This window comes from Phascolarctos cinereus, unplaced genomic scaffold (assembly GCF_003287225.1).
Source record: "Phascolarctos cinereus isolate Bilbo 61053 unplaced genomic scaffold, phaCin_HiC Scaffold_5;HRSCAF=322, whole genome shotgun sequence".
In the NCBI taxonomy this organism is placed as follows: Eukaryota; Metazoa; Chordata; class Mammalia; order Diprotodontia; family Phascolarctidae; genus Phascolarctos; species Phascolarctos cinereus.
In genome coordinates, this window is record NW_027555958.1 from 80,390,982 (window position 1) to 80,535,160 (window position 144,179).

Genomic DNA, 144,179 nt, shown 5'->3' on the forward strand with positions numbered 1-144,179 from the left:
AAATGGAAATGAGAGATGGACTTTCATGGATTGGGAATATTAAGGGAGGCCAGTTTGCCTATAGCACAGTGTATGTGAAGAGAGTGATGCATGACTAGCCTCGGAAAATAAGGTAAAGACATAATGGGAAAGAATATAAAAGCCCAAGAAAGCAGTTTATATTTATATTGAAGATTAAATGGGTCCTCTTAAGCTTCTTAATGAGAATAGAGGCATGATTAAGATTTTTATTAGTACAAGTGATTGTGTTGAGGACCTGGACTAGGGTGATTATGGTATGAATAGACAGGAGAGACATAATAAAGAGATATTGAAGATGTGGAATTGAGAAGACTTGCCAGTTGCTTAGGTATGTGAGAGCTTAGTGAGAGTTAGTAGTTGAGAATGATTTCTAGTTTGTGAACCTGGAGATTGGAAGAATAGTGATGCCTTGGGTAGAAATATGTAAGTCAAAAGGAGTGGAGGTTTTAGAAAGAAAATAAATGAGTGAAGTTTTGAATACGTTTATTTTGAAATGCCTATGATGTAGAGAGGTGAAAACAGACCAGTGTCATGAAAATATAGGGAGGAGATAGTTCCCAGAAGGAGAGAGCTGTCCACTGAATCAAATATTGCAAAGGGATTAAGAAAGATGAAGACAGGAACAGCTTTGGAGGAGATCCAGCATAGATTCCATATTGAAGGATTCCCGATAAATGCTCTTCAGATGGTAAGTTCTAAATGTGGGATCCATGAACTTTTTTTTAAAGTTTTGATTGTTTGATTTTAGTATAATTGGTTTCCTTTGTATTCCTATGGATTTCATGTGTTTAAAACATTATTCTGAGAAGAGCTCTATAGACTTTACCAGACTGCCAAATGGGTCCACAACATAAAAAAGATTAAAAATCCATGCTATAGATTTCCTTGTTTGTTTATGACATTGTACTGATTGAATAAAGCCCTGGAATGTTGTGAAGAGATAAATCATTATTCAAAAGATTTCAACTTGACATCTACCCTGAAAAAATAAAAACAAAAAAATAATGGATCCAGAATTTCTAATTTCCATACTATAATGTACAATTGGATAGACAAACCACAAAACTTGTCTATCAGTATGCATATCTTGGATGAATCCGGCAAATGGAAAATTATTTGGGACTAGAATTGAAAACAAGAGTAAAGCCTTTGGGAAATTACAAGGGCCCTAAGTTCCCTCTGAAACAAAAATCTCTTGTTTCACAGCCATGTTTTTCTGGTGGTGCTATGATTATGAGTCAAAAGATATTACAGTCTGAGGAACTGATATAGAAGTTCACCAAAATGAAAGATAAGTAAACAGTACACAGGCAAAGGAAAGGTATGTAGCAGTTTTATAAGCAGACTACAAACACTAGAAATAAGGAATTATGTAGGAGAAATAATAAAATTTTATGATTGAAAAAATGGGGGAAGGAACAGATCACATGCTCCACTGGTATCAAGAGAATGTGAGAAAGGCTGCCAGTATGGTGGATGGACTCCCTGAGGAAGATTTATGGGAGAATATTCCCAAGGCACACGTAGGATGGGCAGGAATGGATATATTGTGGTCTTCATCATTGGAAATAATACCCGCCTCAATGAAATGGCAGTTTCATTGGAATATTTGTAGGGAATAATTTTTTAATTTATTTTTTAGTGCGTATTTGATAGATAGGAGAGGAATTAGACCATGCAGAAACCAGGTGCTTGAAAGAGGGAGGGAAGAGATGCAGCTTAGAGGAGAAAATGGCACATAATGAAATGGCTAGAAGCACCAAAGACAGAGGACCTGTGTTAGTTTTCCCTATGGATAATCTTGCAAGGAACAAATTAGTCAGCCATTTTAAAGAAGTTGCAGTTATGTTTATTTGTATCAGGTACTGCACAGTATAGGCCATCTGCACACTGTTAGCAGCAAGCTGGTAGGAAACTTTCAGAATTCTATGAGGTCATTTAGAATCCTACGCCCTAACAAAGGCAGATCATATTCTCCACCAAGGACTTTTTGCCTTCCTGTCAATAAGCTCCATTCCTAATTTTTCAGTTGTACTATAAGTATTCATGTTTGTCAAAAAGGCATTTGATCTAATAAGATATTTGATAGATTAATTCATTTATCTCACATGATAGGTATTCAATAAATTCTTGGTTTCTTGACCTATTTTAACACAGTCTTCGAAATTAGGCAAAGGAAAGGTGTATAGCAGTTTTATGAGCAGGCTAAATTAGTAATATTAAAGTGGCATTAAAATTTATGATTGAAAAAGTGGGGAGAGGGAATGACTGAGAAATAGACCAGATTTAAGAAAGTACAAATAATGAAGATTAAACTTAAAAGTATGTGCATGGACACTTTGTTTTTTTCAAGAGCTCAGTTTTAAACATTGACCAGCATACCCTTGTATTTCTCTATAAACATTGCTTGAATTTAGCAGACTTGCAGAAGAATGGCCAGGGAATGAAATCATTACTAGACTAGGGGCCTGGTGACTAATAATTACAAAAATAACTGGCATTTGTATAGTGTTTAAAGTTGAACCACTATAATTTCACTTGAGCTTCCTAGTATCCCAGAGAGAAAGTTATAACTTTCATGCATGCCACTACTGAATAGACTCACAAATTTATTCATGAATGCACCAATACACATGGACATTAATAAATAACTGATAATTTCTAAGGGATTTCTAGTTTATATTTCAAATGCTTTATATAGATTATTTTGTTTGAGTCTCATAACAATCCTATGACATTGGTACAAGTATCATCATCATCATCCACATTTTACAGATGTGGAAACTGAGGAACAGAGGGATTAAGTCACCTGCCTACAGTCATAAACTAGCAAACATTAAATTTGGGATTTGAATCCAGACTTTTCTGATGCTAACTTGAGTCCTTTGACCATGAGACCCTGCTGATTCTAAATTATTCTGACTTTTCCCTCAATCTTCTCATGCCAGTACATACTTAAGTGAAGTGTGATTTTCTTTTTGATACTAGACAGCTCACCAAAGATTGGGAATATTTTTAGTGCTTAACAATTATTCATAGTAATGACTCATGGAGAGCTCCAAATGTGCTATTAGAATATTTTTCCTTAGAGGTAATAGAAGAGACCCCCTAAACACATTGAAACATTCGTGTGTTTTTATAAAGTACTTAATTAACCATATCATAATGGCTGCCCTTCTGAGAAATGCCTTCCATTCCAAAAAAGATATTGAAAGCTAGATTTTTGATTAAATAAGAATCCTCCTGAAACATGCAAAACACTGAGAAGGGGAAGTGTTCTTAGAAGATCAGCTGGGGGTCACATGGCCCACAATTTCATGAAAGGAGTTTGATAGTGCCCCTTCTTTGTCTTTTATTCCTAATAATGTATTTAATATTGGAATCAGTTGGTTTTTAAATATTTGATGGAATTCACTTGTAAGTCTATCTGGTCTTGGTGTTTTTTTCTTAGGAAGCTCATTTATGGCCTGTTCAATTTTTTTTTTCTAAAATAGGTCCATTTAGACATTCTATTTCCTCTTCTGCTAGTCTAGTCAGTTTATATTTTTGTAAATATTCCTCCATTTCATTTAAATTATTAAATTTATTAACATATAATTGGTCCAAATAGTTGCTTTGATTTCATCTTAATTAGTGGTATATTCACCCTTTTCATTTTTGATACTAGTGATTTTTTTCTCCCTTTTAAAAATCACAATAACAAATGATTTATCTATTTTATTGTTTTTTTCCCATAAAACCAATTACTAGTTTTATTTATTAATTCAATGATTTTATTACACTCAATTTTATTAATCTCATCTTTAATTTTTAGGATTTCCAATTTAGTATTTAATTGGGGGTTTTTAGTTTGTTACTTTTCTTCTTTTTGTTTTTTATTCATTGGTCTCCTCATTCTCTATTTTACTGATATAGGCATTTGGAGAGATAATATTTCCTCTGCTGTATCCATATGTTTTGATATGTTGTCTCATTATTATCATTTCCTTTAATGAAGTTATTGATTCTTTCTATGATTTATTCTTTGACACATTCATTCTTTAGTATTAGGTTGTTTAGTCTCCCATTTTATTCTGTTTCTGTGGTCTCTTATTAAATATAACTTTTATTGCATTGTGATCTGAAAAGGATGAATTTAATATTTCTGCTTTTCACTATAAAAATTATGCTCTAACATATGGTCAGTCTTTGTAAAGTCACCATATACTGCTGAGAAAAAGGTATATATTTTTTCTATTCCCACTTAATTCTCTCCACATATCTATCATATCTAAATATCATATCATATCATATCTAAAATTCTATTCATTTCCTTGATTTCTTATTTATTTTTGGTTAGATTTATCTAGTTCTGAGAGGTAAAGATTGAAGTCCCCCACTATTATAGAACTACTGTCTTTTCAACATGTAATGCATTTACTTTTCTTTTAAAAAAATTAATGTTATACATTTGGTGCATATAAATTTGTACTGATATTGCCTCATTGTCTATGGCACCTTTTATCATAGGGTAGTTTCCTTTTGATTAAATCTCCTTTGATTAAATTTATTTTAGCTTTAACTTTATCTGAGATCATGATTGCTACCTTTGCCTTTTTTCCATCAGCTGAAGCATAATGAAATCTACTCTGGCCCTTTATTTTAACTCTGTGTGTATCTTTCATTTTTAAATATATTTCTTGTAAAGAACGTATTATTGAACACTGATTTTTTAATCCATTCTGCCATCCATTTCTATTTTATGTGTTAATTCATCCCATTCACATTCAAAGTTATAATTACTATTTGGGTGTTTCCCTCCGCCCTATTTTTCCTCACTATTGTTTTTCTCAGACTCTTTTCGTACCCTATCATTCCTCACATGTTTAGTTTACTTCTAAACACTACCTCCTTTATTCTCAACCTTATTTTTTGGGGGGGTTAGGCAATGGGGTGAAGTGACTTGCCCAGGGTCACACAGCTAGTAAGTGTTATGTGTCTGAGGTCGGATTGAACTCAGGTCTTCCTGAATCCAGGACCAGTGCTCTATCCACTGCATCACCTAACTGCCCTATCCTTAACCTTTTAAAGAATCCCTTCATTTTCCTCTCCCCTCACTCCCCTCCCCCATTACTTATTCTACCTACCCCTTTAAGAGTTCCTCCCTTATCTTCTCCCTCCACAGTCCTAAATCTTAATCTTCACACTCTTCTAAAAGTCTCTACTTTATCCTATTCCCCTCACTCTCTTATTTCTTTATAAATTTATAAGGCTTTTATACCTTTTTAGATTTATATGTTGTTCTCTCTTAACCCTAGATGTGATAAGAGTAAGGTTCCAGCACTACCAGCCCTTCATCCCCACCAGTTCTTAATTTCATGCCACATTTGTATGATAGTTACTCCTTTTTACCTTTTCCTTCCCAATTTTGTTTTTTTAGAATTACCTCATCATCCTCAGCTCAGCCCCAACTTTCTCCTAAACTACCCAAGTAATAATGACGATCTTAATAAACATTTTCACATGTAAGAAGTAAACAGTTTGACCTTATTGAGTTACTTATGATCTTTAATATTTACCTTATATTTCACCTGGATCTTATATGGCAAATTTTCCATTGAGGTCTGGTCTAATTTTCAAGAAATTATTTTCTTCCTCAATTTTTTGGATCTCTTTCTCCCATTGGTTGACTCTCTTTTATTAGTTTTCTTGTTTTTCTTGGATTGCTCTTTCCCCCCAAATTGATTTTAGAAAAGATTCTGGGAAGATGGTAGAGTAGGTCAGAAGTTCTAGGCTTTCTAAATTTTCTTCAACAAACAAAACAGAACATCATCTCAAAGTGAACTTGGAGCAGTAAAAATAAAGGAAAGCTGGGGTAAAATAGTTGTCTTCCTAAGACATCAGTAACCTAAGTGAGTTAGGTTACTTCCTAACCAGCTAACCCCAGGGCTCAATGTTTGTTGATTCAGAGGAGTGGGCCTGGACATGTTTGCTCTTCAGTGAGTCGAAAGCTCTGCCTCTGGAATTTGAGTCTTTCTTGAGATCTTCTCAAGTTGTCTTAGGAAGACAACTATTTTACCCCAACTGTCCTTTATTTTTACTCTTCCCAGAATCTTTTCTAAAATCATTCTGTAGAATTTATTTAGGCTTAGAAAAATATAGAGGGACTTGGACTTCTGAAGAAAGATGTTATCCACCCTCACCCTCAGAGAAACAGGAAAAACAAGCACAGTATGGTCTTACATAGATGTATATGGATGTGTATGTCTATATATGAGTGTGATTACAGATATCAAAGTATAGGTATACATATATAAGTGTATGTATGTATGTGTATATATGTTTGTGTACATACATATATACATATACACACACACTAGCTTAATTGTAACCTTGGAGAAGGGAGAGAAGAGAAGGAAGAACAAAGAACAAGGTAAAAAGTGCACACCAAAGAATAAAAGAAAACTTAGTAGGAAGCAAAGAAAAGATGGATAGCTCTGAACACAATGTATAGCATGTATTATATTGGCTTTCTTGAAATGAAAATTTATTGCTGTATATTTTGAATCTGCTCATGTTCTGCTGTGCACATGACAATATTTTTTTCTTATTTTGTATTTATATTTTAGTATTTAAGTTTAAAATAAAGTAATAAGAATTAATTCATAAATTATCTTCAAAGTTGATTTTTTCCCAGATAAACATTCACAGTAGGAATTGGTTTGGATTAATTAGGCAAGCAAGGATGACAATGGGGACAAGATGGCTTAGAATCAAAATGACACAGAGTCCCAGTAGCCATAACCTCAGATCCTTAGGTAGCACAAGTCAAAATCATCTTGATAAACTTTCAAAATTTAAAAATCTGCATTGCATTGTTATAACTCATGGGATATTTTGTTCTAATATCAAACCAAGTAAAGCTTTGTGTGTCTTATTGTTAGACACTTAGGATTATGGACAGATTTTGTCATCACAAGCAAATGTTTATGATTCTATTTGTAATGACATTGACATAAATATGTTTGAACATATGTTATAATAACTTCATGCTAGAAGAATAAGTAGCTATGTGGCAAAGGTCAATATAATAGCAAGTAATAAAAACATAAAGTACAATATTAAAAACATTCCTGCCATCAACTGAACTTGACTCTGAAATATGCTGAAACAATATGGAAAGGGCACATGCTGAAATGCCTAAAGATGTTCGTGGGGTGCAGATTTATACAAGGATGCAGCCCAGTTGCTACACAGAGTTAATTTGATTTTAAAAAAAGAAAAAAGGGGAAACATTTGCTTTTTCAAATGCCATATTATACATTTGATTATGAATCTACCAGCTTGTTGAAGAAAGGCTCAACCCTCAACTTTTTTTCCCCACTTATCTTAACCACTGAAATATTAAATACTGAGACCTGAAGAATGGGAGAAGTAAAAGATAAAAAATTCTTGGCTATTGCCTTCAGGAGATACCTACCACTTTTTGCCCAATGACAACAAAAAATGCCTACTTAGGTCCAAAAAAATATTACTTAGACAACAGTTCATTACTGTAGTAGTTGGTTTACATTCATTTTACATATACATACGGATATATTTATGTATACATATTTATATGTGCATATATATTAACATATGTTCTTGACAACTTAGCCAAAATGGCCATTGAATACAATTATAAGCAGTTAAGATTGCAAAGTGTGGGAGCATTTCATAGATAAAGGTAGAGAAGGTAAGAAAACACAAAATATTTGGTTCATTTTATATTAAAATGGACATATTATTTATAACATCAAATTTAATTCTATCATTTAAGAGAAAGTGTTTCCAACTTCAACTATTTTATTCATATATTTAGAGCTCTCTAAGAAGCTCTAATATATCCCCCAAGACTTTCTTAAAGGACCTTTTTCTATAGAGCTTGATATTTAAGCTGCCAGTAGCAACCACAGAATGTATAGCCAGTTGTTTTCTTAGCACAGCAAAATATCAATTAATTAGAAGTCCACTAATCAGAACACAACTGAGTAACATTTTTCTTTTTTCTTTCTTGTTGCATATTACTTTAAGACAAAAAAAACCCCCCACTCTTTAAAAAACAAGTTGGCAAGAAGTATTTATAGTAAAAGAACAGGAAACAATGAATAGGTCGTGTTTGAAGGTCTGTGCACCCTTGGTCCAATTTCCTATATCATCTGTTTATCTACCTATAGGTTTAGTGATGCCCATTGATTATTGATGTTCAAAATAATGAGCATTAAAGCAAGATTCCTAATCTTTAGAGAAAGATTACCTTCTTTGGAAGTATTTATACTAATAATAATTGAAATAAAATGAGTTTTCACTTTAACTCAGTTAACCAAAACATAAGTAGCTCAACCATAGGGTCATAGAACTGAAAGGGAACTTACAGATCATTAAGTCCAGCACCTTCATCTATAGATCATTCTCTTTCATTAGGGTTTCACTGTTTTTAATGATTGAGTTATAGACTCCTATTGAATGTCTATTATTTCTTATGCCAGATTTGATACAATCACAAATACGTAAATGAATTGGTGACTTCACTGATATGATTATTCCCTCCATTTACACAGACCATAATTTATCCATCCATCCATCCATCCATCCATCCTCTGAAAACTTTATCCATATCATCTCATAAATTCTTGTAGGGAGGTGGTATTCCAACCTAAGTAATGAGGGCCTTTCTTGCTTTCTCTTGATATCATAAGAATGACAATGAAATATGTAGCTTATCCACTGCTTATTCCCTCACTTCTCCACATTCCTTTCCTTCTCTTTTACTCATATATTTTATAGCATTTTCTACCTCACTTGCTCTTTTTAATTCTTCTTCTCCTCTTTCTTCTCCTTCTCCTCCTCCTCTCCTCCTCCTCCCTCTCCTTCCTCTTCTCCTTCTTCTTCTTCCTCTTCTTCTCCTTCTTCTTCTTCTTCTTCTTCTTCTTCTCTTCTTCTTCTTCTTCTTCTTCTTCTTCTTCTTCTTCTTCTTCTTCTTCTTCTTCTTCTTCCTCTTCTTCTTCTGTATTTCAGAGTTCTCATACCTACCACTTACTTCTTTCTTGTCTTTTGAGTAATCATAAATTTTAACAAATCACTGTATAACCACTAGCTGACACTGTAATTTCCCAGTCTCTGTTGTAGTTCCTGCTCATGTATCCCCAAGCTGCCCAAACCATTTTCCAAAAACAAACAAACAAACAAACAAAAAAACCCCAAAAAAACAAACATAAAAAATACCTCTCTCTTCCAAAGATGGTATATTTCTGGGGCTATGTGGATGAGCAACATCTCCTTCCCTCCCTAATTCTAACCTCTGAATTTTTGGTCTGGGTCCAGACCATTCTACTCTCCAGAAACAACAACTATGATGATGACGATGATGATAATGATGACGATGATGATGATGAATGAGGACGAGGAGGACAACAACAGGAACAAAAATTCTTTATGGATTCACTAGAACTAACCTATACTCCTGGATGGATACTATAGATGACTGTAATATTCCATGAATTGAAACCATGCAACAATAATAGAAGTATATTAGAGCTAAAAAGATGGGGCTTTGTTTCAGGGCAGAAGTTTGGGGTTATTAAAATAACTGTAATTCCTTAAAGGCAATCTAACATGCTCTTCTCCTATTCAGTTCTGGGATTAATTCCCTGACCATTGTATCATTTTTTTTTCATTATTGAGAAACACAAAACAAAGCAAAAACCCCCAAATATATCCTGTTCATTCTGGGCCATTTCTGTTAATATAAAGATTGAATTATTTTCCTTTATTTTCCTTTTTAATCTATACACTTGAAGTTTTACTCTATTATGATTCTATCTCAGACATTGACTAGCTGTGTGACCCTGGGCAAGTCACTTAACTTCACTGGGCCTCAGTTTCTTCATCTCTAAAATGGACTTAATTACTTGTAAGGTCCATTTCAGCTCTAAATTTATGACCCACATGGAGGCAGATGTGTATTCTCAAAATTTATGCCAGTGAAGAGCAAGCATTATCTAGTAGGACACAGGCAGATAAAAACAAAATGAAACAAAACAAAACTTCATACACAAACCTTAATGATGTAGTTTATGCTTGTTATCTGACAATCAGCCTATGAGAACCTCTTCACAGGAGGATTGGTTATGGAATAGTTAATTGTTCTTGCTACATTGATGCTTTAAGCCAGTTGCTAAGATGTAGAGGTCTTGGAATCTTCATTAACTGAGGGAACATTCACATTAATAAAATCATGGATCTCTGAAGTATTGATATAATTTTTGCCACTTTTTTTAAAGATGAAAGTAAACTATATTTTTCTTTTGCTTATTTGTATTTCTAAAAGCACAGAGCTACTAGGATTGTTTTACTTACTATAAAATACAATAGTGAAATGATCTGATGAATTCTATGAAGGAATTAGATGAATCAAATTACAGAAGTCCATTAAAAATCATTACATACAACAGTGTGTGTGTGTGTGTGTGTATGTAATAAATATTTCTATTGTGTCTATTATGTTTCAGGCACTTTACAAGACAGGGAAGGGAAGAAGTGAGGTGGGAAGAGCTTATCACCTGACTCAACTACTGTAATAGCTTTCTAATTTAATTGTTCTCCTGGCCTCCACATACTTCCCCTCTGCAAGCTATTCTTCACAATTTGTGGACACAAAAGAGTTCATTTGTTTAAAGAATCACAGGCTCCTGGGGCAGGTAGGTGGCACAGTGGATAGAGCACCAGCCCTGGATTCAGGAGGACCTGAGTTCAAATCTGTCCTCAGACACATTATACTTATTAGCTGTGTGATCCTGGGCAAGTCACTTAACCCCATTGCCTAATTAAAAAAAAAAAGAATCACAGGCTCTTGAAATTGGTAGGGACACATCAAGTCATCTAGTCAGACTAGTATTTAGACAGGAATCTGTGCTATAAACATCACTGACAAAAGGTCATATTGCCTCTGAACGAACAGCTCCAGTAAAGGAGAACCACTTCCTACACATTTCTCCGAGAAAGTCCATTCTGTTTCTGCCTGGCACCAACTGAAGAAATTCTTTATATACGTTGAAATCTGACTTTCTATAACTTCTACTCATTGATTCTACTTCTGCTTTCTGGAGATAAAATGAACAAACTCAATCCTTTCCACAAGACAGACCTTCAAAAACCTACAGAGATAGCTTTCATACCTCTCCAGTGCCCTCCCTGTCTCTCCTCCTCTCCTGTAAATTTCACTTCTTTAGAACCGTCAGCAAGGCCTTGTGCTAGGCACTGGGGACAAAAAGAGAAAAAACAGTTCTTGTCCTCCGAGAGCTTACAGCCTATCGAGGGATACAATCTGTAGACAGTTAAATACATAGAAGATAGTTCTGAGGGGGAGAGCACTGTCCAAGGATTCTCAACCTGGGTTCTAAATTTTTTAAAAAATATGTTGATAACTATACTTTGATATAAATATTTTTATTTATAATCTTTATATATTTTATTGCATTAAAAACATTATTATCAGGGGTCCACAGGCTTCACTAGACTACAAAGGAGTCCATGATATCTCTAAAAAGGTCAAAAACCTCTACACCAGGATGATCAGAGAAGGCTTCTTATATGAGTTGAACCTTGAAGGAAACAAAAGATTTTGAAAGATAGAGGGAGTATGTATTCTAGGCATGCTGGAAAGGAACTACAAAGGCAGGAACTGGATTAGCTAAAGTCAGTAAAGGGCAAGTAGGCCATCTGACTGGATAAAAAGAGAATATGTGAAAGAGTCTGTAGGCCAGAATACAACTGTAAAGACATTTTAAATGCCAAACAGAGAAATGTGTATGTCATCTTAAAGGCAACATAGATTCAAGAAAGATTCTTAAACTAAGGAGTACTGAAACTAGATACTACTACTTTATGGAAAATGGCTTGGAGAAGGGAGAATCTGGAGGCAGGAAAACCAACAAGGTGGCTATCCTAACAGTCTAGACAACAGGGTGATAAGAAACTGAACTAGGGTACTGACACAGTAAATGAGCAGTTTTACTGATTCTTTCTCTACAACAATGGTATGAAAATGTTTTAAGCAAGACTTAGTAATTAACTGGAAACTGGTGGAGTAATGAAAGTTGTTTTCTAGTCCTGGGTGACGAGAAAGATGATAGTGTCCTCAAAAGAAATAAGGATGTTTGGAGGAAGGTCGATTTTATGAAGGAATGATTATGAGTTCTGTGTTAAGTTTGAGATGGTAATTGGAATATCTAGGTGGTGAGGTCCAACAAGCTCCTGGTAATTCAGGCCTGGAGTTCAAGAGAAGAATTAAAGCTGGATATATGGATTTGGGAATTATTTACTTTGAGATGATACTTGAACCCATGGAAGCTGATGAAATCACAAGGAGAATGTAGAAAGAAGAGAAGAAGGGCTTGGAAAGACTCCTAAGAAGTACGCATGAGAAAGGGGCAGGAACTGGGGTAGTAGTATAGCAAAGAAAACTACCACAAGTATACCTGTATCCTTTTTGTATGTGTTTGATGGTTTTAATATTAACAAACATTGTATTTAGATTTAAGGAATGTGAGCCTGTTTCTATTCCTTGACATCCAGAAGCAGACAACTTAAGACTCTTTTCATTTGCACAAGTTGTCCTTCATACTTGAAACACATCCCTCCTTACCTTTGTCTTTCAGAATCCTTATTTTCTTTTCAAAGCTCTGCTCAGGTTATTACTTCTTTTTTTTTAATATAAATTTATTTATTTTTAGTTTTCAATATTCACTTCCACAAGTTTTTGAGTTCCACATTTCCAACCCCTCCCCCCCCAAGATGCCGTGAATTCTGAATACCCCTTCCCCTGGTCTGCCTTCTCTTCTATCTCTCCCCCCTCCCTTCTCTTATCCCCTTCCCCTTCTATTTTCCTGTAGAGCAGGATAGACTTCTGTACCCCATTTCCTGTATTTCTTATTTCCCAGTTGCATGTGAAAACATTTTTTTTAAAACATGTGTTTTTAAAACTTTGAGTTCCAAATTTTTTCCCTTCCTCCCTCCCCACCCACCCTCGTTGAAAAGGCAAGTGACTCAATATAGGTTGTACATGTGCAGTTATGCAAAACACTTCCTTAGTAGACATGTTGTGAAAAACTAACTCTATTTCCCTTAATCCTATCCTGCCCTCCCATTTATTCTATTCTTTCTTTTGACCCTGTCCCTCCTCAGAAGTATTTGCTTCTGATTACCCTCTTTCCCAATCTGCCCTCCTCTCTATCACCCCCTGCTCTCTTGTCCCCTTCTCCCCCTATTTTCCTGTAGGGTAAGACAGATTTCCATACCCAATTGAATGTGTATGTTCTCTCCTTAAGCCAAATCCTATGAGAATAAGATTCCCTCATTCCCTCTCACCTTCCCCTGTTTCCCCTCCACTGTGAGAGACTTTTCTTTTCTGTTTTTTTTTGTGAGATAATTTACCCCATTCTACCTCTCCCTTTCTTCTCCGAGTATCATCCTCTCTCATCCCTTAATTTTATTCTCCAGATATGACCCCTTAATCTTCAACTCACCCTGTGCCCTCTATCTATCTATATATACATACATATAATTTTTTCCTTCAACTACCCTAATACTGACAAAGTTCTCATGAGTTACAAATATCATCTTTCCATGCAGGAATGTAAACAGTTCAATCTTAATAAGTCTCTTATGATTTCTCTTTCCTGTTTACCTCTTCATGTTCCACTGGAGTCCTGTATTTGAAAGTCAAATTTTCTGTTTAGCTCTGGTCTTTTCATCAGGAATGCTTGAAAGTCCTCTATTTCACTGAATGACCATTTTTTCCCCTGAAGAATTATACTCAGTTTTGCTGGATAGGTGATTCTTGGCTGTAATCCTATCTCCTTTGCCCTCTGGAATATTATATTCCATGCCCTGCGGTCCTTTAATGTAGAAGCTGCTAAATCTTGTGTTATCCTGATTGTGTTTCCACAGTACTTGAATTGTTTCCTTCTGGCAGCTTGTAATATTTTCTCCTTGACCTGGGAACTCTGGAATTTGGCTACAATATTCCTAGGAGTTTTCCTTTGGGGATCTCTTTCAGGAGGAGATCTGTGGATTCTTTCAATTTCTATTTTGCCCTCTGGTTCTAATATATCAGGGCAGTTTTCCTTGATAATTTCTTGAAAGATGATGTCTAGGCTCTTTTTTTGATCATGGCTTTCAGATAGTCCAATAATTTTTAAATTCTCTCTCCTGGATCTATTTTCCAGGTCAGTTGTTTTTCCAATGAGATATTTCACATTGTTTTCTAATTTTTCATTCTTTTGGATTTGTTTTACAGTGTCTTGATTTCTCATAAAGTCACTATCTTCCAATTGCTCTATTCTAATTTTTAAGGAAGTATTTTCTTCAGTAATTTTTGGACTTCCTTTTCCATTTGGCCAATTTTTCTTTTTAGGGCATTTTTCTCCTCATTGGCTTTTTGGACCTCTTTTGCCATTTGGGTTAGGCTGTTTTTAAGGTGTTATTTTCTTCAGTATTTTTTTGGGTCTCCTTTAGCAAGCTGTTGACTTGTTTTTCATGATTTTCTTGCATCACTCTCATTTCTCTTCCCAGTTTTTCCTCTACTTCCCTTACTTGCTTCTCAAAATCCCTTTTGAGCTCTTCCAAGGCCTGGGACTGATTCATATTTTTCTTGGAGGCTTTGGATGTAGGAGCTTTGATTTTGTTGTCTTCTTCTGGTTGTATATTTTGATCTTCTTTTTCACCAAAGTAAGATAATATAGTCTGACTCTTTTTGTGCTGCTTGCTCATGATCCCAGCCAATTACTTGAGTTTTAAACTCTTTGTTAAGGTAAGAGTCTGCTTCCAATGTGGAGAGTGTACTGTCCCAAGCTTCAGGGGTTTGTGTAGCTGTTTTCAGAGATACTTGTAGGGACCTGTAAATTTTCAGTTCTACCAAGGTGGTATGATAAGGGGGAGTGTTTACTCCTTTCCTGACCTGTGACCACAAGTATTCCTTTCTGTCCCATAACTGTGAGGAGGGGTTCCTCTCTACAGCCACTACAAGCTCCACCATGCCAGTGCTCCTCCTCACCCCAGCACTGCCACCCAGAACTGTGACCCAGATCCACACACGGGCAAAGCAAGAGATTCCTGCCTCAGCACTGGCAAAGAGATCCCTGCAGTCCCTCTCTGATCAGCCACTGGATTCCCCCTCAGTCTGTGGGCTGGAAGCTCAGGAAGCAGCTGCCCCCCCCCGGGGCCACGCTCTTGGGAATGGAACTGAAACCCTGCCTTCCTCTCTGAGCACCGACAGAAACAGACTTTTCCCACTGACCTTCTAAGTTGTCTTTGGCATTCGTGGATTGAGGAGTCTGGAAACCTCCACAGCTGCCCGTGATTCAGTCCTCTGAGGCCTGCTCCAGGTTTGCTGCTGCCTGCGCGCCCACGCTGCTCTGTGCTCCCAGCCCAGCATGATACACCTTTCTGATCAATCATCCAGGTTGGCTTGGGCTGGAAATTTTTTTCACTCTGTCTTTTTGTGGGTTCTGCTGCTTCAGAATTTGTTTAGAGTCATTTTTTAATGAGTATTTGGAGGGGTTTGGGGAGAGCTCAAGCAAGTCACTGCTTTCACTCTGCCATCTTGGTTCCAATTTTTGCCACTTTTACTACATATCTGTCCTGATACTCAATTGAGGGAAGCGAGTGACTGGATTTTCAAAGGCCAAAGGCATAATAGCACTGTAAAAACTCTGGAAAGTCCTACAAAGTTGAAAGGACTTTGAGTATTTGCTGAATGTGTGTGTGTGTGTGTGTGTGTGTGTGTGTGTGTGTGTGTGTGTGTGTGCATGCATGCATTGAGGATTTTTATGGAGGTAAATATAGAGATGTCCACTACCAGAAGATTTTACATTGGAATCTTTGTGACAACTGCAAATCATGAAGCCCATTTACTAATTTGTAAAGTGATCCGGCCAACACTGGTAGTGTTGAAGGGAACTTTATCAGCGCCCTTATTGATGAAGTTACTGGTCATTAAGTTATTGAAAAAGAATATTTGCCTAGTTTCCTATTGAAATCCTCCTGAATGGATGAGGCTACTGATTGAGCTATACACTCCCATTTGAAGGTATAGCAGTTTTATTTGTTTACATATTTGACACATTCATAAATATGTAACTGTATCTGTGACACCATTGATGGGCTTATTCCCTCCAGTTATACATACCACCATCTGTCCATCTGTCTATCCTATAAATTCATGTGAGGAGGAGAGAGTCCTCTTGATCTTTAAAAGCCAGTATCATATTAAGACAGCACACGATACTTGGCCTTGTTAACATGTGATGCTATTTAAAGGAAATAAGTCACTTCTAATTTCATTTCAATGAATGTACTTTTCAGAATGTTAACCTTGCTCAATAAGGAGAATCTTATTTGTCATATCATCAGTGCAATCACTGAAATGCTTTTCCATTTCAGAATAAACAATAAGTTCCATTACCATGAGATACACATACATATTCACACACACAACATATACAGTCACATATGCTGGTAAATACCACAAAACACAAGTACACACATGTGCAGAGCACACACACATACACACACACATATACACACACACACACACACACACACACACACACACATACACCCAAACATGTGTTCACACACCCCCAAGTGACCTCTTAGTACAAAGCTGACTGGCTCAAACATTCTTTCATTCTGTTTCCATGTTGGGATTCCTGCCTAATTACAAAAATATTGTTTAAATGTCAGTCACATGTGTCTTTGTTGCAACCTCACTGCCATGTGTCTATTCTCCTAGGATATCCTTATAAAGAGGGTGAATCATCTTCAGCATATTTTTCCTCTAGATGTAGCATATTGAGTAAATCATCAACAAAATCAAGTAATGAAGCAAGAAGCCCAGTCATGGTCCAATATTTGTACCAATTTTTCTTAATTAATGATTCATTTTACTTCAATTACACATTTCTTAGGCATCTTCTATGTGCAAGAAACTATATTAAGAGCTGAAAATACAAAAACCAAACAAAAATAGCACCTGCCCTCCAAAAGCTTACATTCTATTTGAGATATACAAGTCAAATCAATTCAAAAAGTTTTAATTAAATATCTAGTATATATATCAAGGAATGTTTTGGGCACTGAATATACAGATTTTTAAAAATGGTCAAAGGATATGAACAGGCAGTTTCCAGAGAAAGAAATTAAAGCTATTTATAACCATATGAAAAATTCTCTAAATCACTATTGATTAGAGAAATGCAAATTAAAATAACTCTAAGGTATCACCTCACACCTAACAGATTGGCTAATATGACAGAAAAGGCAAATGACAAATGTTGGTAGAGTTGTGAACTGATCCAATCATACTTGAGAACAATTTGAAAATACGCTCAAAGGGCTATAAAACTATGCACTGCCTTTGATCCAGCATACCAGTGTGAGGTCCGTATCCCAAAGATATCATTAAAAAAAGGGAAAAGCACTCACATGTACAAAAATATTTATAGCAGCTTTTTTTTGGTGGCAAAGAATTAGGACTTGAAGGGATACCCATCAACTATGAGATGGCTGAAGAAGTTGTGGTATATGCATGTAATGGAATACCATTGTGCTACAAGAAATGATGAGCAAGGAGATTTCAGAAAAACCTAGAAAGATTTATGTGAATGATGCTGAGTGAAGTGAGCAGAAGCAGGAGAGCATTGTACATAGCAACAGCAACATTGTGTGATGATCAACTATGATAGACTTAGCTCTTCTCAGCAATATAATGATCTAAGACAATTCCAAGCCTTGTGATAGAAAATGCTAACCACATCCAGAGAAAGAACTATGGAGTCTGAATGCAGATTGAAGCACATCATTTTCACCTTGTTTTTCTTTCTCACGGTTTTCTCCTTTTGTTCTGATTCTTCTTTCACAACATGACTAATGTGGAAATATGTTTAACATGATTGTGCATGTATAACTTTTATCAGATTGTTTGCTGTCTTGTGGAAGGGGTAGGGGAAGGAGGGAAGGAAAAAAATTTGCAACTCAAAATTTTACCAAAATGAATGTGGAAAACTACCTTTACATGCAATTGGAAAAAATAAAATACAATTAAGGATAAAAAAGAATCAGTCTCATTTTCAAGAAACATGTAAACAGATAAGAAAAAAATACATGAGGAAAAGGACCAACAATATCTAATTTCATCTGCAAACTTCTCACCAGTTTTTGTGGCTACAGTTTTTTGAGGTAACTGATTTTTTTCCATCACAAAAGCACATCACAATTATCCCCATTTCTTCAGTACTTTATGGTCTACAAAGTGATTTCCTCATAATAATTCTATGAGATGAGCTATTCTATTATTATTGTCCTATTCAACAGATGAGGAAAATAATGCTCAGAAAGGGTCAATGACTTGTCCATGGTCACAAATGTAATAAGTGTTTGAGTGTCTGACTCCAAGTCTCATCATTTTCCCACTGAGGTTTTCTAGTTCTTATCCATAACTAGAAATATTGAGCAGAAACAAAGTTTATGTGTATTAGTGAAAACTCAAATATTGGAGATGATAAAAGATAGAACATAAGTGTCTTCTTAATGAAATTAGCAAAGCATATATTTCACCTTCATAATTCACTGTTCTGTCAATGGGCAGTTTTTCTGTACTTTCAATAACAACTAAAACCACACGAGTCTGCTCAGAAATAACTTTTTGCGTACTTTGTCATGCAAAACACAGAGATGATTATGATGCCTTACAAAAGGTTTCTTCACTGGATGGCCCAACATCCTGTGTGAAATGAATAATACATACCATTTATAGCACACTGATGCACATAGGAAGCAAACAGAATGTTAATGAATTTGCTTTTCCTTCTGAAAGAGAATGTACTTTTAGTAATACTATAATATAATTTTCCATTCATTTTGTGCATAGTAACTGAACTCAAATTTGACCATATTTAGGATCCTTCCTGATCTAAGGGTTTTAAGGGTCTTTTTTTTACCAAACATTGAAGAGGGGTTAAATCTAGGACATTGAGGTCCAGAAAATGAGGAGAGGGTAGGATATTGCTCAGGACTTTATAAAACTTAGAAATGACTATGTACTGTCTCCTAATGAAAGCTAACACCTGATGTTTGTAGGACTTGCTTCTTGGATAAGGGAACTATCCCTCTGTCCAGTAAGTGAACCAGGACGCCGAAGATCAGTTCACTAGAGCCATACCCTATGTTTCCCAGTTCCCAAACTTAGGGCAGTTCTTATCTGATATGAGATCACATTACTCCTTTTTAATGTGTCAGGCCAAAAGTAGTGTGAGAGGAACCCCTGACTTTTCAGAGATGATGCTTTTCATAGAGATGATTATTCATATGTAAGTGTAAATATCACAAAGATTGAAGTCCTTCTCTCAATAGAACTTTGGACTTATAATCAACAAAAAGAAAGGTCTTTTCTGAAATTTTGCCACATAGCTACACCACTGATTCCATATCATCATTTCTGATCAAATTCACAGACTAGTATCTACACAGGGAAATATTAGCAATAAATTCTTGGGATACTATTTATGGTCTTCAGATCCATTTAATCAACAAATATCTGTTGACTACCATGTAGCAAGCACTGTCCTGGGCACTGTTGGATATGCAAATATGAGTGACAGTCCCTTTCCACAAGGAGTTTACACAGCTTAATCTAGCTTGCAGATTAAGAAAGTTTCTTGGTCCATACCTTCCCATAGTGCTGAGGACTGAGTGGATGTTCCCAGGTGTTTTTTCTATTCCCACTATCTTTTATTTCATGTGTGTGTATGCATGTATGTACTATCAGTACATACAAATTGCCTTCTGGAATGGCTGAATCAATTCACAGCTCTGCCAATGGTGCCTATGGTACAAACCCTCTAAACTTGACTCTTCATACATATATGTCCACGTCCTTGTCCCTGAAAGAGCTGGAAGGCCTGGTGGACTCAGTACTCCACACAAAGTCCAGGGGCAAATTGTCACTTTGTCTTTTGTAGCATTTAAATGATGCAGGTGCCTATGTCCATCAATTCTTCTACATCTCTTGGAACTTAGAAGAGACAACATTATTTAGTGGGTGGTTAGGACAGTAAGAAAGATCACCTTGGATATTAGCTGTATGACACTGGACAAGCTGCTTAACCTCTCTGAGTCTCAGTTTTCAAAATTTTAAAATGAGGCTTTTGGCCTCTAATGTCCTTTCCAGCTCTGAATTCTTTTATCATTTTGTGCAGCTATGTTTTATTTTCTAAAGCAGAGGGTAAATCTGTTTAAAGAAGGGCCATGATTTTTGTTATTGATTTTAATACATATATCACATGCTTTCCCACTATACGAGTGGTAGTGATCACGACTTTGTACACAATTGGTGCTCAATAAATGTCTCTTGACTTTCACTTTGCGTGTAAGCTGGAGAAAAATCTCATCTTTCTTTCAGAAAGCTGTATAAGCATAAGCAAGGTGCTATTTTCTAAAGCCTGTTTCTAAGTTTCCTTAAGCCAGCTCCCTGTCTGTGCCAGAGAGCCATCCAGTTGAGTAGTCACAAACCTAGACTACCCCAAACCTTGTGTGAGTCTTTACTCAAAAATGAACAAAATGAGTTCATTTGGTTAAGGCTTTGGTGCTACTAGTTTCATAACTGGGAACAGTATGATCTAAAACAAAGAGCATTGACCCAAGAGACAGGCAGCCTGGTTCTGTTCTTAGCCAAAAGTTCTAACTGTGTGGTTTTAATAAGTTACCCCCCTCTCTGCCTTTTTTTTTTGGTCTATAACAATGTGGATAACAACAATATCTTCTTTTTCATTAATTGCCTCACAGGGATATTATGAGGACAGATTCGCACTGTAGACTCTTAAAGTCTTTTAAAAAATGTATACATTATAAATTCATAGTTAATTTTTAATGGTATAACTCCAACTTCCCCACCTCCAAACCAGCCTTGTGTATGTCCTTAGTCTACGTGAATCATTTAGCAGTCAAGAATGGAAAAGGCCCATTAGCTCATTCATTTCAACCTCTGCCGGCATGGGCTTTGCTCTGGAACAGTTTCCCTCTTGCTACCAATCCTGGGCATGCTAACAAAGAAATTTCAAACTGTTGTTTCCCTTCTGTTGTTAGTGATGATAGGGCAAGTTCCCATAACTCTCATAGACAAAGGAGGTGAGAAGGGACCATTGCTTACTCACTGGCTTGTTGTATTTATTCATCTTAATGACGAACTAAAAGAAAACAGATGGGAGAAGCTGTGATGTCTTGCATCCAATTAGCTTTTTAGCTAAGTGTTTCCCAACTAGCCAATGTGTCACGACACACCGAGATGTCACAAAGACCTCACTGGTCTTTGTATGTCTCAGCAAACTGGGCATTCTCTCCAATTTTCTTCCTGGTTGGGAGCCAACCTAAGACAATGTTGCGAAGTAGGAGAGTAATCCAAATTCCATATGAGGATTGGTGGAAGGAACTAGGATGTTTAGCTTAACCTAGTGAGAGGGAGACTTTTAGAAATATAGCAAGTATTTGAAGGGCCATCACATGAAAAAGTGAATTGATCGGTTCTACCTGGCTCCATTGGGAAGGACTAAGAGAAATAGATGGAAGTTACAAAGAGACAAGTTTAGGCTTGCTGTAAAGAAAACTTACCTAATAATATTTTCCATAAGTGGGATGAACTTTTTGGAGAGATCCTAGGCTTCTCATCACTAGAGATATTCAAATAAAGGCTGGTAGCCCATGTGTTGGATATGTTAGAGATGAGATATTATGCAGGTTTGAGTTGGACTAGTTTCTGAAGTCCTTTCTACTTCTAAATTTCTGTGACACAGAGCTCTAGGTAGAGCCAGGACTAGCCACTGGACCAGGGGTGGGGAACCTGTGGCTTGAGGCTACATGTGGCCCTCTAGGTCTAAAGTACAATCCATTGACTAAACTCAAACTTCACAAAACAAATCCCCTTTATAAAAGGATTTGTTCTATGAAACTTGGACTCAATCAAAAGGCCACACCCATGGACCTAGAAGGCCATACGTGGCCTTGAGGCCACAGGTTCTCCACCCCTGCACTGGACCATAGATATAGAAGTAAGACAATCTCAAAGGCTATCCATTCCATGCCCTTCATTTTACAGAAGAAGAAATTGAGGCCTAGAAAAGTGAGTGACCTGCCCAATGTCACACAAGTAGTATCCAGAGACTGGATTTGAACCCATGGCCTCTAACTCTAGAGCTAGTGTTCCTTCTTCCCAAAGCTCAGAACCACAGACTCCCAAGGCCAGTGCTCTTTCTGCTACTATCTATCTATCTATCTATCTATCTATCTATCTATCTATCTATCTATCTATCATATATCTACACACACATACACACACATACATACATATATATATATATAAATTAAATTATACATATATAAACTATGCTATAGTTTCCAAATGCATTCTTATCAAAGACCTACTCTCATACTTTATTTTCTCAATCAGCATCATTTCCCTATGTCAATTTTTTGGTCTCTGTGCAGACTGATGTACAAATATATATGATAAGATTTTCTATAATCAAACAATTGATCAATAAGCATCTATTAAGAACCTACTATGTGTCATGCATTGTGCTAGGCAATAAGGATATAAAGAATGAGGCAGGGGTGGAGCCAAGATGGCAGAGTAAAAGCCGTGACTTGCTTGAGCTCTCCCCCAAACCCCTCCAAATACCTGTAAAATGGCTCTAATCAAATTCTAGAGCAGAAGAACTCACAAAAAGACAGAGTGAAACAAATTTCCAGCCCAAGACAACTTGGATGATTGATTGGAAAGGTCTATTGCATCCAGCTGGGAGAGGAGCACAGTTCTGCTTGCTCCCCCCCACCCCCCACCCCAGGCAAAGACCAGGCCTTCAGCAAACCTGGAGCAGTCCTCAGGGGATTGAATTAAGGGCAGCTGTGGTGGTTTCCAGACTTCTCAACCCACAAACACCAAAGACAATTTTAGAAGGTCAGTGGGAAAGGTCTGTAACCATGGTGAGAGAGAAGCTTAGTCCCAGCCCCAGTCCCAGTGTAGCCTCGGAGTGGTGGCTGCTTCCAGAATTTTTATCCCACAGAGGCTGAATCGAACAGCTTGATCAGAGGGGGATTGCAGGGATCTCTTTGCTGGTGCTGAGGCAGGAATCTCTTGCTTTCCCCGTGTTTGGATCTGGGTCACAGTTTTGGGTGGTGGTCCTGGGGAAAGGAGGAGTGCTGGAGTAGTGTAGCTTATGGTGGTGGTAAGGAGAGAATCCTCACAGTTCCAAGGCAGAAAAGAGTGCTTGTGGTCACTCATAGACTCTCAGAGCCCAGGACAGGAAAGGAGTAAACACCTTGCCCTTGATCATATCACTTTGTAAAAATAAAAATTTGCAGATCTTTTAGAGGCATCTCTGAAAACAGCTGCACAAAACACTTGACGCTGGAGACAGTACATTCTCCACACTGGAAGCAGACCCCTACCTTAACAAAGAGTTTAAAACTCAAGTAATTGTCTGGGAAAATGAGCAAACTGCACAAAAAAAGTCAGACCATAGAATCCTTCTTTGGTGACAAAGAAGATCAAAACATACAACCAGAAGGAGATAACGAATTAGATAAAAAAAAAAAAGGACGAGGCTAATCATTTCCTATCCTGAAGGAGTTTGCATTGCGTTGGAGGGAACAATACATACATATATATGTATACACATACACACATACATACATACATATGTGTATATATGAAACAAATACCGGAAAGTTAAATATAAGATTTTCTAGGGAAGGAGGGAGCTAGAAGTTGGAGGGATCAGGAAACGTTTTGAGTACAAGGTTGCTTTTCAGCTGTATATTATGTATGTCATGAATTAAGCCCAAATTCTGACTTTTAACTCTGATATCCCACAATTTTCTAGGCTGTTCACAAAATGAGACAATTCTATGTGTGTGTGTGTGTGTGTGTGTGTGTACATGCATACCATATATATAATATATAGGTGTGTGTACATACATACACATATATATATGCATATATATGTGTATATATATATATGTGTATATATAATATATATATGTGTATATATATATAATAGTTGAAGAAACTGTGTCTAAAAGAAGTCAGTGACTTGCCCAGGGTCACAGAGATAGTAAATTTCTGAGATCATTTTTGAACTCAGGTCTTCTTGATTCCAGGTCCAGCACAAATTTCTTGAATGGATTATGATGTATAAAAAGTTTGAGAGACTCAGTTTCTGGGTAATTAATCATTTTATAATCATGCTAATAGATAATTAATAAAAAGGGATCAGTGGCACTCTTGAATGCCAAAGACCCCTCATGGTGCCCACTAAATGCTTATATGCCCTTGGAAGAGAGTTCCTAAAGATGGTAATCAACTCTGATTGATTAACAATTAATGAAAAGAATTAATATTATAATGATAGGTGGACCCATTCTGATGAGATGCTGGGGATATGACTTTGATCTCTCTGGCACTGAGACCACCTCTGGCCTTAGGCAATCTCTACAGAGGATCTACCTCTACTCTGACCTGACCAAGTGGAACATAATAGAAAGGAATTCACCGTAGATTAAATTCTTTATTAGGTTCTCTAGTTGGGCAAGGTTTCCTACTCAGGAATGGAAAGGCATGTACCATGGGATTTGGGCAATTTTATCCATCACCAATGTCCTTTGGTTCAATGTAATTAAATAATTGATTATTAATATAAGAGAAATAATCTTTTTTCTCAGGATCAAGATGAGAAGGGCTATTCACAAGCATATCCTTACTAGGTCAGAGTCATACCCAGAGTATGGAAAATGGGCCTTTACCCAGGAGTGCTGCATTAGCAGTATATTCCATTTAAAGGATATTGACAACACAAGCAGTTCTTCAACAGAGTAGAAAAAACAGAACTTAGCACGTAGTTAGCATGAATAGTAAAATAAAAAAAGAAACTACCACATAGCAGGTTGGGCTGGGTTCTTTCCCCACACCTCCATATTCTCCTCCTACTTCATCTGAATCTATGCTGGGCTAGTGTGGGTTGTGGTACTTTGCCTCCAAAGCAAAAATTCCTGGTTGTTGTTCTACATGTAAGGAAATGGGATCCTTTATTTAAACTAAGAAAGATGAACTCATGAAGAAAGATCAACAAACTGGCAAGCTGGTGTCCAGATATAATTAAGAGGGCTGTTTGTTTCTATTTGTGTTGTAAGATAATATGTTCATTTTGGACCAGACATACATTAGAAGCCAAATGCTTGATTCTTTGAATTCAATGTATTTCAAAAAAGCGTTTAATAAGGATTGGCTATGTGCAAAGCCATATGTTAGATGCTGGGGCTATAAAGACCAAAAAGTCAAACAACCTTTGCCCTTGAGGAATTGATATCCCAAACTTTATCTGTCCCAGTAATTGCAGCATGAACTCCATTGCTTTAAATGACCTGTTATTTCCTCAGTGTGGACAATTTCTCCACCAAAGCCCATGACAGAGAAGTCTCCCATAAGATCATAGATCTTGAACTGGAAGGGACCTTGAAGGTTATTTAGCCTAATTCCCTCATTTTTCAGGATGAAGAAACTGAGGCCTAGAGAAGTCAAGCAGCTTGTCTGGAGTTACACGATATATGTTAGAAGCTAGACTGTCTTGACTCTGAGGTCATCCCTCTATGTACTATGCAATACTGCCCCTTGAGGTACGTAGTAAAAATGTGATTATCCTCACTTACAGAGGGAAGATCTCAAAGAGCTTAAGTGACCTGTTCAAAGGCTCACATGCACTAGTCAAGATGGTAGTTGAATTCAGGTCTTTTGACTTTTACAATATTCTGCTACCTCTTCTAAGTATGCCATTTAACCTGGGCAGCTGGGTGGTACAGTGGATAGAGGGTGAGGCCTGGAGTTACAGAGAGCTGAATTCTCATTCAGCCTCACTTACCAATGTGACCTAGGCCCTTCTTCCAGGCTGTCTGCCTCGGTTTCCTCATTTACATAATGAGGATAATAATAGTGCCTACTTCCTAGGGTTGTTGTGAGGATAAAATGAAGTAAGATAATATTGGTAAAGTGTTTTGCAAACATTAAAGAATGGTGTAAATGCTCATGATGAGCTATATTTTATTACCTCTTTGGGCTGCTTTCGAACTACTGATTTTGTCACAAGGTAAGGAATTAAAATGATGGTGAGATCTGTAGAGAATAAAATCATCACCAATCTTATAGTTAGTGATGATTTTATCTCTTTTATTTCCTCCATCCTTTTTCTCCCTGTTTCTTCCTCTTTGGCTTCCTTAAATATACAGATCTCCCCCGGGAGCAGGACATTCCACACTTTCTCGGCCTCCACCCTTTCCATCTCCTGCTGGAGACATGGAAATTGGATAGGTTGTGGCAGCAGTGGCTACTGCTGCTGCTCCTGTCTGGCTTCTGGCTCTCCATAGACCCTGCTAATCAGTGCCAGGCTTATTCAGTTTGGTTCCATTGCCAAAGAAACAATGGGGTTTGAAGAAGTCTGTTCAGGAGGTCACTTGTCCCTCCTCAGCAAAGCATGTAAAGGCACTGAGTGCAGTGTTTCCATAAAGAGCAGCCTTCCACTACCTTCTCTCATGTCCAGATAAACACCTGTGCCTCAGCCCACACAAAGAAAGCTTGGCTACCCAGGGCCAGCATGCTATACCACAGCTACGGGACAGAGGGCCCAAGATATGTGCTAATGGGGTGGATGGGTCTGGTGAGTATCACATTTTCCTCTTTCCTTGAATCTACTTTATGGAGAACACACATTTTTTCTTTGTCATGTTAATGAAAACATATGGAATCTAATTCTTTGAGCTGCCACCTACCATTATGCAAACCTGTTCAAAATGGACATTGACTCAGAATAAGAGTTTCTATAGGGAAGGAGGATGCATTTCATGAAGCCAAGACTAAATGAATAAAGAGGATTTTTAGACGAAGAACAATCATCTTTTAAAGCTACAGTGTTTTTTCAGTCATATATCTTTCTGAAATAAAAACCATCTTGCAATGTCTCCCCCCTACAAGGTACATACATATATACATTCATGCATACAAACATGCACACACACATATATTGTTTAGGGAAATATCAATATTTCAAATATTACATAAATTTTTAATATTTATATACATATATTCAATAAAATTTCATTTAACCTTTACCTACTAGAGTTTTGAAATACTCTCTCACCTTTTTAATTTGAAAATGTTCATAGATTTTAGCCTAAATGCTTATTGCTTTAAGCACTGCATTCCTAAGTGAAAGAGGAGACTTCCAGACAATCTTGCAATCCTAGTAGTTTTATTTATAGCATTTTGTTTCCTGAGAGAAGACAGGAAAACTAAGTCACTGACTTTCCCTTTCTTTTGTCTGGCTCCTCCTCCATCAGCAATCTGGGATTGCCTTCGGTGGAAAAAGGAGGAGGGGGGCTGGTTCAGAGCCCTGAAGGGGCTGGATTTGGAATCTCCTTCCAGGTACCCGAGAGCAAATTGTCAGATCAGAAGGAGAAATTATGTCATTCTTTCAAAGGAATGAATTAAAAAGTGCTTCCTCGTGTGACTGATTGACAGAAAAGAGGATATATAAAGGAGGGAGCTGCTGCCTAAAAGTCAGTAAGAGAAACTCCATCCACAGCAGAGTGCATTCTAAACACTTAAGAAGTCTTTGAGTTGGCTTTTCAAAAGGAGCCAAGCCCTCTCATTCTTTCTGGGTTTGAATTGGAGCATCATTTCTCATTAGAGAGTTTTTTAAAAAGACCAGGTAAGTGAAAAATTTTAGTTCACAATTTCTTTGTTCTTTCATTTTTGATGAGAATTATTATATTTAAAAGAAAAGAATATTGTGTAAATAGGTAGTCTTTGCTGTGTATATCTAGCCCTATGTGAGCAATTGCTATTTCTCTGGATTAAAAAAAAATGCTTTTCTACCATATCACAAGAGCCAGGGTAATTAAATATTTATTTTGAAGTTTTATTAGTAAGGCTGCTTTTTTATGAGCTGACGTGTTAAGGGTCTTTTGAATGGTTTTCTTCCTTTCTTCTTTCTCTTCTTATACCTGTCTGTGAACTGTGTGCATTCTTGAAGATGCCAAAATTTATATTTGTGACAAATCTCAGTTGCTGAAGTTTATTTAAAGAGGAGAGGGACCATTAAGATGCAGTTAGAAATACTTGCTGCATCTTGAAAATCTCATATTTCATTGAAACTTTTGCAAAACCTAGGCAAGATCACATTGCTGCTAAGTTGGAACATGCTTAATTAATGACAAAAAGCTTTCAATATATATTTTCCCAAATGAGCAACCTCATCAAAATTCAATGGAAATGTGCTATTACTCTCTTTGAATTACTTGGCATATCGAGGTGGTCATTTTCCAAAAAGATTAGGGGAAATGTTAGTGTGTGCATGAACTACAACAAACAAAAAGTTGAATTTGGCTGCTGGCACACATGTAACTATTTTTTAATGTATATTCAAATGACTTTGTATAGGAGTAAATAAATGCCTCTTAGCCAAGTTATTTTGCCTGCATTAACTATTGGAGTGCTTCTAAAATGGGGGAAATTTTCCTCTTACTTTAAGAATTTTTTTTTATCATTGTTTAATATTCTGCCACAGAATACTTTGGAATTTGGATTTGAAAAATATAAACAGACTAACAATAGGAATTACTTTAGAGTTGAGAGAACTAACTCATTATAAGACTGATGGAAATAGATATGTCACAATTCAGTAACTGTAATACCTTTACTAAATGTTTTATGGCCTTTTTAATTTACAAATCTCCTTCCTCCTCACCCCCACATCCTACCCTTCCTGCTACCATGAGGTATAATTCCATTTTATGGATTTTATAATCACAATCAAATAGTTTTAATTCCATTGTGTAAAGGCACTGCCCTGAATTAGTGGAAGAGCTGGGGTTTTGACTCTAGCCATTGGATTCCTCTTTCTCTGGTTCAGTGCTTGGCTCCCACGGCACAGGAGGAAAAGCATAAGCTCTGGAGTGACAGGATCTGTGTTCATATCCCATGGCTGATGTGAGACTTTGGGTAAATTACTTAATCTCCAAGGCCTCGGTTTCCTCATATGTAGAAGTGATAGGTTGGATGAGACTGGGCCTCTGAGGCCCTTTTCAGCTCTGGAACTATGATCCTGAGGACAGGTCACCAATACATCATGGTGTTTTGGAACCCTCAGACCTTTGCCAGAATCAGGAATCCTGCTGCACTGAATTGGAGGTTGTGGTTTTAAATAAGGGATAAATTGAAGAACATTGAGGCAGCATATAAATGACAGCAAACATCTGGTTGAACAATGAAAAATGTAGTAAAGACATTCCAGACATTTTGTCTATATAGGACCACCTAATCAGTATTTGAAAAGAGTTGTCTACATGAATGAATTTCATGATCTTCTTTTGGGTCTATAACATTGTATAGATACAGCTTTAGGCACTTAGGTCAGAAAGGAGACCATAAGGTCATAAAGTCCAGTCCTTTATGTTCTTGTAGGATTTTAATTAAATCATTTCTCAAAAGAAATTATCCACCTCTTTGTTTATACCTCTTGAAAATCAACCTCCCCAAATATCTCGAAGTATTAAAAGTATTATTAATATTGTGATAGATTGGATTTCATGTTCCAATTTTATTTAAAATGGAATGACATTTAGAGATGTCAAGGGACTTATCCAAGGTCATGCACATTAGTGGCATAACTGGAATTATCTCTTGACACCTCTAATCAAGGTAATAGTTAGCAGCTAGGTGGTATAGCAAATAAAGCACTAGGCCTGGATTAAGAAAGACCTGAGTTCAAATCCAGCCTCAGACACTTACTAGAGAAGTAACCTTGGGTGAGTCATTTAACCTCTCTTTGCCTCAGTTTTCCCAACTGTAAAATGGGGATAATAAAAGCATCTATTTCCCAGGATTATTGTAAGAGTCAAACAAGATAATGTTTGTAAAGCACTTAGCACAGTGCTTGGCACATAGTAGACAGTATGTAAATGTCATCATTGCTGTTCCTTCTTCTTATTATTGTTATTAATTGTAGTTGTAGTAGTAGTGGTGGTGGTGGTGGTGGTGATGGCGAGCACACTTTCTTTTTGAAATTGCAGTTGTAAGATAGATCCCAGTAGTATGAGTACTCTTTTTACTGGTTCAAGTCATTGCTCACATGTCTTCTCACGGTGTGTAATTCTTGCCAATCCCAGGGATAGGGAACCTGCACTCTCTCCACTAGTCCTCTGTTGAGGAACTGCTCAACACCCTTTCTCTGTGTTTTTTTTAGTGTCCGGTAGATATCAACACCACAATTGGGCTATCTCTGTGTAATCCATTGCTCTCCATATATGGCAGGTCTACTTCCTTATTTCGTCATATAAAACTCTGGTGATAATTCACTACTTTGCTGATATTTTACTGACTGTGGGCAAGTCACCCTCTGTGGGACTCGATTTCCTCATCCATAAAATGGGAGAGTGGAACTAGGTGGCCCCTAAGGTCCCTTCCACCTCAAGATCTGTGATCCAATGATCTGATGTCATTTATGCTCTTTCCACTACACCAACTCAGTCTTCCTAAGAATAAAACTCACAAAGGGGCAATATAAAATTAGAGTAAGAATGATCTAAGTAAAATGTTTCCAAATTTTAAAAATGAATCCTGCATAAATAGCAAATGATGTCATTTCTTCAACTTTTATGCCGGGCCAATATCTTCTATTCAATCATGCTGAACAAAATTTGTCTGTAATCTTATCTTTAAATTATTTGCCATAACTGCTTAGCCCTAGGGAAGTCTCTTTACATAGACACATTGACATTTCTCTTTAGATCACTTTGTCCAAATCGCTGTGTCACTGTTGGAAATATAGCATCGTGGGAACACTTTGGTTTTAGAGTCTAAAGGACCTAGATTTTTTTCTTGACACTTAATAACTCCATGACCTTAGGCCAGTCATTTAATCCTCCTGAGCCTTAGTTTCCAAATCTATACAATAGAAATAGTTACTTGTGTTTCCCAGACTATACGGCTTGGGAATTGTAAAGAAAGCACTTGGAAAAAGACCTTTATACATTCAAACTACTAAGATTATCTTAAATAACAGCTTTCAACTTGAATTCAAGGTTACCATAGTGCCTGTACCTCAGCTTCCCGCATGACAATGTACATCTGAGTTCACTTACATGTAGGTATGGTCAAGTGACTAAAGATCCCCATGTATGCTAAAAGTCAGTTTTTTTTCTCTCTCTTGGTTTACCCATAGGTGTGATGCTACAGAAAGGCAGGATGCTCTGGTGGCTGGTCCTCTTGGCTCTCTGGGCTTTCTCCAATGCTCAAGGTATGTACTCACTAAACACAGCAAATCTTAAGTTATAACCCAGCTAAGAATTGAAAGCTGGGCCAAGCAATAATTGTTTTCCAGAGTACCTGGCCCAACATAAATGTCTGACTAAAAAGGTAATAGTAGTAATTTTTGTATTAGTTTTAGATACTATGGATTCAATTATGATATTACAACATTAACTTTTCTTACCAGTAAATTTAGACTATAGCTTTAGGTTATTCATTAAAAGAAAAAAGAACTAAGATGTTAATCTCCATTGTGCATAAACTGAAGTTCAACTATTGCCTCTAAATTCCTTACTGCCCTTGCCATGGGCTACAATGAAGAAAAAAATGGGCCTTTGATAAATGAAATCGTTTAAGTAAATTCAAAGAGCTCATTTTTTTCTTTTGAAAATTCAGTCCAAATTAAGGAAGGGATATAAATTTACTCTCCTCTTCTTTCTGGGTAGACCAGTTTTAGAGCAGAGTAGTTACATAAAATATAGGTTTATAGCTGAGATGGAAAGAAACAGAATAGAATAGAGAAATTAGAACTCAACTTTTTGTATAAGACAGTGATTTCATCAAATGCATATAAAGTCATCATAACTGATATGCTAATAATAAAGAATATGCAACCCCACAGAAAAATTTTGCTACATGCCATTTTTTCTTTGGTGAAAGCCCTTGTTATTTGCCATTAACTTTTGCAGATGCTGATGGAGAAGATGATGCTTCCTTTGACCTATTTGAAATCAGTAACATAAACCGAAGGACACTTGGTGCCAAGCAGTTCCGAGGGCCTGACCCTAATAGCCCAGCTTATCGCTTTATCAGATTTGATCACATTCCACCAGTGAAAGCTGAGATTCTAAAGAAGATACTGAAGATGATGAGGCAAAATGAGGGCTTCTTCCTCACTGCCATTCTAAAGCAGGATAAACATTCGAGGGGTACCCTCCTGGCTTTGGAGGGCCCTGGGAACTCTCAGAGGCAGTTTGAGATTATATCCAATGGCCGGGCCAATACCCTGGACCTGATTTACTATGGAGATAAGGGCCAGAATGTGATTTCTTTGGAGGATGTGGATCTGGCTGACTCCCATTGGAAAAATATCACTGTGCAGCTGACAGGGGAGACCTATAGCCTCTATGTGGGTTGTGACCTCATTGACAACTTCATTCTGGAGGAGCCTTTCTATGAGCAGCTGAAGGCTGAGGATAGCAGAATGTATGTGGCCAAAGGCTCCATCCGAGAAAATCACTTCAGGGTATGTGTGCACTTTCTCAGGGCAAGAAATCAACTTGGATAGGGATGAAATAGGAAAATGGTGTATCTTTTAAGGTGAAAGAGGATATATCCTTGAGTCAGTAGGGTACTGAAACTGATACATTCTCACATTCCCATTCCAATAAATATTACCTCCTTCAATTATGCATGTAGAGTCTCCACAAAACTAATAGTAATCCTTTCAAGAGATCAAGCTACTATCAATCCCACATATCAGTTATGACTTCTGGGTCCTGAAAAATCAATCCCATTCAGATTCTGCTTGATTCTGCAAGGTTATTTTCATCATTTTCTGAAGTCACACTCGAGTATTTGCTTTGTTGTTTTTGTTGTTGTTTTCCCTGTTTTTGAAGAGCTAGGAGAGTAAACCATTAGCTGTCCATGTCAAAATAAAGACTAACTTGTGAGAATTTATTTCAGTGCCGATGACTGTTCACTCAATTTGGGGTATCTTTCAAAGCATAAGTGCTCATGACTTACAGTGGAATTTTAATGCCATTATTTTCTTCCAATGGTTTTGCACTTGGAAATGTAAGTATGGTTAAAACTAGTTAATGATTTAAAAAGTTCAATGCTAATGATTTTGGTGTTATATTATTTTTAAAAAATAATTTAGCTATACTTGATTAGTTGGATGCAGAGTATGATGGATGACTTACCTGTGGTTTATTATGCTAGTGCAGCTTAGCATTTTGCCCCCCCCGATATCTATATCTATATCTATATCTATATCTATATCTATATCTATATCTATATCTATATCTATATCTATATCTATATCTATATCTATATCTATATCTATATCTATATCTATATCTATACCTATACCTATACCTATACCTATACCTATACCTATACCTATACCTATACCTATACCTATACCTATACCTATACCTATACCTATACCTATACCTATATCTATATCTATATCTATATCTATCTATATCTATATCTATATCTATATCTATATCTATATCTATATCTATATCTATATCTATATCTATATCTATATCTATATCTATATCTATATCTATATCTATATCTATATCTATATCTATATCTATATCTATATCTACATCTACATCTACATCTACATCTACATCTACATCTACATCTACATCTACATCTAATCTAATCTACATCTAATCTACATCTACATCTACATCTACATCTACATCTACATCTACATCTACATCTACATCTACAGCTACAGCTACAGCTACAGCTACATCTACATCTATACCCATACCCATACCCATACCCATACCCATACCCATACCCATACCCATACCCATACATATCTACATCTATATCTATATCTATATCTATATCTATATCTATATCTATATCTATATCTATATCTATATCTATATCTATACATCTATATCTATATCTACATCTACATCTACATCTACATCTACATCTACATCTACATCTACATCTACATCTACATCTACATCTACATCTACATCTACATCTACATCTATATCTATATCTATATCTATATCTACATCTATATCTATATCTACATCTATATCTATATCTATATCTATATCTATATCTATATCTATATCTATATCTATATCTATATCTATATCTATATCTATATCTATATCTATATCTATATCTATATCTACATCTATATCTACATCTATATCTACATCTACATCTACATCTACATCTATACCTATATCTATACCTATACCTATACCTATACCTATACCTATACCTATACCTATACCTATACCTATACCTATATCTATATCTATATCTATATCTATATCTATATCTATATCTATATCTATATCTATATCTATATCTATATCTATATCTACACACACAGACACACACATATGTATATATATACACACATATATATATATTATATATGTACACATACACACACATATGTATATATATATATATACACATATATATTATATATGTACACATACACACACACATATACATTATTGTAAAGGTTATATACATATATATGTACATGTATATGCACATATATATGTATATAACCTTTAGCATAATATAACAGCATAGCATAACAGAGTAACCTACATGCTTAGGAATTTTAAAAGCAAATTCTTTGAATGACATTCTTTCAAAATTATTTCCTATTTTCATATGAGTGCCATTCCAGATTTTTGTGTGGATGGCCTTCCTCCCTTCATCTAGAAATAATTTCATGCCAAGCTCTTGTTCTCAGATGTTTATAACTAAAAATATTTGATGGTGAAGTCAGGATGGCCTTGAGTTCAGTTTGGGGTGTTCTATCAGGGGCATAAAGGATACAGGGCCAACCACATTTGGGAGAGAAGCTCATGCACTCCTTATTCTCCTCTGTTGGCCTTCGAGCCTACTCTTTATTCCTCTTCTTGGGCCTATATTCTCCCTAAGTCCAACAGGGTTCAGGGAGCATAATAGCATTGGGCAGTGTGGATTGCTGCGTGGAAGAAGTAGCCCTTCTCCCCAAGAGAATGTACCAATCATGCAAGTGCCTGTGGCAAAACCTTAACTACCCCAACCTTTACAGATTTCCAAAAGTATGACCAATAATGTGATTTTACAAGGATACACCCCAAGGATAATTATTTATCCAATCAAGTTCACTAGTTGTAAATCAGGAAAGAAAATTATCCTCATTTGTCCTTGATCATTTCAAAACTTTCCCCCCCTTTGTTTTCATTTTGCTTTCTTACAGGGTTTCCTTCAAGATGTTCGCTTAGTTTTTGAAACTTCTGTGGAAGATGTTCTTATCAAGAGAGGATGTGAGCGAAGCCAGACAGGTAGAGATGTTTTGCCTAATGTTTTATTCCACAGTTAGTATTTGATAGAATTTTTAGTTAAATGTGACTCTGGGGAATTAATTTAAAGCTAACCTTTATATACATTTTGGATAAAGTACTCATCAACTGCAGATGTTAACAGTTGGAAATGATAAATTGCCAGAAGTACTAGCTTTGGATGGGTTCTGAATGGTTCAAAAGATCTTTTCCACCTTAACTTTTCTCAAGCTGAATATTGCTGGTCTTATAAAGTAGTTTTGAGTATATGCTACTTGTACCATCTGGTCCTGTTAAAAAGTTAAATGAATGTAATGTACATAAAGAAGCTTGTAAGGATTACTTTCATTCCTGATTTAAATTTTTTCCTTTATCATCCCTAGCCAGTGGTAACATAACCAAATCATGATGACTCATGTCACCTAGGGAAAGGGATAGCATGTATCCCCAATCAAAATTCAAACATGTGATCATCTTGATCAAGACATCATACCCCTATAATTTCCAGTTGAAGAAAAATTTAAATCAATGCGTCATAGAACCAAATTATGGCCAATGTATTGATGAACTTCTCTGTGCTTATGTAGGCTGTTTCTTAGAAAGCAGATATAGGGTATTGCTAGGATTATACTTGAAGGCTTTCTAGCATGGTAGAATCTTAAAAATTCTAACTTCATTACTGTCCTTAAAGAATCCAGGTTCACTTTTTGCCACAATGAGGTTTGAGGGTACACAACATATTGAATTTAATTTTATTTGTTGCAACCAAGTTTTTCCAGTTATCAATGTCTAGGTTTTACTATATGCTTCTCTTTACTATATGCTTACTATAGCACACAGTGTATCTTGACACAAACCATCTTCTTTCAATCTGCCAGAAGGACTTAATTGCTAAAAAAAAACTATTAAAAACTGTCAGAAAAACAGTTTTTGAGAAACTGAGATAGGATTAGAGGGAAGATAATAAGAGTATTTATTTTCCATGATCCTTAGAATTATTCTTTTCTTAATTATGAAAATGGACATTTCTAAATTGTGAAAAGATGAACACCTACAGATTTTCCATCTTCATTGAGACTAGCACAAGATGACCTGACTCATGCTGAAGTACGGGGGACTGAGGTTAGCTATATTAAAGATTATCTTGATTATAGTTGATTAACCCTAAGCTGGGTTAGTGACTGTGATTGGGTAGTTTTTCAAAAGGATAAACTCTCTGGGTTGGTTGAAAAGCAATTTTACTTGGAGCCAGGTGAACAGACCACATCATTTCCTGCATTATTTTTAGTTACCCTTCATAAATCACTCCCACAGTAAGCGACATAGAGTAATAGAACTATGGAATCCTAGATTTGAAAGGCACCTTCAAGGCCACGTATTCTGAACTCTGCTAGAATTATGGGTCCCCAGTGTAATGCCATTAACTTGTTACCAAAAGTAGTTTTATAACATTTGTGCAAAGTAAGCATGGTCTATGTGGCTAGTGAGCTCTAAGCCTCTAAGAACTCATAGCAAGAATAAAGGCAACCAGGAAGATCCTATGAGGTTAATGGATGAGTTTTGTATGCACTTGATTTAGGCAGATCCTTGTGTTACCATTTACCTTGTAGTATGAGAGTAGAAAAGTTGAAGAGGTGGAATGATGAAATAGGAAAAAAAAACAGCAGTGAATTTGGAGCCAGAGTTCTGAGCTTCCTGGCTCTGCCACTCACTACCTGTATGAGTTTGGAAAAGTCACTTGAGCTTTCTGAGACTCAGTTTCCTTATTTGTAAAATGTGCCTCTAAGATATCTTCCAGTTCTAAATCTATGATCCTATGAGCTGGGATGGATTGTGAAAGATGAATATATGTGCGGTGCCGTGCATAATGATAAATGTTGTAGGGTTCATGTTAATCTTATCATTTTCAGGTCTTACTGTTTTTTTGGAAAACTTCTTCCTAAATTCTTATATGTGACTGTTTCTAGTCCTGTGAATATTTTGTGTGTGTGTGTGTGTGTGTGTGTGTGTGTGTATGCATCCGTAAGTGGCTCAGTTAATAGAGTACTGGGCCTAGAATCAAGAAGACCTGAGTTCAAATTTGACCTCAGATACTTATGAGCTATGTGACCCTGAGCAAATCACTTAATCCTGTTTGCCTTAGTTTCCTCATCTGTAAAATGAGCTAGAGAAGGAAATGGCAAACTACTCTAGTATCTTTGCCAAGAAACCCTCAAATAGGGTCATGAAGAGTTGGCCATGATAGAAATGACTGAGCAGTAACAATACACATTGTGATGATGACTTGAAGACATATTGTCTGGAACAAGACTTGAACATGCAACATGTGTGTATATACACATACATTGTATTTATGTATATACACATATACATTGCTCATAGGTATATATGTATATTTTTATATGTGTATCTATCCATTTCTTTGTTTCTGTCTCTCACTTTGTCTCTGTATATGTATGTATACTTATGTATTTATACATAAGTAGGTACATAGAACCAGACCTGTGATTTAATTAGTGTCGTGAACTCCCCAACCTGGGAAAACTGTCATTAATAATGTAAATCATAATGAATGTAAACCTGATCTTCATCTTATAGTCTGAGAGAATTACCTGGGATACTGAGAATTTAAGTGTCTTGTTCAGGTCAGATAGTCATTATATGGCAGAAAGAAGGCTTGAACTCAGGTTTTTCTGACTCCAAGGCTGTTTTTTTTTTTTATCTATAACACTATACTACTTCTCTCAAAATATGTCAAAATTTGGTAAAAACCTGGAATCCTGTCCTCTGACATGTTAGTGTACCATCCTCTGGGACTCAAAAATACTTTCTATGGGGACCCTGGAAGGTAGCAGGAAAAGCAATGGTCTTAGAGCTAGAAAATAGGGATGACAATCAAGGTTCCAATATTCACTGACTACATGACATTGGATAAGTCACTTCATTTCTATGACACTTTCCTCATCTAGAAAATAATGGGTTAGATTAGGTAATCTCTAATGTCACATTATTTCTGATTTTAGCCTCTTTCCCCACATAATATATTTATATATTATATATCTGTAATAATATATTAATATAATATATACTACATATGTATACATATGTGTATATGTGTGTGTTTATGTAGATATAAACACATATATACAATTTGACATTAAGAGAGTAACTATTGCTACTGCTCTTTTGGGGGGTGAATGCTAAGGAAATATATTGTTTGGGATAAAGTAACAGAGATGTAACTAGGGTGTGGTCATGAGAGCTTTTTTTCTAGGACAGACAACCTGGAGGGTGTTTAAAGCACTGTTAAGAGTATATTTGCTCCCTCTAGCATATGCATCTTTACACACACACACACACACACACACACACACACACACACACACACACACACACACCTCACTGCCTCCTTTCCTGATATCCCCAGCAATGACCTAGTTATAGCTCTTTGAGGTTCAGAACAGGGCAGTGGTAATCAAAAAAATGCTGACATTTAAATATATCATCAGAAGAATATGCATTGACTAGATCATACCTGTTTCTAAAACATTGGATTATGAGTCATTTGTATCCACACTGTGTCTTGGATAAGTAATTGAAGCTCTTCACCTCATATCTGACATGATCTCAAGCTTGCGTGACTCAGTGGCAGGCTGGGGCTCAGTCAGTTGTCTTCCTATGAAAGGTAGCAGATAGTTGTGCAGAAGCTTGGAGAAAGTCAAAGGTCCAATGATAACTTATCGCTCTTAGAGTATACAATCTGGGCAAGCCCCTTCTCTTTCTGTGTATAAAGCCAGCTTTGTGTGCCTATATTCAACTCAAATGGCTTAGGAGAACCAGTTGTTAAATCTTCAATGTGAGCATTTATGCCTTGGAAAATGGCAGATGCTACAAATCAGATCTTGATTTATTCTTCTGTTAATTGTCTAGGCTTAGGAAAAAAAGGAGAAAATGTCGATAGTGCAAATTTAACTTAAAGGTATGTGCTGTATAACTTTTATTTTATTTCTTTTTGAGGGGAGGAGAGCCAGTTGTTAAAACTTTTGCTAGGACAGTGGTGCCTATGTCCAACAAATGAAACAACCTGGAAGCTTTGAATTTAGTACTGGTCTCGTTTTTGTAGATTTTTAAAGAAATAGTGGATTTTGGAATTTTTAAGGATGATGTTTAGTAAAAAAAAATCTATGCCTTCTGTCTTCCTTATGAGGGGTATTCTTGAGAACCTAAAGTGTTTATGTCTATGAAGATGGGATTATTTTTTCTATGTGAGCTTTTAAAGGACTGCTTGTTATTGACCTTCTTTGGAAATGGCTGTGTGTGTGTGTGTGTGTGTGTGTGTGTGTGTGTGTGTGTGTGTGTCTGGATTAAAAGATTATTACATAGGGTAGCGAGGCACTCCCTGTTGTGATAATTGATCTTAAATTTACTCTTAATAGTGGAAATATGAAAATAACCATCTGCATTGTGTTTTGTGCAAAGGCGTGTTAAAGGTGAATGATTCCACATGTTGAGAAAACTGCAGCAGCTTTAAGATAGTTCAAAGAACACACAGAGAATAGACTAGTTTTAAGATACCTATCTCTATCATGCCAAGAGGAAAGAGCATAGAGGAAATTTGTCAAGATTTAGTTTATTTGATCATTGTTGACAGCCAAATTTGCTATATTGGATTTAAGAATACTACTATAGAATCTGCATTAATAATCCACTATTAGTATTACTATTATTAAGAAGGAAAAAAATAATACTTATTAAGCACCTACTATGTGCCAGATATTGTGCTAAGTATTTTATAAATATTATCTAATTTGATCCTCACAACACTCTGCGAGTTAGGAGGTATCATTCCTATTTTATAGTTAAGGAAATTGAGGCAGCAGTCCTGTGACTTGCTCAGATCACACAGTTATTGTGTCTGAAGCTGGATTTGAACTCTGGTCTTCCTGATTCCAGGCCCATAGTTCCACTACAGTGCTCCACCTGGGTGTTTCATAATAACAATAATAAAAATAATAGCATTGAAAAAATTAACTGGAAAATAGTCAACTCATTTAATAAATCTAGACAGTTTCATTGCTAAATATTATAATTTAGAATTAAGAAATATTTTTTTTCATATAAATAAGCCAATCAAACACATAAAAGTTTAGAGATCAGAGTTCCTAATCCTGGCTCAGATGTGATTATCCCATGGGGAGCTGGTTTGGTATTTAAGAAGATTAAGTTCTTCTCTCCCTGTTATGATTTGAGGGGTACTGGAGAAGTTCATCTGCCTCCAAATCTTTTCAGACTGTCTGAAGCTTGCAATTCACTCCTTTGGGTGAAGACTTTGCTTTCTCTTGGTATGGAAATTTCAAATGCAAATTTAACTGTGGGAGGAGCAACATAAGCATATATTAATTATAAGTCTTTTAGTGTGTCATTTTGTAAGACCTACATTCCTCTGCGACTGAAAATTAGATGGAAGAGAACCCAGAGGGAGTAGGAGACTTCTTGGCAAAGGGGGAACAAAGAGAAATTATTTTGAAATAGGACATGGTCTGGGGAAATATAGGCTTGCCTATGATGTTCTGGGTAGCTAGAAGCAGCATAAGACCACTTGATTCCATGGATAGAGTGCTTGGTGGAAACACAAACTTTACTCAGTTTTTAGCTTTGCCAAAGAAGCCCTTGTCCTATAGATTTTGTTTTTTAATCCTAGAAAGGATTTCACTTTCTTTGGCACTTTGTCCATGCCGTTAGAATGAAGGAGAATCTGAAGGAACGAGCTGCTACATTTCTGTCCATAAACAGATGGAAGGCAGATTGCTTTATCCCAAGCCAACAATCCAGTTTCTAGTTGACTTTGTCAGCAGGTGCCATGTTTCAAGAAACAAAATACTTATCCTCATACCCTACTGGCAAACCACAGTGGATTCAGATAGCTTTTAATATTTGATTCACTGAGGGGTGCCAGTAGGACAAGCCAACTCCTAGACCCTATATTCAGACACTTGTATTTGCCTGATTATGCATGTTACCACTGGACTGTAATGGAGCTGGGAGGGGTCAAGGCAAGGACATTACTCCAATGCAGTTACCTACCCATCAAAACACATTAGAAAGGGAGAAGCAGGTGTGTTACTGTGCTTGGAAGAAAGATTTTCCTAATATTCAAATAAAAAAGAAACTTTATCAGCTTAAATAGTCTGGCTAAGTCAGCCTGGCATTTATGGAATGTGTTATAAAATGGAAAAGGGAGAGTTGTGATAAGAGGCAATATTAGAATGGAAACTGCCTAACAAGTCCAAAGAGAAAGCATTGCTAAATGGAGACCAATGGTTTAGTGGGAAGAGCCCCGGAATTGGAGTAATCAGAGGTCTGAGTTGAAATACCAACCCTAGTATTTACTAGTTGTATTACCATCAGGAAGTCATTCAACTATGCTAAGCATCAGTTTCCTCATTTGTCAAATAGGGATTAAAAAAAATACTCATAGTACCAATCTATAGTATATATAGTACCTAATCTATTGTGAGGTCAAAATGAGATATACATATAAAATAATATAAATTTCAATTATCTTTTATTTGGATCTTTATATTCCTATATTATTTTATTTTATGCCCACATGAGAAGAATTTTCCTCTCTTTTATGAACTTACTTTAAATAAAGCATTGTTAATATTTACTAAAAGGTTCTAGATTCTAGAACAGAGGTGGGGAACCTGCAGCCTTGAGACTCATGTGGCCCTCTAAGTTCTCAAATGCAGCCCTTTTACTGACTGAAAACTTCACAGGACAAATCCCCTTAATAAGAGGATTTGCTCAGTAAAACTTGGACATAGTCAAAAGGTCACACCCAAGGACCTATAAAGCCACATGTGGCCTCAAGGCCACAGGTTCCCACCCCTGCAATATCCAAGAATGCTTATGCCAATGAGTGAGTTACCTCAAGTTTGAGAATATTTCTGAATTTGGGATTATTCCTTTTTGATCCATTTGGGACCATTGACCTTACTATACTTATTCTGTCTGGAAATAGATGCTCTATTTGCTAAACACCCATCTATATATACAGCTGTAGCATCTTAATCATAGCTAATGTCTATTTGGTTCTTTATGGTTGTGGTGCACCATATATACATTATCCAGTATGATGTGGAGAAAGCAAGGCAGATTTTATTATCCCCATTTTACAGTTGAGGAAACAGATTCAAAGGTAAATAATTTACTTGAGATGACACAAAATTGGATTAAAAAGAAAAAGAAAAAAAGAGAAAGGAGTCTCAATCCCAAAGCCTCTGACTCCAGGTCTAGATTTTTTCTGTGATTACTCTACTTATTCCTGTGTCAATGAGAACTTTTATTGCAAGTGAGAGAGGGTAATATTTAAATGCTATGCTATAAGGTCTTGTAGTAATCAATATTTCCTAACAAAAACCATGGATAAGATTAAATTGAAATAAACTGAAGATGCCAAAGATGTTTCTCAAAATCCAGAGCAAACAGAAAAGTAGAGTGCCAACCACCTAGCACAGTGACTTGGATATAGAAGACTCTTGAGAAACGTTTGTCGAATGTTTTTGAATAGAAATGGATTACATCTGAAAAGGCGCTGGAGAAGAGTGGAGATTATATGAGTGGATCAAGTGGTTCTAGAGCTAAATAACATGAACATATAAAGATGAAATAGTACATATATAATCTGGTTTGAGAAGTAACTTGTAGTGGAATAATGGTCTGGTATTGCTTTCAAGAATAAACAAATGAGGGGCAGTTAGGTGGTGCAGTGGATAGAGCACTGGCCCTGGAGTCAGGAGGACCTGAGTTCAAATCCAGCCTCAGACCAAACGCTTGACACTTAGCTGTGTGACCCTGGGCAAGTTGCTTAACCCCAATTGCCTAAAAAAAAAAGAAGAAACAAATGAAGGAAAAATCATTTACTAGATGCTTACTTTGTGTCAGGCACTGTGCAAAGTGTGATGAGGATACAAATATATAGCAAATATAGGCCCTGCCTTCAAGGAGTTTACATCCTAATGGAGGAGACAACACATAAAAGAGTGGTGAGCAGAAGGGACATACTAGTTCAAAAATTTAGAAAGAAGACCTTGATTCATACTTTCTCCCTCACACACACTATCTATGAGACCTCAGGCAAGTTGCTCATCCTTTAAGTGCCTCCGGCAACTGTCAGACTTCAAATTTCAGATGAATTATTAATTGACACTAGAGGAGGACATCTTTGACTCTGGAAACTCCCTGTGAGGATGAAATAACTGGTAGTTTGGACCAAAGAAAATGTGATGCAGCCATGACAGTGAAGTAAAAACATATTGTTCAAAGGTAGATCTGCCTCTATTGTTTGAGCTACAAATCAGACACTGCTCCTCCCGGGGCGTGGTGGCATTAAAATTAATATGTGAACCTGATCTGTTCCCTTCATCTAGAGACTGACAGATTTGAAAAGCTGACTTGTCAAATTCCAGGCCAGGACTGTTCCATGGGTCCCGGGTCTTTCCATGTTCCTGGATGTCACATACCCATCTTTGGCCCCAGGATTGAGACCCAAAGAGCACAATCTTATCTGTGGGAAAAAGAAAGGTGGGAGAAAGTTGATCAGAATAAGCATTGTAAATAGATAAAAATTTTAACATATGGTATTTTATTTTTCCCCAGTTACATTTTAAAGCAATATTTAACATTTTTTTTGAGTTCCAAATTCTCTCCCTCTCTCCCCTCCCCTTCCGTGATGTTGTAAACAATCAGATATAGGTTATACATGTACAATCCTGTAAAACATTTCCGTATTAGTCATTTTGTACAAGAAGACTTGAAGAAAAAATGAAAGAGTGAAAATATCGTGTATCAGATAATATCAAACAAGTATCAAACACAAAAAGCATGCATTCAGACAATATCAGTTCTTTCTCTGGAGGCAGATAGTATGCTTCATCAAGAATCCTTTGGGATTTTCTTGGATCATTGTATTGCTGAGAATAACTATCATTTCATCATATAATATTGTCACTACTGTGTACAATGTTCTGGTTTGGCTCACTTTACCTTGCATCAGCTCATGTAAGTTTTTCCAGGTTTTTTTTTTTCTGAAATAATCCTGTTGTCATTTCTTAGAGCACAATAATATTCCATCACAATCGTATACTACAGCTTGTCTATCCATTCCCCAATTGATGGTCATCCCTTAGATTTCCAAATCTTAGCCACCACAAAATAAGCTGCTATAAATAGTAAATTGATATTATTAAGAATAAGTAATTCACATAGAGAGTTAAGAAAGTCTTTTTTTTTAAATGGAGGAGGTAGTGATGCATATGCTTTGTTTCAAGAAATTGAACCTAAAATAATCAACCAATATACATTTATCAAATTCCTTTTATGTGCCTGGAATTGGCTTGTGTTAGTCAATAAGGATACAAAGACATCACTAAGTAGTCTCTGTCCTCAAGGGCATACATTCTATAAGAGGAGGCAGAATGTATGTGTGTGTATGTCTGTAAGAAGTAAATACAAATTATGTCGATGGGGATCGGATGGGGGGAGGTTATGGCTGCAAGGATCAGGAAAAGCTTCATTGAGAAATGTGAGATATTAACAAAAAAGGGAAGGAGGATGGATTATAGTTTTACTAGATGAATGAGTCATAAGGAAGGATGTTTGGTGATAGGAAAGAGAGGAAAGTGAGATGATGAGTGGTCAGGTGGGTAAGAGAGTATGTGGTAGTATTTTACAGCTGGAGTTGGGAAGAAGAACAGACACTCAAAATTAGGGAAAGAACAGGAGAAAGCCATGTCAGTGTCAGGGTGAATGCTATACTTGATGTAAAATTTGAATACATCTTTATAAAGTTGCAAATGTAAAGGTTCCTAGGATACTGAATATGTTCTCTTCATAAATAAAAGCTTTCTTCTGTCAGTGAACTGTCTTTACGTGGTAAGTCAAGTTTTGTGGAATGGAAGTGGACTCCCTTGTGAAAAAAGAAAAGTTGTAATTAGAAACAGCTGATTTTCAACTCCTTTCCTTTGCTGTGGGTATAATTTAGCATCAGACCACTCCAAAAAACAGATGCCACTCAACTCCACCTCTGGGGCCAGCATATAATTCCCCAAACAAACTATAATCAGAGGTCCAATGTTGCCTGTGCAGCTCTTTTTTGTTCTCTTTTGCAGCTGAAATGAACACCATCAATGAGAGCACGGAGATACTCCGCCTTAGCCCAAACATAGAGAAAAAAGCAGAAGTTTGCGAGCGCTCCTGTGAAGAGCTAGGCAGCATGATCAATGAAATATCAGGGCTACACAGCCTGGTCAACAGCCTCAGAGAAAATCTAAATAAAGTGGTAAGTTCTGCTAAAATTAAGCTAAAGTAGAGAAACATGGAACTATTTGGTTTAATGGAAACATCGTCTGTTCTGGAGTCAGAGGATCTGAGTCAAATCTTCCCTCTTGTGTTTATTCCCTGTGAGATCTTGAGCAAGTCACTTGTAATCTCTGGGTCTCAGTTTTCTTACCTAAAAAATGAGGGAGTTTGAATTTAGATGGCCTATGAGGAGACTTTTTCATCTCCAAACCTCTGATTGTTTGGTAATAGAAGAGTATTTCCTTAAACTAAGCGGAATGGTGGCAGTGTGTGTAGCTGGAGGTATATCTGTTGATTCTTTTTGTTGGGCTGGGAAATCTGGTCACGAGGTAGCACTTAGGGCCAAATTGAAATAGTTTCCCTACAGATTCCAAATTGCATATTTGACAGATGGTTGTTCAAAGAGTTCTCTTTGTTTGTTTGAGTGCCATTTGATGTATGAATCCATTGACAAGAGAATGGAACATGAAAAGATTTGCAAATTCTCTCAAATTCCATCTGTCTTATGTCCAGATGGAGGCTCTGTTTTAAAGAATATATGATATTTGTAGGAGATGTGGCAACATTCTTTGGCTTAGTGGCTGATTGTCTGGGACCTGAGTGGAATTAAAGAAGGGAAGCGAGAAAAATAAGTTAGTGAGAAAGAATTATATAGCTCTTTACAAGTGATAAAAGGCATCAGGATCTAGATTTAAATTTAGACATAATGAATACCTGTAGCAAGTTTATTTCCACACAGTAATAGAGACCACGGTATTAATGGGAGTATAATAAGAGTGAACAAGAACAGAGATGGGACATCTGGGTCTGGTTATGCAGTGACATTTTGGGGAAAAGCAAGGGAAGAGAAACATCTGTGAGGGTTACGTGGCTGGGAAGAGATTGTACTGGAGCATAAGAGATGTCTTGTGTTCGGATTCTAAATCAGAATTATACAGGCCTAACTCTGAGGTAATCCTCACTACTTCTTCCTGTGCAATAGCAAGCCCACAAGTGCTTAGTCTTTATATTATTCTGGCTCTCTAGAGGATGTAATAGAGAGATAAAGTGTGAGGCCATGAAAAAGAGCAGTGCTAGGGGTATTCTGGGGTGGAAAAATTAATCTGGCCTTCTTGTAGCACCAAGCAGTTCAAGGAGAAGTCTTCACCCATCCCTTCCGCCAACTATTTAGGGAGTCTTTAAATTTTCCATTTGGGAAATTCATTCTCATTTTAAAGCTGGATCTGGATTTCGGAAATGAAGACTATATTGCTTCCATTCCTATGATCTGTTGCTTCCATTATTAGAGGAATGGCTTTTGGATCTCTCTGCATCTGCCTAGAGGAAGTATCTGTCATGAATAGCTAAAAATAGGAACATTTCTCATTAGAGTAGAAAGCATGGATAATCCTGCACCAAAGCAAAGCAAAAGTTGGACAGTGGCTGCTGATGTATGTAGTGCTGGGACAAATCCACAAAGCATAACGTGTCCTTTCCTCCGGTGCATTCCCATATCAAGAGCTGTCTTTAAGGGGGCATGCATTTAAAGCAGACTAGCCAGGCAGATGGATCTAGGCTAGAAGGCATTCACACGCATTTACTCTGATGATATTGTTGTTGGTGGTAAGCTAGTTTTTCCTTTTCTTTCGTTGTTAGCATAAACCATGAGCCTCTTCTGTATATCCTCTCCCACTACCTTCTGGAATCTCAGCCCAATGGGGGCTGCCTTCATCTGTTTGGCTCATCAGCTAAAACCATTGAGCAGAAAAGAGAAAACAAAGTTTAGCTTTAATTGGGTGTTGTCAAATTGGCAGAGCATCAAGATGTGACGGGTACAAGTGGATACTGCCTGTGTAGCTTAGGAAAATACTTAGGGCTAATTTTATTGTAGTAATAGTAGCAGTAGAAGTTATAGTAGTAATACTAGAAGAGTACTAGTAGTATTAAGTAATTGAAGTAATAGGTAGTAGTAGTAGAAGTTGTAGTAGTAGTAGAATAGTACTAGTAGTATTAAGCAGTAAAAGTAGTAGTAAATAGTAGTAGTGGAAGAATGTTGCCACATCTCCTACAAATGCCATATACTCTTTAAAACAGAGCCTCCATCTGGACATAAGACAGATGGAATTTGAGAGAATTTGCAAACCTTTTCATGTTCCATTCTCTTGTAACAGAAGTGATAATAAGTACTAGTACTGCTAATAGTAGTGAAATAGCAGTAGCAGCAATAGAAATAGCTATACTAGTAGAATAGTAATAGTGGTATTAAGTAGTAGAAGTAATAGTAAGTACTAATACTAGTAGTAGAAGCAGTCACAGGAGGAGGAGTAGAAATGGTTGTAGTAGTAGTAGTAGAATAGTAGTAGTATTAAGTAGTAGAAGTAGTATGTAGCAGTAGTAGTTGTTGTTGTGGTAATAGTAGTAAGTATTTATATAGTTCTTTGTGTTTCTTCAACTTTGATTACTTTTCATCTTTACTAGCCTAGAGTCATCTATCACAAAATGGTATAGATATGTGCTTCATGTTTCTTAATAATAACAATAACAGTAACAGTCGGTAATATAGTGCTTTAAGGTTTGCAAAGGTTTACCTTACCTACATTATTATCTCATTTGCACTTATTTAAAGGAATAAATAGTTTACCAAAAACCAGAATGTTATCATTAAGATGTCTTAATACTGACTTGGAATTGAACCCTGGACTTCACTTGTGTCTTTTGCCTGGGGGTGTTTTTACTTTTCTAGACAAATGATAATCAAGTTCTCTGGGAACTCGTTGGTGTCCCTCTAAAGGTGAGGAACCAGACGGCATGTTGGCAAGATGGCCGTTTCTTTCAAGATAATGAGACCTGGGTAGTGGACAGTTGTACTAAATGTACTTGCAAGGTAAGAATTTGGAAGCACTTTTCCTCCATGAGATGGAGAAAGGAGGAAGAGAGAGAGAGAGAGAGACAGAGACACAGAGACAGAGAGACAGAGATACAGAGAGTTGGTGGCAGATAATGACAGAAGTGAGGGGAAAAGAAATAAGGAAAGATGAGGAAGAGAGACAGAATGAGTAAGGAAAAGAGAGAAACAAAAGCATAACTCTCTGTCTACCCTTTTATAACCTGTAAGATACATGCTTATTCTTTGAATAATCAAAATGTAGTTATTTTGTAGGAAAACACTCTGTGACTATTGAAACAGGAATAAAGTACTCCTATAACATAGAAATGTGAGAGCTGACAAGAATCTAACCCCCTCATTTTTCAGGAACTTGAGGCGTAGAGGGCTTAAGTGACCTTTCCAAAGTCACAAAGCTAGTAAATAGGCTTAAACCTAGGTATTCTGAATACTTACTTTTCACATCCTTGTTTATGAATTTTCTTCTATGAGGAAATTTAAGCTTAGCATACTTTCTGGGAAAAGGCAAGACCCAGATTAGTTAACAGTTCATACAAGCAATTTAGCCCCTAATCTTCTTTCCCAACTTTGCCTGTTTGTCACTGTTTTGGATATTCATGCCACTTTTTTAAAACTAGTTTTTATTCTTTTTTCTTATCCTCTTTCCTAATCAAATGCTTGACATCTGCTCTTTCTTTCTGGACCAATAGGGAAGGTCAAGGGATAAAATGAACTAGAGAAAATCATCCTGCTTCTTGCTTCCTGTCAATTTTAGTCAGAAAGGCAGGGAAGAATGCACTTTTGTATCTTTCCTCTCCCTCGTAAGTGACTAGTAGTCATAGTGTTCTTTCCTTCCTTCCTTCCTTCCTTCCTTCCTTCCTTCCTTCCTTCCTTCCTTCCTTCCTTCCTTCCTTCCTTCCTTCCTTCTTTCATTCCTTTGCTGTTGCTATTTTGCAAAGGTTGTACTGTCTGTGTTTATAAAAATGTTTACCAGCAGAAACTAATGAAATTACTTTCTTTGTAGAAATTTAAAACAGTTTGCAGCCAAATCACCTGCCCAGCAGTAGCTTGTGCCAATCCCTCCTTTGTTGAAGGTGAATGTTGTCCTTCCTGCTCCCCTTGTGAGTATTACTACTCCAAATAGGAGGAATCAATTTTATGCAAATTAGAGGTAGCTGGTAGCACAATGGACAGATGCCTGACCTGGAGTCAAGAAGACCTAACTTCAATTTGATCTCAGATACTTATTAGCCATGTACCCTTGGCAAATCACTTAACCTCTTCTTTAGTTTCCTCAGCTGTAAAATGGAATAGAATAAGCAAAGAGTCAGACACTACTGAATGACTGAACAACCACAAAAGTGTGCCAGGAACTGGGTTAAGCACTTTAAAATATTATTTTATTTGATTCTTATAACAATTCTATGATGGTGGCTATTATTATCTCCATTTTACAGTTGGGGATACTACTATCTCTCAGGGTTATTGTGAAGATAAAATGAGATGATATTTATTTGTAAATATTTGTAAAGTGTCTTAAAACCTTAAAACAGTATATAAATGGTAGCTATTACTACTACTGCTACTACTACTACTATTAGTATATATATGTGTATATATATGTGTGTGTGTGTGTATATATATATATCTGTAACTGAAGATAAGAAGTTGGTATGGAAGAAAGGATGAAGAAAGTGAATGTAGAGGAATGAGCAAAAAAAATTCAGTCCCTAGGGACTATTGTGCTTTTTTTTTTTTAACAAATAAAGTAATATTTTTCATCAAGATACCTTGAAATCCTCCAAAGATAATGTCCACATAAATAGAATACTACTACTAATAATATCAGCTCACATTTATATAGCCATCACCAGTTATTACAATATGCTAGTCTCATAATAGCCCCCTAAGGTGGGTAGGATAAATATTATTCTCCCTTTTCCTTTCAGTTGAAGGTAGAGAGGCAAGAGTGCCTTGGTCAATATCCCACCGCCCATAAGTAGGGGATCTAAAATTTGAACCCAGGTCTCCTCTCACTATAATATGTTTCTATGAGAACATAATAAATTTGAAGAGGTATTTTCTAGGTTGAGTTTTCTAATTTTTCACTGCCTGTTTTTTAATGTTTCTTTTGATTTGCGATTAAAAGAATAAGGAACAAGGTTTCCCTGTGTCATGGCAAGATGGAGGATCTATTTTTGGACCTTTCTCCTCAAGTCTCTTCTGTTGTACTACCTTTTTTCTTACCACTGCCTTTTATATCTCCATTATTGGAATATCCTAGGCCCTGAGATTGATCTCTGATTGACTGGTCAAGGTACAAGGGTTGAGTGGGATTTCAGCATTGTGACCAGCTATCAGTGACACTGATTTGAACTTGGATTCTGATTTCAAAGTCAATGTTTTGTTTTCCACTGTAGCCTGCTACCCATGATATTGGTCTTTTATCATTCCTAGGATGGTTTCTGTATAGGACAATATATTTTCCAGAAAGGGGAAGAAATGTTTTGTTTCATCAATTAGTAAATAATGTATTTTTTAGGTTCATTCATTATAATGATATCCAACCAGGGAGCATGCTGGTAAATGTTTAACAGCTAGGTCTCTGAAAAAATTATACATGACACATTGTAAGATTTAATCTGCAGTATTAAGATTTTCTCCATCTTTTTTAAGAATTCTAGACAATTAACAAAACAATAACCCAAGTTCTGATGTGTAGGATTTGTCCAATTCCAAGGAGTTAATGCCCACACTGAAAATCTAACAGTTGTCTCCTGTGAGCTGATTCTGGCTCACCCCGGAATCCGAACACATTTTTAAAAATCATTGTTGTTCAGTTAAATTCTAGTAATTAAAAAAAAGCACCTATTAAATGTGAGACACTGTATCATTGCTGTGCTCAGATGACCCAACTATCCATGAAAGTGAGACCTGGACTTTAGTATATTTTATTTTCTCTTATCACCCAGTCAACGACAATGAAGAAGGCTGGTCCCCATGGGCTGAATGGACAGAATGCTCTGTCACATGTGGTTCAGGAACACAACAGAGAGGACGCTCTTGTGATGTCACCAGCAACACGTGTCTGGGACCCTCTATCCAGACAAGAATGTGCAGCCTTGGCAAATGTGACAACCGAAGTAAGTGGTGGAGGGTTCGGCTCTTGGAAAGCCCCGGTTTCCTTTATTGCTGTTACCTTGTATGTCAACAAGTTCAGACCATTCTTTTTCAAGCTTGCTGGTGTGCTTCTAGCTCTTTTTGTTATAGAAATGACATGCCTTCTGATTGCTTTGTTTCTGATTGCTTATTATAGTTACACTCTTCACTGCTGAGAAATCTTTTCCAGGTTAATCCCTAGAATGTTAACAATTTAGAAGGTTAAGCTTTTCCTTATTCTCATTGTAGGTAATGTTTCACTTCCTTCCTGGATTCCAACTTTGAAATATCACTGAGTTAACAAGTCAAACATCTGGACTGGGGTTAGGTCCTCTGGGTGAACTTTAGTTATTTTCTTCCTTATTTAAACAACATAGGATATTAATCTCCTTCTGCTATGTTTCTGCATCTGTTAGGACGGCAAGATGGTGGCTGGAGTCACTGGTCTCCTTGGTCTTCCTGCTCTGTAACCTGTGGATTGGGTAACATCACTCGTATCCGCCTCTGCAATTCCCCTGTCCCACAGCTGGGAGGAAAGAATTGTAAAGGAAGCGGACGTGAGACAAAAGAATGTGAGAAGTCCCCTTGTCCAAGTAAGTCTGTATGAACAGCAGCACCCTACTGAGTTTCCTTGTATGTGGTATTGCCAGTTAAAGGATTGCTATGGACACGAGCTGATAGAAAGAAGATATTCATGCCAGAGTCTATTTTCAAAACTAGCCCAGCTTGAATAAAATAAGCACCAGAAACATTTTCATTGAAATAGAAAATTCTGTACAGCCATCTTGGCATGGTTTGCTTTTGGAACTTGGCCTTCCAGATCGATGGCGATTGCCTGGGCTCAACATTGATTTTGAATGGCTTAGCTCTGATTTCACTGGTCTTTTGCAAAGACTTCAGTAAAAAATTAAAACAAAACAAGCAACCCCCTTAAATTGTAAAGGTAACTACAGTAGTGAATTCTTGAACTAACCAATGGTTTAAAGTTATGTAACATAAAAAACCAAAATCTATTTTTCCTTCTCTCTTCCTTCTCAATTATATTGTAAGGGGTGGGGTTCATAAAAGGCAGGGTTACTCTGAACAGCTTTGCCCGACTTCAAGAAAATCTTTTTGATAAAAGATGAAATATGATCAAGAAAACAGGGCCTTGTTATCTTCTTTATAGACGAATTATTTCCTGTGCAAAATGCCCAATTGCAATCTTTCTTTAAATGACGAGCTCCCTTCGTAGTTTGATTCTCATGTGACTTTTCAGAAACATGAAGTTGTGTTGTAAGAAGAACAAATCAGTAGAGCTAAAATCAGAAGACCTAAGTTAAAATCCTACCTTTCTTACTAGCTGTTTGACCTCGGGCAAGTCATCTCATACTTGGGGGGATTCAGTTTTCTCATCTGTAAAATGGATTACATGTAAAATGGACTGCTTAACCTTGCAGGTACCTTCTAGTTTTATATATGAGGTCCTCTGAGTATATATGAAGTGAGCTAAATTGGTAATACAATAGCCCTCTATAAAATCAGGAATATTTTTCTATGAAGTTAAAAATAATTCTCTGAAATACAGCCATCTTTAAAACTTTATACACTTTATCTCAAAATCATAGAATTATTTCAACTGACAAGGACTCCAAGGAGCCCTTCTACCAAATACCTGGCTAATGATCACCCGGGCTTGAAGATCTCAAGAAGTGCAACCTACAACCTCCCGGACATTTTATTATACTTTTTTTTGTTGTTGTTAATTCAGTTGTGTCTGAGTCTCTGTGACCCCATGGACCCATATGCCAGGCCCTTCTGTCTTCCACTATCTCTCAAAGTCTATCCAAGTTCATGTCATTGTTTCTAGGACACTAACGATCTATCTCATCCTCTTCTATCCCCTTTTCCTTTTGCCTTCAACCTTTCCCATTATCAGGGTTTTTTCCAATGAGTCCTCTCTTCTCATTTAGATATTTGTGAAATTTGTAACTAGAGTCACAATCATCCTCCTTCTTTCCATTTCTTCTTGTCCTAAAGAATATAATAGTTCTTTCATATGAAAGGCCTTCAAGCTCTTAAATATAGTTATCATATCTATGTTTTGCTAATCAGCATCAAACTAAAAATGGAATTAAATCTATATTCCCCAGGAAGTTAATAATAATAATAACACATTTATGGAGTATTTTCAGGTTCACAAAGAACTTTCTTGTTAACAATTCTGAAGGCAGGCTATATAAGTACTACTATAACCATTTTACAGATATGAAAATATTCTCAAAATGTTAAATAAAATATCCATGGTCACACAGAATAAGACAGAAATATCCCCCCCCCAATTTTCCTCTACTTATTTACACATATTTTCACACACACACATATATATGATGTCTGCCTGAGTAAAAGATAAGGGCCTTGGGGGCAAAGATTTTTAAATTTTGTCTTTGTATTTCTAATAACCCAGCACAGTGTAAACACTCAGTGCCACATAGAAAGCATTTAATACATTTGTGTTTTTTTTTTCTTTTTTGCTCGTTTGTAGGTACTTTTCACCTCACTAATCTTTAACTCCGCTTTCAATTATAGTTAATGGTCGATGGAGTCCATGGTCTCCCTGGTCTGCATGCTCTGTCACATGTGCAGGAGGAATTCGTGAGAGATCCCGGGTCTGTAATAATCCTGAACCACAGTATGGAGGAAAGGATTGCGTGGGAGATGTCAAAGAACACCAGATGTGCAACAAACGGAGCTGTCCCGTTGGTATGCATGAAGTAATCAATGCTTCTGTTCTGATTTGGCAGCGTGTGAACTTTGACTCTGTCTTTGGCTGGCCATGATCTAGATGCTCAGATGCAGGAATTACAACCAGTGTGGTCTGAACTATAGCCATATGGTAGCCCATCACACAAAATGAAGCTTCTGAATAGAGTCAATATGCCTTTATCTTATGTTTACTTTAACGTGATTAGTATTTGGAATATTAAAGAAAAAATCCACGTTGCTCCTGTCTTCACAGATGGATGTTTATCCAATCCTTGTTTTCCTGGAGCAGAATGTAATAGTTTCCCTGATGGCTCTTGGTCATGTGGGTCTTGCCCAGCTGGCTATCTGGGGAATGGCACTCATTGTGAAGACCTTGATGAAGTAGGTGCTCTTTCTGGGCTATCATATCCCAAGACATTGTTTTTCTCCTTCAGGATAAAGTCCAGGCATCATTGGAAGATCAGAGAGCTCAACAAACCCGTTATTTTGCTTGTTTCCCTACAGTGCGCAGTTGTCACAGATGTCTGCTTCCTATCCAATAAGGTTCACCGCTGTGTCAACACCAAGCCAGGCTTCCACTGCCTGCCATGCCCCCCACGCTACAAAGGAACTCAGCCTTTTGGGGTGGGGCTGGAGGCAGCCAGAACAGAAAAGCAAGTAAGTAATGTGCATGTGAGGTCAGTGGGCAAGAGATCAGCTGTGTAAACTTAGGGTGGAGCACTTTCTAATGGCAACTCAGCCAAGAGTCACAAGGAAAGGAGAGTGGGGGAGTATCTATTCTCAGATCAGTTGGGAAGGAAATGCACCTTCTGTTTGTGGGCTGATTGGCACAGGCTGCATTCTTCACTTAGGACAGCACTTACTGTAAAATTATTGCTGAGATTTTGGCCTTTCCTACTCTTGGACAACGAACAAATCAAGGAAATATCACAGTTAGGGAGTGAGACTTAATTGGGGAAGTATAATGTAACCCTAAAAATGCAGTTTCACAATGTCAGTAAAACAAAATATGCAGAAACATCAGAGGCAAGGCTTGATCTGATCTTTTGAGCTACTAATCTAGCTACTAATTTATCTACTACACTACAGTCTCTCTATTGTCTTATAGCCTGTTCTAAATACATGTTAGCTTTATTTAGTGTAATAAATTAATGTATTATTTAAGTTGGTGGGGGGTGGGGAGTAGTGCAAATTTCTGTAATTTATGTCTACTGGATTGTCAAACATGGATGCAGCCAGCAACACTCCCAAGTGTAGCCCAGACCAGATTAAAATTTAATTTAGAAATACTAAAATAAATAATAATACCATAAATCATAGATAATATTTCATTTTAAAATTAAATCAATTTACACCACATAGGGATCTTTATCTAAGTTTTAGCAGTCCCTATTTCTCTTTGAGTTTGACACTGCTGATGTGGACTTTAGAATATTCCTGTTTAGAAATGTGTACGTGGGGAGGAGGAGAAGTATGGAGGGGTCTGGAGTGGGATAGAAAGGCTTAAAAATAAGATGGATTAGTATTTCTAGGTTGCTTGCTACTTACAAGGAGGTGCAGATTAGCTATAGCAAGCCAGAAGAATAAAGACTTCTGGTTACATGAATTCTGCTGGCTTTGTGTAGTCAACCATAGCCTTGCCCACATTTTAAAAATTCAATGCCTTATATGTCTCATGTATCTCCCTCACAGTGCCTCATCCACAGAGGCACTCAGTGGATGTTGGAGACTGAAATTCAGATATCTGGTATTTCAGGTTTGTGAACCTGAAAACCCATGCAAAGACAAGACTCACAACTGCCATATGCATGCAGAATGCATTTACTTGGGTCATTTCAGTGACCCAATGTACAAGTGTGAATGCAAGACTGGCTATGCTGGTGATGGGCTCATCTGTGGGGAGGACTCCGATCTGGATGGCTGGCCCAATAAAAACCTTGTCTGTGCAACAAATGCTACATATCACTGCATTAAGGTAAGTGGGAAGATATATGAGTTGTGGTTAAGAAATGAAATTTTGTATGTTTGTGTGTGTGTGTGTGTGTGTGGCTTATGGAAGCCAGTTTTGCTGCTCTATCGACGTAATGGATCATTGTAACATAAGGAGGAAGGGAGCAAGAATTTATTATGCACCAGCTATGTGCCAGACACTGTGTTAGATGTTTTACAAATATGATCTCATTTGATCCTCACAATAACCCTGGGAAGTAGGTGCTATTATTATTCCCATTTAAAATTTGAGGAAATTTAGGCAGATACAGGTTAAGAGACTTGTTCAAGGTCACATAGCTAGAAAGTATCTGAAACTGGATTCAAACGTCTATCTTCTTGATTCCAGGCCAAATATTCTTTCAACTGGGCCACCTAGCTGTTTAAGTTGTCATTCTTATACCATTTCTTTATCAGGCCAACGGGGTCATGATACTTCTGGGGAATAAAATTCATCTGTCTATAAAAAATACATAGTAGGGATAAATACATAACTAGGTATAAATATCCATCTTTCCCCTTTTATAACACAAGTGGATTTTAAACAATTTTATTTCACAAAAAAGGTATGTGCACAAATGTACACAGATAGTAAATGCTTACAAATACATCATGTATATTACATCCGCATGCCTATATGCTCACATACTTAAATTGATCTCATTGCTTTTGCAATAAATTGCAGATTGCAACCCATGCACTCCTGTCCAGCCTGTACAACTCATATGGGTGTATGCATATATGTATGCGTATCTATACATACTTGCAAAGACACAAAAACTTATGCACACAGAGAAAAAGAGACAAAGGCACGGAGAAAATTAAAGGGGAAATTGATGCCCCTAAGATCATCTGTTAACTGCACAGAGCCCATGCTCACTGGCCTTTGCTTGCCGATGCTGATCTAGTTAATCTATGAAATTTCAAGTCCCTCATATGTAAAACAAAGGAACTGGAGTTGATGGTGGACAACCACCACCACCACCATTACCATAGCAACAACAGCAACAATAACATTTATATATCATTTTAAATTTAGCAAAGAGCTTTGCTTCCAGTGTCAAATCTACAAACCTATGATAGAAGATCTTGGCAAAGTGGATAGATTATTATATTTGAATTTAAGGAGACCTGAAGTCAAATGCCACTTCAGACACTACCTAGTTATGTGACCCTGTACTAGTCACCCAATCTCTCTCAGCCCTGGCTTTCTCATCTCATGGGGATCATACTAATACCTACAACAGGGTTGTTATGAGGATTAAGTAAAACAATACATTTAAAACTTTCTTAAGGTACTGAATAAATATGAGGTATTGTTATAATATTTATGAACATTACTCTCCTCGCAAGAGCCTTATGAGATAGATTATTATTTTCATTTTACAGATGATTAAACTGAGGTTCATAATAGAGAAGTGATTTGGCCCAAGCCACATAGCTAGTAACTAGAAGTTCTAGGAACTGAATTCATTGGGTTCCACATCCTGTGCTCTTTCTTCACCAAGTTGCAAGCAGAGTGGAATCCTTAGTGTCTTAGAACCACTTTAAAAAATGAGGGTGCAAGTTTTACAAATACCCATTTTTGCTCCAATTTATCTAGCTCTTCCTCAGCATTCCCATGACCAATGCATAGTAGAACTAACATTTTTGATTATTCACCTGGAAAATGCATTGTCCTTTTCCAAAGATGGATAGGTGAGTGATTATTGCACAATTCTGGTGCATAGTAAACATTTGAAAAATATTTATTGAATATCTGACAATTCACATGAAATCTTTAGTTATAATTTGAACAGATTATGATCAGTGCCCCAGGCACAAAATAGACCAGTAAGTACAACTTGTTCTTTTTTTTTTTTTTTTTTTTGCCTTTCAATAGTTTTATTGAAAGGTCACTTCCTTAGTACCAGAACATTAAGGTACTTTGTTAGGTTACTTCAGCCAACTTAAGTTTGCATTGATGAATTAGAAAGGAAATTCTTCAATGAATCAGGTGTTTAGGAGCAACTGAAGAGTGCAAAATGAAGCATAAGACATATGAGACATGCTGTGGTTCTTTGGTTTATCTTTAAAGGGAAGTTTTTTTCCCCACAACATGATGTCAAAAGGAAATTTGAACTCTAGTTATAGCTATTGTGGAAGTTAAGCTATATATTGCACTGATTAACTATATGCTTTCCCAACTCTATGTCAATTTAGATTCATTGACCTACAATTAGCCTTAAGTGCTCTACCCATCACATAATTAGTCAATTAAATTGCTGCTTACTTGAATCTGGATAGACAACTCACTTTAGTCTAAGTTGAATGTTACAGGGGCATTACAACAATAGCATACCCCATATATACTGATTTTAAATAGAAAGCTCTATATGAAAGGTACAGTTTCATACCAACTGTAATCCTTATTTAAAAGCTCTAGAGTGTTAGCATTAGCATATATTGCTGAGGTTTCAGATTGGCAGGCCATGAGAGTAAGTACAACTTATTCTTCCAATGAGAGCTTTGCCCAGTCAGCCCCTGAGGATGTCTTTTATTTTTTTTCCCCATCTCTGTAGTCAGTTAATCAATGAACATTTATTAAATGTCTACTATATAACAGATACTATATGAAGCACTGGAGACAAAGAAAGGCAAAAGATAGCTCCCTTCCCAGGGGAATTGGCAATTGAAGGGGAGACAACAAGCAAACAATAAATATATATTCGGGATAAATTTGAAATAACCACCCAATAGAAGGTGTATAATTAAGGGTGATCAGGAATTGCTATAGCACTTCACATGAAAGAAAGAAAAAATGAATGAGTTCAAAAGTGCTAGAATATAATGACCATACACATAAGTAGCACACATTTGAATACTGACCACAGGCTAAGTATGGTAACACTTGCTCACTGCAGCTAAAAAGATTCTCTGGGTAACCTTTTCCACTTTCCTAGCTCTCTGGTTCTTTTGTTCTGCGTCATCTTTAATATCAATATACGCTCCTCTGACCCTGTTATCATGACATCTTCAAACATAATGGCTCAAGATAAAGCACCAGGAAGAGCTGCTTCTGATCAGAAAAATGATAACATGTTGAACACATTTGGAAGTGCTTGCCCTCTGAGGGTTTGCTGATGCCTATATTGACTTAATAGAAACAAGTGTGTTTTTGATGGTCACATTTTGAAAACAGCAAGTATTCTCAGGTGGTTCCTATCTGGAATTCATTTTGATTTGTCGATATGATCTTTGTCCCTTTTATTTATAGTCTTGCTCACTTGTAGGAATAACACAGAAAGGCAGAAAATAACTTTTTTGGATAATAATTCTAAGCTCCCATCTGAACATGCCCCTCCATCCAAACTATCTTTTTGTGGAAAATTGAAGTCCAACAGGGTTGCCAGTTTCGTTCTTTAGTATCTAATTTCGTAATCTAACATTGTGAGAAGGAAAAGGGAGACTGACCAAATACTTCTGAATGCTTTTAAAGAGAAAGTTCTTTATTTTCTTGTTTAGTGGGTTTTGGCAAACCCGTGGAGATTCACAACTTAGAAAATTAGATTACCCTTTGTCTCCACTCACCATTATAAGGCACATGATTTTAGGGGCAGAACTTGAAAAGAAATAGACTCATCATTTTGAAGGTTGGCAAATAACTCACATTCTTGTTCTTTCTATATAAAAGTTTCCTATTGAGAAGGCCTATCTGGCATCTCCTCTTCTTACTTACAAGGGTTGCTTTATTGAATTCATTTTATTGAACCCTGGAAATCTTCTGAAAATGATGACAATCACAGACTAAAGTTTGGAAGGGAATTTATAGGCCATTGAGTGTAATCCTTCATTTTATATAGGAAATTAAGGACTGAAAATATTAAATGACTTGCTGAAAGTCCTACAGGTATTACATGATAGAGGCAAGATTTAAACACAGATATTCTGATTTCAAACATGTTTGCAAAGTTGACTTAAATTTTTTTTTAAATAAAATTTCAGGATAACTGCCCCCACCTACCGAATTCTGGTCAGGAAGATTTTGACAAAGATGGCATTGGTGATGCTTGTGATACTGATGATGACAATGATGGTGTGGATGATGAGAAGGTAAGTTAATTCTCTTAGTTGCATTTGTAATCATTTGTCATAATATAGAAACTGTTTATTTTTAAAAATTATACAGTAATTACTTTGATGACTCTGCATTTTTACCTTAATTAAAAAAATCTTTCCAAATATCTCTCCATGCTCTCCCCTGAAATCCCATCTACTCTTGTGACTTCATTTGTCCTCCCCCGTCCATTTTTTTGTAGGGATAATTCCCAAGTTTCTATTTTCTACCCTTAGATTCTCAACAGAGTCCTGACCCCATGTGTCCAACTATCTGCTAAGTAGCACCCCATGGATACCCCACTGACATTTCAAATCAATAGACCCAAAACTAAACTCATCACCTCCTCCCTACATTCATGTCTCACCTTCCCCTGTAACTTCTCTAGTTGTGTTGGTGACACTACCTTTCTACCAATCACCCAGGCTTTTAACCATAACATTGTCTTAGGCTTTTCCCTAGACCTCATGCCTCACATCTATTCAGTTGTCTAGTACTATTGATTTTGGGTCTACAATATCTGCTATGACTGTTTCCTCTTTTCTGCACCCGTTAACATGGCAACCACCCTCACTCAGATTCTTGAATCTAATTGTCCAAATTACTTTCATAGCTTCCTGGACATCCTGTTTACACCCCTCTTTTTTTCTCTCTGTTCCACCCTGCATTCTCTGTTGGGAAATCTTTCTAATGTACCCATTTTATCTTGTCTTGATTAAACATAAATCTCAATGTGACACAATCTTTTTTATTTAGTTTGTAAGTTCCTTGAGTTCAGGACTGTCTTTTTTCCTTTTTTTATACTTAGCACAGGGCCTGGCACATAACGGGTGCTGGGTCTTTTTGTATTTTGTACCAGCGCACATGTTTTCAGTTTGTTATCCCTTATTTTTGCTGCATCCCACCTCCTTCTCCTGCCTTTTTTCCCCCTTAAATGGCCTTCCTTATACAACTTCTTATGCAAATAAGCCAAATGGGGTCACCTCTACATAGTCCTGCTCTGCTGCTTCATGGGGACATGGAGATGAATCTGAATTTTTTTTTTCTTTTTGGTGAGGCAATCGGGGTTAAGTGACTTGCCCAAGGTCACACAGCTAGTAGGTTTTAAGTGTCTGAGGCTGGATTTGAACTCAGGTCCTCCTGACTCCAAGGCCGGAGTTCTATCTACTGCACCACCTAGCTGCCCCTATGAATCTGGATTTTCAAAGGCTATGAAAGGACACAATCTTTGTCAGGTTTTACCATGTTAAAAAAAGCTTCAGAAACCATTTGGGGATTGATCAACCTAGCTAACTGCAAAGAGTAATCTAGTCATGAGGTGGCAAATTCTTCAGCCATAGTAACCCTCATAACAACAATCAATGTAATTCCCTAGGCGAAAATAGCTGTCATAGAAATCATGCCAAAGTTTCACATTTTTCGATTTAAATACTGCCTGTTAGAACCCTGCAGTGTGACATAGTGGGTAGAGAGCCAGTCTCACAGTCAGCAAAAACTTGGGTGATCCTGGGCAAGTCACTTAACTTCTCAGTTCACTAAGTACCTACCCATCTAAGACTATAAAGTGCAGACAAGGTCCTGACTTGTATCGGCAGAGAGAATGTCTTTATTTGGGAGCACCCTGTGCCAGTGGCATTACAAGTCCAGTTCCTCTCTGTCTAAACGTAAACTTCATTTTATATGATACCATAATTGACTCAATTGTGGCAAAGATAAATGAGTTAACACAGTATAATAGAGTTAAGAATTGTGTCCCTGAGTTTGACTTCAAGCATACCCATTATTAGACTGCACAAGAAGAACAATGAGATTTCTTAAATCATCGCTTTAACATGTCTTTGATGAGGTAACGCTCACTTCATTATTTTCATTTCTATTTTCTACCTGACAACAAATATGTTATAAAGAAAAATATGCAAAATAAAGGACTTTAATGCTCAACTGAGCAAAATATCAAATGAGATAATACTTGTAAAGCGCTAGGCACTTAGTGCCTGACACACAGTGGGGATCATACAAACGCTTGTTTTCTTTTCTTCTCTTCCCTTTCAATGCAAACACGCATGTCCAACTTTGCTCTGTTTTGTTTTCTCTTCAATTTTTTCCCTTTGGTTTTCTAGGACAATTGCCCTCTTCTCTTTAATCCCCGTCAATCTGATTATGACAAAGACGAGGTTGGAGATCGCTGCGATAACTGCCCGTATGTGCACAACCTGGCTCAGATTGACACTGACAATAATGGAGAGGGTGATGCTTGTTCTGTAGATATTGATGGAGATGGTAAGTTCTTTGTCTTTCTCGTTGCATTTCATGTATTAAAAAACGATAAAATGATCAACCTGATTAACCTTATAAAAACCCTACTCCAAGAACCCCTGGTTCTTATCTCCTTCCTTCCTTCTGTGGTGAATATCTTCAACCCTACTGAAACAGAAACGCAAAGTTGATGAAGTTTGCATACGCCCTCCCTAGTTTTCATTTTTTCACCTTCTATCCATTTTATAGTTTCTAGGGAACCAATACCCTCTTGCTCCAACCAAATCTGGCTTTAACAAGGAAAAGATCTGATAACAGTAACTTATGGTTTGTAGTTATATCTGTCCAAAACTACATACATTTCTTACATACGTGTGATGTGTGTACCTTGTAAAAGCATTTAAGCCATTATTAAGCAGACAGGACTGTTTTTCTTCTTTAGTAGGGGGCCTTCAGTGGCCCTGAAATTGTTCCACAGAAGCAGCTGCCTGCTCTATCTACCCAGTTACTATAAGGATTCACCATCAATAATATTAATGGACTTGTTTGGGGGCTTATCCATTCATGTGATATGTTCCACAAACTCACAGCTCTTCTTCAACCACTTTGCTTCCTATCTTACATCCTCTTTACTGTCTACTCTGTATGTGATCTTGCAATATTTATTGCATATTTGACATTCTAGCGATGAGGAGTGCATTACTTCTGGAAGCGCACAATTACACTTTGGGGGATGCCTTAACTACTAGAACCATTTTTCCTGATGTCAAGGGTGAACTTGCCTCTTTGCAATTTCTATTTCTTGCTCTTAATTCTGCCCTAGGGGACCAGAACAAGTCTAACACTTCTTCCATATGACAGCCCTTCAGATACTTGGGGACAGACATCATGGCCCCCTCCCCAAACCCCATGATCTTGTCTTGCTCAGGCTTACCATATCCAATTTCTTCAGCCAAAGCTTATCCATACTAACATGATGTCAAGGCCCTTCACCTTCCTGGTCACTCTCCTCAAGACACTCTCCTACATAGCAGTGTCCTTCCCAAAATCTGGGGCTCTGAACTGAACATCCCAGTCCACATCAGACAGGAGACAGAAAGACTGTTAGCTCCATGGTCTTGGACAGGATGTCTCTCATTCCTTGAATTTCACAGATAGTTTCTGAGATGGCTTATGAGTTAAAGATATCTATCAGTTGCATATAAGTGAGCTTCTCTCTACTCATATGTAAATTATTACTAGTATTCCTCTGCTTAATTAAGCGATTCCACTTGAAAACAGTTGAATACAGAATTGATACATGCAAAGTACTGTGGTATAACCAGAGGGAAAACATTTGCATTGTATACATTCACAGGATCTCAGGCCCATAGACTTAGAGCTATCAGGGTTCTTAGAAGTCATAGAATACAATCCCCTCACTTTGCAGATGAAGAAACTGAGGGACACAAAGATTAAATGACTTGCCCAGAATTGCAGTTGGTGAGTATCATATGTGGGATTTGAACACAGGTTTCTCAGACTCCTTATAGCTTACTACACTATATGCTATGCTATGCTGCCTTTCAAATTTTTGAAATTCTGGGAGGCACTGAGAGATCTATACATTGATATACTTATAAACATCTGAGTATGTTGACCTGGAAGACAATCTCTATTTATTGAGCGATCTCTACCAAACATATTCCAATCACAGCACATACTACTTTAACATACCCTCAACCAAACCATTCCCCCAAGCATCATCTAAATCACTCTGTCTGAACATGAATTTTCCATCTTTTGTATACGCAGTCTTTTTTTTTTTTTAATACACTCCACTCAGAAATCCAGGGTTCAGCTTTATAATATGTTTACTCTCTTGATTACAATCACCAGGAGAGCATTCCGGCAATCTTTTCTAGCCCAAGGGTAATCAATCCCCATGTACACCTTGGAGGCCTTTTCCACTCAGGCCCACGACTGCTGCCTCTTCAGTCTATCAGTGAGTTGAAGAAATATTATTACTGCCTTCAAGCATATGAAGAAACAGTCCCAGTGGAAGAAAGCTATCTGCACAGTCATAAAGCTAGTAAATGTCCAAGATATCACTTGAGCCTAGGATGCTATCCTAATACTATTTCCACTACAGCATGCTCATGGTAGCCTAGAAAGATTTTTTCCACTTCTGTGATTTCAAATGTTGTCTGAGTTCTGAAACTAGTTCCAAGCTCTCTTCAGCTACTCAGTCCCACATTTCCCAAGGATATTTCCAACTGTTTATATCAACAACATCTCAAATTCAGTATGGTTATGACAGAATTCCTCATCTTCCCCCTTAAATCCTTTTCCCATGGTCCTCTCCACTGTTGGCAACATTATGATCCTTTTTGTATGAAAAAAAAATTAGTGTTATCTTGGATGCCTTGCTGTCCTTTGGCTATTTTAGTCAATTGCCAATTCGTATTACTTATTTCTACACAATACAGCTTTTCCAGGAAAGTAACATCATTTATTAAATTTCCTGAAACAAAAGACTAGAAAGAAAATCTGGCAAAGCTTTGCCATTGGTATTTTCCCACTAGCAAATGTTAAAATAATGTAATATCCTGCAGAAGTCATGGAGTTTCAAGGAGATAATCAATTGGTCATACAAGTTGGAATCCCCAAAGGTGTGCCTTGTAAAGACACTTACTCAAAGACTATTCATTATGGTTTATTATTCAGAAATCCCCAAGAGTAGGCTCTATTTTTTTAAAATATGAAAATTCTAAGCAATTTCCAGAGAGAAATATAATTCATGCTACTTGATAAATCCAAATACTTGCACATATGATCATATACTAGGTCATTTTCTTATTGAAGACAAAAAAAACCCTACTGAAACTGATTCAAGGAATAGGAAAAAAATGCAGCTTTTCCCTAAATTCAATATGCTTCCACATCTTTCTTTGGTCATCTGCAGATGTTTTTAATGAAAGAGACAATTGTCCCTATGTCTACAATACTGACCAAAGGGACACTGATGGTGATGGAGTTGGAGATCACTGTGACAACTGCCCCTTGATGCACAATCCTGACCAGGTAAATAATAAGATTATATGAATGAATAGAGGAAGACTGAGTGATAGCTTAGCCTAATAAATATTTGGCAAATAAATGAATAAATAGACTAAAATGAATGATTTAAAAAAATATGTATATATCCATTATATAACAGATTATGCACAAATATGTTAATTTCATGAAATATGGTACAATCTTTTGCAGTGGTGTTCTTGGATGAAACTTTGTATGCTTGCACAAAGTACTATTGCAGGATTTTAATGGTCATGGACAAAATATAGTGGATTTCCTAGTCCTACATGCCATGACATACACGCACTCACTAAATTCCAACTTTGGACTCAGGTTCCAAATGATGCCTTTCCATAAAGCATTTGAGAATGTAAATGATTACTCTCACAGATGAAAATAATAAGAGACCTTAAACTCATGGTATTTACATTTTCATAGTGAAAAAAAGTCAGCTCTCCACAATGGGTCTTTGTTAAGGCCAATAATCTGAACTGCTCTCTTGATGTTTTCTTTTTTTCTTCCACTAAAATGGGGTTAATGATCTGTCACTTGATCTTGTTAGACTGATGTAGATAATGACCTTGTTGGTGACCAGTGTGATAACAATGAAGACATAGATGAAGATGGTCACCAGAACAACCAAGACAATTGTCCCTACATCTCCAATGCTAATCAGGCTGACCATGATAATGATGGCAAGGGGGATGCCTGTGACTCTGATGATGACAACGATGGCATTCCAGATGACAGGGACAATTGCCGGCTTGTTTTCAATCCTGACCAGGAGGACTCAGATGGTAAGTCTTCTTCAAATGAGGGCAATTCTGTTTTGTTTTTTTTTAATTTTTTGGTGTGTGTGCATGTCTGTGTGCGTGTGTGTGTGTGTGTGATTGTTCATTTATAAGCCAAGAAGTCTGTGTAGAAGTGTTCATGAAAAGCTTTCCAAAGGCAGATAGATATTAATATAATGAAATCATCCTAAAAATTATAGTGGAAAAACACAGTTGTTTTAGATATCATATGAAACTGGACACATAAAATGCTGTTTGCTTCTGCATGACCTGTCTGATACATTGCTGACATGTTGCTGTGTTTGCATTCTTCAACAGATGCTAAACATCAAATGTGTATGTATTTGGCAGTGGGGATAGGTAATGTCAGGGTTTTCATAATTTATAAAGGCTCTGGTGATCGTTGAGAAACAAGTCTCACTATTAGAAGTAGAAAAGGAGATGAACTATTGACCGGAGAAAGATACTTTTTTTTTTCTCTGAGACAGAGATAATGGGAATTGCTAAATTTCTTTTTTATTCTTAATGGGCAAAAAGTATAAATTATAAAAATAGCATAAAGTTCTAATCTCCCATGATGAAAATTATAATTTTAAAGGAGAAGTTAATTTGCATTAAGAAATTATGGGATCTCATAGAAACAAGGAGATTGGGAAAATTGTCTCAATGGCACATGTGACTATGGAAAGCTCTTGGCCATGGCTCTCATTATATAGTATCTAGATGAAGAAATACACAAATGCTTTGATCTGTGGCCCGTGTTAAATCAGGGGTCCCTTCTTTAAATCCCATGCCACTTAAGAGACACATTCTTTCAAGAGCTCATAGTTAGTAATTCCTGGTAACGCCAGCCAATACTCCTAGGAAAAGAGGTATCTCATAGGTAGACAGATTTGCTCAAATTCTGATTTTGGACACAAGGACTCTCCCTATTACTAGTGCAAAGGAATTTGGAGTGGGAGATCCTAGTATTATCATAAGCGTTAAGGCAAACAAGTTCAGGAGCTTACAGCTGTCCAAGATTTGGAGTTTGTCTTGGGATATTACCAAGTGAAATGGTCTTGGAAACTTGAACACAACTCTGGAGAATCTGGTCTCCTTTTCCCAGCAGCTGGATTGCCTCCTTGCATAACATTTAAAGGTCCTAGGATCATAGAATTATAGATTTAGAGCTGTAAGAGAACTTAGAGCTCATCTTGTCTAACCACCTCTTTTTTCATATATTAGGGAACTAAGGGCCAGATAGGTTAAATTACTTTCTTAAAGTCACGTAGGTAATAAATTCAGAGCTGGACTTCAAACTCTGTTCCTCTGATTCCTTATCCGGAACTGTTTTTATTTTAAATCAAGTAAAGACATTTCATTTTTTAAAAAAAATCCTCTCTACATTCTCAAATTTGTGGAATATGATCTGTGGCACGCTGATGCTTTGCAAATTTATGGAAAAATAAAACAAAAACTAAACACATAGAATTAAGACAGAACAATCTTCCTTGTGAGTAAATGAGTTCCTTCTCACTTAAAGTCTTCAGGCAAAGACTGAATGACCTATTGTAGATGGGATGTTTGTTCAGGCATAGGCCTCTGGGGTCCCATTTAACTCCACCAATGCTCTGATTCTCCAATATATTTGGCATAATCTCCTTACAGACAGAGAACTTCAGGAAAAATATGCTTGACCACCAAGACGCTACCTACTTGTGTCCAGAAATGCCATATTGATGGTATTATGGTATGAGTTCTATAGAGCTGAAGTCACTCATCCCATTGTCCCCAAATAGATGGGTTCCTTTACCCAAACTGTTCCTGATAAATTTGCTAAAAATTTTCAAGTAAATAAATCCTAAGTAAATCCAATTCCATAGTTTAATAATTCTGTCTGAAGCAGTAAGCAACAGAAGATTAGGGAAGAAATATTTTGCAAATGGAAAAAAATAGCATTGCTTAAGAGATTCACAACAGAGTAAAGAGTAGAATGCAAAAAACTCCTGTCACACAAACCATCGTTTCAATTTATTCTAAAGTAGAAATTCATTAGTGGTTTTGGGTTTTTTTCTCCCCAATATGTGCCATAAATTTCTGCTGCTTTATTTAGCACATCACCATTTTTAAGGTGGGGATATGTGTGAAAAGATGGAATGAAGTGGAGAGGAGGTAGGGACACTATGATGATTAACACAGTCAGGCTAATTGGTGTGGGAGTCCCAGGACAGGGACTCATAAAAGAATATAGACTTTAAGACTCTATGCAACTCAATTTCAATTTTCAGGACATGTTAATTTACTTTTATTAGACATAGACTGACCAAGCATTGCTATCCTTTTGCTAATCTAGGTTTCTTTCCTTTTTTTTGTACAGGTGATGGAAGGGGTGATATTTGTAAAGATGACTTTGACAATGACAACGTCCCTGATATTGATGATGTGTGTCCAGAAAACAATGCTATCAGTGAAACTGATTTCAGAAAGTTCCAAATGGTGCATTTAGACCCTAAGGGAACAACTCAGATAGATCCCAACTGGGTAATTCGTCACCAAGGCAAGGAGCTGGTGCAGACAGCCAATTCTGACCCGGGTATAGCTGTAGGTGAGTTTCCAAACAAAACATGACACCATTATAGCCTTTGAGTGGATAAGAACCACAGGAGATCTAGCCATTGCTTTGCAAATTATGTGGGTAGTGTTTGGTGTGATATTTTGAGTAATCTCACTGACCAGTGCCATTTAAAATCTTGCTCGCCAGAACATCACCACACCAGGACACGAGCTGTTAATGGTTAGTATCAAGCATGATGTCTTGTATTCTGAAGCATGGTCTTTGGAGTGATCCAGTATAGTACATGCAAAGGGGAGGGCTTACAAGAAAAGCAAGGCATTTACTAATATTCTTAATAGAAGAATAGGTATAGCTCTTTTTTCTTCTTTCTAGAAGGAAATAGGGAGAAAAAAGGGACAATAATGGCTATTCTTTCCTTTGAGATTTGTTGAATTGTTAAATGTACCAAAGTTTCTCCCGACTTAAAGTAGAGGTTGACATTTTTATAGAAATGAAAGCAGCATAGGGTGATTTATATATCCATGATGTATCATGGAGTTTTACATGTTTCTGGATCATTCTAACCCTCCCAAGGGGAGCTAAAAACCTAAATGGCCAAGTTAAGGTTGTCCCTTGAAAATTGGTGAGCAGTGCTAGGGAAGCCAGGATAAAATTGTAAATAGACAGACTTCGTTTAGATAAAATAAGCTTTCAGCAGCGCATACTACTCCAGAAGCATCCTGGAGAGCACAGGAGAGGATAATATGGAATATCATTTCCTGAAGACATCCCTTAAAAACAATATAGAAGCTGATCTCTCTAAAATGGCCCAGATGTCACTTTGTCCTTACATATGGGTACAAGAACCAACGTGGTATAACGGGATAAGTTGCCTATATGGTTAGGGGACCTGGGTCTGCATCCCAGCTTTCATATTCATTTGCTATGCAATCATCAGCAAGTTACTTAACCTCCTGAGCTCAGTTTCTCTCTCTGTAAAAAAGGACTTATTATACATTGCTTACCTTATACAGTTCTTAGGAGAAAAGTGCTTTGTGACTTCTGAAGTACTTTTTAACATGAGTTGTTGTCATCATAGACAAAATTGACCTTTGTATATTTTTTATCCTTTCTCAGCCTCATGATGTTCAACAAAAACAGAGATAAAAACAAAGAAAAACACCAGGAAGCCAAAAACCAGAGTTAAAATCAAGGGCATATGTAGCCTTCCCTGAATTGTCTTGACCTGGAAGGAATCTTCTCTAGCTTTCCAATTCCATAGTACATTGCTTGTGTCTCTATTATAGTTCTTATCATGTGTATGGTTGTTTGCATCCTTATCTTGTCTCTCCGGTGTGCTATAAACCCCTCGAGATCAGGGGCCATACCTTGTTAGTTATCAAATCCTTTTTTAGTACTTAACAGCATCAATCAGGCAATAACCATTTATTAAATGCCTAATAATGGGGGTAAAATAGTACCTACCGCCCAAGAGGACAAAGGACCATAGTAATGTTTTAGTAATTGTTGGACTAATAAATGAAATTAAGGGATCATTCATCTTCATTTGAAATTCTTGCTCCCTGACCACGTGTTTCTCATTTGAATCCAGGTTTTGACGAGTTTGGCTCTGTTGACTTCAGTGGCACATTTTATGTCAACACTGATCGTGATGATGATTATGCCGGGTTTGTGTTTGGCTATCAATCAAGCAGTCGGTTTTATGTTGTAATGTGGAAGCAGGTCACCCAGACTTATTGGGAAAACCAGCCCACCAGGGCTTATGGCTACTCAGGTGTATCGCTCAAAGTGGTGAATTCCACCACTGGGACAGGAGAACATCTCAGGAATGCCTGTGGCACACAGGAAACACAGAAGGACAAGTAAGGAAATTGAAGTCTACGAGGTGTAAGCATTAGTAGGGAGAGCTGGGCACCTGCTTTCTCCTTCAGCTTCTCGGAGTTCCCATTTCTTTTAGAAGCTCCCATTCTGTTCTTGGGACAACTCTTTATTCTACTTATCTTCTAGATGTTAAGCTACACATCTTTAAGAAACTGCATACTACTTTAAAAAGACCAATTAATAAGAGTGACTTTGTATGACTTCCTGTCTCTTTTTAGATGTGCTATTTCTCATGGAAAATGCTAAATAATAGGTATTATATTCACTTGCAACTCTATTCAATGGTATTTTTAAAAAATTTCTAGGTACGTACATTATGGCATGACCCCAAGAATATAGGCTGGAAAGATTATACTGCCTACAGGTGGCATCTAACTCACAGACCCAAGACAGGTTATATAAGGTAAGGCAGGCCACAGTTCTTGCAGTTTCTTTTCTATTTCCTAAGTATAACTTACCTTTTTGTAGTTTTCTTTTTCTCAAAAATAAAAGAGGTAAATTTAAAGATTGATGGATAAATCCACTAATTAATCCTATTTGCCAATTCTTCTCTAGAATCTTAGATTCAAAATATCATTTCTTTTAATCTTCCACCTCTCTATGGTGCCTAGTTTAGTTTAAAGAAATGTCTCTGAAATGTGTGTGTGTGTGTGTGTGTGTGTCCATTGGGTTGGGGGGAGAATGGCAGCACTAACAGTAACTGAAATAGAAAAAAAAAAGTATGTCAAGCAAACTGCAGCTATTCAAACAGTACCAAGTGATCCAATTTGTGAGTAATATACAATTATAGTTAATATAGAAAAGGAAGTCTAAAGGTAACACCAACTTTACCTATGAAATATGAAGATTTGCTTCATTGAAAGAAGATGATTTACTTTCTAACAAAATGTTTACATTTAAACAAAAGTTTTTGAAATCAATTTCCACTAAAAGTTAGGGTGGAGACCAAAGAAGGAAAAAGGGCAAAATGAATAGCATAGTCAGTGATCAGTCAATAATTATCTAAAAATAACAATAATCATAGCTTTTGTATAGTGTTTCAAAGTTTGGAAATATGTGCTATTCTATCTGATTCTCACAACAACTCTACAAAATAGATACTATTATTATTCTCATTTTATAGATGAGGAAACCAAGGCAGAATGAGGTTTAGTGACTTTCCAGGATCATATAGTTAAAAAGAGGCAAATTATTAAATTGTAAAGCACTTAGTACATTTGCTAGGTTTCTATCTAGAATTTAGATTCTTTATATATTCAAATGGAATTTAGGACATTTTATCTTAATAATTCAGAACTTATTAAAGATAATGGACCAATGTGCATGTTTTTCCCTGGTAGGTTAATTTCAACGAACAGAAAAGATTTTTCTTAATTGGAAAAAAAACCTCAATTAATAAAAAGAAACACTTTACCCTGCTTCTCTGTTAATACTTTCCAATCATTAAATGGATGCATAACTTTTGTATACAATTTGCTTTTTTAAAGATGGACAATAGGTTAACTTTTTCGTCTCATTAGCCAAATCCCTGTGCATTGAAATACCAGCCAGAACGCTGCAGTCAGGTTCCTTGGAACACAGATATTTTTCTAACATACTTGGTTATGGTAAAATAAATTAAAAAGAAAAAAGATGATGGGAAATTTGTGACTCATTGGAATCCACTAGTTTGTTTGTTTTTTGATAGCCAAATGCTTCACAGATCTGTATCTGTGCGTCCAATAAATGACATATGATTATTGGCCAAGCAGGAATGGGTAATAGTTTAGGGACACGCAACATTGGTTAGGATGGATAGAAAGCTAAAGCATTTATTAAGCATTTACTACATAGGCACTGTATATAGGCCTACTATAATAAGCACTGTCCCAAGTGCTAGGGATACCAATAAAAGCAAGAAAGAGCATCCCAGAACTCAATGAGCTTATGTTCTAACACAGAAACTAAAAGACTAGGGATTGGGTGGATTATCTTGAAGGGATGGTTTGGAAATGGCAGGGAAGTAATGTAGAGATTTGGTTCCAAGGAAAGATAAAGCAAAAGATGAGTTATCAGAGCCCAGCATTGTAAGGGAAGAGCCCAAATTTCCAATGAGAAGGGGATAAGGAATATGACTGGATGGCAGGCAGTTTATGAAGATGTCTGGGAAGTGGCATGGAGGCTCAGTTCCAGGTCAGATGGTGTGATAACTCTCAAAGGTGATGGTTTAACATTCCTGGACCCAAGACTAAGGATGAAATAAACTTATCACATATTTAGAGTTATTAAAGATGTAATAAAAAGGACACAAGATTCAGATACCAGGATTCAGATCTCATTCTGATACATACTAGCTGTATGACCCGTGGGCAGGTCTCATTACTTCCTGAGCCTCTATTTCCTCATCTGTAAATTGAGATGATAATAGCTATAGTGAGGCAGTGTACCGTAGTGGATAGAGAGCTAGTCTAATATTTATGTCCTATTTCTGATATATACTGGCTATATAACCCTGGTCACTTAGCCTTTTGATGTCCCAGACACCTTTGTAAGTCTATTAACAGGTGCAGAACTGGTGCTGGCCTGAATTGGTAAAGGGAACTTCCTCACCAAATGTTCTCAATAGCAATGAAATCATAGATACTGTTGAAAAATAAAATATGACCGAGTAATTGAGGATCAAATGAAATACCGTGCATAAAACGCTCTGTTGAATCTAAAGTGAGGTGAATATCAATTACAATCACTGTAAGCTGCCCCCGATATCAAATGAGATAAGATGTGTAAAGTGCTTTGCATGCATAACTCAAAGCACTCTAGAAATGTACTGTACAAACACTAGCTATTATTAATACATTTGTGCACATTCTCTAGAAAGCTAATTGCACTTTTATTGTTTCTTTTCCAACAGAGTTTTAGTACATGAAGGGAAGCAGGTTATGGCAGATTCAGGAGCAATCTATGATCAAACCTATGCTGGGGGACGGTTAGGTCTTTTTGTCTTCTCTCAAGAAATGGTCTTTTTCTCAGACCTCAAATATGAATGCCGAGGTAAGTTTTGGTGAACTTTCCTTTGGAAGCAGTTGGCTCTCCCAGAGGAACAACTTTAAGTTGCAAAGCAGTGCCAATTTGCATTGATAGTTAGAGTTTCCTCCTTGGAGTATACTATGTTAATGAAATCACAGGTGAAGTAAAAAAAAATATGAGTATACATAAAGTCCTCCATGTTGTCTAATGGACATCTGGGGATCTATGCTACATAATGAGCTGTGACTAAGTCACTATACGACGTCCAGACCATCTACAAACCCATGATGAGTTAAAAAAGAAGTGCCTTTTCTCCATGTAATATATGTATTGTGAATTAAAACCTTGGAGAGAGGAATCTTATAGACAGAAGGTGATGGCCTTTTAACATCTAGTCACAGTGAATTATGACCTCAAATGCTATAGCTAGAACAGATTTCAAGAGTCAAAGTCCCTGTTCAAACACATAAGAACTTTTTAGAGAGGAGATGAGACACCTGAGGGTCAGAGAATTGAAGATGATTGAGGTCGGAGTTAGTTAGAGGTAGAGGGAGAAGAGCTAGACTCCTTGACTTCTCTCTCTCCTTGTGCTCACTCTCTTTCCTTTACATCAAGCTGTCTCTCAAAATAGCTTCAAGCATTTTCCCCATAAACATGTGTATGTCTATTCTGTGCGAGTAATTGTGCTACTGCAGTATAACCTTTCACACAATTTGAACTTAAGAAATTGCAAGTCACTTAACTTTCCTGGGGCTTATAAAATGAACCAATTGAATTACTGAAGGTCCTCCCAGCTCTCAGTCTATGACCTTATGTTCTTACAATCAAGTCTTCCTCTCTCTTACAGATAAGGCAATGTGTCCCAGAGGGGCAAAGTCAATTGCCTAAAGGTAGCTAATGTTACTCTCCTAGTATTCATTTTACCTCTTTTTCTCCCTGCAGATGTCTGAGTGAGGGATGCTGCCTTTCCAGCAAAGTACTGTATGTGCTGTGTTTAACTTAGACACTTCAATTCATCACGGTACTTCCAGCTCCTCTCTCTGTGTCTCCTTCTTCTTCAGTTCCTTGGACCTTTCCTCTGAGCAGCCTTTCACCTCTCCATTCCCAGGAGTTGCTCAGCCAATTTTATGCCCAAGTGCCTTCTGAGAAGTAATAGCAAAAGGATCCTAACACAAGTGGCCAATGTGCCATAGAAGCAAAATATGATAGTTAGACGCTTTCAGCAGAGTGAAAACATTGAGTACGACTATGCATTTCACTGTTTTTGTTTGTTTGTTTTACAAGGATGACGTTTACATGTAAAGTGTAATTACTTAATATATTTATGTATATGTAGCTGAAGAGGATCCTGAATATAAGCCATGTCTTAAATTAAGCAGGAAAATGAGTGCTAAATCACTTCTCAATCCAGGAATGGCCTACATGAATACATTAGCCAAGAGTGAATAGGAGTTAAATCAAGTGTAGTGCTGTAATAGTAAATAAATAGTTGAGGGGGGTGGAGGTATAAGGGTCACAGAAACCAGCATAACATGTCCTCCAACTTATTGGGGGTGTTTTTGGGGAGAAAAACCCACAAATAACCAAAACAACCCACACATTCAAAGGGCAGCTTTCCACATCAAGACCAGGAAATAGCTTGCAGAGGAGATCTAGCAATAAGGCCTCATTTGTGACAGTGTGAAAGGCTAGGTTCTATAGGATGTGAGAAGAGCCCACACAGTAAAAATAAAATCAGTGTGTGAGATAACAAAGCAGAGTGCCCCAACTGGAGCCTCACACTATTGTAATCTTTCTTCTTTTGTTTGCCATTCCCCAATTTCTTGTGGGTTGTTGTTGTTGTTTTTCCCCTCCGATCCATTTTCCAGATCTCTGCTGCTGAAAAATGTAAAAACAAAAGATAAAAAAAAAAACCAAACCAAATGCACTTTGACATGTGAATCCTGATCTGGGCTTTGCAAATGATGACAATGTTACTGTTACCTAGCTTGGTAACACATTAAATTAAGGTTCCAGTTATAAATGTTTATTAATATTTATTAGACGATTATCAGATGCAGCTACATTCTCTAATAACTTATTTTAAGCATGTCATATGTTGCCTCTGTAGTACATTTTTTTGAGAAATATAAGTATAATGACTATATGGCATTGTGTACATACTGCTAAAACAATGTATGTGCCTGTCAAAATACATGGCTTGATAGTATTCATTTGTCATATAGAATGCTATAGATTATCATAGGATGAAAAAAATCATAACGAAGAGTTTATAAATGGAACCTTAATATATATAGTTACCCCCAATTTTAATTCAGTATTTCATATTATTATCTGCCTGCTGTACGTAGGATGTTTTCTTGATTGAATATTGAAGGGAAACCAGCATTTAGTCTAACCAGATCCACCAGTTAATCAGTTATTCATTAATATAAAAATGTTCAATATCTTTTTTTCCCCTTTTCATTAAGTTGCATGTAGTTTCTGCACAGGAAATACTTGCTAATCAAGCTTCACATATGGACTTTTCTAAAGGAAAAACTTTCTCTTACCTGGCCCTGGACAAATTCTCTCTGTCCCTGTCTTTTTCTTTCCAATGGAAATTTATTCCTATAGCAATAAGAAATAATCCACAGCTTTTGACATTGTTGCACATTTTATTGCCTTTTCATATCAGCAACTTTTAAAAAAACGCTTCTGGTGATTACTTTTATTGTTGTTTTGGATTTGTAATGTTTTCAGTCTTTCTCAGTTCATGCTTCTGGTTTTTGGAACTGTATCCCCAATTCCAAGTAAGGGTGGGGGAGACTTCATTAAATGTCACAGTTGTCATGGCCGTGTAGGATTTTGGTTATTGGGAGTTGTTTGATTGAAACAGTACATCAGTGTGAGACAATGATGTTAATATTTAGACTGTACCATATTTTCCTTTGTAAATTATTTATGATGTTTTTCTTTAAAAAAAAAAATCCTTCTTGTCCAGATTGATGAAACTGCTTTGTTTTGCCAAAGAATGTAAATAATTATTTATTTGTTTACATGGACAAAATTTTACCATTGAAGTCCTTCATTTAGCTAGAGACTCATTTTTATACTTTAAAGATTAATAATGAGAAATAAATTGTAAAAAGGTTTTATATAAAAGCTTCTCTCTTCACCTTTTTTTTATAAATTGAAAGGACTCCTGTTTTGGGAGAGTAGAAAGAGGAAAAAAGAATCAAACAGAAAAGAACTTTTTTAACTCTGTTACCTAAATATGCCTGTTGCTCGGTTACAGGCTGCCTCAAATATATTCCTCAGAGGGCAAACTATAGGTTTTCTGGTCCCTTATGGAGACACTCTTCTTCTGCACAGGTCTCATATCATCCCACAGAACCTCCCAGCACTGTTTATGATCCAGTCAGTTAAAAATTTACCCCTGCTGCTTCTTGTCATTGTCAAACAAAGCAAGGAGCAGATTTTTTATAGTGGATATTGGCAAGCATAAGGAGAGTGATTCAGACAAATTCAATAACACAAGGGACACCCCTCACTAATACAAGCTGTACTTGACTTGACCCAATCAGACACTAAGAAAAGCAAAAAGGATCACATTTTCTAGGCAAAGAAATTTGAAATCTTATTGTGCAACCAAAAAAAAAACCCAACCCAACAACACCCAAGCATTTTAAGAAAATAACAACATGGTAACTTAGTGTAGTAGTCCCCAAAGGCTCCTCCTCATATTTTTTAGACAGACTATGATGAATTAGGAGGAAAACAAGAGGTTGGGGGATGGAGGAAGGAAAGAAATATGAGAGGGAAAGAGAGAGAGAGAGAGAGAGAGAGAGAGAGAGAGAGAGAGAGAGAGAGAGAGAGAGAGAGAGAGAGAGAAAGGAGAGGAGAGGAGAGAAGGACAGGAGAAAAGAGAAGAGGAAGGGAGAGGAAGAAAGGAGATGGGAGAGGAGAGGAATCAGAACAAAGGTAGAGTGGGAACAGAGAGGTAGAGGAGAGAGAAGGACGGAGTACTAGAGAGGTTGAGGAGAGAAGATAGAGTGAGGGGAGACATAGAGAAGAGCAAAAAAAAAGGAAAGAGAGGAGAAAGGAAGAAAATTGAGATTAAAAGAGGAAGAAAGAATGGGACATAAATAATGTAAAAACAAACCAAATATATTCAGTTGAAAACTTATGTTAGCTACATCAGCACTCAATCCAACAATGAAACACTAAGATAGAATATGATCATTCTTTTTTATTTTTTAAAATTTTTTTGGAGGAGGGAATGTCTTTTTATTTTTTTTTTCAACTTTAGGAAGTTTTTTTTATTCTTAATTCATTTTGATTTATCAACAATCACTTCTATAAGCTTTTGAGTTTTACATTTTTCTCCTCCTCCCCAAGATGGCTTGCAATCTGGTGTAGGCTATACATATACATTCCTGTTAAACATATTTTCACATTAGCGATGTTGTAAGTAAGAATTAGAACTGATAGGAGGAACCATCAGAAAGAGGAAACAAAATAAAACAGAAGAAAAAAAAAGCAAATAGTATGCTTCGATCTGCATTCAAACTCCATTGTTCTTTCTTTGGATGTGGATAGCATTTTCCATCATGAGGTCTTTGGAGATGTCTTAGATCATCATGAGACCTTTGGAGATGTCTTAGATGAACACGATCATTCTTGATGGCAAGTGCTGAACCCAAGGCCCTAGTGATAGCAGTAGTTACAAAATATGTAGGGTTTATTGTCTAAGGTGGTAGTGAAAAAAGGTGAGGATCATATTATCATTGACTTAAAGGTGAAATAGTCTTAAAATATACTAAGAAACTTATAATAATCTAAGAAACTTATCCAGAATATTGTGGAGAGGACTGTTTGTCAGGTAGAGTACTGACTCTGATATGACCTCTGAGGTCCCTTACAGATCTGAAATTCTCCTATTCATTTATTCAGTCAATCAATCAATAAACATTTATTAAGGACCTACTATATATCCACACTGGGCTAGGAGACAAAGGAAAATTAATGTATCTGTTCTCATTATCAAGGAATTTACATGCAAATTAAGGAGACAGGCGTATATCAGTATATACACTATATATATGTATGCACACACACCTACAAGTCATTTTTTTTTTAGGGTGCAAAGGGAATATTTGGAAAGGCTTCATGTGGGTAATGGTGTGATGGGACTGATCTTTGCAGGAAGCTAGGGATTTGAAGAAGTGAGGAAGGAACACATTTCAGGCCTGAAGAGCAACCTATGTGAATGTATGGAGATGGAAGATGTAGCATCGTATCTATGGATCAACAAAAAGTCTACTTCAGCTGGACCACCAAATGCATGAAGAGGACAAATATGTTAACAAACCAAGAAAAGTAGGTTGGAATCACTTCGCAAAAGGTTTTGTCAAACAGAAGTATTTGTTTTTGATCTGGGGTCAGAGGTGGTGAGGGGCAATAAGGAGCCACTGGAGCTTTTCGATCATGGCAATGGTATAGTTAGGCCTGCATTTTTTGAATATTACTTGACCTGTGATGGATTGGAGAAGAGAGAAATTAGAAGAAGAAAGAACAATTAGGAGGTGATTGTATTAATCTAAGCGAGAAGCGAAACATCCCCACCTAGGGTGATGACCAAGTGAGCACAGCTAAAGGAATGGATGGTGAGGGATGTTATGGAAGTAGAATTGACAAGGTTGGGCAGCAGATTAGATATATGGTGGGGAAGCAGTGAGGAATTCAGGATGACTCAAAGATTGCAAACCTGAGTGATTAAAAGGTTGGTGGTCTCCTTCACAGAGATAAGGAAATTCAGGAGAGGGGTGGGTTTTGGGGAAAAGATGATGAGCTCTGTTTTTGGATATGATGAGCATGAGAAGCCTACAGCACATTAGTTTAAACATTTTCAAAAGGAAATTAGTGAGGCAGGATGAATTTCAGTGATCCTCTGATATGACTCTACAAGACTCACGGAGCCCTGCCAGGAGACATTTGGATGGGACTTAACATGAAAGTACTAAAAGAAACAATAATTTTAGGGAAATCATTTAGCTATACATGAGGGCTGTAGGTGGCTAGGTCTAAACATAACGGCTCCATCTCCTCTCTCTCTCTCTCTCTCTCTCTCTCTCTCTCTCTCTCTCTCTCTCTCTCTCTCTCTCTCTCTCTCTTTTCTCTCTCTCTCTGTCTGTAAAATGTCAAGGGTGAGTTATGGTTTCATTGGGACTTTCCCAGTGATAACTATAAACAATTCCTCCTTAGGGAAACTTTGAGTGAAGGTCACTGGCAGACAACTGTTTTGAGAAGTAATACTGTTCTCGCTTGAGGTTCATCAAATATGTTCTGTTATTTCAAGAAGGGGCAGAAAGAACACATTCATAGATATACAAGGCTTGTTTAAAAATAAAAATGCTAATGATTTCAGTTAGACTTGTGAGCCAAAATAAAATTAGAAGGCTACCTCCCAAAGGACATGAGATTAAAAATTCTCAAAAGATTCAATGTTTAGAGATGTCCATCAGCTGTCCCTCAGGCAGCTGTTGCTAGTTAAAGCTGTAGGCACCCAGCCATTGGGAAAATAAGGTAGTTCCTGCTGTAGGTCTGGTTGGGAAGGTTCTATTTAGTTCTGGAGAACCCTAGACCAGCTCCAGACTAGGTCAGGTCACTTGAGGACACCCTAGACTGACTCTCAGTCTAGGGATATGGACCACAGGATGTACCAAATGGCCTAGTGACTTTTGCTCTGCCTTCCCGTGAAATTCCCTGAGTACTCAAATGGTTTATCATGCTTCTGGAATCCTGCCAGTGACTTGCAACTTGTAAAACTAATTGATGCAACTGAAATCTGTTTCTTTTGTAGGTAAATTCAGAGGAATTTAATAGGTGGTTTCTTGTTTTAATTGGATAAGTGAAAATGTATTTATCTAGCACTTATTAGGTGCTACTAACCATGAGGATACCAAGACAAAATGATATAGTCCCTGCCCTCAAGGATCTTTCATTCTATTGGGAGAACACATGTGATATGGTGGTGGTGGTGGTGGTGGTGAGGGAAGAGAGTTTTTTTTTCCTTTGTTTTGTTTTCCTCTGTGAAGTTATAAAGAATGGTGAATATAGCCACAGGGCAGTCACTTGTCATACATTCTCTAGAAGTAGTGGTAATATTAATTGATTCTTACTTCCAAAGCAAAAGGTAACAGTGAGAGGTGACTCTAGGGTGAGGGTATGTGGTCCAGCAGTGACAATGGCAGAGTGTCCTATGGTGTCTGGGGCAGATAGTTGTGAAGCCTAGTCTGGGACTAGCCAAGGATGTGGCTCATATGGCACTGTTCTAGAGGGGCATATGTGTGTGTGTGTGTAGGGTGGAGTTGGGGGAGAAAGAGGCAGATGCAACAGTAAGGCAAATGGCAGATATGTCAAGACATCCAGGGTGGATGGATATAAACATGGTCTAGGGCTAAGCAGATATAGTAATTTTAGGTGAATTTACATTTACTCATTGGCTAATCAAACTCAGCCCTGAGAAAGAGTTTCAATGTGAACAGATTAACTCACCTGGGAAGGAGGCATGTCCTCCAGTCCAGAGGGTGCTATTTCAGGATGGAAGAAGGGGAGGAACAGCAGAAGGGAGTATGTCAAGTTGTCTCAAGAAGTCACCTTCCTCTGGAGTTCAATGAAACTGTAACTAAATAGGTATTATTATAGAGTAGATTCAGAGAAGAAAATAGTAAGGTCAGCTCTTTGCATAAACGAACAAAGGTAAGAAAATAGATTTGGACTGAACCAAATCATTGGAGTAGTAAGAGAAGTCTGAGGGACTTCCCGTTTAGTGCTCTACTAAACTCACGTATTACTCCTATCCAGAGATTAGCCTTCTGTCTAACCATACAATTCTTCAGTTTTACCAATTTAAAATGTCTTCTTCTCTACTTCACTCCAGCCACACAATAGTAGGTCATATCTTTCACCACACAATGTCTTGGACTTGTGTCATCTCTAAGACTTGTAACATTGAAAATCCCCTTTCTCTCTTCTTATCCATTTTCTAAGCCGCATTGAACCTAATCTTCACCATTATCATGACCTGTAATTCTTTTACCCAAATTATTGTTCCCAGCATGTTTCTTGTTCTTTAGTGTACTTCTTTCTATACCCAGAAAAAAGATAGAGCGAATAGACAGCTGGGTAGGGAACCAAGAGAAAGTAGTGTCATGAAAGCCAAGAGAAGAGGGCATATATGCAAGAAGATGTAGTCAATCATGTCAAAAATTGCAACAGGTTATCCTCTGTTTCTTTGGCTGTCCCTCCATCCTCTTCCCAACATTCTTAATGTGAGTGTTACCCAAGGGCTTCTTCTCTCTTCAAACTCTTTCTCTTGGCAATGCCATTCATAATCATCACTTCTCTATGTGGTTAGCTCTCAGATATATGTCTTTCGTCATGACTTCTATTCTGACTTCTGCATCCACATCTTTGTCTATAGAATATCTCTGCCTGGCTGCCCTTTGGATACTCAAACTCAATATTTAAAATATTTAGTTTATTGAAGCAGATAAATGGCACAGTGGATAGAGCTCTAAGCCAAGAGTCAGGAACACCTGAGTTAAAATCCAGCCTCAGATATATACTAGCTGTGTGACCCTAGACAAGTCACTTAAACCTGCCTGCCACAGTTTCCTCAAATAAAATGGGAATGATACCTCTCATGGAAGGATCAAATGAGATAATTTTAAAACACTTAGTACTGTGCCCAACACATAGTAGATGCTGAGTACATGCTTATTTCCTTTCTTCCTTTTATCATCCTTATTTCTTAAGCCTGTTTTTCATTCTGACTTCAAGATGTCTGCCTATGGAACCACCATTCTCCTTGTTCTCCATTTCAAATCCTTGGTGTTATCTGTTACTCTTCTATCTTCTTCATTTCTCACATGGAATGAATTGTAAAATTCTGATCTACACTTCTAATTTATCACTTCCTCTTTTTTCTCACTACTATTATGATAAGATAGGGCTTTTCAGCATCTGCCTAGATTATTGCATTTATTTCTTAATTTGGTCTTCTCAACTTCCTTCTCTATTCTCTGTACTACTACTAGAATAATCATCCTTATGTACAGATATGGTCATATCACCTTTCTACCGAAAAATCTTCAGTGGTATTCTCTTGTCCACCAAATAAAATTCAGCCTTCTCTGTGGGAATTAAGGGGCCCCACAATTCTGCATCACTTTACTTTTCCAGTATTGTCTCATATGCTTCCCTCCAAATGAAGTCTATTCCAGCTACACTGGCCTACCTTGTACCATAATAAACATGTCCTGTGCTCTTCTATTTCTGAGAATTTGAATGTTACCCAACTTTTGCAGCCCAGCTAAAATTCCACCTCTTCCACGAAGACTTTTTTAATCCTTCTACCTCTTAACCATTTCATACAGCAATGAATTAGAATTCATATACCAGTTTTGACTTGTAACTCTCTAATATAGTCAATATGCAACATTGTGATTATATTTATCTGCATCTTTTCCTATTACTAAATTGTAAGCTCCATGAGGACACGCATTTTATTTATTCTTTCCAATCCTTATTACAGTACTCTGCACATAGTAAAGGCTCAAAAATATTTATTTAAAGAAGGAACAAAAATGACATGTACTTCTTGGGGAAAAGAATTTAAGGATCCCTCAGAGTCAACATGGGTTCATTAAGCACAGGCCCTCTAACATTTCATCCAATTTCCTTTTTTAGCAGGTTAATTATCAGTTTTGATAGGTTGATAATCTACCATCCATAGATTAGGAAGATACCATAGACACAAAGAATATTTGTTAACCAAACCATTTGACAGAATGTCCTATTACAAAGAGAGAAGGTATGGGGGGAGGGCCACAATATTATGGGCACAAAAAGCATTTTTTTATAATTTTGTAGTTGGATATGAGTCTGAGTACAGCTTTAAATTAGCACATTAGATGAGAGTCATATTAAAAACAACCAAAAAGCCAGAGTGAAAGATAGGAACAAAGGGGCAGACACAGATACAGAAAGGGAAAAAGAAAGGGAGAGACAGAGGGAAACAGATAAAAAGATAAAGAGATGGACAGTAACAGAGAGACAGAGACAGAGAAAAATACAGAGAGAAAAGGCAAAAGAGAGGGGGAGAGAGAGGGAAACAGAAAAAAAGATAAAGAGATAGTACAGAGAGGCAGAGACAGAAAAATACAGAGACAGACAGAAAGGGAAAAAAGAGAGGGAGAGAGGGAAACAGAGAAAAAGATAAAAAATAGTAACAGAGAGACAGAGACAAAAAAATACAGAGACAGAGAAAGTAATAGCAAGAGAGCAAGAGGGTCATCTGAAAATTCCTTATAAAGAATTCAAGATTCCTGCCAGTTTGGACTTGTGGGAAGCAACTATCTTCTGCCAAAATAATCATGCCTTTCCTTGACGGGAGAGGAGGGGATGATAACTTTCAAATTTGCCTTTGGGATTTATAGCTTTGCTGGATTAACATTTCTGGACTCTGAAAAAGCTAACTGTTTGATGGCTTAGCATCTGTCCTCATTGCATTTTTTTTTTCATTCTCCCAGGATCATTATTTCACTGAAACACAATATATGCCTATCTTTAACCTGACACCTGAGAATAATGTACTTTTTCTTAAACCTCTAGTTCTGGGCTATTGATGGACAAGTAGATCTTACTTTATTGAATGAATGAGTTCTTGAAAAATTCAATTCAATAAATATTTACTGAGTATTTAATATGAACTATATGGAAGTATAAAATGTTGCCTTTTGTGAGGAGTTTTCAATATAATTGGCATTCTGTGTCACTTAATGAGCTTTTTTTTTGCTTTTTTAATGCATGATTAATTTTAGAGTCTCATCACTCTCTCCAAGGATTTATAAAAACAATTGCTATAACTTCCACTGGGTGAAAATGTTATACTTATTAGGACCAATTAAAGCCTATGCACATGAAAGAGTCAGTGAAGGTATAAAATATTACATGACCAAATACCAAGATAAGTGACTACAGTTAGAAATTTAATTATATCATATCAGAAGTGAAGTGAATCCCTATTAAAAAGGTTAATCCAATATTCTAATACCCCAATACTTCAATGTATCTGTATGTTCGTTGATGTAGGTACTATCTACAATGATGTCACATTAGTAGCCCATCCATGTATACTCACTTTGTATAACTTTTGTTCATGTCCTATCATAAATCCTCCACAGCTTCACCCAATGTTCTGGGTCCCTTTATCTCATTTTTTATTTTTTTACATATTAGGGATACTAATGGAGAATGAAGGCTAATCACTGAGTATCCCTTGCCATCTGTAAAAAAGAATCCTTCAGGAAATTACTTTGTAAAGTGAATAATTCTTTTATGATAAAAATGATTTTCATATAATTTACCTGCTTTTAAATTATAGATTCAGTCAATCAAGAAACATTTATTAAGTCTGCCAGGCACTGTGTGAAGTGCTGGGGTATACAAAATGAGGCAAAAGAAGTCCCTGCCCTCAAGGAGCTTACAATCTAATGGAAGAGACAACATGCAAACACATTTTTACAAATCAAGCTGTGTACTGAATAAATAGGAGATAGTTAACAGAGGAAAAGCACTGGAATTAAGAGGAGTTGGGGAAGGCTTCCTGCAGAAGCCTTTAGCTTTTAGCTGGGATTTAACTGAAGATAGGGGGGTCAGTAGTCAAGGCAGAGAAGGGAGAGTGTTACGGGAATGGGGAAAGCCAGAGAGAGAATGCCTGGAACCAAGAGATGGAGTGTTGTTCATGAAACAGCGAGGAGGTCAGTGTTGAGATCAAAGAATATTTGTTGGGGAGTAAGGGTATAAAAATACTGGAAAGGTGGGAGGGGGATTGTAATCTGTTTGGTTTCCATAAAGGAGGCTAAGAATGCTTTGCTGTTCCCTTTGGCAAGAAAATATTGTTCAACACCAAGAGTAACCTAGACATGTAAAGATATTGTGGATGGTAGAAATTCAAGCCTATTTGTATTGATTGCTTCTAATTTTCAAAGTTAACAGCTGGTGAGGAATCATATGAGTATAGTAAAAAGACAATGTCCCTTAGCTATAAAAAGAGCAGCAATCCAAACAAATTGCTAATTTGATCCATTAGTGATCTGTGATTTGCTGTGCAATAACTGTTAAAAATCAGTGTGAATACTGACCCTTCTATGATGTAGTGACCAGTCTTTGAGAGTTGCTGTGGGGGAAAAATGCATCCCCTTGTAGCCAATCTGATGATGGGCCCCTAGGAACTTACAAAATTGGTGCTTGGACAACAGGTAAATAGATGGCAATACTTTGTATGGCTTATTCTCTAAATCTCCCCTGTGTGACTGGATCTGACAAAGCTTGTTCTTTCCTAATGTAGCCAATGAGAAGCCAGATTTAATTATACATGCCAGTGTTATATCAGAAGAGAACTTCAGTGGAAATCTTTGCATATAGTAGTTACTTGATAAAGAGAAAAGAAACAGTTTAAGATATATTATTGAGGGGTAATGGGAAATGTGAATGAAATCCAAACATTATCAGCAAAACTTATGTAGTAATGGCTTCAGATTTCTCTCAAATGCTGACTTGCAAAATTGAAGAATTTGTAACATCTATTTTTCTTTCTCCTATTCATTTATATTTATTTAGTGAGAAGATAAAGTAAAAACCAAATTGAATTACAAATATTTATTCTAACTAATTTATATAAGCTGAAGCAAGGACAAAAGAAATTGTGTGAACTAAAATGAGGATAAATAGAATTATAATGGATATTGGTGGTACAATGAATAGGTTAATCTGGGTATAACACAGAGTTTGTGAAGGGGAATTGTGGCAGATAAAAATGGAAATGAGTGCCAGGAGCAGATTATGAGACTTCAAATCCTGGTTAGGGAGTTTGAATTTTATTCTGTACTTGAAATAAAGAAATCAAATGACTGGGGAGCTCATCAGTCTCTCCTATCCCTTTTCCCCTTTATTTAGTAATAAATGCTTTCCTAATAGATGATACCTGTTAAACTAGCAGTAAAACCAACAAACACACATGCACACGCACACACACACACACACACACACACACACACATCAAGGCCATTCCAAAAGCTTATATATCTGAAACCAAATTTATTGGAAGGATGTTTTGAGTTAGCTTTACAAGGAAAACAACAGCCCAAGGATTAGAGCCTCTGGCCCTTTGTTATATATAGAAGCAATGCCATTTCTTTACTTAGGCTATGATGGTTTTTTTCTTTTTGTTATTTTGTCACTTTCCCACTCTTCCAATACTACATGCAGCTCAGGGTAACCAGAGGCCAAATTTAAATGTAACTTTAAAATAATACTTTGTTCCATATTTTTTGGCCCTAGGCTTTTGAGGAGACATTCATATCTGAGTTCTGGTCCACTGTAGCAGGAAAGATTCTTTAGACAGATGGTGTATCTATTTTATGAATAGGGAAAAAGGCACTTTAGACCATTGAGGTATATGGCTTCTTATTCTAATGCACATAGATTACTAATAAATATTATAGAGAGAGTAAAATGCTAGTAAACCAAGGGAATATTAAGCATTAATCACTACATTCATTAGTACAGTCCTTAGCTGGAAATATGTGTACCTACTTTAATAATTGCTAGTAAACTATGCTTCATGGCAAGGGGAATTTATAGGCTTACTTCTTTTATACTTTGGGCTAGGCTACTTTAACAGAAGCAAAGAATAAATTTAACAATATATGATAAAAACAAATAGTTTCTAAACTTATGCAGGTTCTTTCTATCATAGGTAGAAAAAGGTGAGACTATCATTGATTTACAGAAAAAAAGACAGTACACAGCATAATGCAAATATGTGTTTCTACTTAAAAACTAGTGCCTCTGCTCATTCTCAAAAAAGGAAGTAATATTTGAGCTTCTCAATAATATTCACCTAGATCTAGAGTAAGGAGAACAATGAATTTTCTTGAAGATGCTGCATGTATTCAAATTTTCAGTATTGGAAGTTATAATTATGGAAAATATGGTCATTGGATCCAGTCCAGTGGAAATATGCAGAAGAGGTGATAAGGACTTGGAACTAGGCCATTGACTGTGAGAGAGGAAGGAAAGGATGAACATGCTATGTTTTTAGAGAAGAACAGACAAGGCAGATTAATTAAAAGGTCAAGAAGGAGGGAAAATAGGAATTAATGTTTTAAAAGCTTGTCTGACTAAGAGAATGATGGTACCATTACCAGAAATATGGAAATAAGAACAGGGAGACTTTGGGAGAATGGATGTGGGAGGGAAGTAAGGAAGGGAAAAGAATATTTAAATTTGGATTTATACTTTTCTGAGGTACCTGAGATTTCCAAATGGAAATAGAAAGATGGTAAACTGAAAAATTTTGCCAGATACTTATTAGTGGGTTGGTCAGAAGGTCAAAGCTGGATCAGCATATACGTATGCATGTACATCAGTCATCCTCATAGAGGATAGAATTGAAGCTGTGAGAATGAGTAAGATCCCAAAGAGAAGACTCTATATAGAGATATGGCCAAAGACTGAACTTTGGAAACTGCCAGTCTTGAGTTAAGGAAGGATGCAAAAGAGGACAGAATTAGGTAAGTCAGAGATGGTGTAATTATGTAGATTCCAAGGGAAAAAAGGGCCTCAGGGAGGGTATGGTCAGTAATACATGGCAGAATGGATAAAAAGGTAAAAAAAAATTAATACAATTTTTTTATTAGGAAACCATTGGCTAATGTTGAGAATGTAGTTTCAATAGAGCAATGGAGGCAGAAACTGTATTGTAGATGACAGTCATTAAAAAGTGGAAAAAGCAGTTCTAGTCATTAGAAAAGTTTGACTATACAACGAGTAAACTAGGAAGGTAACTAGAAGGAGCAAAAAGGACAAGTGAAGCTTTTTTTTCAAATGAGTAGAAATCTGTGAATGTATGCAAAAATGTCAAGAAAGGGCCAATGGAAAGGGAGAGGTTAAAGGGGAAGAAGCAATAAACATTTATATAGCATCTACTATGTAGTCATTGGGCTTTACAAATATTATCTCATTTGATCCTCACAAAAACCCTGTCAGGTAGTTGCTGTTATTATCGACATTTTTTGATTGAAGAAACTGAGGCAAACAGAGGTTAAGTGACTTGCCCAGTGTCGCATAACTACTAAATGCCTGATGCAGAATTTGAACTCATATCTTTCTTACTCCAGGCCCAGCATCCTAGCCATTGTGCCACCTAGCTGACTAAAGATTCTAGAATGAGAGTAAAGGCACAACTGGAAGACTTGTCCTGGAAAGAAGATAGGGTACCTTTTCCTTTGATATAGAGAGGAAGAGGGAATGGGCATAGAGAAACACAGTGAAACATCGGAAGATGAGGGAATTCAAACCTGATAGTTTCTATCTTCTCAGTTGAAAGCAAGAAAAAGCTAAGAATGAGGGATAGGATCCAGTGCTTGAGTATAGTGGAAGATACTAAAGAAAACATAAATAGGAAGCAAGGGAGAAGGAAATAAAACAGTTAATTATATCTAAGGGAAGTGATATTTCTGAGAAGAATAAGGGGTCAGGTTAGAATCCATGCATCCACTGGGTTTTTTAGTTGTGAGGAAGAGAAGACTAGAACATTCTGGCCCTCTCCCATATTCCCCAAATCTTCTGAAAAGGAAATCATAGTTGTAATTCTTGACTAAGATATCAGCAATGGAATATTTACTCTGTGATGAATCAGTAGCCACAAAGGAAAGAGAAATTGTCATGTGGAAATAGCTAAAGATACTTATATATTAACTATCCAAAATAGCTCGGCAGCATTATCTCTAAACCAGGGCTTCTTAATCTATTTTTGTGTGTGTCATAGACCCCTTTGGCAGTCTGGTGAACTTACAAATCCTTTCTTAGAATGATTTAAAATTAAATGCAGAAAATAAAATACACAAGATTATGAAGGAGCCTATTACAATGAAATACATTTATTGAGATATGAAAAAAAAGTTTTTAGACCTCAGGTTAAGAACCCCTTTTCTAGAGCAAGATCTAGAAGGAAATATGAGATGTGTTTCAGGAAGTAAGAAGGAACATCCTATGCGCTACATGCAACATGATAGACCGTGTCAGACATCTCCATTGCATTCATTTTGGACTGGCCACTTTTATTTTTCATTGCCAATAGCTACATGAGCTTGGAAAATAGTTTTATTATTAATTGAAGATTTGGGGACTCTTATTAAACCACTTTAATTCTGCTTAAAATATTATGAGTTTTTCTTTTTCAAAGTTTTAAATTGTGTTGTTTCACAAGAGAAATGAGTTTCTAGCATAAGGTATGAGTGAGAATGCAATCTTGACTTTTCTAGTGAATATACTTAAAAAAGATTTCTGGAATAAGCTGAGATTTAAAAAAAAAGCAAAAATGAAAACATCAACCTCTTTTATTAGAAGTAAATTTTTACCAGACAATAAATTCTAGTCTAAGTCATCTGATCTCTCCAGGGCTCAGTTTCTTCATCAGTAAAATAAGGAAGTAGCCTTTCATGACTTTTTTGTTTGTTTATTTGTGTTTTAGACTAGGTCTCCTTATCTTGCTATGGCTAGAAGTGCAGCAAACACGGACAGGCCCAATCCAATTCCCTTACCAGTTGATTGGAAGGAGAATTTTGGCCTGTTCCTTTTCCAGTCTGGGCCAGTTCTCCACACCCATCCTTCCTTCCCCCCCCCTACCCCTTTAAGCAGTCTGGTAGCTTTTGTCTCCTAGGGGTTCACCTCCTTGGCTTCCCACAGACACTTGATTGGTTTAGCACACTGCATCTCAGAACTCTCAGATTTAGATCCACCAGCTTCAGTTCCCTGGTAGCAAAGAACTACCCCTTTCAGCCTGACTTCTAAAGCCTTTTTTTAGTTCTAGAATCCTATGACTTTGTGTCTTGTGTTTTGAGATCTCCCTAAGGGAACTACTGAGTGCCAATTGTCAGTTGACACAGGATGTACCTAACAGCTTCACACCAAGTAAATCCAATCCAAAGACTAAGAAAGGAGAGACAGCTTTAATCCTTTTCTTTAAAGATGGAATCTGTGAAAAGGAAACTGCTGATCAGGGAAAATACAGTCATACAGGTTCATAGGAAGGGAACTTTTAGATCTCCTAGCCAAACTCCCTTGTTTTATAGTTGAAGAAATTGAGGTTAAGTGAATTGCCAAAAGTCAACACAGGTAGTTAACAGTAGTGGATTATAGCTTTCTGGCTATAAATCCAGTGATTTTTACCACTATGGTATATTGTGCTCCATTATTGGAGCAGCCATACACTGTGTAACTATAATCACCCCCTCTCTCATTGCCATATGGAGCAAATCTGGGAGCAGTTCTGAAAAAGGCATGCAAATGAAGAGAAGTTATATATTTCTACATCACTGCAGATTTTCCTCTGTAAGTAGGAGAAAGGTACTGTTGTATAAGTTGTAACCACATTTCTAAAGAAATAGATTTTAACTCTGAGTGGAAACACAAAACTAAGCTATAAGCAAGCTCAGGAGATTTAATATTGAATAAATTAGGTGAGAAAAAGTAGTATGTTCCTATTTTTGAAGTTGGAAAGGGAAAAGAGAGCAAAGATTAGAATTCATAACAGATAAGGATACTAAGAAAGCAAATTATAACTTTAAATCTTATGCTAAATTTTGGGATCATTTTTAAAAATTTTTGTTTTTTAATAATATTTTATTTTCCCTCCAATTATATGTCAAGACAATTTTTAACATTTATTTCACAAGATTTTGAGCTCCAAATTTTTCTCCCTCCCTCCCTCCCCTCTTCCAAAATGACAGGAAATTTGATCAGGTTATACAGGTGTTATCATGTAAAACATATTTCCATATTCGTCCCAGTTGTGAAAGAACAGATCAAAAAAAAGAAAAAGAAGAAAAAAGGGAAAAATATGCTTTTATCTGCATTCAGCATCCATCAGTTCTTTATCTGGATGTGGATAGCACTTTCCTTCCTGAGACTTTTGTACTTGTCTTGGATTATCATGTGGCTGAGAAGAGCTGAGTCATTTGTAGTTGATCATCACATAGTGTTGCTGATACCGTGTGCAATGTTTTCCTGGTTCTGCTCATTTTACTTTGCATCAGTTCATACAAGTCTTTCCAGGTTTTTCTGAAATATGCCTGTTCATCATTTCTTATTGCACAATAGTATTCTATTATATTCATACACTACTCTTGTTCAGCCATTCCCCAATTGAAGGATATCCCCCCAATTTCCAATATTTTGTGTAGCGTCATTTAAAGTATTACTTGATATTACTCTATTTAGCTTTTCTAAATAAAGATTTCCATGTCTTCAGAATTGCTGTTGTTCAGTCATGTCCAATGCTTCATGACCCCATTCTGGGGTTTTCTTGGTAAAGATACTGGAGTGGTTTGCTATTTCTTTCTCTAGTTCATTTTACAGATGAGGAAACAGAGACAAACAGGGTGAAGTGACTTGCTCAGGTGGTAAGTGTCTGAGGCCAGATTTGAACACAGATTTAACTCCAGGCCTGGTGCTCTATCCACTAAGTCACCTAGCTGAAATGGATATTGTGTGGAAAAATCTCACCAGTATCCTAAATACAAAAATTAAGCAAATAACTTGTTTAGACCATAGACCAATAACTTAATCTTATTTGGAGAGCAGCTTACCCTTAAACCAGGCATGCAAGAGGAAATAATAAGCTTTTTTGAATACTGAGCAAAAATACAACTCTTATTTATTACAGAAACACTAATGGGCATGTGGTACGAGGCCTGGCAGAAACATTGACTTGGAAACTGTTGTAAGGCAAATTATATAAAGTGTCTCTTTCTCCACCAGGGTGCTTTAAAATGGAGATGTCAAAGGAATAGATATTGACATATATTCCTAAGGGCTTTAGCTGGTGTCTGCCAAGTCCTTAGAAATCCTTGGTGAAAGACATTCAGTGAATGACACAGTTTTATTAAAGCTGTTTTGTTCTCTTTGTTTCTTAAGGACTTGTTGATCTGCTCTTTGGGATAGGTTCTAAGGGTCCTTTTTCTGACATAAAGATATATACTCACTTTTCCCTGAACCTTTGGAAGGCTTCCTTAGTCCCATAAAATGAGATTTAGTTATAAGTAGGTCAAAGAAAAAAGATCTTTTTTTCAAAGTTTTGAAATAGGTTCATTTTTCTGAGAAAGAGGTAGCAGAGCATTATGTCTAGAGTGTCAGTCTAGTACTGAATGACCCATGCTGGAGGTGACACAATAATTGAGACATGGGGGTTTCAATAGGTACTTAATAATCACTATTATTATCCTTATTTTACAGATGAAAAAACTAAGGCTTATAGAGATAAAAATGACTTGCCCAGGGTCACACCTAGTAAGCATCTGAGAAAGAACTGGAACCTCAGTCTTCCTGACTCTTAAGCTTAGCATTGTATCCACTGTGCCATACTTCTTTTCAATACTCCAGTATTATTTGAATCTACCTCCTGCTGCTTAACCTGATCTCACTAAGCCAAATTGAGAGGAGCATTAGGAGAAAGAAAAGGGGATAGTTATAGGGACATAAATATAATGAGGTGACGTGGAAAAAGTTCAGTTTGAATAATTTCCATCTGAGTAAAATAGCAGTCATCCAGGTATAGTGGAAAGAGCAGTAGATTAGATATCAGAAACAGTTTTGAATTCTGGCTGGGAAATTTACCACTCACTCTAAGCCTCTCTTTCTTCATTCATAAAATGAGAGCAGTTGGACTAGGTGATTGCGAATAGCCCTTCAAAATGGAAATCTATCATTTGTTGTGAGTTGGGAGCAGGATAGAAGGACAATGTTGAAGACATGCCAAATGAGTTAATTTACATGTAATTAGCATTACATTCCTTATAAGTCTCTTCAGCAGCATAAGCAAGCCACTAATACATTATTTATTTATTTGTTTTTGGAAGTACTCTTTCACTGGATAAAACTTTTTTTCTAATATAAGAGAGACAATCTTTAGTCGGGCCTATGACTGAATGATCATATAATCTAGATGAGTGGAACTCAAATTAAGGAAGCTTTGGTGTGCTGGCAGATGTTTTTAGGGTTTTGGCTGTACAAATAGTTTGCCCACAAACACATTCAGACACTTGCCTTCCATCGAGTGATGTGGACAAAAGGATAGGGCTAAGAAGAGTATACTGATGACATTCGTTCATGTGGGAAGGATAAGTACAAATATGTGGGACTGATGAAATTGTTGGCAAGGCTAAAGATTTTTGAGAGCCCACTTGTGTATGAATATGAGCTCCTATGTTCATGAATTTGGTGTGATTGGAGCAGAGACAAACCCAGGAACTGGCTTTCCTCCTAGCCTAGGGAAAACAAGTACAGAAGGTACACATGGAGCATCATATAAAATGTAATCATGAACATGTACCTTCTATGCAGATTCAGTCCAACTCTTGGCCCTATGTACAATTCAATTAAATTCAATTGCCATGTATCAGAGGCAACACGTCCTTAAAGCAAAATCTAGACTCAGAATCAGGAAGACCTGGAATTGTGTTCTGCCTCAATGCCCCAGGAAATTGTCTAAAATTATAAATTATAAATTTATATCTGTATTGCTAGACGGAGCTTCCAACATCAATGAAAATACCAGGTTATATCTTTCTTCTTTCTCTCTTTCCCCATAGATAGGTGTCTTTATAATATATGCATATCACACATATTAATACACACATATATATTTATACAATTCATATATGTATATATTTATACATCTATATACACATACACAGTTTTCATATGTGTTTATATGTGTATATGTATGTGTGTGTATACATACACACACACACACACACACACACACACATATATATATATATATATATATATGCATGTGTGTATGTGTGTGGTGTGTGTAAACCATTATGCTAGGTGCTGGAGATATAAAGAAAAAAAAAAGAAGTTCCTATTCTCAAGAAGCTTCCATTCTATTGAGGTAATTAATTTCCTAAATAAGGAGGCAGAATAAGAAAGAGAAGTTGTTTCATGAATGGTTATGTTATTGCTACTCTAGTGTGTTCTAAGCAAGTCTCTTAAAATTTTAAAGGTATAACTCCTTATGGTTTAGAGTTTTAATTAAAAGTATCTTACAGAATTATTATGGATAGCAAAAGAAAAAAATAAAATCTCTTTAAAAAATTTAAGGAGGAAGAAGGACGAAAAAAGGAAAAAAAAATACACGACCATATTGTATATCACATTGTATGGCAAATTGTGCATAGTAGATGTGCAGTTTCATGTGTAGTCATCTTTTTATTGTACTATATTATGGAAATGCTTGTTTTGTTCCATAAATTAAAAAAAAAGAACATTGATGACCAGAAGGCACGGTCTCACTATCATTGTAATGATTAAACTTACCAATATAAACTTAGATGGTTAGATAGGAAAGCATGCTTCTCTTCCTATGGAATGTCAAGGATTAGTATACTTTAAATTTCTACTCCATTTCAGTTTATATACTGAATAGAGCTATTTTTGATTAACTATTCTTCTAGTAGTTAATAAAACTTAATCCTTAAGAAAAAATCACCAAACTTTAATGTCCTACAGATATATTATTTTTAAGAAATGCTTCCATTATATTAATCTTTTTTTCATAGTTTGGTCAATAAAACAAGGATCCCTTAGGTGTTCTGGATATTGGTAAATATATACCAGAGTGTTGAAATAATATTTAACCTGATCATAAAAATATTTTTGAAAGTATTCATAAACTACTTAAAAGAAACTACAATATTCTGCTGGTAGGAGGCAAGGATAAATAAAACAAAAGAAAATGAACTAATGAACTCTGAATCTTTGTCTCCTTTTCTTTTTCCTTTTAATAAGTAAGAACTCATCTTCTGTAACACACTGTTTCCATGATTCTTATAACAGACAGCTAGGTGGCTCAGTGGACAGTGTTAGACCTGGAGTAAGAAAGACTTGAGTTCAAATCCAGCTTCAAAGACTTCGTAGCTGTGTAACTCTGGGCAAGTATCTTCTTTAGTTTCCACATCTGCAAAATGGGGGTGATAATAACACTTTCCTCTCAGGGTTTTTGTGAAGATCAATTCGAATAACCTACAGAGAATGCTTTGAAAACCTTAAAGAGCTTTCTAAATGCTGGCTATAATAATTACAGGGTAGCTAGGTGGCACAGTGAACAAAGAACTGGACTTGGAATCAGGAAAACTCATCTTCATGAGTTCAAATCCAGCCTCAGACACTGACTAGCTGTGTGACCTTGGGCAAGTTACTCAACCTTATTTACCTCAGTTCCTCATCTGTAAAATGAGCTGGAGAAGGAAATGGAAAACCATTCTACACTCTTTGCCAAGAAAAACCCAAATGGGGTCATGAAGAATTGGACACTACTAAAAAAAATGAAGAACAACATAATAACTATTATGATAGCAGGCACCTTTTCTAAAAGAGATAACATTGGATCTTGTCAGTTCATTCCCCTCCCTACTTTTGTCTGCTCCAAATCCTCCCCTCAATTATTGTCTAGTCTTTGATGATTATATAATACACTGGATACTGAATTGAGTCATAAATCTGTGTTTTGATTTTTAAAATCCAGCTAATTGTAACATTTGAAGGCTTCAATTTAATATTGGAAGCCATTTCAGCCTCTTTATGATAACCATATGCAAGTAATAGCCTTGGGGAGTGAAAGGCATCTCAACATTTATGCAGTGGTTCAAAGGTGGTCTCTATGTGCTTGGATACACTCATTATATAAGTCAAGGGCTTAATTTCCTTTTCCATATCCAGCAGTTCTATTATGAAAGTTGCTACAGGGTAATGTTCCTTAAGATGTACTAGTTTCCCAGAAAGAAATCCAACCTCACAAGTTGATATGGTCATGGCCAACAATAATTAATAAATGATCCATGGTCACAATTATCAGCCCCGACCCCTTCTCCAACCCTTCACTCTTTCCTAAGCCTTCCTTCAATTGCTGTGTCTCACTTATGCGTGATTCACAAGAGTCAGATTTGCTGTCCTATAAATAACGTCAGTGTCCAGTTAGTAGAGACAGAAGTATATTCCAGTTTAGTTGCAGTCTTATCAAATGATGGTTTCTTTTTGAAAGAGCTTGTTTTGATATATAATATAAACATTACAGAATTAATTTAATTGTAGTTATTTCTCTGGATTTGGAAGGCAGTATTTATTAATGCATTTTTGCTTACTAACTGTGACTCTAGGCAAGTCACTGAACTTCTGCAGGATTCAACTATAATTGAATCTATGATTTCTCAACTATAAAATAAAATTCACTATCAACTATAAAATTTTATAGTTTCCTTGACAAAAAATGGGTTGTCAGACTAGATTCACCTTCAAGGTCTTTTTCAACTCAAAACTGATGATATTTATACTATTTGTGTATATTTACTCGGCAGTTCTATTTTTGTGTCTGTTTTTCTTTAGTATTACAAAAAACCCCAAAAAACCTGATAATGATACAGGCCAAACAAGGTAAAGCGTGATCTCTCCATACCTTAGAAACTAGTTTTCATGAGCTGCCAAAAATAGTTGAGCCCACGGTCTCCTTCTTCCTGGTATTGATCCTTCCTAAACATATCTAGGATGGTTCTTATACAATAGACACAAACTCTATTGCTAGGCCTATATAAAACACTTTGAAAGTATGACCAGACCAACTACATCTTGTACTGTTCTAGCACAGATTTCAAGAACTAAGGGTCATTTTCATTTCATGATGAGGCTTTAGAGTAGGACATTATTGGTGGGGTTCCTAATGGAAAGGGGAGAGAATTTATGACAGCAATAGATATATAAGAAAGGATAGACACACATATATATGTGTGTGAATTCAATAATTATAATTTACTATCTTTCCCACAATACATTTGCTATTCTGTTTCATTTTATTTATTTCCTTTCATTTTACCAATACATAATATGCTGTGAGAAGGCATTGGGGAATATACAAGGTTTAGATGAGATGTGCTTCCTGCCATGGAACTGACTTATAAATTATTGTTACTATTTGCTTCATTTAAAAGTCCAGCTTCCCAGGTATGTTTAACTTACATACTTACGTGAAATGCCAGTACTACTAAACAAATATTTTCATAGGTTGACTTGTTGGCCAGACCTTCTGTACTACTCAAATTTGCCTGGTAATTTCTCAACCATCTGGTTGGACTCAGGTGTAGTCAAGAATAAATCAAAAATATTTTATTGATATTTTACTTTATATTAACTCCACAAACATTTTTTAAGCAATTGCTGTGTGGAAACTATTGTGCTAAGTGTTAGAGACACAAAAAAAAGTATGAAAATTAGTCTTGCTGTCAATGAACTTATCATTTGCTGAGAAGAAGAATATATGATAATTTGACTCAAATTTTAAAAATCAATGAAAGAGATTTTTTAAGTTTTTTATTGTTTTTATTCACTTATTTATGCATTTATGAATTTATTTATGTATTTGTTTATTTTCAGGGAAGGCATTAGCAACTGTGACATATTAAGAAAGGCCTCATGAAGAAAGTGGCAACTGAATTGATTTCTGAAGGAAACTGATGATTACAACAAATAGAAGTGAAGGATTGCATTCTAACTTCATATTTGTGATAGATTTTGTATTTCTTGCCTTTTCAATGGAAGGGGAAGGAGTGGGGAAAGAGAGAGAATCTGAAATTGAAAACAAAATAAAATTCATTTTTTAAAAGGAAAGATTGCATTCTGAGCATAGGGAAAGCCCATACAAAGGCCCAGAGGCAAAGGATAGAATGCTCCTTATAGGGAGTAGTTTTAAGTAGCTCAGTTTGAGTGAATGTAAAGTATGGAAAGGGGGAATAATGAGAAATCAGTCATTTAGAACTGCCTTGTCAATTATTTTCCAAAATCATCATGTTCTGGCCATCTGACAATAGATCAGTGATTTTGGTAGATTCACTGTGACATGAAGAAAATAATGAGCTTGAACTTAGGTAGATCTGGACTGGATTCCCAGTTTTGACAGTGACTATTTGTATAATTCTGGGCAAATCTGTCCACCTTTCTCTCTCTGCCTTATTTAACTTGTCTGTAAAATAGGAATAATGATACTTTACTATCTATTTCACAAAGTTGTGACAAAAGTGCTTTGTAAACCTTAAAGTGTTATTAAAATTAGGACCTATTTTTCATTTTATTTCATTCAAAAATGTATTTTTATCATGCTAAATGCTATCATTTCTTTAATCTTATAACAAAAATGTCTCTTGCAAATCTTATGAACATGGGCAGGTCAATTTATTGTGTTAGGTCTCAGTGGCAAGGAGACTTAGTGTCAGAGACCCTTATAATGTTTTGAGCTATAAAGTAACCGAGAAGCTAAGACCCTTATTTGGTAAATAAGGGGAAAAAATCAGCTTTCCAAGTTATTTAGAGAGGTGGCAAAGAATTGTCCAAGATCATCTCATCTATAAAATGAAGAGATTTGACTAGATTGAAGGTCCTTAACCTTGGGATCCATGATCTTGTTTTTTTAAAACACTTTGACCATTGTCATCATACATGTTTTTAAAAATAATATCTTGAGAAGGTGTCAATCAACTTAATCAGATTGCCAAAAGTGTCCATGACCCCAAAAGGATGGAGAACCTTTGCACTTGATGACCTCTGAGGTCCTTTCCAGCTTCAATATTCTAAGTTTTTTACATCTAGTGGTATTTTCTTGACAATCAGTCTTACTTCTGTGTGTGAACTTCTGTTCTCTAAGGAGCAAAATCTTATTCGGCCACACACTTTATTCTTCATGAATGTGAATTAAGTACAAGTCTAAATGATATTCTGAGAGGAAAGGGTATCTCTTTGTAATATACTAGTGGTGGAAGAATCTCTTTGGCATTGCATGTGAACATTGCCTGAAATTGCTTTCAGAAAAATCACAGGTTTAAACCTGGAAGGAAACTCAGAGGTGGGGAAGTGAATAAGCATTTATGTAATGCCTAGAATGTACCAGACTCTGTGCTAAGTGTTTTTACAGATATTATCTCATTTGATCCTCACAACAATCCTATATTATCTCTATTTTACAGTTGAGGAAATGGAAGCAAACAGAGGTTAAATGACTTGCCCAGGGTCAAACATTTAGTATCTGAGGCCAGATTTTTAACTCAAGTCTTCCTAACTCTAGGTTCTAGCACTCTATCCACTGCACTGCCAACTGCCTCATTGTACTACCAGCTTTCTCATCTAGTTCACCCTGCCCTCCTCCTCCAATTTTACAGCTGAGAAAACTAGGTATCTGGGGGTTAAATGACTATAAGTAGAAAATAGGAGAATCATGATTTGAACCCAAGTCCACTGATTCCAAATCCAGAACTCTTTTTACTATATCATGCTATCTCCTTCTCTTTACTATTATGAATTGACACTTGGAAGCTAGCTTGGTGTTAGCGATCGAAAGGGATCAGTATCCTTAGCTATACACGATTCTCTCTCCCCTTATATTTCCCTAGTCAGCTCTGTTTCTATTAGCTTTGAGCATTTTACTTAATCAGCCATTGCCAAAACCATGCCTGATGTTTCAGAACTGTCCAGTTCTCCTCTCTGTTTCACTGTCTCTGTCTGTCTGTCTGTCTGTCTCTGTCTCTGTCTCTCCTCTCCTCTCTTCCCCTACCCTCTCCTCCTCCTCCTCCTTCTTCTCCTCCTCCTTCTTCTTCTCCTTCTCTTTCTTCTTCTTCTTCTTCTTCTTCTTCTTCTTCTTCTTCTTCTTCTTCTTCTTCTTTTCTTCTTCTTCTCCTCCTTCTTCTCTGTCTCTGTCTCTCTGTCTCTCTCTGTCTCTCTCTCTCTCTCTCTCTCTCTCTCTCTCTCTCTCTCTCTCTCTCTCTCTCTCTCTCAGGATGGACAATTAATCCTGAGATAAAGTTGGAACTCTGCAATAATAACTTTTACTAGAATCCCAGGAGAAAGGAAAACAAAATTTAAAAAAGAAACACAGAAATGGATGAGTCTACAATTCACAGATCTTTTTCACTAATATCCAGGCATAGACTGGCTTGGGTGGCATGATTTTGATCAACCAATGACCATGTATTAAGTGCTTACTACATGTCAGGCACCATGCTCAATTATGGGAATACGAAGAAAGGCAAAGATCAGCCCTTTCTCATGGTTTCAACCTATATGGAGGATATGTCCCTGGAAACTGCTTCCCAATCTCTTGCTCCTCCTTTGGTCTTCTTTTTGGAGGGCAAGTTTTGGAGTGGAAGCCATAGTTCACTTATGTAGGAGCACAGTGGTGGTAGTCAGTTTGGATAAATGAATCTTCACATTTCTCTAAGTATACATAGAGATGACATTTACCATAAGATCACAGGACTTAGAACTAAAAGTTACTGACTGAGGCCTTCTGACTCTCTCTATCCAGGTGAAGGGTAAAGACTTAGCTAAAGGCTACAAATGGTAAGACCAACTTGCATATCTGTGGATTCTCATTTCCACTAAATGTCTGGCTCACCTCCCTTTCAGATCATATGCATCTTTCTTGATGTCTTTGACAGTACTTATCATATGTAAATCACTAAATGAATGGTGTAGCCTATTTCTAGTTATAATCCTTGTTTTCCTTTGCCCTTTGGGTCACCTGTAATTCCAGTTCTTCCAAGACCATGCCATTCCATGATCTGCTTCCATTTAACATCACTTGGAGAATATTGGTATGATATAAAGAGGTTTTTTTTTTCCCTTTTGGCCATCTTGCCTCCACACAAGATACAAAAGAGCAGCTACCATCTAATTAATACATCATAACACAAAAATCTCAACACTAACTCAAGCTTTTGGCACATAAGCAAACCTAACCCCATTGCACTGAGCTCATGTAACACACACCATGCTGACTAAGACAACCATAAAAACCAAAGCAATAAAATAGCTCCTAATCTTTGAAGGGAGCTGATAAACCACAGGGGGGGGGGGAAAGGAGTTTTGCTCACAGCTGTACCATAGAGTCCTCTGAGCTTAGAATTTAGGGGTTAATCTTTTACAGGTGACTCTCACTCTGATTTGAATTACAAAGGCAAATGGTTGGCCTCTGTCTAAAGATTCTGTTCAACACATCAGAATCCAGTTGCTAATCCCTCATTGTTAATGTCTTTTTCTCCCTGATGATAAAAAGCAGAACGTCAAGTTTTCATTTTGAGTTGTGTTGAACTACTAACCAGAGGCTTTAGAAGAGAGGTTTAAGTATGGAGACCATCCTTGTCTGTTCCTTGTTCAGCTACTTGAATGAAGAAAGATCTTTCTCCAAAGTCTGCTAGATTGTGGAATACACACACACACACACACACACACACACACACACACACACACACACATTACATGTACATTATACATACATACACACATATATATACATATATATATATATATATACATATACACATATATGTATGTAAATGCATACACAGACATATACATGCTCCCAGGGGCCAATAATAATTATAATAATGAAAGTAATTTATATAGCGATTACTATGTTCTGGGCACTATGCTAAGTGCTTTACAATTATCTAATTTGAGCTTCACAAGAACCCTACAAGATAGGTGCTTATTATTATCTCCTTTTTACAGTTGAGGAAACTGAGGCAGACAAGGGTTAATTTGCCCAGGGTCATGCAACTAGTAAGTGTTTGAGGGAGGCCAGATATGAACTCAGGTCTTCCTGACTCTGGGTCCAGCACCCTATCCACGGTGTCACCTAGCACAAACAAATAAGGAGTCATTGGTTGCGTTTAAATTACAAATATTATACATCAGGTTCATTTGGAATAGCTTTGCTTGCACCCAAGTTTCTAAACGTCTCATTTCCAAGGCAAGACTTAAAATGTAGAAAAATATTGAGGGAATCCTTAGTGCACACATTACAATGTTTAAAATACAATAATATGGACTTCCTATTAAAATGAGATAAAGCACAGCCTCATGGCCTTCTTCATGGACACATGCCCTATTAGAATAAATTATTGGGATCATCTCATTATAACTTAAAGCCAGAAGTAGGTGGAATTTTCATTTATTCCCATTAAGGACTCTGAATCTTTGGAAGGAACTTGGCTTTTGCCCTCTCTATGATTTAGGATATTTCATGTGTATGTTCATTGATAAAAAGGAAGATAGAATTAAAGACTATGAATCAAAGGAGTCAGGGGAATGAAAGTGAATACTGTACTCTCAAAAGTCATTAACTGTCTCCTTGGCTTCTCCAGGCACTCTATGACCCAAATTGAGCCTCTATATTTCTTTCTTTGGGAGTGTATTTTCTAAATAGTGTTTACCTTTGCAGTGAAATTATTTACCAACACAAAGCTGAGTAGCAAACTCCTTATTAATCTACATGATCAAAAAAGGCATAATGAATTCAGATCAGTTTAAAATGTATTTATTGAGCTGTGGGTTTTGCACAGTGCTAGTTATTGAAGGAGATAAAAAGAAGTACAAGACACCTCAAGCTACTGATAATCTAATTGGAAACACAAGGTTTATCCATATGAGAAAATTAAAACCCAAGAGACAGCGTGAAATATGTGATAGAGTACAGGGTTTGGCTTGGAAACCTGAATTAGGCACTTACTAGGTGTATGAGTCTGGGCAGGTATGATACTGAGTCTCAATTTTCCTATCTGTAAAATGGGGAAAATAATAGCACACAGGTCACCCTGAAGATCAAACAAGATAACTTGAAAGTGCTTTGTAAACACCTTTCACTAAAACATATAATTTTTTCAAGTATCATATGTACACATCTGTGAGAAATTGTGCAACATAACAAATATAAATAAACGTCACATATTTTTACATGACAACAATCAAATATCATGAGAATGCATGGGTCTAGCACTACAAATCCCCACATCTGTAGTAGCATGGTATTCACTGACTATACCACTGAACACCTAGCAGGCCCTTAACACTTTCATTGGCACTATAGGGACTAGAAGGTTTGGTGGTTCACTTCAGGCTATAAGTGTTGTAGTTATTTGGTGCATTAAAGACTCAAAAAATCAAGGAACAATTTATGGATATAGTGGCACTTGGAGCAGGCCTTGAAGGATTTTTATGATTTGGATGGTCAGTGGAAAAAGGGAGGGGATTTCAGGTGAAAGAATAACATGTAAGTGGAAATGAATATACGTTGATGGGGAAATGAGGAGATCAATCTGATTAAGTATATGTTGATGGGGAGGGGGAGTTGTGGAAGCAGAGCCATGTGCTCTACCTTCTCTTTCTAAGTTGAAAAAGAAACAAGGTGTGACAAGAGGAAGACAGGGGGCAGCATGTGCCAGGCAGGTGAAATGCAACCATCCGCTTGACCACTGCCACTCTCAGAGCCCAGTGGAGATATCACAATAGCTCCATAAATGGTCTCTCTGGCCTGGCGCTACACCTATTATCAAGGGGAGCAATCCTTGTGGAGAGAAGCCTGCCACCTCCATACTCCCCACCCACTCCCTATCAACACCAACCATGGACTTGTAGATAAACTCTGTAGAAAAGCTATTATATGTTTTGCTGCTGCATTCTAAAGATTATGGAGTCTTTCTATCATATTGCCCTTGAAACCTCCTTTATGTACTGTCTCCCCAATTTTAATATGAGCTCCTTGAAAGTGAGGACTGTCTCAATTTTCTATATGCATCTCTCGCGCACATAGTATAGTACCATGAGCAAATTAAATATTTAATAATAATAGCTAGCATTTAATAATAATAATGCAAAGTTGGTTTGGTACCAAGTCTGCAAAGCATTTTATAAATGTAATGTTATTTGATCCTTGCAATCTCTTAATAGCATTCAATTACAGATAGAATTCAATTACACTAATATCTATTCTAAGTAGTAAGAGTTCTACAGGACTTGGAGCAGGATTGGTGGCAGGGATGAAGTTGAAAAAAATGAAGGGAATGGGATGATTGATTCATGAGGTGAGAATAAAGGAATGAAATATGAAAGTTTTGGTTAAGCCATGATGGAAGAGCAGTCATAAATAATATGGTTAGAAAGAGCCATTATGAAGGATGTGATGGAATTATTTGTCTTAGCCTCAGGGAGCAAAACTGGCAAAAATGAGATGAAACACAGAAAAAACTCAAATGGAAGTGGCCATAATGGTGAGATTGAATCTCTAAGGGAAGAGCTATGAGCATTCTTACTTGGAAAGATTTAACCCCAAATAAGACCAAATGGGAGAAAGAAAAATTACTTGCTAGTCAAGGGCTCACCTGAATGACCAATTAGATGTGTTTTTCCACCACTCTAATTTGTCTGAGGAGCGTTGGAAGGATATTACTAGCAAGACTCTATTTGCAGGCACAAACCTGGTATGCCTCTGCTGGGCAGCTGTTGTGGTAATGAAGCTGTTTCTATTGAATGGAATCCAATGCCATTGATTCCAAGAGCTTGAAAACCACTTAAGGAATGGCTTAAAAATAATATTGAGTGCTTGTAAACATAGGAAGAATTTGGGCCACAATTACATAGATTTCCACCCATGCTATTCAGTGGTATATATTTTCAGGTGGCATTTACTGAGAAAAAAATACTATTTTATGGTTTGTATGGGTGAGGAAGGAGAGATTGAGGTAGCTATTACACTTCTGTTTTTCCCTGAAGACGTTCCAAAAAACCAAAATGGCTTGTGCATTAAAAGATGCTCATGTTTCATGCAACAGTGAGACTTGATGACTTGTGAGGTCCCTTCTAACTCTGAGAGCATCTGATCCTTCAGGATTCTATAGTCAGGTAGTATGGTGAGAACCACATTGCCATTGGGATATGCTCCTCAGAACCTGGTGGAGTGTAATCAGAAAGATGAGGAGAAGAAGGTAAGATCAATTTCTTATTATTTGTCTTTGACTTCTCCAAATGTCTTCTAGATCTTTAGGAATCCATATGTTGGTCCTAGGCTAATTAGAGGGCAAGAGAGGAAAGAACACTTTCCATTCATCCAATCTGTCAGCAGGCTTATAGGTGAATATTGCTGCAGGGGTAAAGAGACTGTTTTAAGATTTGAAACACTTCATAGATTTATTTAAAAAAAAAACTTCTTTTATAGCACATTTAAATAACCAACCCATTAAACTTCAGTGTACTGAGGTTAGTGAAGAGATCATCCTGACTTATTTAGGGATTAGCCATGTGTCCCACATTCTCAAACTGCTCATCCAGATCTTCTAACACTATCCTAATCACCTTGCCCAATTCATCAAACATTTCTTAAATGTCTACTATATGTAAGACACTATGCTGGATATTGAGGCTACAAAGACAAAGATGAAACAGCCCAGACACTAGCTTTGTGACCCTGGGCAAGTCACTGAACCCCATTTGTCTCAATTTCTTCATCTGTAAAATGAGCTGGGGAAGGAAATGGCAAACCACTACATTAATGCCAAATGGAATCAGGAAGAGTTGGACGTGACTGAAACAGCTGAACAATAAGAACTTCTATGTGCCAGGTACTGTGCTAAGTGCTTTACAGTTATTATCACATTGATTCTCACAACAAGTCTCTGAGGTAAGTGTTTGTATTATCCCCATTTTACAGTTGAGCAAACTAAGATAGACAAAGGTTAAGTGACTAAACCAGGTTCACGCAACTATTAAGTATCTGAGGCTAGATTTGAACTGAGGTCTTCCTGACTCCAGACTCAGAGCTCTATCCACTATGCCACCCTGGTGTTGAGAACTGTATTATGGCTTCTTCTTCTTCTTCTTCTTCTTCTTCTTCTTCTTCTTCTTCTTCTTCTTCTTCTTCTTCTTTGGAAATCATCGATCTTTAAGTTACATTTATATTCAATAGTGTTTATAGAGAAAGGCATGTGAAAAATGCCTCTTTGGGGTCTCCTCCTACCTGGAAAGTATCCTTAGAAATATGGAGGATGTGTGTCTCCTTTTTCACTTTCTCCACTCTCGCTCTTCTTGTGCTCCTATTTGCCACTGCAGAGGAGAGAAGGTAAAAGACCTTTGTTCAAGTCTTGACTTACTTTGGAGGCCTCAGCTTCCACACATGTAAAATGAAGGGATTAGATGAACCCTAACATCCCTTCTATTTCTAAAAATCCTGTGATGTTTGAGCAGGAACAATCTATCTCAATTGGCGTTTATTTGTACAATTTTAATTCTTTTTTCATTTTTTTTGGGGGGGCTAGGCAATGGGATTAAGTGACTTGCCCAGGGTCACACAGCTCGTAAGTGTTATGTGTCTGAGGCTGGATTTGAACTCAGGTCCTCCTGAATCCAGGGCTGGTGCTCTATCCACTGTGCCACCTATCTGCCCCTCCTGTTTTAATTCTTACCAAATAGAAGTGAATTGGGCTCTGAGGAGTTTGCTGTTCTCCATCATTTACATATATGTGAATTAAAAATTCTTTATAAAATTCTTACTATATGCCAGGCATGATAGGGATCTAAATGGAAAAGTGATACTGATCTTGCTCTCAATTCAAATTCTAAGTTAGAGAGAAAACATGTTTTAAAGGGTTTAGTCTCAACATAGATGGAAGCACCTGGTGGTCCTAAGAGTTTAGCTGTAGGGTGGATGGCAAGATCCAGGGGTCCAGAGAGTTCCTTGGCAGATCAGCTGTCAACCGTTAAGGGTCTGGAGGGCATAGTGGCCAGGTAGATGTTAAGGTGCTTTCATCTTCCTTTATGAATGCTGATCTTTTCTGTGGGAGGGAATCAGAGGGTGTTAGAACCTATTTGTACTGGTGAGGGAGTTGATAAATTTTCGATGAATATGTGCACCTTACAAATGAGCAAATGTTACAAGTTAGGGTCTGACTTATTGTTTTGTTAATCGTCTAGGCTTAAGAAAGTGACAGAGAAAATGTTAAGAATGCAGATTACTTGAAAATGTGTGTGTATATATGTATGTGTATACATATATATGCATGTATATACTTATATGAATATACACAATTATCCTTCTGGAACACTGTTTGTTAAGTATTTGCCAGCACACCTCTAGAGGGAACCTGTATTTCCCTATATTGGAAGGCAGTTTGGGAGGCAGGGTTCAGCAATGTACAATGCCTACTTCTGAGTGCACCTGCTGGATATAGATTTAATAGGAAATGCTTTCTAAGTAAGTAATTTAGTGTTAACATAGTGGACACACCAAAAAATAAAAGAGAACTCACATACGAAACTTAGGCATCTGAAATAAAATTAAATGGGATAAAATTTCAGTATTCAGCAAATTGACTTTTGCTCTCATGTTCAAATGTAAAAATGTGGCTGTGGATGGTCTTCCTGGGGCACTTTCAAATGAAGGGCACATTACACCAGGTCTGTGGTGTCTCTGCCTTTGAGTCCTCTGCTGTTCCCACAAGTATAAATATCAACAGCTGATTTGCAGGTCCAGAAAGTATACAACTGACCAATCTGGTCCTTTCTTATGTACAAAAGAATTAGTAGTTTCTTCTTGTGCAGGCTATGAAGTTTCTAATGTTTTTTCTTTGCTTTTTGATCTATGCCACATGAAGCTCAAAGAATCAGAGGCTACGATTAAGATTAATATTAAAGCCGTTATTTGTTTTCAAAGTTGTTAGGTCTGATTCTTTAAGGAGATATTCTTATCTTGCTACTGTCATGAGACCATAGAGAGATTACTCCAGGATAGCTGACCTGTTTATGACCTCTGACTTTTCTAGTCAGGACAAGTCCTTTAGTCTTAGGAATTAAAGGTGAACAATTAAAAAAAAAGTTGGATAATTTTAATAGAAGTAAAATATCTATCATGTATCAATATATTTGCATACCTAAGCTATATTTATCTAAGCTATGTTTATCTACATCATTCATATCTACCTACATCTACATCTATATCAACTTCTTTCTCTTAATATCATCTGTATCTATATCTATCTCAGAAGACTCTGTGTGTGTGTGTGTGTGTGTATATATACACACACACACACACACAAAATACACATACACATATATACACATATATGTTTATTTACATAGGCACACACATATATGCTATATATAGATACACACATTTGTGTGTGTGTATGTACATTCATATTTCCAACAGTGACTTCAAGGAATGGGTTGTGGGAAAGCACTGATATCCTTTCTGATATTAGACTGAAAAATTCGATATTCTTTAGCCTCTCTTAGCAGCCATTTATATATTCATCCAACCTCTTTTTAAATCCATTTAAATTTTCAAAAATATCACCTTTTGAGTAGCATCATGCTTTCTTTTGATTCGGTTTTTTCCAGGTTGGAAAGTTAGACCATGTACACGACAGATATGCCATAGAAGTGATATTTATCAATAAAGACTTTTGATGGCTTTGGTTTTGAAATGGCCTTGGTGTTTGAATGGAGGTATACGTCATGGTTTAAACCATATATTAGCCTATACAACCTCATAGGGTTATTGTGAGAAAGATTTTTGTAAACCTTAAAATGTTTTTTGAATATTAGTCATTATCATCATCAATATTCTTACTTTCACAAATCATAGAATTTTGACAATTCCACTGAATTAAACAAACATTTATCAGGGTGAAAAGTAAATAAGATAACATGTATAAACAGCTTTGCAAACTTTAAAGCACAAATTAAATGCTAAGTTATTATTTATTAAGTGTCTATTATGTGAAAGAATTGATGCTAGGTACTGGGATTAAAAAAAAATTAAACAGTGGGGGAAAGGCCATAAACATGCAAAAACAATTAAATATAAAGCGTAGTGATAGAGGCTGAATCTATAATTTCCTTGGTGTAGTGAATTCCCAGGTGAGTAAATTCTCTCTTACTACATGCACCAAGTCTTTTTACCTCCAGTTGTCCTAGCCATTCCTTATAAAACAGACTTTCCAATCACTTCATCATCCAGAGGAATCCAATATGTCAGTGTCCTTCTAAAAGTGAGAGAAGAAACTATTTTTGTACAAGGGACTATACCTTTATACTTCGTGTAGTGGTTTGCACATAGTTACTGCTTAATAAATCTTTATTTAGCCATTCACAAAGTGGGAAAAGACAAATTATGAAAGCAACAATTTTGAAAATCTTGACATGAATACATGATGAAATTCTATAATGATTGGTAAATATAATAACTGATGATAACATAGGAAGGAAGACATGATTTCTGGGAGCCAGCAGCAGTCATTTGGGACAAGTTATATCAAATCAATTGAAAATTTTTTTAGGTGGGGTTAATGTTAGTAACCTAGTAGATTTAAGGGAATACCATCGAGGTAATATATTTTGACATCAGCAATGTTTCTCATGACATAATAAAAAAATTTTTTAATTGCCTAGATTAGAATACATATTGATAGGCGGATGGAGTTGAACTACTCTACATAAAATGTGTGATAAATAAATCAATTTCAAATTGGAGGGTGTTTCATTCAACCCCATTTTATTGCTGACTTAGATAAAGCATGGAAGACAGATTTAATCAAATAAACCTTTATTGAACACCTTATACGTGCAAGACAATACATAAAGATGACAGAATCAGTATTAAAATGATCTTTTAAAGTTGAACTCATCATTCCAGGTAAAAATGATAAATTTTCTAAAGAGCATCACAAAGTCCTACATTTAGAATAATAAAATTAATTGCATAAAGATCTTACAGTGCCATTTCACAAACACATTGTGAAACGAAAGTGTGATCTGGCTCCTAAATAGTTAATGTAAATTTAATCGGTATTATTAGAAATACAATGGCACTAAGAATAAGAATAATAACTACAATTTATGTAGTGCTTACTATGTGCTGGGCACCGCATTAAGTACTTTATTTAAACTCATTTTGTAACATTGAGAGTGAGGGAAGTGATTGCTTCACTGTTTGTTTGTATTAATCAAAAGACATCTAAAGTATAGTGCTCATCTCTGGGTACCCTCTATTAAAAAGAATTTGACAAAATAAAATGTATACAGAAGAGGGTAACCAAATGATGGAAGTCTGAAAATAATGCCTTGTGAAGAGCGACAGAGAACTAGGGATATTTGGCTAAGAAAAGCCAATAGGAAGGAAGTGATTGGTTGGTGTTATTGTTCAGTTATTCAGTCATGTTGAACTCTGTGTGACCCCACCTTTAGACAATAGCACACCAGCACTTCTACTGTATACTATCTCCTGAAGTCTGTCCAAGTTCATGTGTGTTGTTTCCATGACACTGTCTATCCATCTCATTCTCTGCTGTTCCCTTTTCCTTTTGTTTTCAATCTTTCCCAACATCAGAGTCTTTTTCAATGACTCGCATGTTCTCATTATGTGGCCAAAGTATTACCCTTCAGCTTTAGTACTTGGCCTTCCAGTGAATAGCATGAATTAATTTCTTCAAGTATTGACTGATTTGATCTCCTTGCTATCCAGGAGATTCTCAAAAGTCTTCACCAGCTCCACAATTTGAAAAAGTTGATTCTGTGGTTCTCAGCTTTCCTTATGGTTCAATTCTCACAGCCATACATTGCTACTGGAAAAAACCATAGCTTTAACTGCATGGACCTTTATTTTCAAGCTGATGTCTCTACTGTTTAGTATCTTGTCCAGATTTGCCATAGCTTTCCTTTCAAGGATCAAGTGTCTCTTCATTTCATGGATTCAGTCCCAATTTGTAGTGATCTTTGAGCCCAAGAATATGAAATCTGACACTGCTTTCATTCCTTCTTCTTCTATTTGCCAGGAAGTGATGGGACCAGTTGCCAAGATATTAGTTTTTTGATGTTAAGCTTCAAGCCAGCTTTTACACTCTCCTCACCATAACCAAGAGGCTTCTTTCCACCATCATATTGGTATCATCTGAATATCTGAGTTTCTCCCAACAACCTTAATTCTAGCTTTTGATTCATTCAGCTTTGCATTTCACATGATATTCTCTGCATATAAGTTAAATAAATGAGATGACAATATATAGCCTTATTGTATTCCTTTTTCAAGCTTAGATCAACCAGTTTTTCCATGTTTGGTTCTAACTGTTGCTTCTTGGCCCACATACAGGTTCCTTGGGGGACAAGTAAGATGATCTGGTACTCCCATTTCTTTGAGGACTTGGAACATTTTGATATGATCCACACATAAAAGATTTAGTGTAGTCAATGAAGCAAAAGTAGATATTTTTCAGGAACTTTCTTGTTTTCTCCTTAATCCAATGAATGTTGTCAATTTTGTCTCTAGTTCCTTTGCCTCTTAAAAAACCAGCCTGCTCTTCTGGTAATTCTAGGTTCACATATTGCTGAAGCCTAGGTTGCAGAATTTTAAGCATAACTTTGCTGGAGTGTTAAATTATCACAATTGTCCATAATTTCAGCATTCCTTGGCCTTACCCTGCTTTAGGATTGGGATGCAAATTGATCCAATCCAATGGCCACTATTGTGTTTTCCAAATTTGCTGCTGTAATGAATATTTGTTTCATTTTATACTCCAAAACCAAAATTGCCTGTTATTCTAATTATATTTTGATTTCCTACTTCAGTATTCCAATCCCATGTGATGAATGTGACATGTTTTGGGGGTGTTATTTCTAAAAGATGTTATAGGTCTTCATAGTACTTGAACTTCTTTGACATCAGTGGTTGGAGCACAGACTTGTATTGCTGTGATGTTGAATGGTTTACATTGGATTCAAACAGATATTTTGTCATTTTTGAGATTATTCCATGATACTGCTTTTCTTACCCTCACATTGACTACGTGGGCTACTCCATTTCTTTTATGTAATTCCAGCCCATAGTAGTATATGTAGTGATCACATGAATTAAATTCACCCTTTCTCATCCATTTAAGTTCACTGACATTCCAGATGTGAATGTTTAATATTTCTACCTTCTGTTTTACCACATCCAGCTTACCTTGGTTCATAGATCTTACATTCCAGGTTCTTATAAATATTGATATTGATAACATTGAACTTTCCTTCCATCACCAGATGCATCTGCAGCTGAGCTTTCTTCCAGCTTTGGCCCAGCCACTGTATTAGTAGTGGCACTACTTGTAGTTGTCCTCCACTCTTCCCAAGTAGCACATTGGATACCTTCCAACCTGAGGAGGGTGGTGGTTGGTAACTATCTTCATATACTTGAAAAGTTGTCATGAGGAAGAATAATTAACTACTCTGTTTAGCTTTACATTCAGAATTCATGAATGGTAATTATAAGGGGGAAGATTTCAGCTCAGTTCAAAGAAGGACTTTCTCATATTAGAGCTTTCAAACAATAAACTAGTCATCTTCTCAAAACAATGAGTACTCTATCACTGGGAGTGTCCAAGTAGAATTTAAATGTAGCAGGGGCAAGAAATATTTCATTGGAAATGACATTGGGTTAGCTAGCCCATAAGAAATCTTTCAAATCTAAATTCCATGATTACGTACAAAATGCAAAATTCTTATGCCTTCCTTCCTTCCTTCCTTCCTTCCTTCCTTCCTTCCTTCCTTCCTTCCTTCCTTCCTTCCTTCCTTCCTTCCTTCCTTCCTTCTTTCTTTTCTTCCTTCCTTCTTTCCTTCCATCTTCTCCTCGTTCTTCTTCCTCTCTCTTTTTCTCTCTTTTCTCTTCCTTCCCTTCTGTAAAGGCTTTTAAATTCTAATGGGAGGAAGATAAGTCAAAAAGAGAAACCATAAAACAGAAATGGGGAGACTACATGGTGGGCATGATTTGGAGCTGGTCACCTGGAAGTATGGTATATAACTGGTTCTAGACAAGACAAGGCTATGGTTCACATATCAGAATTAAAAGTATTTCCAGGGGTGGAGTCCAATATTCCTGTGGAGAGGAGATGTGAAGATGATGAATGAAAAGAGCTTGGATTCTCAAACTACAATGACCACCCATGTTTTTTAAGATAATAAGAATTTCTGAAATTAAAGTATACTCCACAAACATTAAGGAAAAAAAATCTCAATACAGCACACTGTCTCTGGAGACAGAAATAGTCTGCTGCTTTTGGCTAAGTTGAAAATAATCTTTTATGAGGTAAATATTTTGGCAAGAACACTATCTTTAAGATTCTCACACTTTTCCATTTCAATTTCTACAAAAATGAGATTAAAACTGAGCCAGAGCTATGTGAAAGGTTCTATGATATTACACCATGCAGTTGTTCCTAATTGTATCTTAATTGCCTAGCTTCAACTTCCTTCCTAGAATGTGGACTGGAAAGAGAAGGGAGTTCTAGAAAAAATAAGCGAGTTATCTTTCAGCTTGAGTACTAGCATTGTGCTAACAGCAAACCAGGATTGTAGTCCAAGTATTTTGATGTTCAAATGTTCATATACGAGCTTTCAATGTGCAATGCATAGCATTTGTGGACATTCTAACTATACAAAGGGGCAGGTAGAAATATCTTCTCATATCTCTTCTTTTGAGCTATATACATCCTTTACAATTCTACCACATTTGCTTTTGATTTTTTTATGTGGTCACAATTTTTATTTACATTGTTATAGTCATTATGTGTGTGTGTGTGTGTGTGTGTGTGTGTGTGTGTAGTTTTCTTCCTCATATATGATGTTATGTGATATGTATGATTACATATAATATTGTTTTCTTATCTCTGCTTAATTCACTCAGAATCAGTTCATGTAGATTATCAAATGCTTTCCTGTAATCATCACATTTTTTCATTTCCTACGGTAGAATAATATTCCACTTATTCATGCACCAAAATTTATTTAGCCACCCACCAATTAATGAATATTCAATTTTCCCTAATCTTTTGCTTTCACAAAATTGCTGCTACTAACATCTTAGTGTACAAAGGTACTTTCTTTTTATCTTTGGCTTCCTTTCATTTTAAACCCCAAGAAATATCTGTGTTGGTCAAGATGGTGGAGTAAAAGCAGCAACTTCCTTGAGCTCTCCCTGAAAACCCTTCCAAATACCTGAAAAAATGGCTCTAAACAAATTCTAGAGCAGCAGAACCCACAAAATGACAGAATGAGACAAATATCCAGACCAAGACAACCTGGATGCTTGATTGGAAACATCTGTTGAGCTAGGCTGGGGGAGGAGTACAGTTCAGCGTGGAACACGCAAACAAAAAAACAGGCCTCAGCAAATCTGAAGGAAGCATCAGGGGACTGAATAATGGAGAACTGTGGAAGTTTCCAGACTTCTCAATCCACAAATGCCAAAGACAACTTAGAAGGTCAGTAGGAAAGGTCTGTGGATTGCAGTGAGAAAGGAGCTCAGTCCCAGCCCCTGTCCTTGTTCAGCCCCAGGACAGCAGCTACTTCCAGAGCTCTCAGTCCACAGACTAAGGAAGAATTGAGTGGCTGATCAGAGGGGGATTGCATGGATCTCCTTGCCAGTGCTGAGACAGGATTCTCTTGCTTTGCCCATACTTGGCTCTGGGTCACAGTTCTGGGTGGCAGTAAACACCTCTCCCTTGATCATACCCCCTTGGAAGAATGGAAAATTTATAGGTCCCTAGAAGTATCTCTGGAAACAACTGCACAAAACCCCCCAAGCTTAGGACAGTTTCATTCTCCACACTGGAAGCAGACCTGTACCTTAACAAAGAGTTTAAAATTTCAGTAATTGTCTGGGAACATGAGCAAACTGTGCAAAAAAAGGTCACAGCATAGAATCTTTATTTGATGACAAAGAAGATCAAAACATACAACCAGAAGAAGACAACAAAGTCAAAGCTCCTACATCCAAAGTTTCCAAGAAAAATATGAATTGGTCCCAGGCCATGGAAGAGCTCAAAAAGGATTTTGAGAAACAAGTAAGAGAAGTAGAGGAAAAACTGGGAAGAGAAATGAGAGTGATGCAAGAAAATCATGAAAACCAAGTCAACAGCTTGCTAAAGGAGGCCCAAAAAAATACTGAAGAAAATAACCTTAAAAAATAGCCTAACCCAAATGGCAAAAGAGATCCAAAAAGCCAATGAGGGGAAGAATGCCTTCAAAAGCATAATTGGCCAAATGAAAAGAAAGTCTAAAAGCTCACTGAAGAAAATACTTTCTTAAAAATTAGAATAGAGCAAATGGAAGCTAATGACTTTATGAGAAATCAAGACATTGTAAAACAAAGCCAAAAGAATGAAAAAACCAGAAGACAATGTGAAATATCTCATTGGAACAATAACTGACCTGGAAAATAGATCTAGGAGAGATAATTTAAAAGTTATTGTACTACCTGAAAGCTGTGATCAAAAAAAGAGCCTAACCTAATTTCAAGGAATTATCAAAGAAAACTGCCCTGATATTAGAGAACCAGAGGGTAAAATAGAAATTGAACGAATCCATCAATCACCTCCTGAAAGAGATCTTCAAAGGAAAACCTCTATGAATATTGTAGCCAAATTCCAGAGTTCCCAGGTCAAGGAGAAGATATTGCAAGCAGCCAGAAGCAATTCAAGTATTGTGGAAACACAACCAGTATAACACAAGATTTAGCAGCTTCTATATTAAGGGACCAGAGTGCTTGGAATATGATTCTCTGGAGGGCAAAAGAGATTGGATTACAGCCAAGAATCACCTACTCGGCAAAACCGAGTATAATTCTTTGGGGGAAAAAATGGATATTCAGTGAAATAGAGGACTTTCAAGTATTCTTGATGAAAAGACCAGAGCTGAATAGAAGATTTGACTTTCTATTACAAGACTCGAGAGCATGAAAATGTAAACAGGAAAGAGAAATCATAAAGGACTTATTAAAGTAGAACTGTTTACATTTCTACATGGAAAGATGATATTTGTAACTTATGAGGCCTTTGTTATGATTAGGGTAGTTGGGGGGAAAATATATGTATGTATAGATGGATAGATAGATAGATAGATAGACAGGTAGACAGACAGATAAATAGAAGGCACCATGTGAGTTGAAGAGGTGATAGCTAAAAACTAAAATTAAGGAGTGAGAGAGGATTATACTGAGAGAAGGAGAAAGGGAGAGGAAGAATGAGGTAAATTATCTCAGATAAAACAGACAAGAAAAAGCTTTTACAGTGGAGGGTAAGTGGGGGAAGGTGAGAGGGAATGAGTGAATCTTATTCTCATTGGATTTGGTTTAAGAAGGGAATAGCATACACATTCAATTGGGTATGGAAATCTATCTCAAACTACAGGAAAATAGGGACAAGGGGATAAGAGAGTGGGGAATGATAGAGCGGATGGCATATTGGGGGTGGGGGTAATCAGAAGCAAACACTTCTGAGCAGGGAAATGGTCAAAAGAGAAAATAGAAGAAACGGGAGTGGGGTGGGATTGGATGTCACAATATGACTCCTATGAACGTGTTTTGCATGACTACACATGTATAACTGTGTCAAGTTGCTTGCCATCTCAGTGAGGCTTGGTGGGGAGAGAGGAAGGGAGAGAATTTGGAGCCCAAAGTTTTAAAAACAAATGCAACTGGGAAATAAGATATACAGGCAATGGGGTATAGAAATCTACCCTGCCCTACAGGACAATAGAAGGGGAAGGGGATAAGACAAGTGTGGGGGGGTGATAGAAGGGAGGGCAGATTAGGGGAAGGGGTGTTCAGAATGCATGCTGTCTTGGGGTGGGGGAGGGGAGAGGTGGGGAGAAAATTTGGAACTCAAAATCTTGTGGAGATGAATGTTGAAAACAAAAATAAATAAGTTAATCAATTAATCAAAAATAAAAAGTGAAAATAAAAAAAATATTTGGGTCAAAGCCTATGAATGTCTCAGTTACCTTGTCAAATTACTAATTGCTTTCCTGAAAGGGTGTACTGATTCAGAACCCCACCAACAATGCATTACTAATGTACCTGTTTTTTTCCTCATGATCCTTCCAAAATTGCTTACTATTATCTTTGGTAATCTTTGATAAATTTCAGGCTATGAGGTAAAACTTCAAGGCTGTTTTGATTTGTATTTCTCTCATTATTCGTGATTTGGAGCACTCTATCAAAAGTTTGCAATAGTTTGCAATTCCTCTACATATTGGGGAATGGCTTCTGGTCATATGTGCATATATATTTACACCTCCATAATCTGTTTAGTTCACATGTGTATATAGTTTATATATTGCATACCATACCTATATCATAATATATTTTCACCTTTGTCTGCTTTTGTTATCACATGAAATGCACAAATTTTGTGTAAAGCTTTTCAGTCGTAATTATGTATTTTATTTCTTGTAATTTCCTCTCTTGTTTATTTAAGAATATATTTCCTACCCACATCTTTGAGAGGTGTATGATCTGCTTATTTAACAAGAATTTTATATTATGTTCTTAAAAAAGTAAGGTCATATATCCATTTCAAATGTATTGTGGAATATGGTATAAGATGCTAGTCTAAGTCTAACTTCTGCCAGATTGCTTTCCCATTTTTGCAGCAGTTTAAAAAAAATTCGAATAGCAAGTTCTGTCCTAAGTTATTCATGTTTTTTGCTTTATTGAATATTGAGTTATTGAGTTTCATTGTGTGAGATATTCCCTTGTCTAGTCTGTTTCATTGGTCTACCACTCTATTTTTAAGCTAGTAACTTAGAGTTTTTGGTGACTGCTACTTCATAACATAATTTGAAGTCTGGAAGTGCTATTCCCTCTTTGTCCTTACAACTTTTCATTATTTTCCTTGGCATTATAGAGCTTTTATTTTTCTGAATTAATGTTGTTATTATTTTATTGAATTGTATACAGTATTCCTTTGATAATTTTATTGATATAGCATTAAAAGTATAAGTTAACTTTGGCAATATTGTCTGGCTTATTATATTGCCATGGCCAAGCCACAAGCACTGAATATTCCTCCAGCTATTTAAGTTTTTCGTTATTTCTTTAAGAAGTACTTTATAACTGATACAAATCTTTGTGTGCTTTGGTAGATTTATCCCCGGATACTTGATGCATTTTGTCATTGTTTGGAATTGGATTTCCCTTTCTATTATTTCTATACATTTTTTAGTTTGTTTATTCCTTTTCCATTTTTAAATATTTCCTCTTTTGTTTTTATTTTAGGTTTATTTGTAGGTTCTCTATTTTTAAATGCATATTCAATTCATTAGCCCTCTCTTTTTTCTATTTTGTTATTTTATGTTGTAGAGGTGTGATTTTTCTTCAAAAGACTGCTTTAACTGTATTCCAGAAATGTTGACATTTTTATCATCATTTTCTTTCATGTATTTATTGTTTCTCTAATTTGTTCTTTGACCCACTAATTATGTAGAATTTCTTTGCTAAATATCCATTTGTTTCTGTTTGCTGTGTGACTTCAGCTGTCCCTGAACTATTATTTTTATTGGCTTATGGGCTATAAAGGATGCATTTACTATTTCTTTCCCTTTTCATTTATTTGCAGTAATTTTACTATTCCCATTTTTATAACTCCAGATATCTTTTAGCTCTAATTTCTCTGGCAAATTGTTCAATTCCAGATCTTCTGTTTTGTTTATTTTTCTGTTAGATTTATTGAAAAAAAGAACTAAGAGAGAGACACTGAAATTTCCTTTAACTATTATATTATTGTCTATGTCTTCTTGTAGTTGAGTTAATTTTTCCTTTATGAGTTAAAATACTAAGGCATTTGGAACAAATAAGTATAATATTTAAAATTTTCTATAGTTTTTTAATGAAATGTAATTTTTTATTTATTCTTTTTAGAATTTTTTTTCCTAATAATGTGATGTAGCTCCTGCTTTTATGGATTTACCTGATAAATGAAGACTTTTTCCTAGCTCCAATATTTTATTTATATCTTTTTATATTGATAGAAATCACTATTATGTGATTATACTGACTATTAATTTGTGACGTACCCTTTTCCTTCTGTTTTTGTTGAGACCCAGTTCCTGAAAAGGTCCTTCAGTCTCTGCACAGCATGGCTGAGTGATGAGATTACTAGGCTGGGTGGGACCCCACCCAACTGGGAAACCTAATTTTTATTTAGAGTATAAACAGAATCCAGTCTGGGCAAGCCTTTGCCTTAGTGAGGAACCCCCTGTCCTTGGACTGCTCCATTAGAGTTTAGGGCAACCCAGCTCATGAAGGAGACAACTAGTCACAAATGTACAGATAGAAATGATTTCCTCTGCTCAGATGCCTCCTGGGGCTGCTGAGAATCATCATCAAGCCATATTCACAATAGGAAAAATTGAAGACTTTTAGCATACATTCTTATTAAATGTTCACCAATCAGGGTTGAGTTTCACTTGTCAGGGGAGTTTCCTTTCAGAAAGGTTTTAAGGTAAATCATAGCCTCCACCTGAGTCTTTGATTACTGAGAGAAACCACTGACCATCAATTTATTGATTACAAGCTAACCTAATTAATAAATTGTTATTAATCACCTGGAAAGTCTATTTCTTAGGGTTTTTTATTTGTTGTAGTAAGTTTCTTATAAGTAACAGATGGAGGAGTTTTGATTTCTTATCCAATTTTTTCATTCTTTTTCATTTTATTGGATTGTTTAATCCATTCTCATTCAATGCCATGAATTTGGTTCATATATTCCTTCATATATTCTAGTTTTGTTAAGTACATTAACTTTTTTTTCTTGTAAAACCCCTTTATTCTCTTGTGGCATTCTTTTCCTTTAATTACATTTGAAGTGAATTTCCAGTGTGTTTCATTACAACTTCAATTAAATGTGAAATTAATAAAAATGTAAATAACATAACTAGCAATATAATTTGCCTAGTATATATACCCCTTTTAAAAGCTCATTAACTCTGGTTCATAATCAATGGTGAAAATGGCAGTAGGAGCTCATGAGCAACAGTGCTAGAAAATCCCTAACAACACTCAGGACTTCTTGTAGAATCCTGGGAAGCAGTAGTCAACTGGGGAACTGGCCCTTCAATTCAAATGTGAGTTGGGGAGGCAGACCTTAGGAGGTGCTCCATATAGTCATCTTAACTGATTTTAATAATAAATCTATGCTGCATGTACTATAGGCATTAGTTTCAATTTTCCAGACAAGAAAACTGAGATGTGGTTCTCTCCATACTCCAGTCCAGTAATCTTTTCATTCCTCCACAATGCCTCTAAGTATGAATCACACATTGCCACTCCTAACAGACATTTACCAGCATCCTCAGGTCCAGATTTTTTCTTTTTTTCAAACATATTCAACATGTGTTTTACAATAGGAAACTATTCATTTAAAAATAAAATATAATTAGAGAGTAGAAGAAAAAAAGATATGAATGCTTATGCTTGCTTATTATTTTTATTGTAAATGTGTAGCTCAGTCCAAGCCAAAACTATTTGTCAATGAATAGGGGAGAAAATACCTAGACAATGATGTCAATATAGTCCATATTTCAGGACATATATGCTATAGTTATACTAGATTACATTTCAGCTCTTCCTGGAAAATGGGCAACAAACACAGACTACCAACTTATATTAATAGTGAATTCTGTATGACATGATTCATTCAATAAAATGAAAAATGATGTAAGAATTTGAACCCTAATCAAATGCTTTCTTTATGACCCTATGCTTTTCATTCAAAGTAAGCTGATGCTGTATTTCCTAAGATAGGAGTTGGTCTTAATGTAATATTCTAATTTAAATTTCACTACTGCCTTCCCAAGTCCAACACCCTAGGTTTCTCACACCCCACAGTTTCTCAAAGTTTCTTGTTTCATTCATTCAGTAGGATCTGAGTTCAAATCCGGCCTCAGACCAAACATTTGACACTTACTAGCTGTGTGACCCTGGGCAAGTCACTTAAACCCAATTGCCAAAAAAAAAAAATAACTGTTTCCTATACAAACAATCAAGAGGGAGTCACCTTGATGTCTGTCAGTAGTTGCAACTATATTAAAAAAATGTGCTTTATGACTCATATTTATCGAAATGACACCAGGTTTGGCCCATAGTGAACTAAATTATAGTTTAAACATTTAAATCAAATGTTTGAGTTATAAGAACACATGAAGATGTTACAGTTTATAAGTCAAAGTGTAGGGAATGAGGTTAGAAATATAATTTGGTAAGTTGTTTGCTAGAAGCTTGCCCGTTCTAGTTAATTTTGACATGGGAAAAATAACCCTGAAGTTTCCCTGGTTAAGCTCACTCTTCTTATTTCAGAACAATTGCTTCCAATAGTTAACTGACATTTATATGCTGAAAGGATTATGAAGCATTTTATAGACATTATCTCCTTTTAGCCTTACCACAGCCCTATGTTGTAGATTCTACATTTTCATCACTGTTTAATCTATTCAATTGTGGTGGAGAGAGTAGATGGCTATTAGGAACAGATCTCTGGAGAATTTGGTATTTGTCCTGATGCCTGATAGGTGTAACGAGTTGCACTTAAGGGTGAGGGTGTTTTGAGAGGATTGTATTTTAGGACAGGGGACAAAATGAAACAAGAAACTTTGAGAAACTGTGGGGTGTGAGAAACCTAGGGTGTTTGACTTGTGAGGGCAGTAGTGCAATTTAAATTAGAAAGGTATGTTGAAGCCAGGTTTTAGAGAGCTTTGAATGCCAAGGTAAAGAATTTGGACTTTATTCATTAATTTGGCCACAATCTTAACACTGATTTGAATAGGAGGTGGCTGTACTTGTGGAGACAAGGTAAGGGACTATTGCAATGCTCCACGTGACAGGTGAAGAGACTGAAACAATGGCTGAGTAGGAGGAGATGAATGTGACAGGATGCTTAGAGCTTGAATCTACTGGATGTGGCAAATGTAGATGGAGTAAAAAATGGCCCTGAGGTTTCTAATGGGGATTACTGGGAAGGTGTTAATTTTACCAAGACACAAATACTCATAAGGCAGTTAGAAGAGAAGATATGTTTGGGGAGACAGACTATGAATAATTTCATTTTAGATTTCTTGTGTTTGTGAAAAAAAAGTGTGAAAACCATTTACCATCCCACATGAAAGAAAACCACAGAGAATTGAAAATGGTAACCAAATCTATGGTGATTTAGTACAATAGCCAACAAAATACTCATGTATCAAGCAAAGAAGGCTAGAATTCTTGGAGTATTTTAACTTTTCTGATGAATAAAATTCTCTGTAAGCAATGAGGTTGATGAAAATAATAATAAGAAGAACTCACATTTATGTACCACTTTTAATTTGTGAAATACTCTATCTTAAAAGAAAATAATTGAGGCAAGTAGACAAAAGTTCCTATAGTATAGTTTCCACAGTAGAACATGAAAAGTCCTATAGCTTATATGATACTTACTGAAAGTAAAGAGAAAAAGTTTTTGTTTTGTTTTTTAAGTTATGTTGGATAAAAGAAGAGGATCAAAGGATGATAAATTACTACTTGGAATGGATGGGATAATAAAAACAGACCATGGAAAAAACAGAGAAGGCCTCAACTCTTGCTTCACTTCTTTTTTCTCTGCCAAGGAAAATGATCTTTGAACTCGAGAAAAAAACAAAGAAAACACAACTAATAGGTAGTTAATTGAAACCTAAGATAATTAGGATGATACTAAGAGAGCATATGACTGCTCAGGATGTCACTGAGCCCAAATCAACTACATCCCAGAATAGTGAAATATGCTTATTGCCTTGACTTGCCTGTCAAATGCAATTGTGGAGCCCTTATCATGAATTTTAAAAAGTCATGGAGAATCAGAAGTGTTTCAGGACTGGAGAAAGCAAAGTGACACATTAATTTTCAAAAAAGAGAGGAATACCACATTCAACTTAGAGACCAGTGAGTTTGACATTGATATCTTCCCGAGTTCTAGAACACATAGTTAAAGAGATGGTTAGAGAACATTTAAAAATGTAGTTGGTGATCATACATACACATACATATACATGCACACATACACACATACACACACACACACACACACACACATATACAATCAAAAAATGCAACAAAAACAAAAAATAACCAAACAGTATGGCTTCATTCAGGAAAGGTCATGCCAAACCTACCTCGTTTTCCTTTTTGACAGTTATTAGACTAGCAGGAGACAATCTGGTGTAGATAATAGAGTCTTGGACCAGGAGCCAGGAAGGTGTGTTTAAGTGAATCTTATAATACTTGCTGACTATGCAATACATAGGCAAGCCATATAGCCTCCTAGAGTCTCACACAACTGTTTAAGATATATCTATCAAGCTCTATATAGGTTATGATCTGCTTTAGGGGAAGGTGTTCTATGTGCCAAATGAGTAGTTTAGGTTAACCCTAAAATAGAAATCCTAAACCAGTACTCAGAAGAGGGAGAAATCATGGTGGGTAGAGAAGGCTATCAAAGAGGTAGGATTTGAATTGTCTCTTAAGGAATAAGCAGATATAACAAACAGGACATTATAAGAGAGAGAAATTATGAGAGTAAAGAAATAGGAAATGTTCAAGGTCTGTTAGGTAAATAGTAGGGTTTGTTTTTCTTTTTTTGACATGGAGTTTACAGTTTATGTAGAGGAATAGTGGAAGATTAGTTTGGAAAGGAAGGCCTTGAATAGGCCTAAGAGTATAGTGCTAAGTACTTGTCAGTGGAGAAATATCAGAGGTTTTTCATCACTGAAGTCATTTATCATTTATCTGCCAGTATCATTAGAGAAACTGAAGAGGTGTCAGCAAACAGGGTAGCCTGCCAGCTAACATTTCAAATTATAGTTTATAAAAGGCGTTGTTGCTGTTGTTCAGTCATTTCTTAATCATGTTGGACTCTTCATGACCCTATTTGGGGTTTTCCTGACAAAGATATTGGAGTGATTTGCCATTTCCTTCTCCAGGTCATTTTATAGGTGAGGAAAATGAGGCAAACCGGGTAAAGTGACTTGCTCAGGGTCACACAGCTAGTAAGTGTCTGAGACCACATTTAAACTCAGGAAAATGAGTCTGCCCAATTCCAGGCCCTGTGCCCTATCCACTCTCCCACCTAGTTTTGTAGTCACTACACTCTAGAGGAGTGCTAGGAGGCTGGCTTGATTTCCACAGTCCAAGCAAATAGCTAGCTAAATTTCACCTCCAATTAGCTTTCATCTCAAAATCCACTAAACCTCTGTCTCTCTGTCTCTGTCTCTGTCTCTCTGTCTCTCTCTTCTTCTTCTCTCTGTCTTCTCCTCCTCATCTTCCCTGGGACTCTCTGTTTATCCGTGTCACTTTGTTATATATCTATGGTTTCTTTGCTGTTTTATCCCCAACCTCACCAATTACTTCTTTCCTTCTGCTCAATTCTCTCTCACTTCTCCTCCTCATAATAGGGAACAAAAAAATATTTTTAACATTTAATATTTATTTAATAAAATTTTATACATGAGGCCTGTTTTAAATTTTCAAAGCAAGTCAGTTGAACTGGTTAGAGCTTTCTCTTTAATTTCTATGAATAGATAGATTAAATATATACAAAAAAATTATTAAGTGCTTATTTATGTGCCAGGCACAAAAATCTTTGACAAGTTGACTATTGAATATATCTCTCAAATTTTTTTTCTATATGTCAGTATATTCCTGAATAGAAAAAAAATTGGTTCCTCATTCTTAAGAGACAGGATAAGAATGCCCCCCAAGGCAAATATGCCCATGCTCTTTCAGTTGTGTGACTGACACCCTGTACATTTTGTATTCCTCTCTCCTGAGGAGGGAGTAGCAATGGCCTGGTACCTCTAGGGGAACCATGCCTAATGCCTTAGCATCATGGAAGTTGGCCTGTTTGGTAGATCTAAGTTCATTCTTTAGGACTTTGGGCAACTTGGCAAATTTCACAGAGTGCAAGTTGGGTCGAACTAGCCCTTTTTGGAAACTGAGAATCTCTCAGTTTATTTTTGTTCCTCATTTTCTTTCTCAAAATCTAAAATTGCTTAACTCGATAAAAGAATTAAAAACAATAACAATAGCGCTGGCCCGGAGTCAGGAGGAGCTAAGTTCAAATCTGGCCTCAGACACTTAACACTCTCTAGCTGTGTGACTCTGGGCAAGTCACTTAACACCAATTGCTTCACTAAAAACAAAACAAAACAGAACAAAAAAATCCAAAAACCCCAACACAACAATAAAAACAAACAAAAGCAAAAAACAAACAAAACTGAAAACAAAGAAAACAAACAAACAAAAACCAACAATACCAACAACCTTTCTATTTTCGTGAGAGGTGGATCTGTTTTGCCAGATAATAGGTTTTTATTGGCAGCTAAGATGAGCATCACATATAATGAGCTTCAGTGTGACTGTCAACCTGGAGCCTCCAGCCCCTTTTGAGACATACATAGCAATTTCAACGTTGGCTTTCCTTATGACTTTGGCTAGTCACTGGTGGAGATTGCTTAAACTTTCAATTTTCCATGTACCTGGAGTACCATTTCACTGCTTACTTCATGGTGACTTCTGTCATGTTGAGGTTCATGATAGAAGTTAGTTGGATAGTTTTAATGGAATATACTTAGTGGATCAGAGAAAATAGTTACTTTACCCCGAAGGAAGCGACAGAACAGGCTGTGTATGATGTTGGATGACTGGAGATGTATGGGGATGCTCTGCTGCAGACAGAAAATGTTAAATCTATTCTATGAGGCAGCCAAATCACTTTATCAAGAATGTGTTATCTTCTCAGTAACAAATGGTTATGCAATTAATTAAGATGAAGAACTACCTATTATGTATCTTGGAAGTAATAACAACGAAGCATGCTGTCCAAAGATGAAGTGAGATGAGGTGTTTGGGATCAAAATGTAGAACAAAGAGATACTAGCTTTGACACATCCTAAAAATGAAGAAATTGAGTGAGTTCAGTTGCTCTTGGATAGAATGGCAAGAGGCCTGGACAAGCAAATGAAGACAGTGGGAATTCTTGAATTCTTGAAACGCTATATTGTGTGACTTGTTTGCCAGCTGGAATAATGTAGTGTGAGCAGATTTTATAAGCACCCAACTAAAGCAGTTTTAATGGAAATGATAGGTGACCTCAAATCTGATCTGTTATTTTAACAAAGAAATATTTAAACTGGTGACAGAATCATGATTTGAATATGATTGGCTGGCTCAAAAGATAAGGCTGACAGGCAGTCATTTACACCCAGATTCCAGTTTTAGATTTTTCCCCATTTAGTAGTTGCGGATTGCTAAGCTTGTCACTGTTGGTGGTTCTCCTGATTGTATTCTTGGGTTGTAGGATCATTTTTGTCCTGTGAGGATTTTTTTGGGGAAAATTCATCTATATGAATGTTTACATGTCAGATTAAAAAATGCTCTAATTTGTAATATTAGCATTGTATCAATAATCAAACTTGACTTCAGAATGGGATAAAAAATGAGACATCCAATTATATCACTTATTTAATAAGTTTCACAGAAGAATCATTAATATCATACTGGGTACTTAGTGATATCAAGAATCTTAGAGTTGGAAGGCAACCCAGAAGACATATAATACAAAAATTCCGTCTGAAATATAGCTAGGGACTCCCAAGAGCCAAGATGGCAGAGTAAGTAGTAAATTGCTGTCACTATACCTTACTGACCTCTAAAAAAACAACAAAAAAAATAGCACCCCAGAAAAAAATCTTGGAACAACAGAGCCAGCAGAAAGACAGGGTGGAACAATCTTTTAGTTTGGGAAACTTGGAAGATTGCCAAGAAAGGTCCATCTGACTTGGGTAAAGAGGGAGTACATACCAGGACAGGAAGCATACCAGTGAGCCAGCAGCAAGTCCCACCTCAGCAAACTAGCAGTAGATCCTGAACCCCAGTGACATGGAGCAGGCAAATGCCAATACCAGAACCCCCCTATGTCAGGATTACACAGGACCTAGAGGCTTCTACATTAAAGGATCAGAGGGCTTGGAATATGATATTCCTTAAGGCAAAGGAGCTTGGATTACAGCCAAGAATCAGCTCCTCAATACTTCCAGGAACCAAGATGGTGGAACAAGAAGCAAGTAGTTCTCAGTCTTCCTTGTTAACCTGTAAAACCCCAGAAAATGTCACCCAAGGAAAACCCCTGGAACATCTGAGCCAGGAGAAAGACTGGGTGTAGCAGTCTTGCAGCCCAAGAAGCTTAGGAGGTTAACAGGAAAAGTTATTCTTGCTCTGGTGGAAGTGTAACTGTAGAGGACTGGGGGGTGTTCCAGCAAGCCAGCAGCAAACTCCCCCTCAGCAAATCAAGGGAATATCCTGAGCCCCAGGGTAGTGGAGCAGGTAAGTGCCAACACCAAACTCCTCCCCCTTTCCCCCAGTGCCTTGGAATAGGCAAGGGAAGCAGTAGTCTCCAGCTTGGAAAATCACCATGTGTGCCAATGGAGAGGCATCCTCCAGCGGCTAAAACTTCTTGTGCTTCAGCATAGCTCCAGGAAGCACAACTCTGGATGGGCAGGCACCCTCAAAGGGCCAGACCTCCACCTACCCCCCCAACAAGCTTCAGTGTTGCTGACCCCAGCTTAGCACCAGGTAAGCTGCCAGACTCCTACAGCCTCCAGCTGCCAGCACCTGAGGCCCCAGAACACAAATCCAGTGACCAGACCCCTGGCCCCCAGTATAAGAAGTCAGTGCCCCCTGTGCTCCAGGAGTTGAAATCAACTTTAAAATCCAGGAAATAGGCAAACACCATTAGCAAAAAGCAGAAATGGACAATAACCATAGATTCTTATTATGGGAACAGTGAAGATCAAGGCAGAAATTCTGAAAAGGACAACATTGTCAACAAACCCACATCTGGAACCTCAAAAAAGAATATGAACTGATGTGAAGCCCAAAAAGCCTTCTTAGAAGAGCTCAAGAAAGATTTTAAAAGTCAAATGAGAGAGGTAGAAGAAAAATTGGGAAAAGAAATGAGAGGTATGCAAGAGGCAGTCAATAGCTTGGAAAAGGAGGACAAATATTAACTGTAGAAAATGTTTTTAAAAAATACAATTGGCCAAATGGAAAAAAAAATACACTGAAGAAAACAGCTCCTTAAAAAGTAGAATTGGTCAAATGAAAAAGGGGGCACAAAAACTCACTGAAGAGAATAATTCCTTAAAAAGTAAAATGGGCCAAATGGAAAAGGAGGTACAAAATCCAATAATAAAAAAAAACACCCAACAATTTGTTAAAAATTAGAACTCAGCAAGTGGAAACTATGGACTCTATTAGACATCAGGAATCAGTCTAAGTCAATAGAATGAAAAAAAAAAAGAAGAAAATATAAATTGCCTCATTGATGAAACAACTGACCTGGAAAATAGATCCAAGAGAGATAATGTTAAAATTATTGCTCTACCTGAAAGTTATGATGAAAAAAGAGCCTGGAGAGAATCTTTCAGGAAATCATCAAGAAAAATTGCCCTTAAGCTCCTAGAACCAGAGGGTAAAATAGCCATCAAAAGAATCGACCAATCACCTCCTGAAAGAGATCCCAAATTGGAAAAGCCAAGGAATATTGTAGCCAAATTCCAAAATTATCAGGTCAAAGAGAAAATACAAGCAGCCAGAAAGGAACAATTTAAATATCATGGAACCACAGTCAGGATTATGCAAGACCTTGTAGCTTCTACATTGAAAGATTGGAGGGCATGGAATATGATATTCCCTAAGGCAAAGGAACTTGGATTACAACCAGTGAAATTGAGCATAATCTTCCAGGGGAGAAGATGGAAATTCAATGAAATAGGGAACTTCCAAACCTTCCTGATGAAAAGGTACATGGCACCTACACAAAAATTGACCGTGTACTAGGGCATACACCAATCCAGTGCAGAAAGGCAGAAATATTAAATGCATCCTTTTCAAATCATGATATAATAAAAGTTGCATGTAATCAAGGGCCAGGGAAAGATAGACTAAAAACTAATTGGTAGCTAAATAATCTAATCCTAAAGAATGAGTGAGTCAAACAGTAAGTCATAGAAACAATCAATAACTTCATTCAAGACAACATACCAAAACTTTATGGGATGCAGTGAAAGCAGTTCTTAGGGGAAATTTTATATCTTTAAATGCTTACATGAATAAAACAGAAAAAGATAAGACCAATAAATTGGGCATGCAACTAAAAAGGCTATAAAAGGAACAAATTAAAAATCCCCAATTAAATACCAAATTAGAAATTCTGAAAACCAAAGGAGAGATTAATAAAATTGAAATTAAGAAAACTATTAAACTAATAAATAAAACTAAGAGCTGGTTTTATGAAAAAAACATAATAAAATAGATAAATCTTTGGTTAATTTGATTAAAAAAAGAAAGAAGAAAACCAAATTACCAGTATCAAAAATGAAAAAGTTGAATGCACCACCAATGAAGAGGAAATTAAAACAGTAATTAGGAGCTATTTTTCCCAATTGTATGCTAATACATTTGACAATCTTAGTAAAATGGATGAATGTGCAGCTGAATTGGGTCTTCCTTTTCTTTTTTCTCCTGGTTCTCAGTCTATCTTCTAAGTCTGAGAAGAAGAAAAAAAATTTTCAAATGAAGTCTAATCTCACTTTCAAACATTACAAAGCCAGAATTAAAACAGATGAAAAACTACAAAAATAAGTCTAAACAAGATTCAAAAATAAGATTTAGGAAGGTGGTGAGGTGTGGAAATCTCAAAATAAAGACAGATTAATAACTAAAGGTATCTGATGTGAGAAATTTTCAAAAACACGTTAGTTTGTTGTGTGTATATATGTGTGAATATGTGTGTGTTTATGTTTGCGAAAAAAGGAAATAAGGAGGTAAGATTGATATAGAAGAATGGAAGAATGGTAGAAAGAAGCAAGGCTATTCTATTTGTTTGTTTGTTTTTTGTAACTACCTACTTATCCATTAAAGTCCAGTTTAAATGTCACATCCTTAGGGAAGCCTTTCCTGATCTGAGGTAATTTTTAACTGCAGTTAGTTAAATAAACTGAAAATTGTGATATAATTCAAAAAATATTTTATATGAAGAAAATCAAATCAACTAGAGCAAGCAGGAAAAATGTTCATTGAGAAATTAAGTCAAATAAATATCTGACAGATTTCTTCACATCACTAATAATAAGAGAACCACAAACTAAATCTGAGTCTTCATCTCACATCTTGTAAGTGGGGGAAAATGGCCAAAGGTAAAAATAGTCAGTGTGAGAGAGTCAATGAGAATACACGAAATGGAAGTGTGAATTGACCCCAAAAGCCCTGCAAAACAAGTTGAGGTGTGGGAAAATGTTCTCTTGACTTCATAATCTTTGACTTAAAAATGACTGTAGTGGGCATATCACTCAAGGACCTCAAAGAATGGTAGAAAGGCCTCATAAATGAATTTTTTTGTGTTTATTTGTGGTAGCAAACAAATGGTAACAAAATGTGTGATCATCAGTTAATAAACAGCTGACCAAATTGTGGCATTTCAATTATTGTGCTGTAAGAAATGATGAATATGAGTGATTCAGAAAAACCTGAGATATGTGAAATGATAATGATTGAAATAAGCAGAATATGGAGAATTCTATGCACAATATATACAAAAATATAAATGAAAAGAGCACTAAAATGTAACTCAACATTGAGTAAATGAATAATCTCAGCCAAGGAAAATATATGAGAAAGTATATCTATGCTTTTAGTAGAGATATGGCAGAATGTAAATGTGAAATTTTGACTATACTGTCAGCTGTGGTCACTGTGTGAGTTGGTTTTCCTTAGGTATTTTTCTTTTTTATAATGAAGGTCTCATGCGTGGAGTAGAGTTGGGTGGGGTAGGGTGAGAGAAATAGTTTGCTGTGGTTATCGCAAAATGACTGTGATGTAAAAATAAAAGGCATTGTTATTTTTTTAGTAATAGTGAAGGGCATTACTATAAAAATTACATAGTATATGGCATGATAAAACCAAAAGATTGTGTGAAAACAAATAATTTCATTAGTAAAGATAAACATAAAGGATGGATTGGTAAGGAAAGGAAGTTGTAGAATGTTAGACAGTAAAGGGAAAAAGACCTTTTAAAACAACACACCATGAAAGTCTTATCCCATAAGGAAAATACTGTGTAGTTTGATTGTTCATCCACCTGGATACCATATTTAGAATGTTACCAGGAATCTGGTACCATTTTAAACAAAATTAATTTATTTGCCTTTTGGGTATATGCATGTAATCAAAACCATTTCACTACATTTTGTATTAATGTGCTTCCCCAAAATTTTAGGGTTAAACCATATCTCTACTTGTGCTTAATTGAAACATCCAAAGCTAGGAGCTTTTGGGAGCAAAAGTGTTGATCATACAACAGAAGAATCAGAACTCAACATCTATTTGACCTTCATGTCTCTTGAAATATGATGAACTTCAATGATCTGAAAATACTGTTTAGTTAAGGAACAAAAGGAAACAAGAATGGGAGTCTCCAGTATTATTTTTATGATAGGATAAAAATAAGTTTGGGAAGAAATTTTATTACAAGGGAAAATTGGGAAATAAATCATAAAACACTGGTTGAACATTTGAAATGTGTTAATTCTAGAGAGAAGCAGTGATAAATTCTAGAGTTACTGCTGAAATTTGATTGAGATTAGTAATAAAAATTTATATTCAAACACATTTTAATAATTTCATTACTTATGAAAAAAGAGAAAACATTTTCCCTTGTATGAATATGAGGAAAATGTGTTTTAATCCTTGAGTATGTTTTCCTTTCATTAATACAGAAGCTTGATGTAGAATGGGAAAACTTTAGTCCATTTGCAGCTTAAATTTATGCTAATATCCCCTCATAACTCAAATTTAGTGATAACATTTTGCTGAAAAAAACATTTTATTCACCTTGGGGTATTAACTAAGGTTCAATTAAAGATTTATCATCAGGTTATTTGTATATCTGTCCTTTGAGGAATCCAGGTAATTAAAGTTTGCCATAATGTTTTGTGTCTTTTTAAAAATTTAATTAAACAGCACTGTTTGAACCTTATTCTCATCAGATTTGGCTCAAGGAGAGAAGAACATAATCAGGTAGGCACAGAAATCTAGCTAGCTTTATAGGCAGTAGGAGGGAAAACGCAAAAGAAAAGGAATGGGGGATAGAAGGGAGGAAAGAAGTAGTAAGGGTAAAGGGGAAGAAAACAAAGGTGGGTAATAGAAAGGGGGAGACTGAGGGAGGTGGGACTAAGGGAGTCTATGGTCAAAAGCAAAACATTAGTGAGGAGGGAAAGGGAGAAAGGAGAAAAAAAGCATAAATGGGAGAGGGGAGTAGGATGGAGAGAAAAACACAGAGAATAATCATAACTGTGAATGTGAATGGAATGAACTCTCCCATAAAATGGAAGTGGATAGCAGAATGGATTAAAAACCATAATCCTACAATATGTTGTTCACAGAAAACACATTTGAAACAGAGGGACACAGACAGAGTAAAGGTAAAAGGCTGGAGTAGAATATATTATGCTTCAGCTGAAGTAAAAAAAAAACAGAGGTAGAAATCCTGATTTTAGACAAAGCAAAAGAATAAATCTTATTAAAAGAGATAAGGAAGGAAATTACATCCTGCTAAAAGGCACCATAGACAGTGAAGTATTCATCGTTGCTAAATATATATGCACCAAGTGGTATAATATTCACTTTCTTAGAGGAGAAGTTCAGGGAGTTACAGGAAGAAATAGACAGCAAAATTATACTAGTGGGAGACCTCAACCTCCCCCTCTCATAATTAGACATATCTTAACCACAAAATGAACAAGAAAGAAGTTAAGGAGGTGAATAGAATTTTAGAAAAGTTAGATATCGTAGACCTTTGGAGAAAATTGGGTGGGGATAGAAAGGAATATACTTTTTTTTCCCTCAACAGTATGTGGCAAATACAAAATAATTGACCATGTACAAGGGCATAAAGACCTCATAATCCAATGCAGAAATTCAGAAATATTAAATTTGTCATTTTCAGATCATGATGTAATAAAAATTGCATGTAATAAAGGACCATGGAAAGATAGACTAAAAATTAACTGGAAATTAAATAATCTAATCCTAAAGAATGAATGGGTCAAACAACAAATCATAATAACAATCAATAACTTCATTCAATAGAATGACAATAATGAGACAACATACCAAAACTTGTGGGATTCAAAGAAAGCAGTTCTTAGGGGAAGTTTTATAACTCTAAATGCTCACATGATTAAAATGGAGAAATAGGAGATCAATGAATTGGGCATGCAACTGAAAAAAACTAGAAAAAGGACAAATTAAAAATCCTCAATTAAATACCAAATTAGAAATACTGAAAACCAAAGAAAAGATTAATAAAATTGAAATTAAGAAAACTATTGAACTGGTAAATAAAACTAAGAGCTGGTTTTATGAAAAAAAAAGATAAATCTTTGTTTAATTTAATTTTAAAAAAAGAAAGAAGAAAACCAAGTTACCAGTATCAAAAATGAAAAGGGTGACTCCACCACCAATGAAGAAAATGTTAAAAAAATGATTAGGAACTATTTTGCCCAACTGTATGCCAATAAATTCGACAATATTAGTGAAATGGATAAATGTTTACAAAAACATAAATTGCCCAGATTATTAGAAGAGGAAGTAAAATACTTACATAACCCCATCTCAGAAAAAGAAATTGAACAAGCCATTGATGTACTCCCTAGGAAAAAAATCTCCAGGGCCAGATGAATTTACAAGCAAATTCTATCAACCATTTAAAGAACAGTTAATTCCAATACTTTATAGATTATTTGGGAAAATAGGTGAAGAAGGAATCTTACCAAATTCTTTTTATATGATACAAATATGGTGCTGATACCTAAACAGGGAAGAGTCAAAAGAGAGAAAGAAAATTATCAACTGATTTCCCTAATGAATATAGATGCAAAAATATTAAATAAAATATTACCCAATATATTACAGCAACTTATCACAAGAACAATAAACTATGATCAGGTAGGATTTATACCAGGAATGCAGGGCTTGTTCAATATTAGGAAAACTATTAGCATAATTGATCATCTCAACAACAAAACTAAAAGAAACCACATGATCATCTCATTAGATGCAGAAAAAGCTTTTGACAAAATACACCACCCATTCTTACTAAAAACACTAGAGAGATTGGGAATAGATGGAGTCTTCCTTAAAATTATAAATAGCATCTACCTAAAACCTTCAGCAAGTATCATCTGTAATGGGGATAAGATTTCAAATAAGAATGGGGGTGAAAAAGGATGTCCATTATCGACACTGTTGTTCAAACCCAGGAACTATATGAACACAATTACAAAACAGTTTTCATACAAATAAAGTCAGATCTAAATAATTGGAAAAACATCAGTTGCTCATGGGTAGGCCAGGCTAAGATAATAAAAACACCATTTCGATCTAAGCTAATTTACTTCTTCAGTGCCATACCAGACTACCAAAAAAATTATTTTATAGAGCTAGAAAAGATAATAACAAAATCACAAAAGATCCAGAATATCAAGGGAACTAATGAAAAGAAATGTAGGGGAAGGTAGCCTAGCCATTCCAGATCCTAAATTGTATTATAAAGCAGCTACAATCAAAAATACTTGGTATTGGCTAAGAAATACAGCAGTAGATCAGTGGAATAGGTTAGGTATGCAAGACACAGTAGTCAAAAACTATAGTAATCTACTGTTTGATAAACCCAAAGACCCCAGCTTCTGGGATAAGAACTCACTATTTGACAAAACCTCCTGGGAAAAATGGAAAAGAGTGTGGCAGAAACTTGGCACAGACCAGAATCTTACACCATATACCAAATAAAGTCAAAATGAGTTCATGATTTAGATATAAAGGCTGATACTATAAGCAAAGTAGAAGACCAAGGAATAGTTCACCTGTCAGAGTTATGAAGAACAGAAGAATTTATGACCAAACAGGAGATAGAGAACATTATAAAAAGGAAAATGGATAATTTTGATTATATAAAATTGTATAGTTTTTGCATAAACAAAGCCAATACAACCAAGATTAGGAGGGAAGTGGAAAATTGGGAAAGAATTTTTATAACCAGCATCTCTGGTAAGGGCCTTTTTTCTAAAATATATAGAGAACTAAGTGAAATTTATAAGAATACAAGTTATTCCCCAATTGATGAATCATCAAAGGATATGAACAGGCAGTTTTCAGATGAATAACTTAAAGCCATGTATAGTTATATGAAAAAAAATGCTCTAAACCACTATTGATTAGAGAAATGCAAATCAAAACAACTCTGAGGTACTACATCACACCGATCAGATTGGCCAATATGATAAAACAGGAAAATGATAAATGTTGGAGATGTGGGAAAATTGGAACACTGATGCATTGTTGGTAGAATTGTGAAATGATCTAACCATTTTAGAAAGCAATTTGGAACTATGCCCAAAGGGCTATACAAATGTGCATACCCTTTGACCCAGAAATAGTACTTTTAGGCCTGTATCCCAAAGAGATCATAAAAGTGGGAAAAGGATCCACATGTATAGACACATTTGTAGCAGCTCTTTCTGTGGTTGCAAAGAATTGGAAATTGAAGGGATGCACTTCAATTGGGGAATGGCTGAACAAGTTGTGGTATATGAATGTAAAGTGATACTATTGTGCTCTAAGAAATGTTGATCAGGTAAACTTCAGAAAAACCTGGAAAAAACTTGCATGGTCTGATGCTGAGTGAAATGAGCAGAACCAGGAGAACAATGTACACAGTAACAGCTACATTGTACAATGACTAACTTTGATACACTTAGTCCCTCTCAGCAATGCAAGGATGTAAGACATCTCCAAAAGGCTCATGATGGAAAATGCTATCCACATCCAAAGAAAGAAATATGGAGTTTGAAGGCAGGTTGAAGCAGGCTATTTGCTATCTTTTTTTTTCCTTCTGTTTTGTTTTCTCTTTCTAGTGTTTCCTCCTATTGGTTCTAATTCTTCCTTACAACATGACTAATATGAAAATATGTTTAATAGGAATATATATGTAGAGCCTCTATCAGATTGTGTGTCATCTTGGGAAAGAAGGGGGGGGGAGAGGGAGAAAAATGTAAAACTCAAAAGTGTATGGAAGTGATTGTTGGAAACTATAAATAAATTAATAAAAAATTAAATTCATTCTGATTAATACATCTAAAGAACCACTGAATCTTACATTTGGGGAAAAACTAGTATTTACTAATGTCCCGCAGGGGTATATGACACTGTACTAGGCACAAAATAAACTGTATTTCCCTCACACATTTCTTTATCTTGTTAATCAAGCTGAGCTGGTATAATAAAGCCATGGTTTAAAATGATGATTCCTTGCCAAATATGAAAAGTAATGAAGGACAACTTGTTTTACATTCACTGTGATTTTTCCTTTGCATACAATATTAAAAGAAATGCATACTTTTTTTTTTACTTCTTCAAAGAAAGATAAAGAAAAAAATGAAAAAGAAAACATGCATTGGAAGCCTGTTGATTTTAATCACCTGAAGGTGTTCATAAGTAATTGAATATGAGATTAAAAACTGTTTTTCCCTCAAGCCAATTAGAGGCTTAATGTTGAACTGAAATGTCATTTTAAAAGCACCATTTTATATTAAAAAACCCTCTCAGTTACAAATGTAAACCTCTACACCAATCCTCAAACATTTGTTGAATAGTACTTTTTTTGTAGCTGAAGTGATTCTATTGAATATTTACACCACCATAACAATACAGTTACAATAAAGCACTGACTTATAACTTATTTTAGTCTGTTTCCCCTCTTCTCTTTCTTTAGAAGTGGTCCTCTCCAGGATCAGTCCTGGGCAAAAATGCAAAGCCAGAGGAACTATGTGCAGTACTGGTTCAGCAAGGTAGGGACCAACAGAGCTCCCTCATTTGTAACAACTGCCTAAGTGACCTAGCATGACTTTTTATTTGCCTAAGAGTAATCTAAATAAAAATGTCTGCCTCACTGGGCTGTCTGGAGACTCCATACAGATTGCGACAGTGATACCGTAAGTTTCCATGGTGGCTTTTTTTTAGGGATTTTATCAAGACTTCTCTCTACTGTTAGAAGTGTGAGCTACCCCATTTAACCTTCCTACCTCCCTCCACTATTATTTTTAATAAATGTTCTTTTTGCACAACCATGGTGTTATCCTTACGCTGTTATTCTTGTAATTTGAAGCCAAGACCTATTGATTAAATTTCCTCTCCATATAGTTTATATTTTTATGAAGAAATTTCAAAAACTTAAATACTCTCTAACATCCATATTTTATATGAAATATAAATATGCTTTAAAGGCTTTTCTTCTGTCCCTCAAATCATACCCCATAGACAGTAGCTATCTTTGCCTTGATTCTTTGTATAATTTGACACATTCTCCTTTTCTTCAAGCTATATATACATACATACACATATAAACATACATATACATGATACATATACATGTATATGGTATACACACACACACACATGTATATATGGTACCCCTTTTGCAGCAATTCTTAGAGAATATTCCAATGCTAAGTAATTGTACAATCCTATGTGTACCCAAAGATTCTCTTGGTGTTTCATAAAATGTTGGATTTAGTATTATTGTAGTTCAAATAAAATTGATAAGTGTTGGAGAGTTTATACTTGCAATAGTGCTCATGTATAATAATAGTGGCCCTTGGTGTAATTATAATAACTATACATATATGGTCTCATTTTCATGTGGTCTGATGGTCTCTGTGCTTGGTCTTGAGTGCTCCCAAATTGGTTCTGACTATGGTATTACCAAAATCAAATAGCCTTAGAACCAGCTGGAGACTGTGATGTCCCCACTCCTAAACCTCAGTCTTTTGGGGCTTTTTATTTTGTTGGCTTGTTTTTCCTAAATGTTTTTTTTTTTTTACCATGCATTCAAAGAGATGATGATGACATATACATATTTTTCTTTTCTGTCCTGGGAGGATTCAGTGAGCCTTTTCTCTTTCCCTTCAACTCTCACTGAACAGGAACTATATTTTCAATCTCCTGAAAAGCAAAAAAAAAAATTCTCTTTTCCAGTACTATTCCATGCCAGAAATTAAATCATCTTAATCTGGGTGTATGTTGGTGGCCACCATTTTTTTAAAATGTCAGACAACTGAAAAGGCATAAGAATTCAAAATGGAGGGGGTAAAGCTTAAGGGACAAAGTATAGATATTGACAGCTTAGAGTTAGTAGTCCTAGTAGCCCAGGAGGGACAAATCACTGGTCTTCCCCTTTCCTTTCCCCTTTCCTCATTGGGCATAAAGGAATCAGGAAATAATTGCCCTATTGGTCAGCTTGAGATAAGGTCTCTGAGTCAGCTCCCTTTAATGGAGAAGGGAAAAGAAACAAAATATTCAGACTACCCTAGTAATTCAAATCTCATCCAACATGTCCATCAGCTTTCTTCAATCTGGGCCCTGTACTCTTAACTCCTGCTCTCCATTGTCCACAACAACAACTTGAGCAGTGTGTATATGTGTAATGGGATAGGGTGTGGGGGGGCAATGAGGGGAATAGAGGGTGTGCGGGGAAAGGCTGGAGCAATACTATAATTTCAGTCCATTCCACTGCATCTCTGTTGATTAGCCATGATTCTTCATGCCCATTTTCTTCCAAGAGCTCTCAGTGCCAAAGTCAATCATCACAACTCCTCATGAATTCTGAGTAAAAGTCTTTTAGGTTCCATAGAAAATTATGGCACTCTAAAATTTCACTGAAAACTCAGGGTTTATCTATGGAAGTCACGCATGAAAGGAATCCTTACTATAACATAATTGCCAAGTTGTCATTCAGTCTCTGCTGATGACCCAGACTGATAAAATAGTGGCTAGATAAATAATTTGTTCACTGTGTATTTTGCTTACCCAGAATGTCTAGCATGGTAAGTATAATATAAGCAAAATAAAGAAAACCTTCTTATTCCATATATACACTAATATCCAAACACTCTAGACTTTAAGCTTTCGAAGAACTCAACAAAAATGGCTACTATTATCTAAGGGAAACTACAAATCAATGTCTCCCAGTTCTCCCATAGAGTTTCAAACTTATCTGTTCTATATTCTGTGATTTCTTGTGGCAAAAGTACTGTGTTAGAATTTTTTTTTAAAGTATTGTAACAGTTTCTTAATGCCATGGTTACTTCAGACATATGGAGTAAACCTACAATTTCCATTCCAATGGTATGTTTCCATAGTGCAGCTATGAATCATTCTTGGAATTTATTTCTGTACCTTATGTTATCATATAATGAATGTGAACATTGACTGCTCATATTCCATAAGCAAAGGAAGATATATATACTAAAATAAATCTCCAGGTAATTTTACTTCATTTTTCTCCCTCTTCTTGTTACTAGTGATGAGTGTAGGGATAAGGCAAATGGAGAAGAGGAACAATATAAATTATAAGCTGGTTCTTTATAGTAAGCTTTTTTGTATATACTCCCTTGACTCTAATCTTCTATTAATTTTATGAAATTCATGAATATTTTTTATTGTTACTTATAGTTTCTATTAGAGCCATTGCTTGTGACTTCATTCCCCTCTAGATACGCACCGTCTTTTTTTTTTTTCTTTTGGCTAGGCAACAGGGTTAAGTGACCTGCCCAGGGTCACACAGCTAGTATGTGTTATGTGTCTGAGGCCGCATTTGAACTCAGGTCCTCCTGAATCCAGGGCCGGTGCTCTATCCACTGCGCCATCTAGCTGCCCCTATGCACTGTCTTTTGTGAGTCATTGCCTTGGTACTACAACTGGCTTCCATTTGTTACTACTCTCCAGCTCAGTGGATCACTTTTCTGGTACTTCCTTTGGTGCGATGGGCTGCTCCTGTAGGGTCTGAGCTCTCTCATTTACCCTGGGTTTCTCCAGAAAGTTCTTGGATCTCTTCTTTTAATAAAATGTTTTATTCAAGAATTTCATTTTACATAGCAATCATTTCTTCTGCCTTTCTTCACCCGCCACTTGGAACTCTTACTTATAGCCCAGAAAAGCACATAAGTAAATACCAACAGACATAGCTGCCCATCTGACATCATATTCCATATTCCATATCTATGGTCTTCCACCTTTATCTTAAGAGGAGGTAAGATGTGATGTATCAAATACCTACTATATGCCTGTCCATCTGTTAAGAATCTGGGGATATTGGGGGCAGCTAGGTGGTGCAGTGGATAGAGCACTGGCCCTGAATTCAGGAGGACCTGAGTTCAAATCCAGCCTCAGACCCATAACACTTAACTAGCTGTGTGACCCTGGGCAAGTCACTTAACCCCATTGTCTAGCCAAAAAAAAAAAAAAGAGGATCTGGGGATATAGATAAAAAGAATGCAAATTGATTATAGTTCTGCTGCTTATTAGTGTTGCTTTCTTTTACTTTATTATAGCCATCAAGTATAGTGTTCTTGCTACACTATTTTGCTTGGCATTGGATTACTGCAGTCTTCCCCTGTTTCCCTGAATTACTCATGTTCATTTTTTTTTCTGATGGTACAATAATACTCCATTACCTTTATTAACTCCAATTTGTTAAGCTGTTTCCCAATTGCTGGATGGGTCAGATGTGGAAGAACATGTAGCATACTAATTGTTGTTTGGTTATTTCAGTTATGTCTGACTCTGTGACCCCATTTGTGGGTTTCTTGGCAAAGATACTGGAGAAATTTGCCATTTTCTTCTCCAGCTCATTTTACAGATGAGGAAACTGAGGAAAACAGGGTCTTTCCCAGGGACACACAGTAAGTTTTCTGAGGCCAGATTTGAACTCAGGAGGATTAATCTTCCTTACTATGTGCCCAGCACTCTATCCACTGTGCCACCTATATGCCCCTAGTGGTTTAAATCTGATTTCAGAAACTTGCTAGCTATGTGATGTTGGGAAAATCACTTCACATCTATTAGACTCATTTTTTCTCGTGTGAAAAGTGGGGTTAATGGTAACTAATACATCATTAAGCTATTATGAGATTCAAATGGGATAAACTGTGTAAACGTCCTTTGAACACATTAGAGTGCCACAGAAATTTCAATGGTTCTTAACACAAATTATTTTAGAAAAGAACTCTTATGCCCTAAATCAGGTAGGCCTCATTGCCAACTTCATTACAATGCATTGCAAACATTGAGTAATTGCCTATATTTTCTCCTTTGGTTATCACCTTTTATTATTGACTGGCATAGAACAACAGAGTGAATAGGGTAACATACTCCTCTTCAATTTTCACCAATTCTACTGTTTCCGCACTTGGACTCAATTATCATAATGTATGCTGACCCCTTGTCCTATTGTCACCCTCTCCCTTTGCTGAAGGGGAGCTTTCTTGCTCAATGCCCACCTACCTTTCTAGGGGCTGCCAGACTATCTAAATTGTTCATTTTTTTACATCCATGAGGCATTGGGGTGCACTATGAAAATTAAGTGTATATAGGCACATACACTTCAAAAGAACTAAGAATTTCAAAAAAGAATTTCTAATAAGTTTATTTTTTTAAAAAAATAGTAGTTTCCAATTGCATTTAAAGACAATTTTCAACATTCATTTTTGTAAGATTTTGAGTTCAATCTGATATAGACTGTACATGTAAATCATATTTCCACATTAGTCATGTTGTGAAAGAAAAAACAGAATAAAATGAAAAAAAAACATGAAAAAATGAAAGTGAAAACATTATACTCCAATCTACATTTAGACTCCACTAGTTCTTTCTCCGGATGTGGATAGAATTTTCCATCACGAGTCTTTCGGAATTATCTTGGATTATCATTTTGTTGCTAAGAAGAGCTAAGTCAATTACAGTTGATCATTGCACAATGTTGCTGTTACTGTGTAAAATGTTCTCCTGGCTCTACTCACTTAACTTTGCATCAGTTCATGTAAGTCTTTCCAGGTTTTTCTGAAATACACCTGCTCATCATTTCTTATGCACAGTAGTATTCCATTAAATTAATATACCACAACTTGTTCAGCCAGTCTCCAACTGATGGGCATCCCCACAATTTCCAATATTTTGCCACCACGAATAGGGTGCTATAAATATTTTTGTGCATGTAGGAACTTTTCCTCTTTTTAATGATCTCTTTGGAGTTTATAGTGATATTGCTGGATCAAAACTTATACAATGTTTTATTGCCCTTTGGACGTAGTTCCAAATTGCTCTCCGGAATGGTTGAATCAGTTCACAATTCTACTAAGGATGCATCAGTGTCCCAATTTTCTCATATTTTCTCCAACATTTATAATTTTCCTTTTCTATCATATTAGCCAATCTGATAGGTGTGATGTGGTACCTAAGTTGTTTAAATTGCATTTCTCTAATAAACAGTGATTTAGAGCATTTTTACATGACTATAGATAGCTTTTATTTATTCATCTGGAAACTGCCTATTAATAGCCTCTGAATATTTGCCAATTGGGGAATGACTTGTATTCTTATAAATTTGACTAAGTTCTCATATATTTGAGAAATGAGGTCTTTATCAGAGACATTTGCTATAGCAATTGTTTCCCAACTTTCTGTTTTCTCTAATAAATTTCAAAGAATAGGTCATTCTTAGCTGAAAGTTCTATCCCTTACCAGTTTGGGTTGAATGTTAACATGGCAGGTATAATATCATACTAGTCTTTAGCAATGTGTAAGCAGAGAATAGGGAAGATTTCAAATAGATTTGTCTTTGAAGATATACACAGAAATCTCTGCCCTTGTATTCAGCTATTCTTTGAATTAGTTTGGAGCAATAGAGCAATATCACTGATTAAGAAAGAGAACTGTATTTGGAATCAGAGGTCCTGAGTTTGAATCACCAGTCCATCATTTAGGACCTGGATAACCTTGGAAAGGTCATTTGACCTCCCTGAGCCTTAGTTCTACAGCTATGAAATGAGGGGGCAGTTTCAGACGAACTCAGTTTCCTACTAAATCAAAATCTATGATTTCTATAATTTCTTTTTCTATAAACAAGCTCCTCAGTGTTAAAATCACCTGCTCCTCTCTTTTCTATTTAATTTGCCTTCTCAGAAAGAAGAAAGTGGAATGATTTCTGCCTTTTGGTT

General features: G+C 36.4%; 1 protein-coding gene across 1 annotated transcript; it reads left to right on the top strand.

The window, feature by feature from the left end:
• The first annotated feature begins 27,498 nt into the window (after positions 1–27,498).
• Positions 27,499–77,109, top strand: THBS2 (thrombospondin 2). The gene is given in 23 exon segments (XM_020972068.2): positions 27,499–27,848; positions 31,362–31,436; positions 32,137–32,693; positions 35,430–35,514; positions 45,684–45,853; positions 48,596–48,736; positions 49,761–49,857; positions 51,709–51,879; positions 52,312–52,488; positions 54,464–54,637; positions 54,894–55,021; positions 55,145–55,297; positions 56,397–56,615; positions 60,614–60,721; positions 62,846–63,005; positions 65,926–66,044; positions 66,601–66,835; positions 69,189–69,416; positions 70,978–71,214; positions 71,217–71,248; positions 71,573–71,670; positions 74,158–74,297; positions 75,216–77,109. Coding segments are annotated over 22 exon segments (3,507 nt in total). The 5' UTR covers positions 27,499–27,848; positions 31,362–31,366; the 3' UTR covers positions 75,224–77,109.
• The last annotated feature ends 67,070 nt before the right edge of the window (positions 77,110–144,179 follow it).